Consider the following 144,179-nt stretch of genomic DNA (forward strand, 5'->3'; position numbering starts at 1 on the left):
TTCTTTCGTTTCTAAATATATTGGGTACTAAGGATTGTACTCAAGCCTCAAGTTTGCTAGGAGAGTCCTAGACTAGTAAAGGCATTCCTTGAACACTTTTTAAATATTACTGTAAGATGGGTTTTAATACTGTTGCCCAGACTGATCTTAGACCATATCTTTTTACCTACACTTTCATAGTAGTTTGGATTGTGGCTACACACCACCATGCCAGCAATATTGACACATTATAAAGTCAGAAACACATACAAGATCAACTTATCAAACCAAGAATGAGGTAAGGAACTGCAGTAAATATGAAAGCAAAAGCATATGTCCAACTAAATAAAGCTAGTGACTTTTGCAATGACCATGGAAACTTTTTAGTCTGTATTATTTTTGCAATTTAGTGTGTTTTTGAGCAAGATAAAGGACTGAGACTAACATTAACAGCCAAAGCTAGATAAAGGATGAGATAATGTGTGGTTCTTGTTGGGAGAAGAAACTTTCTAGATTTGCCCAGAAGTAAAGCCTCTTGGAAATTATTGAGTCCAACCTCCTATTTTATCAAATAGGAAAAGGAGTCCATGAGTTTTATGTTCCTGTTGTCCTTGCGTGTACCGAGAGCAAAGCCAGTAGTTTCTGTAATAGACAAGAGTAGAATTTAAAAGTTTGGAAAGTGATGAAAATAAGTGAATTCTTGTTCCTTCTGATAGATACTTTTGCTTATACTGAATAGGGAAAAAGTGAATGTATGTGTCTATATATGTTTGAGGATTTTCATATCAACAAAATTATAAAGCATTTTAAAATCTTTCACAAGCCATGATATACGAATGTATTACCATGTAATTATTTGGAGCTCTGTACCCTGAAAAAAGGTGAAAGTAAGTGGCTGTGATTAGACTCCATTATATATACCAACTTTAATAACACATGGGATTTCAAATTGGGTTTGTGGTAATAAATACTTTTTTTTAAAAAGTATACTAAAAAAAAAAAAATAGTGCAGGAGGTATCACCATACCAGACTTCAAGCTCTACTACAAGGCCATCATAACAAAAACAGCATGGTATTGGTATAAAAACAGATCAGAAGACCAGTGGATTAGAATTGAAGACCCAGAAATAAAACCGCACTCTTACAGCCAACTGATATTCGACAAAGGAGCTAAAGACATACAATGGAATAAACATAGCCTCTTCAACTACTGGTGCTGGGAGAACTGGGCAGCCATATGCAGAAAACTCAAAGTAGACCCAAGCCTATCACTATGCACCAAGATCAACTCAAAATGGATCAAGGACCTCAATATCAGACCTGAATCCTTGAAACTACTGAAGGACAGAGTAGGAAAGACACTAGAACTTAAAGGCACAGGAAGGAACTTCCTGAATAGGGTCCCAGGGGCACAACAAATAGGGGAAAGACTCAACAAATGGGACTACTACAAATTAAAAAGTTTCTGCACAGCTAAGGTCATAGCCACCAAAATAGAAAGACAGCCAACAATATGGGAAAGGATATTTACCAGCACAGCAACAGACAAAGGCCTGATATCTGTCATCTACAGAGAACTCAAAAAACTAAGCCCCTCCAAGCCCAATAAACCTATTAGGAAATGGGCAAAAGAGCTAAAGAGAGACTTCACAAGAGAAGATATAAAAATGGCAAAGAAACAAATGAGGAAATGCTCAACATCCCTGCTAGTAAAGGAAATGCAAATAAAAACAACCCTGAGATACCACCTCACCCCAGTTAGAATGGCCTATACTCTGAACTCAGGAAACAACAAATGCTGGAGGGGCTGTGGGGAAAGAGTAACCCTTCTCCATTGTTGGTGGGAGTGCAAATTAGTACAACCACTTTGGAGAACAGTATGGAGGTTTCTCAAAAAGCTCAATATAGACCTACCCTATGACCCAGCCATACCACTCCTAGGCATCTATCCTAAACAGCAAAACCCAAGATATCAAAAAGACATTTGTACTTCCATGTTTATCGCGGCACAATTCACAATAGCCAAAATATGGAAACAACCCAGATGCCCCTCCACAGACGAATGGATCCAAAAAATATGGTACTTATACACAATGGAATACTACATAGCGATTAGGAATGGTGAAATATTGTTATTCGCAGGGAAATGGTCAGAACTCGAACAAATAATGTTGAGTGAGACAAGCCTAGAACACAGAAAACAAAGGGGCATGGTCTCCCTGATATATGACTGTTAACAAAGGGAGACGGAGAGACAGTAGAGACCAAGTCTGTGAACACTGTATATGTGCTTGATACATTGTATATTGCATATGGGTCTACCTGACCTAGACAAGGGATGGAAAAACAGGTTGTAAGATATCACAAGAAATGTACACCCTGCCCTACTATGTAACTGCACCCTCTTTGCACAACACCTTGTAAAAAAATTTATGTTCAATTAATAATAAAAAATATATAATAAGGGCTGGGATATAGCCTAGTGGCAAGAGTGCCTGCCTCAGATACACGAGGCCCTAGGTTCGATTCCCCAGCACCACATATACAGAAAACGGCCAGAAGCGGCACTGTGGCTCAAGTGGCAGAGTGCTAGCCTTGAGCGGGAAGAAGCCAGGGACAGTGCTCAGGCCCTGAGTCCAAGGCCCAGGACTGGCCAAAAAAAAAAAAAAAAAAAAAATATATATATATATATATATATATATATATAATAAAAAAGTATACTAAAGGTAAATATTTTATTTTAAAACTATGATGCTAAAGTACATTTAATCCCAAACATATTAAGTACTATATTCTAATCTCTACTAGATATTAAAAACCAAGGTATGTTTGAGGCCATGCTAATTTTTCTCTGTTCATTAATACTAAAATGTTCCAGTCTATGGAACTATATTTCACCCTCTGGTTAACATTTTAGTGTCCAAATGACAGGAAGTTCAACTATATTGTTACCATAGTGAACATTATTCAAAATATTTTAAACCATGCATATCCAGGCAGAAGCTTTCATTCAATACCATGAATAAAAGATACATTCATATTTACCAGTAAGATTTGGGCAAAAGAAGATTAAATCTGCTGATAGACAATATTTCTTAGTGCTCTAGAATAAGAAATATTTAGAAGTAAAGAAATGTTTAGAAAGCTATAATGAAGACTAGTGAAATGAAGTCCATTTTAGAAGGCAAAAATAATGTGAAAATGAGGCTAAATATTTCTGTAGTCTCTGAGATACAAACACTGAAATTTGCTACTCCAGTTTAGTCCAGATTTGACAAGTGTCCAGTGCCTACCAGGTCATAACTTGTTTATATAGACCCAAGTGATCATTTGATATAGACACAACTAAAATCTTTTTAGTATTCTTTGGATAAATGGACCAAGATTCTTGGCTCATTTCTTTTCCTAGACCTTTGGGACCATTCTGTAAAATACAACCCCTACATGGAAAGGCTGGAGGGAGATTGGCTACTAGAAGGAATCACACTGGTAAACTGTTTCATTTTAGATCCTAGTTTGAACCATAGTTACGTTATTAGTAAGTTTTAACATACTGGCTAAATTATTTTATCTTTCTGTTTTGTTGTCTGTAATACTATTTTCAAATGTTCTGATGATAAGATGGTGTAAGGTATGGAAAGGGTTTATATTACACCATCCTCACAGAAAATGCACAGTATGTTTTATTCATTTGGTAAGCTCAGCTGTATGACTTGCCAAAAGTACTAGTCTTGTGTATAGACCAACAATACAGGGTGTCATATCATTGTATTGTTCTGCAGTTATAATTTCCTGCTCTCTACTAGCCAGAAATGTTCCTAGCATAAGATGTGTTTGTCATTTTTGCAAGCTAGTAACCTTTCCTATTGCCAGATGCACGGTGTTTTTGTGATTGTAATAAATGTTTGTTGGCTTTTGTCAGTGAAAAAAGCATGCATTAAAAATAATAGGTGGTGTAGACATGATTACAGTGCGCTAGCCTGTCCTCAGTTCTTCATGTTCTCATACTTGAGCTCATCATTTTTTTTCAAATATAGTAATAGAAACAAATGCTAAAATGACTGAATATACAACTCCCTAGGTAAATGAAAATAGCATTTTCCTTTGTTTAAATAAGATGATTATGATTCTTTCCTTTTGTGTTGGCACAGAGCATTTATCCTCTGAAATAACTTTCTTTAAGGTCAGGTAGATAGGGTAGCAGAGTGACTGATTAAAGGTAGCAGTGCAGTAGTATCTTCCCCAGCATCTTCTTGGAAACAAAGCTGTTGTCTGAACTCTGCCACCGTCTCATGCTCTTGGCTCCTAATCTCAGTAACCGTCCAGGTCTACAAAAATTCAGGAGGCTCTAAAGCTACTATCTTGCCAAGGAGGAACTTGATTGCTCTCTGACCAGGAGGAGGGGAAGAATGCTGTTTGGTGTTTATCTGTTGATTTCCACTAATATGCAAGAGAAAGAAGAGTTAATGAATCTTGTTGTTACTGTTGTTAAGAGTTAATTAATGTATTATTTCTCATTTTTGATTGACACGTTCTGCTTTTCTGGCATCCCTCTTTACTCTCTCTGCACTGAAATGAAAAGAATTTCTTGCGCTTGTGAGTCACAGTTAAGGTCTCTATCTTATTCTTCTGTAAGCTTTTATGAAATCTCGTACTGGTATAAAATCACCCAAAACATGTGAGCATTTATCTATTTATTAAATCTCAATTCTGAAAGTTCCCTGGCTTTTATCAGTGCAAACTATGCTTATTTGAAAGCCTAAGTTTGAATAACTCTAAAACAATGGTCTCTCTTTTTGTCAGTGAAAGGCTGGTTCCTCTGCATGGATTCACTCTTGAGCACATAATCACTTTGGCAATCTGTGAGTAAGCGTCAAACATTATGTGCTGGAACAGGGTGTCAACTCTGACTAGTTTAATAGACGTTTCACCCTGGTCCAGACATCCATCATCTCTGTAGCTCTATCTTTGCCGGAGAACTGGGCTTTCTATTCCAGTTACTAGGTATAATAAACATCTTTTTCATGGAGATTTTTATCAATGTCAGGTTATAAACACAAAATTCTTCAGGCAGAAGATCATCTTTCAGGTGGTTAAGAGTTGTATTTATTTATCTTCCTCATATATACATTCAAAGAAGATGGAGATTCTCTGTCCCACATATTTCAGGTGTTAACCCCTGCTCACTAATGTTAATCTAGTACCTCACATTTTCCATGTAAGGCTTTAAGAGTTGGAGCTTTAAAAGTGGATTTGAAGCTGGGTGCCGGTGGCTCACGCCTATAATCCTAACTACTCATGAGGCTGAGATCTGAGGATTGTGGTTCAAAGCCAACCCAGGCAGAAAAGGTCATGAAACTCTTAGTCCCAATGAACCACCAGAAAACAGGAAGTGGCGCTGTGGCTCAATGGCTAGAGCTCTAGCTTTGAGATGTAGAGTTTAGGGACAATGCCCACGTGAGGAGGTAAAACCCCACAACAGACAAAAAAAAAAAATGGGTTCCATGAGTAGGAGACTTTTAGAAAAAGATGTAGGTATCAGAAAGCATAGAAAATTAATCAATATGACCTTACTGTGTTTGCCATCTGTATAAAATCTTTTTTTTTTTTTTTTTTGGGCCAGTCCTGGGCCTTGGACTCAGGACCTGAGCACTGTCCCTGGCTTCTTCCCGCTCAAGGCTAGCACTCCGCCACTTGAGCCACAGCGCCACTTCTGGCCGTTTTCTGTATATGTGGTGCTGGGGAATCGAACCTAGGGCCTCGTGTATCCGAGGCAGGCACTCTTGCCACTAGGCTATATCCCCAGCCCTGTATAAAATCTTAAATGCATAAAATGTTATCCCATTTCCTTACATGAGATGTGCTTTTGATGCTTTTAATTTTTTTTAACCTCATGTGTCTGTATTTTGTACCACATGGCCAACTACCAGGCTTCTCCAGTATTTTGAAAAATGTGGTGGTAGAGGACATTGATCTTTATACTAGGCTGTGGGTTAGTTCTTTCATGAAGGGAAAAGAGAAATTATTATGTGATGCTATCTGAACCTAGAATTTCATAGGTCCTTTGACTGGCAACCTGGATTTCTGCTTCACAATCTGAGTCTCTGCAATCACTGGTCCTACTTTTCTCAGACTTAATGCTCATTGTGGGAGATGCCTTGCTCCCACTGCCTATTCAGGCCCATGCCAGCCTACCCATCTGGCTGACCTCCTAACAAATGCTACCACTTCATCTAGAGTAGTCATGTGCCCTTGCAAGTTTAAGATGCTCAGGTTCTTGGACACAGTTTCATCTCCTTAGTAAATACCACATACAGCCTCTCCCTCTCTTAAAGTTTTAGGCTTATTTTTCATTCTCATATTGTCACACCTCTTCTTGGGTTTTCTCTTATGTTTAGCTTCCTAGTCTTTCTGTATATTTTAATGATTGAGTTTTGTGGCTGGACTCTATTCTGATAGATCGATCCTATTGCTTCCCCAGCTTGAATTAATATGAGCTTGAGGGATATTAAGAAATCTGAAAGTTGATAGACCTTGGCAAAACTACTAACTTTAGATGAGCAATTTCTCTCTGGCAGTGAATACCAGCACATTAATCTTTCTATAAAGTAAACAAAAATTGCTATGAACTCAAATTATATTTTCTATTTTTCATAGCTGCTACACATCTTGTACAATGATCTCATCCTCAGAAGAATCCCTTGAGGTAGGTGTCATTTCTCACATTATAGAGATGAGACCCAGAAAAACTGAAACACCCCATCCCTGCAGTTAGTAAGTGCAAAATGAGCTCAATGTGTCTAAGTCCAAATTGCAGGTTCTTAATGAGTATTTATGTGTGTGTTTAAATGTAGTCTATATTTTAGGTTTATTTAAGATTTACATTGCCATCTACTTCTATAAGATTTCAATAATAATTTTAAACTATACACTATGTATTCTGGGATAAAAACACTAGAAGGTTGAGTGGTAATATCACAGAAATAGTTTTTTTTAATAATTTTTATCTAACAGTGTTTTTCTGTCCTCCCAAAATATTAGTTGTAGAAATGAGGTTTATGCAGAAAAGCACAAAGCTAGCACAATTTTCCCACATCATATACCACATACTTCCTCTCTAAATACCAGAAACAAATGTAGATGCACTGAATGAGCACTTTTTAAAAAGATACATTTGTCTAGATTTGGAAAAATAATTGAATAGCTTAGGACACTGAGATGACAATGGAGACAGTTACGAAGATACAAGGAATAGAGATTTGTGACAAAATTAAGCACACTTTTCAGTACTAAAAGGCAAGAGAAAGAGCGTTTGTGGCATTACACAATTTGCAATCTCAAAATCAAATTGTATGTACCTTACATATTTAATTAGTGGAAGTTCCTCTTCTGATTTAGAATTTACTATATTCAAATGTTCTTTCCCCTTCTATTTGATAAACAAAAAGGGCTTCATATTAAATCTCAATGGGAGATAAGAAGGCAAACATTTGGTCAATACCTATTTGTGCATAATTTTATGCAAGACACTTACAGCTGTACATATAGTCCTCTAACTGGGGTTTACTGTCAAGCTTGCTAGATCATAGACTTCTAGAATAAAGATCTCTCTTTCCCTCCCCCCATTTATCCCCCCAAGTTGTAACTTTCATTTCCAACTTATTGCCTTGTGAGTATTACTGTAACAATATTCTATAAGAAATGTACTCACTACCTTATGTATGCAATGTAAGCCCTCTATCACTTTGACAATAGCATTAAATTAAAAAGAAAGAAATAAATGTTTATTTTATTTATTCTGTTATCTTTAAGTAGTTGTACAAAAGAATTACCATTCAATAAAGCAGTCTGTGAATACAATATATTTTGGTTAATGCTACCCCTTATTTTCCATTTTTAATTTGCATTTATGCTGCATTTGCTTTTGGTGTCATTTTTTTTGTTCCATGAATATTTTACCAAAATATCAACTGCTTGAGAATGTATTAGTTAACACTCAGTTGCTATGACAAAAGACCTAAGAAAAACAACTTAAAAGTGGAAAGTTATATTGTGACTCCCAGTTTCAGAGTGTGTGGTTCATTGGATTATTCCATTGTTTTCAGGCCCATAGCAAAGCAGAAACATCCTTGTAGAAAGCGAAGGAAAAATAAAGCTGCCCACTTTATGCAGCCAGGAAAGAAAAGGGGAGAGAAGAAAGGAAGGAAGGAGAGAACAAGCCCCTAGTGACCTACTTCCTCCAACTTAACTTGAATAGAGATTCACAAATCAGTTGATTATTGATATGGTTAGCATCTTCATGATCCAGTCATCACTCCATAATACCACCAGGTGGAGACCAAGCATTCAGTGTATGAGGCTTTGGGTATATTGTATATCAAAATTATACCAGAGGACATGACATTTGTCAGCCACATTCAAATATTTATCCTTGTATTTTGAGACAATGTCTATGAAAGAGTCTATGTCCTAAATATCAAGCCAATAAACAAATGAATCTTTCAATACTAAACTCCAACACAAAACCCAGTTAACTAATTGATAACCCAATATGTTTACTAAACTATACTGAGTTTCTAAAGTTCTATTTCTGGCAAGGTAACTGGGATCAAGAAGAGAAAGTAAGTTTTATTACTTCACATATTTAACAAGCGTCTAAAACAAGAACTCAGATTTATACACAATTTGTGTCATGGTCATTACTGCTTCAGGAAGCTGCAATGGGATTTTGATATGTTGATTTCAGTTGCAGCTTATTACAGAAATGAAACTTTAAAAATCTTGAGAGATGGGCTGGGAATGTGGCTTTGTGGTAGACTGCTTGCCTGGTATACATGAAGCCCTGGGTTCGATTCCCCAGCACCACATATACAGAAAACGGCCAGAAGTGGCACTGTGGCTCAAGTGGCAGAGTGCTAGCCTTGAGCAAGAAGAAGTCAGGGACAGTGCTCAGGCCCTGAGTTCAAGTCCCAGGACTAGCAAAAAATTTTGAGAGATGAATGGAGATTTTCTCAAGGGAATTTAGGGAACTATAGGATGGATATCAATTCTTGGTTGATATATTTGTACTTTCAATTGATAAAAGAGATCCATATGATTTGATATGGTCCAACAAGATGTGGGTGATGCAGAATTTTTGCTCAGTTGAACTGAAGATGTATTTCCTTTCAAATGGTCATCCCAATTATACATGAAGCAAACAGAGGGTAACTTTTGGAAAGAATCCTAAACTAAAAAATAGTTACCAAAGTAACAGAGTGAATTGACTTGTTCAATGTGGCTTTGGTATTCTTTGCCTGGATAATAGAAAATTTTATTAAATCTATAAGAAAATAATTCTTACTAAGCTGCTATCTTTGGTGAAAAACTAATGGTTACACTCAGCTACTTTTGATGGTCTGTTGCTAGTTGGATATAATAAGAAACAGAAGGACTCATAGTACTCAGTGTAGTGGAATTAAGACATGCAGTAAAGCCAGTTTAGCCTAATTCCAAATGTTCATTATGCCACTAACTAGAATAGTGTTACCAAAGAAGTTATTGTGTGAGTGTGTGTGTGTGTGTGTGCGCGCGCACACGTGCACGCATGCAAGTGATGGTACTGGGGCTTAACCCAGGGCCTGGACATTGTCCCTGAGCTTTTTTACTCAAGGCTAGAATTTACAACTTGAGCCACAGCTCCTCTTCTGACTTTTTTTTTGGTGGGGGGCGGGGTGTTCTTAATTGGAAATAAGAGTTATATACTTTCCTGCCTGGACTGACTTCAATCCTCAGGTCTCAGCCCGCTGATTGGCTAGTATTGTAGGTATGAGCCACTGGCACCCAAATTCCTGACTTTATCTGCAAATAACAGTTAATCATTAAAAGACTACTTCCTTTTATATCTGATTCATTGTTGGTGTCTGCTAAATCCTCAAAGCAAGTTGACAACTGCATATCCAGAACCTTATTAGAATATATAATATAGGGCTGGGGATATGGCCTAGTGGCAAGAGCGCTTGCCTCGTATACATGAGGCCCTGGGTTCAATTCCCCAGCACCACATATACAGAAAATGGCCAGAAGTGGCGCTGTGGCTCAAGCGGCAGAGTGCTAGCCTTGAGCAAAAAGAAGCCAGGGACAGTGCTCAGGCCCTGAGTCCAAGACCCAGGACTGGCCAAAAAAAAAAAAAATATATATATATATATATATATATATGTATATATATATAATATATTCCTGCTACATAAAAAATTAATGCATTAAATCTTGCATATGAAACAGTGATGGGTTGAAAACATTATATTTAAAAACTGTCCAATCAGCTTATACAGAGATACTACAAACTAGAACATACTATTAACTTGCCAAATTCTTCTTGATCCTGAACCCCATCATTCACACTTGTTCTTGGTGTATGTCTAAGGTTGCTGTAGAGAAGTCCAGGTTTACATAATAAATCTTGGCTACAGCTGGTTTCTTCTTCAATCCTGAAGTAGAGCATGACCTGTCTTTCAAGTTGTACTCTCTTGCCTGCTGATGCAACATGTCTAGTGAACACAGAGGTGGAGCTCTTTGACCTTCTTATTGATTTGCAGCCGTAAGTGCCAGTTCCTACCCCATTTGTTCTACATGTCCTAGAGGAAACCTTACAAGGTCATGGTCACTCTGGATCAGAGCATCCTTTCAATAAACTCTCACCCTTAATAAGTCTTAATGTTCAGGGCCTAACACTTGGCAACATTTAGAGTCCCTGCTTCTATCCCAGGCACAGTGCTGCTTAAACTTGTCTGGTTTCTGTTAAGGAGTAGTACCCTGGGTGGCTATGGAGCCTTCTAGGATGGATGGTACAAGACACTAGACATATCCCAAGCTTCCATTTCTACAGAAATGTGAGGCATAACTTCAAAACTAATTTAAGTAGCTCTGAGACCGTTATCTCTCCATCCCAAACAGATTATCATGGAGGTGAAGGATAATGTTAATTCTTGTTTCAAACCTCCTTAAGTGAAATTTGAAAATGACATGCAAGACCACACAAATCTGGTTTCCAACACAGAATAAGTAATTTTAAACAGGATTCTTTTTCCAAAATAGCAATTCTAGCACCTGTCATATGAGTCTGGCATATGAGTTTATAATTCTGTATTAATCACATTAATTATATGACTATTAATTAATTGATAGTAAATCTAATGTGGTAATAGTGATAAGTTGCTACTCTGTTCTAGAAAAGGAAGTCAAATGTTCATCAAGAAAACTTTCCTTAAAAAATAATTGAAGGAAAATTTAGTGAAAATCTAACCATCAGAAATAAAATGTAAAGTAAGGTTTAAATTAACTGACTGAGTGATAGGGTTTTATACATCCACATAAACTATTTGAATCATAAAATTACTTAGGGAGCTTTAAAACTCATCAGGCCTTCTGAGATCAATTTACTAAAGATCTCTAGAGGTAAAGTCCTGATATTTGAATTAAAAACATTGTCCAAAAAGAAATGTACTCATTACCTGATTTATGTAATTGTAACACATTTGTACATCTCCTTTCTAATAACAATTTTAAAAATTAAATAAATAATCCTTGCGTGATTCTAATCTACTGAAGAAGTTAAGAGCCAGTACTTGGAGAATGCAAAAACTATTAAATATATTCTAAGGCACTGGCTACCAACAACAGCTATCACTGTTGGTCAGTTTTGTACTATGTGTTTTTCTCAGGTATTCTTTAACTCCATTGTTATTTTATAAGCATATCCTTATGATCCCCCGTCTTAGGCTAGTTGTGCTGCTATAACAAACAAAAAAGCAACTAAGACTTAGTAAATTACTTCTCGCAGTTCTGGGATCCAGGAAGTCAGAGTTGAAGGTGCTGGGAGGTTTGGCATCTGATGATCAAGGTTACAAAAGTAAATGGTAAGGGTTCACCTGCTGCTTTACAGTTGATCTCTTGAAGTGGTGGTAGATGTTGTGGCTTTCCTTCTGGAAAAGAGTAGAACAAAGAGAAGGGCCAGAGACAAGGATACTTCCTGCAAACTACTTTATAAGATCAGTCATCTCACTCATGAGGTCTCCACCCACGACTACATAATTTCCTACAGGATCCACTTCCTATACTATCACATTGCTGCTTATGCTACAGCATATTAATTTAAGGAGAGACCCAAACATCCAGACCCTAGCATTTCATTTACACATGAATAAAACATGTCATAAAGAAAAATAAATTTATCAAGGCATATGTAGCTTGAAGGATCAGGGCAAAACTACAATTGAAATGAAACTTCCAAATAATTGGGAAAGGTATTCTATCTCTCCCTCACTGAGAAGCAAGGAAAGAAGAATCCATTTGATACCAGAGGGCTTCAAAAATATGAAATATTTTTCTATCTAAAATGTTCACCTATTAATTATCTGCATATTTAAATAATGTTAGTTTTCTCTTTAAATTCTTTAGAAAGCAGCACAGACCTGGCTAGTATGACCTTGAATCCAAGAAGACAAATAATCTCCTATTTAGAATTTGGAACATGCAAAACAGTATTGTTATTTATTTTACTTTTTCTTTTAAACCCCCATACTGTTGCTGCAATTAAATATTAAGTCCATGAGTTCTGTACATTTTTTCCCTTTTGATTCTTAGCTCCTAGCAATAAACAATAGATTGCTCCTGGCAAATAAAGACAGTTGGTGATGATTGAGGCCAGTCATACAGGAACAATTTTTTCGTGCAGCTGGTTTGTGTATCAACTGTAACATAAACACAAATTAATATTCTTCAGGCATTTTAAGGTAATCCATCACTAAATATATTGAGTTATTATTGGTATATATTTTCAACAATACTGTGAACATTAAATATAAAATATATAGTCAGATAATACATGGTATTATTCTATATATGTGCATTAGGTTAGGGTTATGAAGTTAACTTGTGATCTTAAGTATATGTACAGAAAAACCTAATATTTTAAAATCTTACCCCTCCATATCTTAGAGACAATATGGAGATAAGCTATTTTAAAAGATAATTGAGTTATAATGATGTTATTAGAGCAAGCCATCATCTATTATGACTGGTGTTCTTATATGAAAAGAGGGGCAGACAAGCCAAATATTTATATGTGCATATGTGCGTGCACGCATGCACAAGCACAAACACACACATATATTAAAATCCTTGCTAAGTAAGAATGAAGTCACTGAAAAATATATTTAAAAGATCTTACAGATAATGTAAGAATAGGATATTTCACCCAATGTATGGAAAAGCTTTTTATGTGCAATGCTTTGCTTGGTTTTCATAAAAACTCTCTAAATCAGTCTGCATTAAGAGTTTCCATGACTTAATTCTGTAAAACCATGCTATCAGAAGTTAGACAGGTCAGATTCAAACTTAGGCTTTGCCTTCTTGGCCTGTGGTTATACCACTTTACCCTGACTTACTTTCATAGGATATTAACTTTTGGCCTGTTTCATAAAGGATAAAACAAAATATGCTATAGAAACATTGCAAATTCTTTTAATAAATAAGAAGTAATAGTGATATACTTAGGACATTAAACTTTTATTAGTCTGGGAATTCTATTGGTAATTTGCAAAACAACAACAACAACAACACAATTCTCTCTACTCCCATGATTCATCTTAGACTGTAAGCATTAAACTACTTTTCCTGTGTGAGAACATCATTAAACTCCTCCCTATGTCCAGTAATGAGATCAACTTACTGGCTATTCCTTTTTCCAGGAATCCCTCTCTTCCTCTCAGATTGGAAGTAAAAATGCAACAGATTGCTTCATTAATGCTTCCATTTCTTCTTTCCCATGGATACTGTTAAGCTGATAATTAGATACAACTTCCTTTGATATTACAAGCTAAGCACATTTCAAGTTTATCTTTGGCAAGTGGAAACAGTGTCATACCTCTTATGTCTTGCTCTTTGTTTCTAGATTTTTTTGGTCTCCGTGTTGGTGATTCACTCATCCTACAAGATTGAAGGTGTTTTTATTTTGCTACATTCTATGAATTCTTGTAAATACCTAAAACTCTCTGGAATAAAGCAGCCAAACACTTGACTTTGGGGAATCTAGTTAATTATCTGAAATCTGGAGACCAGGTTTGTTCTAAAGCAAATCACAGACATCTCTTATTTCTCATTTTGTATGGATTCACACATTCAGTTTATTCTCACCATTCTTTGAATTTATAATAGGTTCAAGACTTCCTCTCATTAGCAAATATGACATAAAAGTATTAAGTATCCTGGCAGAAAATTGTAAATACATTTCTATATGTAAGTATTATGAGATCACAGAACCTTTTGTTGAGGAAACTGGAAGAAGAAAAAAGATGAAGCTTTTTTTATTAGTCATTAAAAGATGACTAGGAAAAGCATTAAAAATTATACCATGGAAAATAGTGCTCGGCTCAAAACTGGATAGACCAGAAGCTTCAACTATCTAAGTGAATTCTCTCATTCATAAATCAAATGACTGCACAAAGATTCTGCTTAGAAGAAAACATTCATTCCTTTACATAATACTTCAGTCTCTTACAAAACATTTATTTAAAATGTTTCAAATAGTGCTATCCAACTGCCTTCTCTGCCTGCTGACCTCCTACCCAGCACCTTTAAATTGGGCAGCAGGAGACGTTGTACTGAACATATTATCTTTATAATTTCACAGGCCCCTCAGCTGGAGTTCAGGATCAATTCTCACACTTTAATCCTATCTGCCAAAGAATTTTTAAACTACATCACTGACAAATAACCTGAACTGTAATTTATGGATTTTTTCCTCTACAGGAAATAGATAGATATAGCTGGTTTTCAAACATTAGTCACCTTCCTGTACTGTGTAAGCTGAGTGGTCTTACCAAGACCACTGACCTCACAAATGAAAACAAAACAGAGGTGTGGCATCAAACAGCCTGACAGGTCTTGCTCTTTGAGTGGAAGATAGGTTCTGGATGCAACTCCCCTTACAATGCTCATGCTTAATCAGATCTTCCTAATGGTCCTACCGTTGGTTAAAAGGAAAAAAAAAAAAAAGAAGGAAAGAAAAGAAAAGAAAAAGAATAAAACTTTCTTTGGTTCTCTTCTATTTCTTCTCTGAAAGGAATATTCTGGGCATTCCTTTCCTGATCACAATACTATTGATTTTATGAATGCATGAAATGTGGTGCCCTGGCATGGTGATATTCATTGAGATGCATAGGAATTTTTGAAAGAGATGACAATGAAAAAATTTAACTTAAACATCTATCTATTCAGACTTTTCATGTATCTAATTGTTTGATATATACATCCAGGCTTTTCAAGAGGACTGTTATATGTCTAAAACTTCAACATTGCCTCTCTCCACAAGTTCATAATTCAGCAAATGTCATGACAATCTTGTTTTCCTTAATGTGTCACAATACCTCATGAAGAGCTCTTGACTCATCTTCTGTCTGCTATCCTCTGTGTTATTGGGACTTCTCACCTGGATTAGAACCACAGCCTCCCGGCCCTGAGTTCATCCTAGATTTTGGACATTTAGTTTACCATTTATTCTCCAAATGCAGCACAAGTGCTCATCCCAAAGTGATAATAGGATTCTGTAACAGCTTTTCCACCATTTAAATGCTTTTAATACTGTTCTTGATCTATTTATTTTATCATCATCATTATCATCATCATCACCATCACTTATTGTAAAGGTGATGTGCAGTTGTTACAGTTACATAAGGAAGGAAATGAGTACAATTTTTCTCAAACATTGTTACCTCTCCCTCATTTTCTCCTGCTTGTCCTCCCCCCTACATCTTTTCCTCCTCTACTCATGAAGTTGATTTCCAACATAGTCTCTTGTGAGTATCACTGTTGCATTGGTTCACCCTCTGTCTTACCATTTTTATGATTCCCCTTTCCATCCTTAAATCATATAAACTTATATACAAGACAAAGGGTACTGAAATAAAAAAAAATCAGGGGGTAAACCAAAGGAAAAAAATGAAAGAAAAAAAGAAAGAACTGCATACAGCACACACACACACACACACACACACACACACACACACACACACACACACACTCTTGTTTCCGTATCTTCAAGTTCATTGCAATTAGCAAAGGTCATATGTACTTAACTATTAACTATTGTGGTCCTCTGCTAGGACTATCCTAGACATGTACTAATTATTATGAATGAGTGAAACCATGGAGCCTATGTTTCTCTGGGTCCAATCTTACTCCACTTAATATGATTTTTTCCAAGTCTTTCTATTTCCTAATGACTGAGGTAATGTCATTCTTTCAAATTCAATGTTACTACACTGTTGGCAGGAATATAAACTTGTTTGGCCACTCTAGAATGAAGTATGGAGGTTCCTAAAACGGTTAAACATAGAGCTTCCCTATGACCCAGCAATCCCACCCCTGGTCATTTACCCAAATGACCACAAGCCAGGTTACACCAAAGCTACCAGTACAACTATGTTCATTGCAGTATTTTATTATTATTATTGTGGTTTTTTTTTGTTTTTTTTTTTTACCATAGTCAAGACATGGAATCAATCCAGATGCCCCTTAGTGGATAATGGATCAAGAAAATGTGATGCATATATACAATAGAATTCTATTTCTTTTATTCTTTCCACTCCTGAAGATAGATTCAGGACTTTTACAGATCCAATTCCTTCTTAAGCCTTACTATATCAAGCCACTTTCATTTTTGGATTGTGTCCTTTTGGCTCATTGTCACGTTCTTACAGACAATAGGTTTTGTCCAAAGACCCTTTCACATCCAAGGTTTCTGTAAGCATTTCTGCTGGTGGAGACATGTATATGATTACCATTACAGTACTTTTCTACTATTTATCTTGTCTGTAACTTTCCCACTAGAGGCTAAGCAACCTACATCTGTTTATCTGTAAATATACAGCACTTAGAATGTTACTCAACCCATATCACTTTAGTGAAACTTCATCCCTCACAATGCTATGTTTTTTCATATATCTTCAATAGTAATTTATGTTATAGCATTACTGCTTTTTAAAAAAATTATCTTTATGATTAAATGATTTTTAAAAGACTTACAGTTTATTAATAACTTTATTACATGGAAAAATAAAAACTTGCTGCATGACTGTGCAGTTCTGTCAAAATATAATGACACTCATCATGGGGACATCAAAATGGCAGAGTCTTACAAAACACACACACACACACATTACTAAAAACAAGATACTGCAAAATCTGAGAGTACTTTTAAATTCTTCTTTCTTTTATTTTGGTTTCTTGCTTGGCAGAACTTTTTTTTCTATTGCATTTATCATGTAGTCTGGTTAATATGCTGCGATGAGAATGCATTTTAAAAACCTTTAACAAGTTACTCTTGGGTCCCTTGATGTGGCTACTCATAATTTTCCAAAGACAAAGCCTGTTTAATTTCAGAACAACCTAAAAAGTTAGATTGTAGGAACAATATGCATACATGTTACTTAATACCATTATTTATATAAAGACAGAATACAATTCATTCAAAAATTTCGTTTTGTCAATAGGTAGTACTGTTCAATATTGCAAAATATCACCATGAATTTCACAGGAGATTTCCCAATAACTTCTTTAAAATACTGAAATATTTATGTATACATTCAGATACCAAAGATAAAATATTGGTCTCATTTTCCATTTGGGAAACTTTAGTGTTTCTTTCAGCAGCATGATAAAAATCTAAGTTTAACAAATAGAGTAAGTTTGTAGTTCATTCCCAACTCTGTGACCCCTTGGTTGTCTTTTCCTGTTTAGTTTTTAGCTTACATGGTTACATAACCATTGCTTTTGCTTAAAGGTCAGCCAAGAGTAAAGTTATATCTTGCTGGAGGTGAGATGTAAACAATGTCTGATCTTGCCCTTCCATTTTTCTTAAATCTTCCACAGAGCTAGGTGAAATTGTGCCAGTATTCATAAAAGAAGATTATGTTTTAGAATCTGTATTGTATTATTCAATAAATATTTCAAGGTGTCTGCAAACAGGGATTAATGGATATTATATTTCAGGAAACCAGAAAAGGTATCAACCCAAAGAATTAAATAAAACAGTCATGTTTGATGCTCATATAAACTGTAACTTAAAATAAAAAGTCTGTAAACTTCCTCTTCCTTTTGTTTGATTTTCTTGTCATAAAATAATACAGAATAAAATGAAATGAGACAAAAATGAAAGGAAATAAACACAACTAAAAATTGACCTTCACTTTGTAAAGCCATGCCTTTATTCAATCATCACGTTAATAGTCATTTTCTACATGAAGTTAAAACATCTGGATGAGAAAGGCTATGTCAAGTTCTTACTGCACACTAGTGTAGCTGTAGGCATCTGTACACGAGGAGACTATAAAGAATTTAGTGGTGTATATCACAATGCATATTTGAACATTTAATCATATTTGAAATGGCTGTATTGTATGGAAAAAAATCTTTGGCTTTAAACATTTGTATTTTATTATGTCGTAATAGGAAATGACTATGGGCAAATTAAATTGGATCTTCATTGTATGTTTCCATATTTCAGAGAGTCATTGTTGTTCTTAAATGACTTACCTGTTGTGTAAATACCCACAAGAGCTGATTTAATGCCTAGCTTCATGTTTCTGTCTCCATCCCTCCTTCAGAAAATTTGTCAGCAGGGCATAGACTACTGTCTAGAATATTCTAGAACAGTTTATGTTGTCATTTCTCTTCTGACTACTAACATTTACTTTAAATCTACTCATTTTAATGGTTAGTATCTATCCCATAATTTCAGTGGAATAAGCAAGATTGCTGACTAGATATTTAGGAATTAAATTCCAGTTTATAACTTCTACTTATACATATCAAAATAGAACAGAATAGTTATTTCCATGTAAAAATATGGAATAGACAATGATATTATGAAGGAAAATGAAATTTCAGAGTCACTTTTTCATAAACTCTTGATATTTACATTTATTTACACATATAATACCTAAAATATTTCACCTCAAGATCCCTGTAAAAAGAAATGAAAAAATTTTCAAATTTGTGAACCTAGTTCTAAAATTATTTAATGGTATATTTAAGATTTCTATTACCTATATTATCATAAAACAGTTGTATGTTTTTCATTTCATTATTTAGGCTTCTTAGAGATAGATCTCTTGCTAATTTGATTGCTGAGTCTTGAAGTGTAGTATTGGGAATTAACATTAATCAAAAAAAATAGCTCTTATGCCTTAGTTAATAGTTTATTGCTTATGGATATCATCCTGTTTATAAGTCTATCAATATAACATGTAAATATAAATATATTGAATTTATTATTTACATAGATTATCATGCTGAGGAACTGAGAAATAATTTTGAAAATGTCAAGATTTCCTGTTTTTCTACTTTATAAAGGAAGACAAAAAACATCAATATGGTGGTCCCAGCCTGCAATCTCCACTTCCTGAAACACAGAGCTTAGAAGAGTGAGGTGTGATGTCTGGTCAGGCTTATAACTCCATGAAACTCTGCCTTACTCCATGGCTGGGTCAGATGGCCTGTTACTCCAACCAAAAGAAAACACAATGGTGGGGGACAGAGGTACTTGCCTGCTATTCCCAGAGATATGGGGAAGCACAGATAGGAGGATCTGATCAGATACAATAATATTCATTGAAATGAACTCTAGGAAATGGAAACAAGAGGGTGTGTGTGTGTGTGAGTGTGTGTGTGTGTGTGTGTATGAGTGTGTGTGTTCTTTTCTTTTTGCCTTGTTTGTTTGTTTATATGTCTTTGGGGGTGTAAGGGGAAGCACAGAAATGGAGGGACAAAGAGTGAGCAAATGCAGCAATAGTACTCACTGGGCATTGTTGAAAATGAACTATACAACTTGTGGATGGGATGGTAGGGAAACATTGAGGAGGTTGGGAGGGGTGACATTGTTCAAAGGGAAATGTACTCTTTGCCTGACTTAGGTAAGTGAAGCCCCTCTGGTTTTTTCAGCATTTTCAATTAAAAATGTTAAAAAGGAGGATCTCATCCCTGGCTGGCTTGAGAATAAAAGCCAAACTGTCGCTTAAAATTTACTGAGCAAAAAGAGGTTGGAGGCTTGGCTCAACTCACACAGTGCCTAACAAACACAAGGTCTGAGAAAAGGGGGATGAGCAGGAGAGAAAAGAGAATGAATCACATTTAGATTGTGATTGAAGAAAAAAGGAGCTATGTTAGGGAAACACCAGGCCAGAAAGATAAACAAAATATTAACAGTAAAATCGCAGCAGCCTACCTCAACCTGTCCTTTTAATATACTCAGTACTGACCAGAATAATTTTTTAAAACATGGTTGCCTGGACTCCAACTTATCTACTAAATATGAATCCTTGTAGGCATCCCCCACAATCTGGACTCTTGGACCATAGCGTCATATTCAGAATTTAAGAAGCCCTTCCCTTTTATGGAAAATGGCAACACAGCTATTAAAATGAAGGCACAGCATTGTGCCCACTCTGCATAGTTCTCACTAAGGAGCTTATCCCCAATTGTCACTGGCCTGATGATCTGGGTGAGGACTGTTCATTGCTCAGATATTTGCTCCGACACTAACTTACAAGGTAATGGTCAACATGAATAAAAGTCATTAAACTTAGAAATTTGTCCTTTGTAGTTCAAGAAAGTTCAAGACGTACTAAAATAAAAAGTTAATTGATCATTTATAAATACTTATGTAGAACATTTCAGATCACAGCTATAACTTTTAATTTTGTGGGGAAAAAAAAACAAAAACATTGGACTTTAAAACACTGATGCTGCCTCACTGGGATGCAATTTAGTGGTAGAATGCCTCGCCTACCTATATGCAGCCCTGGGTTTGATCCCCTACAGAGAGAAAATCACAACAATTTTGCCTAATTAGGTATATTTTATTTAAAGTCTCATAAAAATGAAATCGAAAATCAGAGCTGAAGACAACTTTTTCTCTTTTGATAAATTATAAGCCTGAGGGGAACAAATGCTGATCAGAGTTCAAATGCTGATCAGAGTTCAAATGCTGATTCTGGTAACACAAATGCTAATTCAACTTCCTGTTGTTATTCTGGATAAGAATAGCATTTTGTTTATACCAAGGACACAGCAAAACAACAAAACAGATACATTACAAGATCAGGGAGGGACCTCTGGGTTGAGGATATTTCCTCATGGCCTCCTTTCCTCTCACAGCCTCTACTTCTCAGTGATCTATGAGACTCTTGCCTCATGAGGGATTAGTTAGGACCTAGAAGTCCAGAGACAGAAATTTCTGCCTTTAATTTAATAGGTTCCACAGGGGTGGTGATGAAGAGGGGGGGGGGGCATTGACTTTTGAGACACCTTTTGGCTTGTCACTATATTGTGATTGCATACTTCTGAGTTTTATCTACCACATCTTCAGCCCAGACTGGGTCTGATCAAATCCTCCACATGCAATCACATATCATGTCACCTTGTATCTTTTATCACTGACCAAGAAGAAATGCCTAATAATTAATTACCAATTAGATATTTGAATTCAGGAGTTTCTCCCTACCCCATAACATCAACTTATTTTAATGCATTGTGTTATGGGGACATATACCTCAGTTCTTTTTCATTTTTTAATCTTCATTAGTCAATCAGCAATCATCATTCTGTATAGAACACTGCACTATGAAATTGGTGAAAACCAAAATATGTAAAAACCACAGACTATAAAGAGGGTTTCTAAAGCACTTACTCATCTGCATATTCCTTGGAGGAATTAAGCTTTATAAAATGTTAGGACCTTTATAAAATGAATTTCCATATGAGTATATATCCATAGACAAATATATAAGGAGATAGTTGTATGAATAAAATTTGCTGCTGGTTACAAATTGTTAAAATTATGCAAATCATAGGAGAATATACTCTCAATATGAAATATTTAATATTGTAAAAAGAACATAGGGTAGAACAGAAACATTCCCTTTTTGCTCAAACTTCATCTTATATTCATTTTTCCCCAAGATGAGCTCAGAAGCAATGTTAATTGTTTGGATATGTTTCATCCATTAAATATTTATGCATTTATATCACTATGTATGTGTGTTATTTACTTTTTGTTTCTCTGAGAGTTTTACCTTGGGGAGCTCTCAGAGTTGACACAAAATTCTATTCTGGTAATGCTAAATTATTTGGTATTAAACATGTGAAACTGAGCCAAAATAAGCTTGCTATCTCTAAACTATACCTTTTAGGTATTTGTTAACGGGAAGGAAGTCTAATACAGCTTCTTACCCTTTTCTTATCCCTGTCTTTCACTCAGACATTCCATAGTATTCTACTCATAAACATTTAGATTCTCTTCCATAGAAAGTTCTTTTTATCACACATTTCTTACTAATGCTTCTATGCAGGAGCACTGTATTTTTTATCTTTTAACATCAGTAGCACCACTCTCTACTTGTCTACTTGTAAGAGCCTAAATAGTAGTTATAGGTTATTCATCCTTAAAAAACGTAACACAGCACTGTATAAACATAAAAGAACCACAACATACTTATTTATCACTGATGTCTTAATTCTTACTCAAAATCTGTTAAAAGCACAGTATCATTTTTGTACACACCCTTGACTCTGAAGTATAGAATTAACATTCTTACTGGTAGAGTTAGCTAAGAAATGTAACTACAATCAAGTAGTGATTTATATTGTCACTAAACTCATGTATTTTACATTATGATACAGTTGTATAATTTCCTCCTGTCAGCATTTCCCGAGCCTCAGGTCCTCAGCTTCTCCCACTAGCCCCCAGATCCACCCATACCTAATGAGCCACTCCTACTCACTACCTACCTACTTCCCCTTTACCCCCAGAGAGAGAAGTGGCCACCTGGATAAGGTGCAGACGCCATGTAGCTCCCTCTCCCATGGGAGCTATGGCCCCACTAATAAACTTCTTTATAAACCTTCTTTTCCTGTCTGTGATTATCTCCGCATGGTCCCCTGGGATGGCTGGGACATATCCTTTCACTGTCTAGAACTCTTCCACGTTCAGTGACTTGAATCCTTTTCACTATCTACACTAATCACATCTTTAATTACTATGCTCATACATAGTACACAATACTCCAGAAGTCTGAGGGAGGTATTTTTAAAGAACCTTGAAGACAATAAAACATAACTTTCCAAAACCAATGCAAATGTGCTCTGCCGGGCATGCTGAACAATGCTACTCAAGAGAAATGGCATTTATTTTGCTCTCCAGTCTACATTGACTTCTCTGCTTTACCCATTATGAGGCAGCTAGGGGCATCATGTAGCAAGTGCCTAAGAGAGGAAGCTAGTGTTCTAGAAGTTAAAAAATGTTGACATAAGGAGGAACAGGAGAAGGAGGAGGAGGAAGAGGAGGAGGAGGAGGAGGACAGGTTGGAGGATCATGTGTATGTGCCAGTCCTAGGGCTTCAACTCAGGGCCTAGCTAATGCTCTACCACTTGAGCCACAGCTTCATTCTGGCTTTTTTGATACTTAACTGAAAATAAGAATCTGACAGACCTTCCGGCCCAGGCTGTCTTTGAACCACAATCATCAGACATTAGCTATCTGAGTAGCAAGGCTTACAGGCACGAGCCACTGGCACCCAGTTTGTGGGATTATTATTTGAATGAATAGAGTAGACAGTAAAACAAATACAGGAACAAGATAAATATAATGTGTGTTTATGAAGATACATGCATTTCTGTTCAGTTTTAAGTTACAAATTGGAAGTTGAAATCTAGAATACAGGACAGAGTTTCTGCTGAACCAATATTCTATTTTCTCAACATCCTAATTTCCCTACCTTACAGCAGATAATAATAGATAATATTAGGAGTTTTGTGAGGATTATGGAATTATATTGGGAAATTTCTATGTCCATTATTTATCAAAAAATGAGTCCTGTCATTGGTGCCCTAGTTACTATTACAGTATGTTTGGCTCTCTAGGGAGTGTTGTGCTCAAAGAAGTCATCTTTTAGTGGAAGACAATGAGGTTGTTCTGAAAGAGAAGCCAATAGAATGAACCACTACATTCTCCTGATGATTACTGCATCAAATGGCTAGGTGTGCACCACCTGTTCCTAATCCTTTTTCTTTTGATCTCCTAAATCCTATTCAACAACTAATTTCTTCCTTTCATGTCTTGAACGCCTTCTGTTGGCCAGTACTGCTGGCATGGCTGATATCATCAGAACAATTTTGTTTTACTATGATGGACTGACTGTGTGTAGCTTATATTGACTGAGTGCTAAGTAATACTTCCAACCACCCTATGAGGAGAAAATGAAATCAGAGTCGTATGGAGTGAATCAGCCCAGGGTGGTATAGAATGAGTGACAGAAACAGAACTTGAGCCAATATAACCTAAAAGAGAATCTCTTCATTTTTCCTTCATCTTTCCAAGCTGCCTCTTTTTTATAATAAGAAGAGAAGTAATTGTGTGACTACCTTTTTTGCTAAGTTTTGTCCATCCATAGTGAGATCCCTATATCTATTCTTAATATTCAGGAAAGTACACCATGGCCCCTGTGGCCACAAAGTAAACCTCAGCATCCATATATAGTAATCTTGCCCAGAAATATGATTCAGCAAGTAAAAACTTCTATCTGTGCTACATTTGGAGAAAATGGGAAACTTGGGTTTGGAAAAGATGAACAGAAAACAAAAAAAAGCCCATTAAGGAGAGGTGCAGAATAAGTCCAGACACCACTCAGGAGTTAGCATGGTGCCAGAGAAATGGCAATGGTTCTGGATTAGAAAGAACAAAAACAAAGGTGACAAACTACATTGAGATTGGAGATTTGAAACAATGATTGAGGATTTTGAATTTTTTCTTTAGAATCTGATATACAGAAAACACCAAAAAAATGGACTAATAATAATTTGAGGGTTCAAGAAAGATGAACCCATATATGGTATCTATACTTACTTGGAAAAGAGAAAATTGGAGCCTGGAAACCCCATAAAGTACTGAAACAATTCTAGGTATGGAGCAATGAGTGCTTGGAATGTGCTGATAGTGTGGCAGATATGAAAAAAGCAAGTGTGTGAATTCACAAAGCACTTGGAGGAAGACACTAAACATCTTGGTGAGTCATACGTTAAAATCAAGATGATTGGGAAATAGAATGACTCAGGTGCAGTTAAGTTGCTTAAATCTAAGTAATTCTTTGATGAAATGTCTTTCAGTAGAAACCCATATTGAAGGAGAGAGGGAGAGAGAAAAAGAGAGAAAAGGAAAAGAGAGTTCGAAGAGAAACTATACATTGCAAAGTCACTCCCCCCCCCCAGTGACTTTCCCTATGCCCTACGTCCCAGTTTCTACCATATCCTAATAATGCTATTAAATTATGAATCCATAAATATATTATTCATTGATTAATTCATAATCCCTATGATCCAATTTCCCCCAAATCTCATCTCTGAATATACATTGGAGATGAACATCTTAACCAATAAGCCATGGAGGACAGGCTCCAAGTGGCTAAGGGGCAGAAAAGGGGTTGTTCAGAAGAGGAATGAGAAAGAAATGATGAAGAATGTGTAAGAAAACATTGCCTCCCTATCCCTGTGAGTAATTAAAGTGCACAATATAGTGTACTTACAATCTTGCCTTGTTTTTAAATTTAGTACTTATTTTTTAACTCAAAATCAGGAGAAATGCAGGTACTGATTTAAATGGTAGAAATGAAACCTTCCTTATCTAAAATCTAAATGAGTTTAGGGGTTATAAAAGCAAGAGAATTTTGTCATGATAACCATGCTCATATTATTTCCATTACAGACAATTTACCAAGGATCGTTTTCCTAGGTCTCCTGTATTTCCTACAATTCACATTTCTTTTGGTATATCTCAGTTTAGTTCCTCTATATGATGCAAAAATCTGTTTATTTCCTTCTGTATCAGTTTGCCCATTTTCATTTCTAGCTTATGTATTCTCTGCTTATTTAACACATTGTCATGCTCTCAAATATTCTCTTCCTTCAAAATGCCACTGATGAAGTACAATGACAGCAAGGAAAGATGCTGAAGGCCACTGCCCCAGGCCAGCTGAAAGGGGCCCTGACTGAATGCTTGCACAGGAAGGACAAGTTAATTCAGCAACAGGAGATTTGGTACATGATTCTTTGGTCACACACTCTCCATAGAAAACCTGTAGAATTCCTAAATATAGCATAAAGTATGGCCTTGCTTTACTGTCATTTAGGAATGATGGATTCATTTATGTGCATCTCAAAAAGAGCTGGAAAAGAAGCATGCACATTGAGCAACTTAGGCTCCTAGTCACTTTCCGTAGTTGACTCATGAAACCACAAAACCACTCGTGTGTGTGTGTGTGTGTGTGTGTGTGTGTGTGTGTGTGTGTGAATCCTGGGGCTTGAACTCAAGACCTGAGCTCCCTCCCAGATCTATTTTCCTCAGGTTTAGCACTCTGTCACTTAAGCCAAAGCTCCATTTTGTGTTTTTTTGGTAGTTAATTGGAGATAAGCATCTCAAGGAAAATCCTGTTCATCTGACTTCAAACTGTAATCCTCAGAACTCAGCCTCCTAAGTAGCTAGGATTAAAATTGTGAGCCACGGGCGCCTGGCTACAAAACTACTTTTGCTTAGTCATTTAACTTCACTACAGCTTCCACATTTCTATGCATTTGCATGGTATCTCTTCTATCTTGACTTCCCTGACCTCTTTGAAGAGAAATATTTTACTCATCTGCAATACTCAGCTTGGTATCATCATCTTTCTGAACCATTCACTACCTCCCCCCACCCACATGTGAGCAGTTTAGGTACCACATCCTGTGCGCTTCTGTAGGACAACAATGATATGACTCTCCCTTTCCTACTCTGCTGACTCCCCTGCCTCCCTCTTAGTAGACTGTGTGCTCCCAGAAGACCAAAACAGTATTTCTTCTGCGAACATTACTACTTGCAGTGTGGTTTGCTATCTAGAACACATACTCACTTGGTCTGTTTGAATGGAATGAATGAACTTTATGAATGTATTTGTTTATATGTGAAAACAAGGAATCACACAAGACAGGTGATTTTCAGTATTTTAAAAAGTGGCAGAACCAGTTTTTGAGTCAAAAATTTAAGTGCTAGACCGATGTGTTATAGAAAAAAAGAACTCAGTGCTCTGTTTGAAAAATGGGATTCCAGACACCTGTCTATTTGTTCTTTCTTCTTGGATCACAGTAGCATATCTGGAATAATGTAGCCCTCAAATTAGAATTACTAATATTTGATGCAGCAACAAAATTATAATTTTGTAGAATTTACTTTTTTGAAATGCTAGCTTTTTTATTAAAACATTTTGAAGGAGTTTTTTTTTTCCCCCACAAGACATAAACTATATACTTGATTCTGTGAAAAGCAGGCATTACATTCCCATAACCAACTCTTTCCTTAATGACTTAGGTCTTGGATAGGAACACTGCCTCCATTCTATCACTGAGCTGAATTCACAAAGGTATTGTTATGACATGTTTATTTCCCTGCACCTCCCTTGTCTGTCAGCTGTCATTTTTCCTGATGTCACTTTTACTGACCTAATAGCTCCCTTAGCTAATATCTTCTACTCAAAGCCCATGAACCCTAACTTTTCTTCTAATATACTATGAGTAGAAACAATAGAAAATAGATCACATTTAGTGCTTTTTTTGTCACAAAAGAACAAGTGAGATTTGAGAAAGTCTGACTTTTTGTTAGCACTCTGTGAAGATCATGAAAGTTATTTGAGATAACTTTTTCTCCAAAAAATGAAATCTATATGATCTCTATCAAAATGATCTTTGATACTATCTGGGATGGCTGAATGTACTATAAATGATTAAAACCTTTAAATCGCTTAAATAAACAAAAATGATGAAAGATGCATATGAAATACTAAGGTATATTATGCACAAGTGGACTAACATGTACTGTAGCTTGTAATGTTTCCTCAAAATCAAAAAGTAAAAGTATGGCCTGGGAATATGGCCTACTGGTAGAGTACTCTCCTCGTATACATGAAGCCTGGGTTCAATTCCTCAGTACCACATATATAGAAAAAGCTGGAAGTGGCGCTGTGGCTCAAGTGGTAGGGTGCTAGCATTGAGCAAAAAAACAAAAAAAGAAGCCAGGAACAGTGCTCAGGCCCTGAGTTCAAGCTCCAGGAGGCAAAAAACAAAAATAAAAGCCCATTAAAAACACTTGAAAATATAAGTGTAGACAAAAATTTAAAAATCGAACTCGAAAACCTCAGCAACAACAAGCATTTACAAATGGGACTAAATTTAAAAAGCTTTGCACATAAAAAATAATTACAGAAATCACAAGATAACCTACAGGATAGGAGAAAATCTTTGCCAACTATTTAATGAATAAAGAATTAATATGAAAAACACACCCATTAGAGTTCAGGTTTGTCTTCCACTGAGATTTTTCTGCTTCTGTCAGTAAGCTCAGATGTGCTCTCTCAGGGCACCTGGAATGAGTCGTCCATGAATCTGAAGTGTGACATGCTGGGATTTAATTAAGGATTCCTGAGAGCTTTTCAAGATGCCTTTTACTTCATCCCATATTGGGACATTAAGCAAAACCCTACCTCAAAAATAGCTAATGGAAAAAGGGGCTGAAGGTGTGGCTCGAGTAGCAGCAGCATCTGCCTAGTAAGTGTGAAACCCTAACTTCAATCTTCCAAAGTGCCAATAATTAATTACATGACTAATTAATTAATTAACTAATTAAAGTGAGTGCTCGGTAAGGCATATTTTCTTTCCCTAGAAAGAAAAGGCCAAGCTCTCTTAGTTTTGAAAAAGCACTAAACTCATGACCTAGACACCCACATTCCTACCACCTAAACCTAACTTCCTAAACCTCTTGGTGTTTTAGGATTTTAACAGATTTCAGATAAAAGTTCAGCTCATGTTGAATGAAAGAATGAGATGTTTTCTGCAGTGCTAACCAAAATGAGTGATGAGTTAGAATGAGTAAAAGCAGTTACGGATAGAGAAAAGGGCATTGTGGGAAGTTCACAGGAACTGACCCCTGACTTTTGGCAAGTCAGACCCATTGTATTGAGCTTCCCTCCAGATCACCAGATCAAGGAGACCTGAGTACAGAAGCAGAGTAGTCTCTGTGCAAGACCAACGTGAACTCTGATTAGCAATTTACTTACAGGGCTGATGTAAGAATTCATGGATAAAGTTTCTATAAAGAACATGGCATGATTACTGAGTATTTTAATGTGAATCTATCAATATGGTCATTATACCATACTCAATGAATCCATCAGAATGTTTCTACTGTATCATATTATTAAAGGTTAATATTTTAAAATATATATTTTACTTTTGATTAACATACAGTTATTATACATATTTATAGGGTACAGTGTGATATGCTTACAAGATCACAAACTCAATTGGGTATATCCATCATCTAAAGCACTGATCGTTTATGTTCGGAACATTCAAAAGCTCCTTATTTACCATTTTAAATGTCATTAGCCACAGTTACCTTATGTGATGTAGAACCCTAGAAGTTATTCCTTCTACGTGGTTATGCCTTGGCACAACCATGATCTCTCCATCTTTCCTTCTTTCAGCCCTTCTTATCACCCAATAAACACTATTTTTATTTCTTCTCATAAGATTAATACTTAAAAATCTGAGGACATTCTACATACTGTTAGTCTTCCAAATGCTGTAGGTAAATGAACTTGTTAAATCTTCACAGAGATTATTCACCAAGAAACTGAGAATTTCTCTTACCATTTTTACTTTATGAAGCAACCAAGGTTTCTTGAGTTGCCCAAAGTCACACAATAGCAAAATGCAGCATTTGACCAACCTGTTGATTCTACAACACAGCTTCTCCTTTGTTTCTCATATTTTTATTTGCATTTTATACCCTCCCTTAGAGAATGATGTTTCCATTGATCTCAAGGACTATTGAACTTGAAATCTTGAAGCCAAGACTTGAAACGCAACCCTTGTTATCTCACTAGGGAAGTTAGACATTGTACAGTCTGCGTACAATTTTTCTATAAACTCATAAAAGTTGATACTGCAACTTCTTTATTAGACTTTAGCATCTATTTGAGAGAAGGAACAAAACAAAGCCAGGATATATTCATATATATATATATTTATATATATTCATATATATACTTTCTACTTAGCTACATTGAGTAGAGTCTAACCTATTGTAGATAGTGAAACTTCCTATATTTTTGCTAATGGTAACAATCAGTCATCCTCATATTTCATCTACTTCTGGTAAGTATTCCAAACAGTCCAGACCCCTCCACATTTTTTAAGGTTTGTAAAGTCACATTTATCATTTCTGAAATCCTTAAACATTATTTATTTACTTACCTAGGTCATTCCTTAGCACTGGATATTGTACTTATGTTTATCAGAACCAGGGAAGAGGAATATCAAAATGAAGAGATGAAGGGTAAAAGGCAAACCAATGCAACAGCAATACTTACAAGACAATATGCTATAAACCAACTATACTCTCAGGGGAGAGTTGGGAGGAGACCCGGGATGGGGGAAGGTGGGGGAAAATGGAGGAGGTAAAAAGTCTCTTAAGCAAAGTCCTCACTGCCTTATATATGTACCTGTAACCCCTCTGTACATTACTTTTGACAATAAAATAAATTGCTAAAACAGTAAATGAGACATTTATCTTGGTCTAGATACTTGTCTTCAGATTCTTGATGGTTTTATTCACTATAATGGATATCAAGGTTGATTATATTAGATTTTTTTTTAAATTAGTTTTTTCTTTTAGTAGTGCTGGCACTTGACAGGAGCTCCAGCTCCTTTTGTTTTAGCTGTCAGGCTGGTTCTTGTGCATATGCCTGAGCCAGCTAGGAACTATGTGTGTTTCCCATGTAGTTAGGATGATAGATGTGTGCTACTGAGAACTTGCCTATTGGGTGAGGTGAGATCTTGTGTTTATGACCAGGGCTGACCTAGAATGTACCAAGTCATTAAAGTAAGAAGTTAATGTTAGTTTTCTTGATATAGGACATTCTTACAGGGGTGAGATGGAATCTCAATGTTGTTTGATTTGCATTTCTTTTATGGCCAGTGATGTAGAGCACTTTTTCATATATCTCTTGGCCATTCTCATTTCCTCATCAGTCTCTTTTTAAGTCTTTAGCCCACTTGATAAGGGGCTATTGGTTCTTTGCAGTTTTGTTTTGGAGGAATGAAATTTTTTTAGTTTTTCATATATTTTAGATCTGAGGCCTTTGTCCGTTGCATGGCTGGTAAAGATTTTTTCCCAATATGTGGGCTTTCTGTTTATCTTGCAAGATGTCCTATATCAAGAAAACTAACAATAACAAATGTTGGAGGGGATGTGGCCAAAAGGGAACTCTACTTCATTGTTGGTGGGAATGTAAACTGGTCCAGCCACTCTGGAAAGCAGTATAGAGATTCCTCAGAAGGCTAAACATAGAGCTCCCCTATGACCCAGCAGCCCCACTTTTGGGCATCTACCTAAAAGACCACAAACAAGAACACATTAAAGCCACGAGCACAACAATGTTCATCACAGCACAATTTGTCATAGCTTGAATTTGGAACCAACCCAGATGCCCCTCAGTAGACGAACGGATCAGGGAAATGTGGTACATATACACAATGGAATTTGATGCCTCTATCAGAAAGAATGACATTGCCACATTTGTAAGGAAATGGAAGGACTTGGAAAAATTTATACTAAGTGAAGTGAGCCAGACCCAAAGAAACATGGACTCTATGGTCTCCCTCATAGGGAATAATTAGCACAGGTGTAGGCAAACCACAGCAGAGGATCACAAGAGCCCAATAGCTCTAACCTTATGAACACATAAGATGATGCTAAGTGAAATAAACTCCATGTTATGGAAATGATTGTTATATCACTGTTGTAATTACTTTCAACGGGCTATGTGTAACCGTTGCTTCTATTATTGATGATCTTCTTGTATCCCCTTCCTGTGGTGTACCTACACTATCTCTGTATCTTATCTGAGTACATTGGAAACCGTGTATACTGGTATTAGAACTAGGAAACTAAGGGCTGGGAATATGGCCTAGTGGCAAGAATGCTTGCCTTGTATACATGAAGCCCAGGGTTCAATTCCCCAGCACCACATATATAGAAAATGGCCAGAAGTGGCGCTGTGGCTCAAGTGACAGAGTGCTAGCTTTGAGCAAAAAGAAGGCAGGGATAGTGCTCAGGCCCTGAGTCCAAGGCCCAGGACTGGCAAAAAAAAAAAAAAAAAAAAAGAACTAGGAAACTGAAAGGGAATACCAAAATCGAGAGACACAGGGTAAAAAAGACAAAGGACTACAAAAGCAATACTTGCAAAATTGTTTGGCATAAATGAACTGAACAACTCATAGGGGAGAAGGGAAAGGGGGAGGGGGGAGGGGGGAATGAGGGAGGAGGTAACAACAGTACAAGAAATGTATCCAATGCCTAATTTATGAAACTGTAACCTCTCTAGAGGTACATCAGTTTGTCAATAAAAATTAAAAAAAAATAAAGTTAAGAAATTAAGCTTTTAACCAACTGGAATTAACACCAATGGTCTTTTTGGAGGAATGACATTCCTGGGATCCTCCTACTGATACAACTAGATTTTTTTTTTCTCCCAGTCCTGGGGCTTGGACTCAAGGCCTGAACACTGTCCCTGACTTCCTTTTGCTCAAGGCTAGCCCTCTCCCACTTGAGCCACCACACCACTTCTGGCTTTTTCTATATATGTGGTGCTGAGGAACTGAACTCATGGTTTCATGTATAGGAGGCAGGCACTCTACCACTAGGCCATATTCCCAGCCCTACACCTAGAATTTTTGAGGGCAAAGTCAGTGTGAAGCATTGACTTGGTAATATTTCTGTGACTCCTCCATTGTCCTAGAGTCCATAAATGAGTTCCTTTGAGATTTCTTCAACAGAGTTCTGCACCTCATTGACAAGAAAACAGCAAATAGTTATGGGGGTGTATTAAATAATTTTCTAGCTAAATATGACTTTACACTTGTTCTTAGCTCACCAGAGTAAGCCACAGTCAGAATGTCTAGTTTATAAGCAGAGAGCTCATTGGTTCCTAAAGAGGCCATTGGTCCAATGTAACACTAGGCCAGCAACAGGTCAGACTTGTGGCAGGGCATCCCCTGGGCATGGTCGAGGGTGTGAATTTGGCTCAGTGGACGCCTCCAGTGGATTCTTGCAACTGGTTCTACCGGATCCTGTTGGACTGAAATAAACAAGACAGCAATGAAAAACAAGCACCTCACTAGGGTCAAAGTTTTAAATGCATACATCCCCATATTACACAGAAGTTTTGACACTATATTACTACTACTAGTACTACAACTATTATTATTTATTATTATTATTATTTCATTTTTCTTTGGTCACCCTGAAAGTTTCTACTTCTCTGGAACTATTCCTTACAGCTTTCTCATGGATCTGGGGGGCAGGATTGAAACAGGAGTTGGGGGAACTTTCTCATCACTGAGAGGACATCTGATCAGCCAGAAACCAGGTCCTTTGCTTCTCCTTTTCCAGATCCAAGGGAGTGGGCTCAGCTCTGGGCTTGGGGAACCCAGGCCAGTTCCAGCCAGACTTGGCCTCCTGACCCCAGACAGCCTGGGTCGCGCCGCCCCCCAGCCGCGGAGGCCGGCTGCCAAGAGTTCAAGACCTCCTCATCCGGATGTGATGAAAAGGAGGAACAGAGAGAGAAGTGTGTGAGCCTGAAAGGAGTGGTGGAAGGGGAAAGGAGAGGCGGCGGGGGGGGGGGGGGGGGCGGTGCAGCGTCGTCCTTGTCCCTGGTAGCGGTGCTAGCCCAAGCCAGCCGGCGGGAAAGAGGGGGCGGAGTGCGCGCAAGTAGAGCCACCGCCGCGGTTGCCGCCACCGCGACCGACGACATCTGGGCTGAGCCCCGGGGGAGGCGGGAGGGACGCGCAGGGGCGGCCGCCGCTGTCGTCAGGCCACCGGAGCGCGATGCGGCCCCGACCCGAGCGTTGCTAACTTTCTGGGCCAGTAGAAGAGGACGAGGGGACTTGGAGCATTTGGGGAAGGAAGGGATGCCGAGGTAGGTGGTGATCGGCCCCCCCCTCCCGCTCCACACTACCCCCTCCCCAACCCCATCTCTTCTCTTTCCCCGTCCCTCTTGGGACTCCTCCCTCCCACCCTCTCCGGGAACTTGTCATTGTCAACTCGCAACTCTTTGCAGTTTTCCTGGCTGCTTTCAAATCAAAACTTCCCCGGGGTGGAGTTTGAGGGAGGAGGGCGGAGGGGGAGGGAAGGTCCCGCAGGGGTGGCTTGCTCCTGTTTAAATCATTTTTTACTTTTTCCTTCCCCCCCACCCCCCTTCTGTTAGAAGCAGCGAGTTCCCAGCACCCGGGACCTAGGAGGCCGTCCTCGGGGCGCCCCGCGGGGCGGCGAGGCGAGCGGGCTGCGGGGCGGCGCGGGCTCGGCGGAGCGGCCCATGTCCGGCGCGGGCGAAGCCGTCGCTGCCTCGGCCGAGGCGGGCGGCGGCCGGCTGGGCTCCCCGGCCCCGGGTGAGTTGCGCGCTCTCGGAACTTTGCAAGCTCTGGCCCTGGTTGCCAACTGTGCTCGCACGGTACTGTGTGGTGGCGGGGCGGTGGTGTGGGGGGCTGGGGTCACGGATTCCCGATCCGGTCGTTGAGAACTTTTGCACACTTGGCGATCTCCTCCAATAAGTTTGCCCAGGATTCCTGCCCCAGATCAACAACCGGATAGGAGGGCGGGATCGCGGGTCCCGGCACCTTCCCCTTCCTTTGCTTCTGGAGGAACAGGATGGCCGGGAGGCGGCTTCTTCCTCGAGCATGTGCATTTCTCACTTAGAGGTGTGGGTCCTGAGGCGTTTGTCTGGGACTCTTGAGTTTCTGTGTGGTCCGCGGATACGGGACTGGGGCGCTTTCTGAGCTGGAAAGAGCACCCTCCTTTTCGTCTTTTCTGTTGTTGTTTGGGGGTACTCTGTGACCCCCATCGATAAACTGGGTTTCTGCGACCACTTACTTTGGAATGGAAGGCGTAGTGTTCTCAATCACTAGTTTAAATATAATGTTCTAGAAGAAACACTTTCCCACAATGAATTCGCTTTGCATTCTTCCTCAAGAAAGCTCTTGTTTCTGGGAAACTTTCTCTAACAAGTTTTTTAGCAAAGTTATAATGCCCCTTTTTCTCTCGAAGGTGATATAGTTCAGGTTTTCATTGGTGACAGAGCAAGGCACTGACCACCTGTCATGCGTTTTTCTTCTTGGGATGGTGGGACGGTGGTTCTGATGTGAAGAGTTATGACACCGATGGGCCTCAAATAAATTTGCAGGGCTTAAGATCCCACTGTATATTCTTAATTTTTATGCATATCTGATAGCTATTCCTCATAATAATGTAATGAGCTTCTTGGGAGGTTTCTCACCCCCCCTTTCCCTCCCTCCCTCTCTCTCTTTCTCTCTCTCTCCCTCCCTCATTTATTTAGGCAGGGGAAAAAAAGGGAAAGAAGTTAATGTTCAAGTCACAGTAGATAAAAGCAGAAACATCCATGGTTAAATTAAAATGTTCTGGCATCCAGGGCTGTTAAATTGAATTACGTTTATCATTTCACTTGGAAAGAGTGACTCATTTTTTTTCTCTAAACAGAGAAAATAAAAATGATTAGTTGCAGAAAAGCTGAGAACCGGAATGATAAACATATGTTTTCCCAGAAGCGGCCCATGTTCTACACATTGTATTGTCAACACAATCATTTGCTTGTCATTAGGCATGCTGGCAGCAGACATAGCAACACATCCATGGCTGTTTATGCTCCCACTTGAGCTGTTAATCACTGTTGTTGGGTTGACAATGCTTATGTCAAACATCAACATCAGATACCCAAGGAAAACATGTTGATTTGGAAATAGTTAACATGTACTATCTCTGGCTTTACCAGTATATTCACTTTTAAAATCAACAGGAAAAATTTGCAGTGGTACTACACCTGCATAATACTGATCTAACTTTAAGATGCAGGTATCTGAAAGGACTTGAAGTAGAGTATTTGAAACAATTGTTAATAATACTATGAAATAATTATTAGTTTAACTTGGATTTAAACCTTTCTTTAAAGAGAGATTGATTAAATTCTAGATGTAATGTAAGTTTCATTTTTTAAAGAAAAAAATCCCTAGTATCTTGTTAAAATACTGTTCTTCAAATGAGTACATTTCATGAAATGTATTTAAACAAAAGAAAAAAGTAGAGTAAGCAGGTAAGGAAATAGCTTCAAGGTGTAGGTTCCTAGCATTAGGTTGGATTTATTGGTAAAGACATTTGTGAAGAAGCTTTTCTTGAAAGCTGCCTACTTTTAAATTCTTCCTCGAGTTCTTTTATGTTCTTGTTCTGTTCGTGACTTCTATACGTTCTAAAGGACAAAACTATTTCTTCACATAATGTTCCAGTAAGATATTGGTGCTTAGTTAATTGAAATTCAATGTAAACATGCTATCTATGAAATGCTGAGAATAGTCATGTGCATGTGTCATCTCAGCTACATGGAAGACAGAGATTGTGACCCAAGTCCAGTTTAGTCAAGACAAGCAAAGTATGGTGGCGTTCCTCATCATCTCAATGACACAGGAGGCTTAAGTAGGAGGATTGCAGACAGAGGCTGACTCAGGCCAAAACACTACACCCTTTCCTAAAACAAAAAGGGCTAGGGGTGTGGCTCAAGTAGTAGAGTGCCAGCCTAGAGTTCAAACTATACATGTCAAAAGCCCTTGTGAAAACCTAATGTTTATGTAAGTTAACAGAAAATGCTATTTCAAGAAAAACAAGATAGGAACAAGGCTTCCATTGTAAAATTAAACATATGTATACACTATGTACATAGAAGAATATAACCTGTCCATATATTAATATATATTAATTTTAGCAATCCTCTGCAGTATGAACTCACTGTCAAATGTTGGATTCTACTTTATAGGCTTTAAGGTAGCATTTGGAAACCTATAGTGTAGCCCATTCCTAATTTTCAGCAGTAAGAGTTAGTAAGGCTTTTCTTTATTAAGAGCGTAGTGCTGTTTTCTGAAAACTTCTACCTTCCTGACATAACTCTACAAGCTTTACTATTGCTTGAACACATTACAGAGCATTAACAGTCTATCCTGTGTATTCTGAACATTTTTACAGAGCAAGGACATAACGAACGTGCTCCCAGCTGTAAAAGTGAACAGGTCCAAGGTTAGGCAATAAGAACCATGAGATTTCAGGCACCTGGAGAGCGCATCAGCCAAGAGGTTGTGCTCATTTCTACCTAATTAGTGGCATGTGGCTAAATATCTTCTGATTTTTCAGGAGCTACTGGAAATCTAGAAGTTGGATGTGTCATCTCCATTTTTAAAAGTTGGCAAGTAATTACATACCATATTTCTCCAAGCCAAACAAAACAACCACACCTGTAGGCTGGTTCTAGCTCTCAGCAGCTGATTTGTTGTTATTTCTATTGAAAATAGAACATAAACAAGTGATTTAAAAGCCTTTCTCTATTTATGTGTAACTTCTGAAATACTGGAACTTCTCCCAGGAAGTTCCTGTATAAACAACACCTTCCTAGATGAGGGTTAGTTTGGAACACAATTATTTTTCTATTTCTCTTTCTTTAGGAGAGAATGGGTTTCATATATATTATATATAATAAATATTTTATTATATTACTTACCATTTTATATATACTCTATGTGTGTATACATATATATGCATATATATGTATATATGTTATATATAATCTGTAACCTCTAGTTGTGATTTTTCTCTGTCTCTCTCTTAATGTGCGATTAAGCATTTAAAAATTCTTTGTATTGCTGGGAATGTGGCTTAGCAGTAGAATGCTTGCCTAGCATGCTAAAGCCCTAGGTTCTATTCCTCAGCACCACATAAACAGAAAAACGGGGAAGTGGCAAGGTGGCTCAAATGGTAGAGTGCTAGCCTTGAGCAAAAAGAAGCCAGGGACAGTGGTCAGGCCCTGAGTCCAAGCCCCAGGACTGGCAAAAAAAGAAAATTCTTTGTGTTATACAGCAACATTTCTTCTTTGGTGCAGTAGTTCCACGAACCTATGTAATTGGAAGGGCCTTTTAATTTTTTAAGTGCTTCATTCATAAGTTTGATTTGTAACTAGCAGGGTTCATAGAAATAATTCATTTTTGAGATGAAGGAAAGAACATCCAAATAATTTAAGTGACTTGTCCAAGGTCCCACACACAGTCAGTAGCAAGAAACCAGAGAGAAGTACAAACTCTAAAATATGTGTCATTGTGCTAAATGATGTTGAAGCAGAAAATCAATAAAAATTTTTCATACAGACCAGAAGCATTGAAGTTAATAAGCTTTGGATATTGTGAACCACTTGAGCCTCTTTGTATCCCAACCCCCACACCATTGCATTTGCCAAGATGTAGAACATTGGACTCTGAGTGCTGGAATATACTTTAATGTGATAATGTGTGATTTAATGCACTCTTCTCTCTTGGGAGAGTCCTCTGAGACTATTAGGCGGACTTTTCATAGCAGGATGCAAAATGCCAGTGAAGTTAATTAAAAATAATCTAAAATAGGAGCGAGGGAGAGGATCTTCAAGTTGAAATTACATAAGAAGAGCTTTGACTTAGAAGCTTAGCTGAGTCGTCAGGAGTTTATAGGAGCTAATCAGATTTCCTTTCTAGGAAGCCTGTTTATTTCAGTTTCTAGAATAGAGGCTTGTGCCTATCTGTACTCATCTCATTTTATTGTATTGTTTTAGCTTTCTAAAGATAGTGTTTCTAAAAATGTGCCATATTTGGACAGCTTTTCTCCTTGGTCTTCTCTGGGGGATGATTTTGCCTTCCAGGATATTTGCTGTGTCTGGAGCTTTGTGTAGCAGTCCTGTCAGGGTGGATGGTGCTATCAGCACCAGTTAAAAGGCCAGGAATACTGTTGAGCATCCTAGAGAGCACAGCTAGCTACCACAGCCTTGCAACACAAAATGATCTGGACCCAAATGTCATTAATGCTCAGCTAGAAGAACACTGTAGTTATTATGTCTCCTAGGCCACTGATAATTTGGGCTTCACTCCAGACATACAATCAGATTCTCTGGGTATAATACCAAAAAATCTGTTAATTAGGTGCTCTTGAATTCTTGTTGAGACTCATTAGATATTATCTCTATAAGGGTTTATGATATTGAATGACAGGTAAGTAAAGAACAACTCTTTGGGGGTGTGGGAAAGGTAATAGGAAGCTATAAAACAATTCATTTTACAACTTCAAAATTTAGATCATGTGGCTCCATGTGAACTCTCTACTGATGCTCTCCAAATGTTTTATCCCACATCCCAGTTTATCTTGAATGTCCTTCTGAGAATTCAAACTCAAAATAAATTTTCTTTTCAAACTATATGTACTCTAACTAAATGTATTTTGAACACTGTAAGGGAAATACAATAGGAAAAGCTAAGGAGCATAAAATTATAACTAAATGAGCTGTCTCATCCTTTCTTTCATCAGCTCAGTGGACAGTGTTGTCCTGCTATCTTGAACTTCTTCATGGAGACTTAAACCTGGGACAGATCAAAGACAATAGCCCTCAATTTTTACATGAATTGTGTTAATCTGTAACTTGCATTTCTTAGACTGGATTGTACTTTCTCAGAGAAACAGTGATAAATTACATTTAGTTTCATAATAAATCTCAAAAGGTTGTTTGGAATTAAATTTTATTGAAAGTTTTATGCTTATAATGATAAATCCCAGAGAACATAGTGTTCCAATACTGGCAGCTACATATAAATAACCAAGAGTGAAATTAAACTGAATAGATGTTGGTTAAAAATATAAGAAGACTTGTCAGGATATGGAAAAGGATTTGGGAGCATTTTTAAGCACTTTGAAAACTTACAGTTTTAAGAATGAAATGATAAATGATAAATGAAGTTCATTTGATCAGTTAGTTTTAGTAGTGGAGGGCTTATCAGCTGGGTATATGCACTTTCCCTTTCCTGAGAAAACAAGTCAGATGAATAAGAGAAAGATGAACAGTGAAAAAAAATGGAGGGAAAAAGGAGAGTGCGGAAGGGAAGAAGAAAAAAACAAACAGAAGGAATATAAGAAGATAAAGTAAGAATAAGAAGAATACATAAGGCGTGATTAAAGAAGAAATACAGGAAAATGAGATATAGACGCATCTGGGGAGATTGACCTGAGTAAATTGAGAACTGTGAGAATAAGGTTTAACAGGGTGTGAGCTGAGCTGGTAGTTGGCATATTCAGGAAATAGGTCCCATAATAGAGATGTGGCAGAAACAAGGAGAGGAGAAGCATCTCATCTCATCAAAGTCAGTTCCAGGATAACCCTGATTCTCCTACTACAAAGCATCCATATAATTCTTTTTAGTAAGTTCTTCTCTCTCTCTCTCTCTCTCTCTCTCTCTCTCTCTCTCTCTCTCTCTCTGTATGTGTGTGTTTGTGTTCCAGTGAGGTTTCAGTTTAATGCCTTACACTCTCATTTGCCTAATTTGCTCACTGTTGACCCTCTAATACTCAAGTCCATGTTGGTGTTTTGCTTATTACTTTGGACAGAAGAGTCTCTTGGACTTTTCTGCCCAGGCTCCCCTTGTGATCTTTTGAATACATTCTGCTGAGTAGCTAGGATACAGATGTGAACCCTCCCTGCTTAAATTTGTTGAAGATTCTTGAGAAAGGGAAGTAGAGGACTCTGTGTTTTTAGAATAAATCTGTTGGCAGAATGATCTTGGAGAAAGCGACAAGTGGAGATAGGAGTTATTCAGAAGGTGATTGCAATAGCCTGGAAAGTAGAGGACCAAGAGTAGTATCTGTGGCAGGAAAATGGAAGAAACAAATTTTAGGAAGATAGCAAAAGTAGCCTTAAGAGCCCTCCAAGGATATCAATTTTCACTTACTAGTCTTTTCATCTCTTAAGATAAAACAAATTTTTACATCCTGATGAACCAAGTTTTTATTATTGGGTAAAATATATAATATGAGAGGTAGTGGAAAGATAGGAAAGGAAGTTTCCTCATAGGTTTGCATTGTAGCCAAGGAAAAATATAGCAGGAGCTATTGAGTCTTTAAGTTGAGTACAGGCAATTTATCCCTATCCTTCATAGCTAGCAACTGGAAACAGGGAGGGGTGATGATCAGGCTCACAGATCAAGAATTTATAATAAGAGTACATGGATGGGCACAAAGGTGAGAGAGAAGATTGAAGGCCAAATCTTGGAGAATGTCTATCCTTTATTGGGGAGTAGCCAAAGAATCTAGAAAACAAGTGCAGTTGTTTCCTCGTGATGTGCTGCATAATGGTGGTTTTGGCAGATAAGAGCATTTGTTAAAGGAAAAACAGGTATATGGAAGGCTTCTCTTTGATCAGTAGATTGAGCCTTTGCACCCCACACTAATGGTAAGAAAGCAAGAGGTTAGAGATTGAAGATGGCAGGAGCCAGAGTACAGTGGTGGTATAGAGTATATTTGTAACAAAAAGAATTTCTAAGAAGGAATTATTTCTGGTCCTGGCAAACTTTCCAATCAGAGATAGAGGAAAGACAAAAAAGGTATGTGATAATCTCAGAGAACATTCGATATCAAAAAGAAAAAAGACAAGAGACAATTGAAGGCCTAAATGTTGTCAACAGAATAGTGATAATTGCTAAGAGCAACAAAGGCTAGGATGAGTCACGTATTGGAGATGTGTAGAAAGTTTTGGAAGAGAGAAAGGTTCAAGAGGGAGTCAATCTGGGGTAAACAGAAGAGCTGCTGAGCACCACAGAGGGCTTAGTGAAGAATGAATGGCATGATGTCTGGATCAGCAGAGCTGATTGTCTTGCTCAGAAAGAAGCAAGTGGGAGCTTGAGAAAAGAAGCTGAGAAAATGGATTTGGGAATTATCATTGGATTGGAAGTTGGCAGGGTTAAAGCAATGGGAAGGCAAGGGACTAGTATCACTCATGTGTAGGAGACTGTTTGTATTAATTGACCATGTTTCCAGGCTGGCAGGCCAGCCAAAGAAACCAGAAATGCAATTGGCAGGCTAAGTCTTTCACTGAGCAAAGCTTGTGCTTATTTGCTTTGTTTGGTCAGTCCATGTACAAGGATTTAATATATATGATCCAGTGACCTTCACAGGGCTGTGAGAGAAGCTGTGGAATTTTGGGTGTGGGGGGCTTTTCCTGTTTCTTTGAACCTCATTTCCTGGATCTGGTTGAGGTGATTTCATGGAAGGAAAACCTAATAACAGAGTGCAATTATTTTTACTAGCATTATATTTTCATAGTAATAAAAGACCAAGGAAAATAAGGAAACATAAATTAAGGTATTCTAATGTTATGCCATTTGTAAATGGAAAATTATTTAGAACAATAACAAATGGCTATCTCTCTAATTCAACCTAGCCATGTTTGTGAGATAATATAAGTGTTTATATAAAAGTATTCTGTAAGTCTTCTGCTTCTGGACTGTCTGTATGTTAGGTTTTGGAGAGGTTAATGATATAGATTCATTGGAATAGACTGAAGATGTTATAGCCTTTTAACCTTAGTAAGAGTGATTTATTTGAAGTAGTGTTTTAGATCTTTCTGTTTCTTTGTCTCTCTCTCCTCTGTCTTTCTTTCCTACACCTGATCTGCACTCTCTGTCTTGCCAGGAATACCTTTCTAACATTACTCAAACATTGAGTATCTTTTTTTTTTTAACATTATTATACATTATTATCTTCTTTTAACCTATACACATTCTGGAGGAAGAAAGCTTTTCTCACTCAGTTTTTGAAATTGAATTATGGTTTCTGTTTTATAGACTCTACTTCTCATCACATAGGGTTCACTAAGCAGAAACTTTGAGAAGCTATTTTAACATGAATTTAATTTTGTTTGTGGTTTCTGCTTTCAGTCTACTTCTGTTTTCAGATTCGTACCCACATGATCTGAAAAGAGATGATTCACGTACATGTGCTTTCTCTGCTAATATTTTTAGTGATCTAAGGAATAAAACTTGAAACTTAGATGCTAACATGTATATTTTGGTATTGACATTTGAAAGAGAAAAATACATTTTGTAAGCCACTTATGTACAAATTCCTGTGAAGATTAAGAAAATATAATACATAGTTGTGCCCACAAGATATTTGCACACTAATTGAGAGAAGATGAGAAGTGACTGTGTGCTCAAATAAAATACAGTCCCTTATTTAAATACCAGTGGCAGGCCAGTTGATAGCCAGTTTCCCTCTAATATAATTGTGAAACTTAGATGAGATAGAGTTTGAGGATGGCAAGAAAAAGTTAGATTGGGGGGGGTGCATTAGTGTGATAGTGACAGCAGGTGACAAATATTTATAGTGTGTGTGTGTGTGTGTGTGTGTGTATGTATGTGCAGATTTGAGCACTAAAAATAAGGTAACTTGTGGTGGAGCAGGTGGCAAATATTCTGCGGCTATTCTGCTCCCTTCATGGCAGACCAGTCTTTGATCTGAGGTGTCAAGATCAATAGTTTATGTTCTCATTTATTTTATCACCTATAAAATATGCACAGTTTTAAATTTCTAAAAATGGCCTTACTTGTTATTCCTCAGTGAGATAAAATCATCAGTCATGGGAAAGGTATAGTAGTTAACCACATATGTACAGTGAAAAAATCACTGTAAAATTGTTAGTTGGTTTGTAAAGTGCTTCGGGTTTCTTTATCTGAGGAATAATAATATTCAACATTTCTGATAAGAAAGTAATTCTGAGTGGAAAGGAAAGAGATTCTAGGACTGGGACTGAGTATGGGACAAAAATAAAGTATGGATTTGTGAGAAATTAGGACATTATAACTAGTATACTCTGATCATTAATTAATGTTGAGCCAGATGAAATAAAGGGGGAATGAAGAGTTGATTCTGTCACTCCTGTTGAACAAGATACAGAGTACAGTTCAGGTAACAAGAAGGGAATGAAGAAATCTACTAATGCATTTAGGGATATGTTGCACTCTAGTTGCTCAAAATGGCCTGTTCACATAGGTACCCAGGGTAATGGATCTACACATTCTTCTATAGGCAACTGAAACTTGTGCAAGTTAAAGGAATGGTAAAGATAGCAGAGCTGATGGACTTGGAAGAGAATTCAGTGGATACAGCATTACAGAGGAGAAAGTGCAAGGCTGAGGTAGTGAGGTAGTGAGTTATATGATGGACTCCTGGTTTGGGCATTTATGAGAATTAACAGAGAACATACCTTATGACATCAAATTAATCTATACCCATCATTCTGAAGTAAAAAAAAATCCAATATGCTTCTAGTTTACTCAGCATTGTATACCTCATCAAAATGGTAGCCTTTGCCACTATTTGAAATGATCGCTTGTCTTCAGTTACTTATTTACTTCAGGGTCATACTCCATAGTTTTGAAATGACTCTACAGATTTAACAATCCCCTTTGGCTCATTGTTGATTTCCACTGGTCTACATTCTTGTATTAGTGCCAAATAAGGGTTCACTGCTTAACCAGAAAGCCAGACAGAGAAGTGTCCTTGAGCAAAACATAGTCTGAGTTAACAGAAATGTGTTTAAAACTGGCCATTTCTAAGAGAGATTTTAAGTTTTTTATATGCAAATATGAAAATATCACAATGAGACCTACTATTTTGTACTAGTAATGTATATTCACAATCACCCCAAATGGATGATTCCACTGAAAGAGTAAAGGTGAGTAGAGTCTTCCAATCTTTTTTCCTTTTAATAATGGGGATTAAACTGCTAATTAAGAAAACTACTATAGACTTAGAGTCTAGTTAGACAAACCCTTCCATAGTATACACCTGTCTAGATAAGATGAACAACACTATTGTGCCTATAAGAATGAGTAGAATGTAACGTGTTTGAAAAGGCATCGAATAAATTGATGATAGTTGGCATAAGGAAGATACAAGATCATGGAATACTTTTTAACACAACACTGTCATATAGAACGAGGGGTAGGAGACTTTGGTTTATTAATTTGGTTTAATTTTACAAAGAGCAAAACATGATGAAATTGGTGAAAATTTTGCAGAAGCAAATGTTAGCCAAATGTGAAGAAAGTCTTTCAATAATTCAAGTAATCTGTAACTTGGGGTAAACTATTTCTTCTAAGGCTGCTTATTACTTTGAAATATTCATGTTTTTTTGTCCCTCACTTTCCCCTGTTAAGTGTTAAATATTCTTATCCAAATTCTTGTTATCTGATTATCCACAGAACCTTTAAGATCCTCACACCAAATTCTATGGACCTATGAGGATATGGCTATATTATGCATACTCCTGTTGGTTGAGTAAACATAATTGTGCCTGAAGGAGGTAGGGGTTTCAGTGCCTCATGCAGCCATTCTGAAAATACATTTTTTAGAATAGCAAACTACAGCTTTCAATGAATAGGCACTACAGATTAAGATAGGTGAGGAAATGTACTCTTGTTTCCTGAACTAGATTGCTACTATCTAACTCTACCTTTCTTAAAGTGGACAGTTCAGAATTTAGGATGCTCTCCTTGCTATTTAGACTGCTGGTTTACTAAAACTATTGCAAACTATTGCTACATTTTGTGCCTGTTCTTTGCACTTTCATGTTTAATTGAATATTCTGTCATTTTGACACTCTTTTCTAATTTTCTGTGTATAAATCCTTCTCTTCCAAGCCCACCCCAAACTCTGAATATTGAGTAAGGCAGTGTTAGTTTTATCATTTATTTTTGTTCTTCTAAATTTAAAACTCATTTGAAAGAATGCATTTTAGTCTTGCTTACAAGTCTTAGCATTTTTCAGAATACTGATAACAGTGAATTGATTTAAAAAGTTGATTTAAGAATTTAATTTATTCAGTCAACATTTATATATGTGATTACACAATAAGATCCATGTGTTTACAAAATTACAAAACTTTATGCATATGCTCAATCATCTGTTAAAATGCTTCTGTTATCGTAATATGAGTTTTGGACAATGAGATTTCAGTCCATTTTAGAATGTTAGGCAAAGTAACTTAGCTTTGAATTGTTCCTTAAAGGTCATTAGGCTTGAGGGATTTTTATTTTTTTTCTCCTTTTTTTTTACTTGGATCAGTGAAGAAGTGGAATTCCAGAGCCTTAGGTCTTCCTGAAAGCTGCCTTATCTTTAGTTTTTTAAAGGTTACATTTGGGGAGCATTTGTAGAATTTCCACATTGTTCTGAGCCTCTGGGAAATTACAGACACAGATTTTTTTTTCTTTTTTAAAAAAAAAATTTCCTGGAGATTTTAGACACAGATTATTTGAAGGTTTATAAAACAGAATACATATATATAGTCTGTAATAATTCTGATGTTTTGAAAGGAAGAATAAATATAAAGTTATTTAATGTAATCATGCTCATAGATAAAAAAGGTTATGAATGGAGATTTTTGAGTAGTAGCTATACAAATATAGTATAGATGATAGCCATCATTGATTATCAACAAATATTTAATTAGAATGTATGAGACTTAACCTATGAAAGTCCCAAATTGAGGTACCAGGAGAGATGCTTACTGCTTACTGAATTAACATATTCTACAATGATTTCTATGAAGTTCATAAAGATTGCTTCCAAGGGCCTTCATTATATAGTCTTTTACTTAGAAACCAAATAAAATAGGAATAACAAGTAGAAAATACATTGATGTGTGGTTTGTGAGTTTATACACACCTTTGCCTTCTTTGGTAGGATATTAGAGGTGGCATATGAGAGTACATTTAAAGAAAATATTAAAACAGGCAGCCTGGGAGATCCAAATATGGGATCCAAATATGAGATCCAAATCAGAATGTAGACCTATAGACTGTCATGTTATACCCCATTGTTCAATTATGGTAATAAATTTGAATGAAAAAGAAAACAATTTTCCTACTAGAATTATGTTGTCCACAGGAGATTAAACATAATTATTCAGGGAGACAGAGAAATCAGTGCTTTTCCTTATTCAATCTGGAAGACAATTCTTGTGTGGTTTTTCATATAGGGATTACAAAATGGATACTTCCACTGCTTCCCTGTGACATACTCATAGCAAGTTTTTGAGGATGCTTATTGTAATAAGAGTGTAATAGTAGCAAATGTGAATGAGCCCTTGCTGTGAGGCAGGAAGTGCTTACATCGGGAAGCTTCCTTCTTGGTATGATTCCATTTATTTCTACATCTACCACATGAGCTGGGTACAGTTGATATCCCATTTGAAAGATGAAGAATCTGACAAAGTCGAACTTTCCCAGAATCCGTATCATGGTGGTCCCATGCATGCTGATTTAAGGGCAGCAGAGTACAATTTGGGGGTAATATTTCTGCCTCCTAGACCCTAAAGGAATGTATACATTTATCAGGAAGTATTCAAGTATCTGAACTGTAGAAATGCTAAAACAGGACTGTAATTATAAGTTCATCTTTTTTCTTTCATCCAAAGGAAGCATTTTTCATCTTTGTTTATTTAAAACATACCTAACACCTACATGACAATTGAGTGAATATTAAATGGCTTATATAATACTATATGTTCCAACATACTTAAATATATTTTAATATACTTAAATGATTATTTGACTTATTTAATATTCTTATAATTTTCTCTCCTTAACAACCATTCTTTTTTTAACCATTCTTTTATTTGATTCTCCAACAATTTGAAATGTGTAACTCTCTGAAGGTTTTAAATTTGAATAATGCCAGCTAGATAAATTTTAAATGGAAAATCTATTTACTTGAATCTTTGTCATTCTCAAGATCTGAGAGGACTACTTCTCACTGTAAGTACTCTTTTTCTACAAAAATACAAAATAAAAGGTCATTGATCATGTAAGATAGATAGTCATTTCTGAGTGGAACATATTTTATTTAAACTGATCATTTAGAACCTTTATTTTTTCCCTTTGACTTTTTCTCTGGCTTAATTCATACTTGGCACTTTCTTTGAGAATGATCTCAAATCCAATACCTTACACAATCCTTTCTATGATTTGTTCAAGCACCACTCAGCATGTATAGAAGATTTGGGCTCTATTGTTTATTTCTGTGAAAAGTCAGAGCTGCAGAATTTGAGAGTTTAGAAATGTTTCGGTAATTTTGTAGTTCAATAACCTTCTTTCCCAACAAAGATGTGGAGAATGAGGCCCTGACCTGCTCTCACAGCTGGTTAGCCTTTGAGCCAGAATTATGACTCAGGGCATATTTTATTACCCTCTGTTTTTTGAGTGGCTTCATTATTTCATGTATGTGTGTTTGGCATCCCCAGCTGGAATATTTGTTGCCAGGACCTAATTTATGTTCTTAGCCAAAGATTCTCCTTTACTTTTCTGTCCATTGTAAGCATACTGGAATATGGCAGGTGGCCTTTGGGAGAAGATATGACTGCTATCCTTTGGTGAAGTGCTATTTTTAAAGTGCTTTCAATTATTATAATACCAAGAACATACTTTTATCCCATCAATTAGCAGAACTAATTAGTATTATTAATAAATCAGGGATTATATTTTCATGGTTATCTTGATGTGGAAACAGTACTAAAAGCCTCTTATTAATTAGATGACTAGATAACGTTTTACTTCCTGATTACCTGGAATTCTGTGACTAGAAGATGAGTAGCAAGATATATGTCAGTAGGCTCTTCTAAGTTGTTTTTTTTTCCTTCTAATACTTGTGTGTATAGCCAGGCACCAGTGGCTCTTGCCTATTATCCTAGCAACTCAGGAGGCTCAGATCTGAGGATCATAGTTGGAAGCCAGCTCATTAGGTTTTTTTTTTTTTTAATCTCCAACTTACTGACACAAATGACAGAAGTGGAGCTGTGGTTCAACTGGTAAAGCACTATCTTTGAGTGAAAAGCTTGGGGACATGGCCAAGGCCCTGAGTTCAAGCCCTAGGACTGGCATACACACAAAATTTTGTATTGTTGAAGAGCCTTTATACATAGGCCCTTTCCTACATGGCCACACATCTAGATGACATCATCCCTGGTGAATGAGGTTGAGATTTGGACCTGTTTATTTGTAGGTGTAATGAGCTTGCCAGGTAGTTCAGAGCCAGAATTGATGTACAGACCATTGACTTAGAAGAGGAACAATGTTGACATGTGGTGCCCCTGCCCCCCTCTTTTTTTTTTTTATCATAGGGCTTGAACTCTGGGCCTGGGCACTGTCCCTGAGCAGTTCAGCTTAAGGATAGTGCTCTATCACTTTGAGCCACAGTGCCACTTACGGCTTTTCTGATAGTTAACTGGAGATAAGAGTCTCATGGACTTATTTGCCCTGGTTGGCTTTGAGCCATGATTCTTAAATCTCAGCCTCCTGAGTAACTAGGATTATAGTCATGAGCCACTGGCACCCCGTTTGGTGGGTCTCTTTTAAGAGAAAAATGTTACAGTCCCAAGGAGAATCTGTTGATTCTATATGTAGAAATCATGCAGATAGATACAAAATAGTTTCATTTATTACTGAATCCACATGATTGTATATGAAATAAGTCCTTTAGACACACATAGTATCTGAACTGCAGGGACAAAACTTTATATATCAGGAATGGAATTGTTGAAGTCAAGGCTGAGCTCTTTGTTTCTGAGTTCACAAGTGACACAATAAACCTATGTTACTGACACAGAAATCTGCTGCCGTTAGAAACTGACTTGGTATCATCTCAATGAGTTGTAGTTCACTCAATTAACTGAAAGTTGTAGTCAGTTGATTCCAGGATTTTCAAGATAAGGAAACTTACAATAAAACATGATTCTAATGTCTCTTAATAAAAATTTTGTTGTCTAAAGAACTTTATTTTCTGGCTGGGAATATGGCCTAGTGGTAGAGAGCTTGCCTCATACACATGAAACACTGGGTTCCATTCCTCAGCACCACACATATAGAAAAAGGTAGTGATTTGCTGTGGCTTAAGTGTTAGAGTGATAGCCTTGAGCACAAAAAGCCAAGGGACAGTGCTCAGGCCCTGAGTTCAAGCCCCAGGACTGGCTTAACAAAAAAAAAAAAAAAAAGAAAAAAAAAGAACTTTCTTTTCCCGCAGCAGTAGATCACATAATTGCAAATTGTGTATATGCACCACATGGTATTTTCATTTACTCAGTACAGAGTCGAGAGGGTCTGTGTTTAGCACTTGAATATTGGACATGATTCAAATATGAGTCAAGTGTGTCTAGAGGCTGTATTCATACCCAGTTTCTTTTAGTCAGCAATGCTTCATAATGCCTTGGTTTCATGAATTAATTTTAATGGAATTAAACTTGAACAGCTCAAAATTATATAATTAATTTCATTCAGCTGCAATTAAAGTTCCTAATTGAATCAAGGCTACTAGCATGACACCTGGCGGCAGTCAGCTACATAACAGTAGCAATGAGTTTGTAGAACTGTGCTGATGAGCTAGTTCATCTGCATTAGTGAGCTTGTATAAAAATCTCATGTTGATAATCTCAGTAAGGCCTTGAGTTGACTGTAATAGTGGAAAGATTTCTGGAGTTTTTTAAGAGGGTAAAGATTTTAACTGAAGCTAACACATATCACGAAGATTCCATTTTCCCCTACGATAATGTAGTGTAACAATTACCCAAATCTAGAACATATTGTTTTAGTATGCTTTTAATTTATATTTTACTAGTGTTCTAATATGATTTTGCTTTGTAAAAATAATTAGAATTCAAGACCTTACTTTTTTTTCTGAGATCTTAGGTTCTGTATTTAGTTCTCAGGTCATGTACATCTATTTTCATGTGTTGAAATGTGTTTCATGGCAGAACTTTTCAATTGTGAAATCCCCATGATGCATGTGAAAGTTTTGCTTGTGTAGAAATTTTTTCCTTGCACTGGAAAAGTTAACACAGTTGACTAACAACTTCTGTTTGAATGACTTTCCTTTCTTTGCTTCCATGGTGTGACATCATCCTACTTCTCTAACTCCTTCTGGATTGTACAGATACTTCTTGGTACTTTTCTCTTAATATGTTCACCCTTTTAGCTCATTAACTTGAAGACTTCAGTAATCTAGTTTATAAAGATGACCTTTTATACTGGATTGTAAATTTAAATGTATTGAACTCATTAACTCATCAACTAGACTATAAGCTCCACAAAGGCCTGGCTGATGTCTCATAATCCCCTATATCCCCATCACCTAGTACAATGCTTAAACACTGACTCTGTACTCTATGTGTATGTGTGTGTACAAGTACTAATTTATAGTAAGCAAATTGATATTCTTCTGGTCTCTAGTTTGTCCCAGTCTCATCCATGCTAAGAATTCTGTCACCTCTAACTTCATCTTCCTTATGCAAACCTCTGGTTTATTTCTTTTCCTATCTTGTTAGGTAAACTCATCTGAACTTGTAAACGAACTCTAAGTCTCCCTTTTATTTTCTCTTTCTCCGTTCTCTTCCTTGAATGTCTATCTATCAGTGATTCAGAGTACAGTGGAATCATCTGAGTGTAGACCCTGTTCCCCCAATTAAAGTGGAATTATTGGTGATGGAGTCCAGACGTCTGTTATTTTGAAATAGCTTTTCAAGTTCATTGAAATGGTGTGCACAAGTTTATTGCTATTCCTAATAGGTGTCTTTGCTTAGGCATTTATTTCGTAAATGTTCAATGCCTATTTTTACTTAATAACCTTGTTTTTGGATTAGGTACCGACTTTTCTCACTTTGACATTGAGATATTACACATGGTGTACCTAATTGAGCTTATCCAGTCTTATCTCCCAATGTTTTACCTAAGAACAATAGTTTGGAACCTTTACCCAACTATCTGCTTTTGGAGTTTCCACATAATATTCTTGCCTCTTTTTCTAATTTGTACTTTTCAAAATATTTCCATTTTTTTTTAGAAATCACGAAGTATTCCTATTTTCCAGAGCCTGCTTGCCTGCCTTCTTCCTTCCCTCCCTCCCTCCCTCCCTCCCTCCCTCCCTCCCTCCCTCCTTCCCTCCCTCCCTTCTTCTGTCCCTCTAACCTCCCTTCCTTTCTGCCCTCTCTTTCCTTAAGTTAGTACAGATTTAGAAGCATTAGGAAAAAATTGAAAACTAAAAATAGAGAAAAATAAGTAACATTCCATGATGATGAATGTATATTCTTTTTTATATTTAGAAAAATGTAATAATGAAGATACTAAAAAAGATACCAATCAAGCTACCAAAAGCTACTTCACACATGGAGAGATGCAAGAGCAATGCATTTGGGGAAATCCTTCAGAAGGTGAACTTGTCAGAAGTAAGTATTTTTCAAAGAAATTTTGAGTGTTTGGAGTACGTGATTATGATAATATGCTCTTACCATATGCCTATGATAATGTACTCTCAATCGTGCTTTGTATACTTCTGCTACAAATCTGTAAATTAACAGAGTTTACAGGAAAGTACTTTCAATGGTACTTTAAATTGCACTAGGCTATAAATACCGCTACCTGTCAGCTTCTATACTTCTTAGAAAGGAAGATTGACCTGTAGATAGATGTTGGACTTGATTCTCAGGGAAGTTCAGTCGAAACTTAGCTTCTTTTTCAGTGGAGATCCACTCAGTGGAAATCAGACAACTGTAAGTGCGCACTTTAACATATAAAAAGAAGTTTGGAGCTTTAAGACAATAAGTTCTGACTTGAAAATGCTCTTACTGGTCCTGTTCTTCTTTTAAGTACTTCTAAATCTGTTCTTACAGTGAGTATCTTGTGGCCATCATGTGTGTTTGTGTGAGTGTGTGTGTGTGTGTGTGTGTGTGTGTGTTTTGATACTTTCTCTCTCCTAAGATTGCATCAGTATTGTTTTGCTATGCTCTGAGACAGCCCTGTGTACTTTGGATATGCTGTTTGGAATGTATGAGTTTCTGTTTGAGACCCTCTGGAGCTTATGTTCCCATCCCTGTGTTCCCTGAGGTGGATACCAGATGAACTGGAATAGTGAATTATTCCATACAGCAAATGTAGTGGTAAAGGTCAGCAATATGCCACATTTGTGAAAGAGTATAGGAATAAATCTTTCATAGTGGGGTTTGAACTCTGGGCCTTACACTTGCTAGGCAAAGCACTTTTTTTTTTTTTTTTTTTTTTGGCCAGTCCTGGGCCTTGGACTCAGGGCCTGAGCACTGTCCCTGGCTTCCTTTTGCTCAAGGCTAGCACTCTGCCACTTGAGCCACAGCGCCACTTCTGGCCATTTTCTGTATATGTGGTGCTGGGGAATCGAACCCAGGGCCTCATGTATATGAGGCAGGCACTCTTGCCACTAGGCCATATCCCCAGCCCCTAGGCAAAGCACTTTTGACTTGAGCAACACCCTCAGGCCTTTTTACTTTAGTTATTTTTCAGCTAGGGTCTCGTACTCCCTGCCCCCTCCTCTGGGCTAGCCTCAAACTATAATCCTCCTATTTCTACCTTTCTACTAGCTGTGATTATAGCTGGAACTTGAAGTTCTTACTCATAGTAAGTCTCAGGGCTCAATCTCAGTCTTACTGAGTAGATAGAGGAGAACACAATTCTGGGAATATGATGTTGTTTTCTTTAAAATTAATTCAGCACCTCACAGGTCTTTATAATATAGACCTTTGCTTGTGCTACATGTTACATTTACTTTGAAACTTGGAATATTCCTTCTTGTCAATAATGGTTAACTTGTGTGCGTAGCTAAAAATGAAACTGAGTTAAAAAAAAAAGAGGATGTGTCTGATTTATTAGATAACAAAAAATAACAGTAAAGACAGTTTTTGAAGGGCACTTCTAGTTTTTAAACAAAAACCATATAAATGAATGTGTTCCAGCTCAATTTTGGAATTATTTTGATTTTTTTCTTCACTTTTGTCTTAGAGAAAGGAGCAGGAAAGAAGGAAACTAAACTCAGAAATTAGTAAACAACAGGATTTATATAGGTTTCCCCCCACCCCCAAGGAATCAAATAAGCATCCTTTCAAGCAAACATTTATCTTGAAACATACATTGGTCATCTTTTACATAAATATTGACTCTGCTGTTGTGAAACAGGGTTTAAAGACACTGGGGCATATTTTCTGTGAGTCTTAGCAACCAGAATTTATGAGCACTAGAAGAGATCTGAAAAACAGTATTAACTGCAACTTTTGGGAAACAAAAATGTGCTTGCTCTCTCTCTCTCTCTCTCTCTCTCTGTCTCTCTTCCTCTCTGTCTCTCTGCCTCTCTATTCTCTGTCTCTTTCTCTCTGATTCTCTCTGTGTCTCTGCCTCTCTCTGTCTCTCCCCCTCACCACACTCCTTGTTATAACAGAATTTTAAGTTTTTCTTTTAGTTAATTGACTTATTTCCCTAACCCCCCCCCCCCCACTTCAACCCCACACTAGGAAAATGTGCATAAGATCTCTTAGAACAAAAAACAAAAGTACAATCCCTGTTGCATAAAGGTATGGAGGTTTGGACTAATGTGTTAAATCTGTATGTGCTGTTTGATGAGGCTCAAGAGAATGGATTTCAAGTGAATCACTCGGTTGTCTATACTGCTTAAGTGGACACTGATCAAAAATATTGAAGGATATAGGTTTCTTTGGAAGATAATGGTGCCGTCTGTGCCATCAGACACTGGAGCATTTGGAAACAAATGTCTAGTTTCCTACTAATGTGCCCTGAAAGAATGCAGAAATAGGGATATTTCTCACCATTTCTCAGAGGACTGCTGGGAACACTGACTGATTAGTGGCTATATCACAGATAATAGGCCAAGACAATAATGCCACTCAGGCAGGAAACATGAGCTGGTAAGCATTTCCATGTATTTGTGGGTGACCTCTGACTGCATTTGGATTACACATTCTTAAACTCTTCTTTTTCTGACTACACTTTTCTAGACCAAGATGGCTTGTTTGGATCTACTGGAAAACAAGTAAAAAAGAAAAAATAAGTAAGAGATCTAGATGAGTAGAAACAGAATTCTTTATATGATCATTAAACCTGACTCAATTCTGGGTAACAATTGAAAGTTTGGTATTATGGTAGTGACTTCTAGTCTAGCTCTCAGACAATGAACTCTGTAGCCACCTAAATTTCCTTCTTTGGTCTTCCCTACAGAGTACTTGGCTTTCTCTTAATACTGAAGTCAGAAGAGATACGTGTGTTTTCTTTTTTGTTGCAGCCATAGAATACATTGAGGAGTGGGGGTAGGGAGAAATAAATCCTCAGTAATAACAAAAGGCAGTCCTTGGCAAGAGAGAATGGAATGCCTCAGAGCTACATGGAAGAGATGGGGAACATCTGTGGTGAGTCAGGCCTAGACATGGCTCCTGTTCCAGGATTCTTGTGTGGTTCTCAGAACACCATGAAAGAGGAGGACAGCTGGCTCTCACAGAATTGATGTTAGTGTTCCCACTGTCCTGTGAGGTTGGCTGGATGGAGGGATCATAAGAAAAAGGAGGCTGGCTGGGGTGTGGGAATATTTTCACATGTACAACCCACTCTTTTTTCTAGGCTTCCATGAAACAGCTCAGCTGCACATGCTACAAGTGAAGGAGAGTAGCTCTGTGGAATATGGTTTCTTTATCTGTTCTTGAACAGACCCAGCTACTGGGTCTCAGATGTCTGCTTCCTTCTTGGTTGGAAATTTAAGGAGTAATTTACAGGAGCCTGTTCACTGTCCATGTGATGGGGCTCTCTTTGTACTTTGCTGAGAAGAACTGAGCTCTGGAAGTGCATGGGAGTGGCTGCTTTAGAAATGCATTCTAATTAAAGGGTGTATTCTCAGGCATCATAAATGAGATTTGAGCTGCGAATAACTTCCAAATTATTCCATGAACTTTCACTCAAAGCTCCGTGGATTACCCATTTGTGGATCACAGTTGGTTCATGTTCCTCACAGAAGTCTGTCTTTCCTTGTCCTTCTACAACCATTGCAGGTGGCAGATCTGAGGTACTGTGACTGCTCAGGTTTGCATTTCAAATTGGATACCCCAGAGTTGCTAAGTTATTAGAGATAGTCCTTTCTGGAAGTAATAAATACAGAGAGCAAATCCATATGGAATGAAACATGGCTAATAAATAGGCCACACACAATCTGGTGAGGGAATGTACATTGCTCTCCTCTTCATTATGAAATTTAAATTTAAAAGAATAAAATTGTAGGCACTTTGGTTGGGTAAGATTCAAATCAAATTAATAATGAATTTAAAACACAATAGAAGTTTACTGGGGAAATTTTATAATTGGAAAGTTTCATTTTTGGTTTGTTTATATATTTTTTAAATTCTATTTACAATTTAATTAGCCTTTCATATTCTGAGAAATGTTTTAGAATGTAATTTCATTTCTGAAATAGAGATCGAATTTGAGAGTTCATCCAACTTCTTTTTATGAGAGCACTAGCTAAGGATTGGGCTTTTTCCGTTAGTGTTATGCAGCGCTGTATATAATTTTAAGTGATGCCTTTTGTAATGCTTTGTTTTAATGATAATTGTTCCTATGACTTAGTAAAATAAATATTACCATGAAGTGACACCCCCAATTAATATTAATTTTTCTACTTAACCCATAATATGCATAAAATGATAATGGACAATAGGCAACATTTCATGTTTTAATTAGATTAGTAACGTTTTGATCTCAGTCTCTGGAGCCTAAAGGTAGCAAGGAGTGTGTGTGTGTGTGTGTGTGTGTGTGTGTGTGTGTGTGTGTGTGTGTGTCCTGTGCCTATACTCAGTAATGTGTAATATTTTGCTTTAATCTAGGTCAAATTCTACTATCCTAATTATTTCCTATAAAGAGCTTACATTTTCCTTTGTTCATCTTTGTAAAGTGCCTTAGGTCTCTATCTCCAATTTTTCTAGGTCTTTCTGAAAATTCTTATTACTTAACTTTATCCTTGGACATTCCTTTTACATAAATGTCTCCTAATTCTAAATGTCATTACTTAACTCCAGAAATTTTCCTTAGCTTCTCTTCTGAAATAAATTTCCCATTAAATTAAACTATTTTGTTCATCTAATTCTCTCCTTTGTGATTTTTATAGAATTCCCAGGATCTGAAGCAAAGTTAGAATGCTCTACTTAAATGGTAATCCCCATTCTATTTAACCCATTTATTCATTCTGAAGAGTTTTTAACTCTCATAATAATAAGCACCTAATTGGCAACAGAATGCAAACGTGCTTGTCTCTCTGTTTCTCTCTTTCTCATTCACACTCATCTACTTTTCCTCTTTCCCCTGCTGCTGTACCCAGACTTTTTGCTCATCTTGTTACTATTTTTGGCACCATCTGAATTTCCTCTCAAAATCAAGAGTCTGTTATTAGAAACTCTATTATTATTTTTCCTTGTCTTTGCCAACTTCGCACTGATCACCCTTTAGTGAATATACCATTTTACCACTTTAAAGAGTACTGTCTTTATATAAAACATTAAAACAAAAGCATATACTCAGGTGCACTATTTATATACTCAGAGCTTTTATGTCAAGTCAAGAGCACAGGGAGGCTTAGATTTAATTTTCTTCTGTGCCTCCCCTGTTTGAATGCACTTGTTAGCAAATATTATTTAGTTTCTGTAGCGTTCGCTATCTATAAAAGGGACTATAAACAGGTTCCCAAATAATACCATCGAGTGAAAACTGGTTGATATAAGTTTTATTATCCTTTCTATTTTAGGCAGGCTGGGATTTTCTTTTTCAAATATTTCATTTTTATTGATGTTTTATAACAGTATCTGGATCATTTTATTCCAGTACTTAAACCTTGTTAATTGTCTTTTCCTTCTACATTTGACTTTTGGAAAATTTTCCTGATTTTCAATATGTAGCCCTAATGGTGTTGAGACTATAGTTTAAACAATTTGATTAGTATTCTGCAATGGAATTTTCAACCATCAATTACTTTAAAATCAAATACTTTGCTTTCAAGATTGGTTAGCTCATTATTAGCCATTTGTCATTTTTGTATATCTCTTTGGTTAAAGGAAGCCATTTAGTTGTGGTTTTGGGTGGAAATCAAGTTTCCTGATGCAATTTTTCTGTAGAGTTATTTGATCCTTGATTCTTTCCTAGAGATTTTAAAGAACAACTGTCCATCCTTTGTTTGGGGCATCTAAAGGCCATGTGTCAATGGAACCAAGCTATCAAGGTTCAGACTTTGGCTATATCTTTGCTATTGGTGTCAACTCTAAACACTGTCAATTCTAATTTATAATTTGGAAGTTAGAGTTGTTAATAGTACATGCCTCTTTATGCTGTTTTGAAGAATCTATAAGAAAATGCATAATACATGTTTAATTAGGATAGGATTAAGTGTGTAAATGCTTAATGAGTGAATTTTACATTATTATTACCATTGAGCTCAAGTATAACTATCAAGATTTTGTTTCCCTTTTTCATTATGGTTTCATGTTTAGAAAGACTTGGATTACACTGGGCAAGTTTTGTTGAGACATTTGATACTTAAATCTACAATATCCTGAGCTCCAAATAGCATGTTAATGAGTTGTGAAATGACATGATGTATATAGACCAATTTGCAGAATGTAAAGAATAGAGATTGCTTTGTGCTTATGAAAGCAGAAGTCTGTGTGTGTGTGTATGTGTGTGTTTTGTCAGTCATGGGACTTGAACTCATGGCCTAGGCAGGTTTGTGCTCTACCACAGCTCCACTTCCAGTGTTTGAGTGCCTCATTGGAGATAAGAATCTCACAGGCATTTTTCTGCCTGGGCTGACTTTGAACCATGATCCTTATATCTCAGCCCCCTGAGTAGCACCTGGCTAAAGCAGAAGTTTTTAATGTGTTCTTTTCCTTTTCCCCAGACAAATGATCTTGTTGCTTTTTGTTTATTTGTTCATTCTTGTTTTTGTATGCTATTTCCTCTCAGTCCTGTTGCTCTTTAAGTACTTTGTTTAGTGTAAAACACACCATCTTTTGTTATTTTATTTTCATTGCTATTCTAACTATTGCTATTCTGCCATCCTTAGCTTTTTTTCTTATGATAAAACAGGATATTTGATTTGATTTTTGTCTGTATTACTTTTTTCTCTTTGTTTTTTGGTCCAAGGTTTTCAATTTCTTCCTGATATTCCTAAACTCTTGATCTTTCACTGAGGGGTGGGGGTAAGATGGTATTAAAGTGCACATGGTGGTTTGGGAGGGCTCATTGAGGGCACCAAATTTATTTCTCTCTCTTTAAGGAATTCTTCAAGCTCCTGGGAAATGCTGAGGCCTGAGAACTAGCTTAGAAATCAACTAAAACATTCTAACCACTGAAAAAATAAATAACACTTGGTGATCAAGACCGCAGATATTATGATCTAGATAATTTTAGTTCTAAAACCTCAGACTTCATGAATCGAACACTGCAAACTTATACATGTATTTTTTTAGGATATATTGTGATATTATTTAGAGGGATTAGAAATTAAAATATAACTTAGAAGCCAAATAAAAATCAGCCGCCTTAAGATGAAGTGCTGATAGTTCATAAGCACTGTGTTATGTTGGGTGATAAATCACACAGGTAGGATGTCTGCACTTGAACTTTATAATAATCTTCTGAGAGATGCAGACAGTTTACTCTGCAGTCAATAGTTGTGTCACCTGCTTCTTGCTTGCTTCATTGCTGGTTCAGGACAGAGGGTGAAGGCCGGCCAGAGTGAGGAGGATGGTGGGAAATCTACACTACAGATTTTCATCAAAGACTACATTCTTTCCAGGTTCCTTTGGTTTGGCAACAATATACAGAAAAGTAGACAGAAGTGTCTTTTAAAACTCAGATAGTGATATTAGAGGGTGAAAATTACATTAAGTGGAACACAGAAGAGAGTGGGTAGAGAAATTTGTTTTGCTTTGGAGCATTATTTAATTAAATACGTTTTCCATGGCTCTTGAGAATGTGTGAGAACTTGGATTGGAAAAAAGAATTAGGAAAAAATGAAAATTCCCACATTTCAAATTGTCATGAGTAGTTGATTCATGCCAGTGTGTATAATGTGACTATACAGCTGTACTACAGTGTATACTAATAGTACCAGTCTTTGTAGGTTGTCCTCAGCATTATAGTGCTATCATAGTCACAAAAGGTGAGCAACACCAGCATACCCAACTAGCTGTGTGACTACAGGTAGTTACCTTTCTTTTGCTATTCCTGTGCCTCAGATTCTTATATCTGCCCTTCTCCCATATCCAGTACATTGTCAAGGTCTTATCAAATCTAATAATTCTGTATGTATGCATTTATTATTGAAAGTATAGAATCAAGCTTATATTATTACATATTATTTTAGCCAAGTTAAAGTAGTTGATATTTTTATGTCTCTACCCTTTTAAAAGAAACAGAGCAAAGCCATTAGTATTTTTACTTATGCATACATAACTTACCTTTTAAGTCTTTACATTATAACTTATTTTAAATTTCAGAGATTATGTGACAATGAAGTAAAAAAATATATAGTCATTAAAACCAAAATCTTTTTAGAAAGGATTTGAATAATACTTTTACTGTAAGAACTAAGAAACTAATTGAACAATTTTAGCCTACAAAATCTTATTATTTCAGTGTATTTAATCTGAAACTATCTGACATCTGTTCTCCAGACCAGTGATGTGAAAGAATCCCACGTTACCATGCCTCCTATTCTGCTTAAGACTCAACCAATGTGCTCCCTAGCTAGTAGCTTATATTACTTTCTTAATTTCACAACTTCCCAGTGTTTCACTGTCATAGTTTCTACTCATTTTGTTGAATGAATATTGTGTTTTATTTTTTTAGGGGATAAGGGGCTATGAATGGAAGACAGGAACATGCCCCAGTCTTTTTGCTATTAGTTTGGTTTTCAGGAAAGATGGGTGCTTTGTTTATGAGCTTTGTATTTCTGATTCCCAGAAACTGGGTTTCCATTCATATACCAAGGCACTAGGTTTGTATTTGAGGTAGAAACTTGCTATGACTGGTTTCAAACCACTCTTATTTCTACCTCCCCAGTATCTGGGATGACAAGGTCTGTGCCACCATGCATAGAAACGTCTATTCTCAAGTTCTTTAAGAACTGTATATGTTTACAGATACAATATGGACATACTTTGGTCTTTATTTTCACCAAATGTGTTTCATCCAAGATTTCAAAATCAGAAATGTGTTTTCTCGTTTCTCCATGCTCTTCACCTGAAAAAATAGTGATGCTTAATCTACTAGCTGTATTCATTTCTTTCTGAACATCTCACTTCCTTGATTTTTGTTCACAGTCATCTGGAATTTACCAAGATTTCTCTTTTTGCCCCTAAATTCCACAACCCTATGCCAAATACCTGTGACTAACCCTGACACTACACTAACAGATCTCATAAAAGACTCCCAGGACTGAGGATCACAGAGAAAGAAAGTAATTTTTATGAAGGATTGCCTCCTAGGACTTGAACTTGGGGCCCGGGTGCTGTCCCTTAGCTCTTTTGCTCAAGGATAGCATTCTATAGATTTTGAGCCACAGCTCCACTTCCAGTTTTCTGATAGTTGGGGATATGAGTCTTACCTGGCCTGGCTTTGAACAGTGATCTTCAGATCTCAGCCTCCTGAGTAGCTAGGATTATAGGTGTGATACTCCAGCGTCTTTCAGGATTAACTCTTGCACAAATATATGTTGTCTAATTTCAGTTGCTATTCTTCTGCTCCTCTTCTCAACTTCTAATTGATTTTTTACTTTTAAACCTTTTCTTCTTCTCCTTCTTTTCCTCATCCTGCTCCTATTCCTAGTTTAATATTATCTTTTTCATCAGGACTTAAATTGTATTCTAGGCTTTAGGTTTTATCTAAGCAACAGGTTCCATTTCTGATCTAAATGGCTGATGTTTGACCCTTCATGTTCTGTTGTGCTACTCCAATAGTCTTGGCATTGATAAATTCTTTTTCCTAATTTTAGTCCAGGAGCCTCATTTCTATCGTTAATTCTTTCTGTAGCATTGGATAGCATATGCTTGCAGCTAGAAATTTCTTCTTTTGCTATTTCTCTTTTTCCCTTTTCTACCTGTATAGGTACACTGGCTTCCTTCCTTTTATTCCGATAACTCTGGGTTCTGTTTTAAGTGGAGGCTACATCAGGCCTTTTTTTCTGACCTGTCAGTTCTGAAGCCTTTGAGAACCAACCCACCAAAAGCAGATTTCCTGCTGGGTGCTAGTAGCATACGCCTGTAGTTGTAGGTATTCAGGAGGCTGACATCTGAGGATCAAGATTTGAAACCAGCCCCAGCTGGAAAGTCCTGGAGACTCTTATCTCCAATTAACCAACCACCTAAAAACTAGAAGTAGAACTGTGGTTCAACATGGTAGAGGGCTAACCTTGAGCAAAAAGTTCAGGGACAGCTCCCTGGTCTTGAGTTCTAGCAGCAGGATCAACAGGAAGAAAAAAATAAAGGCATTTTTTATTTCATATGGAATTCTTTCCTTAGCCATTGCTGTATTTGTAATTTACTTTGGTAGTTCCATGTCTAAGGTCTCCATGCCTTAAAATGCATCTGCAGTAATTAGCATAATTTCAGGACTACCAAAAGTTTCAGTGAAGAATTTTGAATAATAGAGCTTAAGAATAAGATAAACTTCGTTTTATATTTGACTACTTCTTTCCAATAATTTTGCCATGGGTAAATTATGTTAGTTGCTCTTGCTTTCTTTCAGCTTAATTTGTGTTACCCTCTTGATCTCCAGCCAGAATGCAGTGCCTGTAAAAATTCGTTTTCATCAGGATAATGTTACCTGCACCAAGTCATTGAATCAAAATTATAGACCACTGGTCTCTGACTATTTCCATCACTACACTGAGGGCTTTTCAAGGTCAGGATAGGTGTCTCATTCAGTAAGAAGATTTCTGAACCTTCAGCTCAGGATCATACATAGAGTTTTTTCTCACTACTTCCATACTACTTGTTGAATAAATGAAAGTTTTTACTTTCCTAGTACATTGCTTCACTGCAGGAGATTGACAGCTGCAGCAACTTGCCATAAAATGTGGATTGATTCCATTTAATTTTCCTAAGGAGTGAATTTTTCCATTCCACAGCCATGTCTTGAACAATTTTGTTCTGTTTTTTTTTTTTTTTTTTGAGATTTTGTTTTGTCCTTCAATTACTGATTTTCCTGCTTCTAAGTTCTGAGCACCTAAGAATACTGTCATGTATCACTAAACTCATCCGAATCGTGCTAATGGGTATTATTGTATGAAGTACTAACAATGTTAGTTTTACAGCTTTTTACAATAATGTTTTTTCCTATAGGTACCTTCATTAGGCAGGTAGGATATTACCTGCCTAGTAATGTAGATTAGACTGAGCTGATAAAGTCCAGCATCTTGCCCAGAGCCACAAAACCAACATTTTGAATATTAGCATACCTACTTTAGATATTCTGAAATGGGCATACAGGATCATAATGAAGAGTAAGGACTTTGTCATATTTTATGTCTTCTAGAAGTTACATTTAAGTAATTTGAGATAATTGTTCTAAGACCAAAATTCTAGTTCACTTTCTTGGTTGAAAATTACTGCTCTTTTTCCACTGTTAATTGATGTGGCTGTATCCTGCATTTGCGTTGTATCAATAGAAAGCTGGACAGACTGCAATATGTTAATGTCCTCCAGAATTTCATCTTTCTTGCCATAAATTCTAGACAATCCCTTAATGTAAACTTGCTATATTAGAGAAAAGGCTTCTTTTATCTTAGAACTATTTACTCACTCATTGTCTTCAGAACTTGGTTTCTTTCCAAAGTATGAGAGTCTTGGCATTTTGTTCATTCTTTGTGTGGTCAGATGATAGGCATTTTTCATAGGCAGCAAAAAGAAATCATGATAGGGAAAGCTGAAGATGCATGCTGGGGTAAGAATAAGATTCCGTGATTACATACCTCTATAGGAAATAGTGGTTCTCAATTCCTCATGTGAGTGTAAAGAACACATTGATATCCAGGTCCCATTCTAATCCAATCACCTCAGAACAACTTAGGAATTGGATTTAGACATCTATAAATTCCCTGGATAATTGCAATGTGCAACAGATTAAGATTTTCAATTGAATATGCTACCCTAGAAAAATCTGAACACTAGGCACTTACTTGAACATCTAGAAGATTTGTTGTTGTTACTTGGAAAGTGGTTTGTTTTTATGTTTAATGATGCATAGGAGCCAATAGGAGAAAGATTTAGGAGAGCTTTAGTGGCTTCTATTGGTACCTCTTACTCCTTTAGAAAATTGTTTTCTTAAGAGATGCAGCAATTTTATATAAGGTTTGATAGTATTGGAAAGAACTACTTAATTTGTACTTGTAGGCTTGTTAAGTGGGACAATAAAAGAACTTCAGACCTTTTTGATTTAATCATAGTAATTATTTGACTATCTGCATATTCTTGATGCATTAAAGAAAAATAATCCTAGTTTATCTTATGTATGAGTAAAATTTTAAGGATGAAAATTATTTTATCTATATTTCTGAAGAATTACACATACCTGCTTCTTTCATCTTCCTTTGATACTCTGTGTTGAATGAGAAATAGATTTTCAGTTAAAAATATCTGGACTAAGTGGTCTTTTAATCAAGTGTTTATAGTTCTATTGAAAAGAGTATTACCCTATTACAGCTAGTGTGTGTTTTTGGACTAAAGCAAAGGTTCTTACAATAGAGATATAGTTTACCTGAGTGATGTTAATAAGTTAAAAATGATCTTCCTTTTGCGTAATATATGAATTTATATGATATCAGTGGTATCTGAGCATTTGGGACAATACATAATTAGTTTCAATTCCCTTTGAAAGGAAGATGTGGATGTTAAAGTAAATTGCTGATGAAGCATATACTTTGGAGAACAGTATAGTTCAAAATTTTGTGCAATATCAGCTATTTCTTTCAATGGTATGGAAATATAGCATAAGACTGTGAAGATTTATTAGGGGAAGTTTTAAACCATTTTTATTACATAAAAGTTTATAATTTGCTTATTTAGAATAGTTACAAAAATGAGGAGAATAGCAAGTATTTATAGGTCTACTGTGGAAAACATTACTTCTGTGTAACTTCTGGCACCATTGTTTGTCACCAGTAAACCAACAATTATCATTTGCTTGTATAGGAATAATCTGTATCACAATATTAAAGAATTAAATAGGGCTTAGATATTTAATTATCAAGTTTTATTCTTTTGTAAAACACTGAACAATGGGCATAGCACAGAAAAATCAGCATTCACACAGTAAGAAACAGAATTGTAAAATAAACATATTGAGAGAGAGAGTTGGTGGGCTATAATCTATAATGTGTTTGTTAAGTAAAAGTGAGAAATGGCCTGTGTGGAAGGAGCTGCTTTATTACCAGAAATAACTATTCTAAATTATTTCTGTTCATGCATTCAATCATTTTCAGTTGGAATAAGTTCCTTCAAAGGTCTGTTTTACTGTGGAAATGAGTTAGGCTACACAGTGCAAAGAATATAAGACTTTGTGAACATATTTCAGTTTTTCAATTTTGTTTAAGATGCGAAAAGTAAATACTTGGTTTTATGTTTGTTACATATCTTTCTTGAAGTCTACACTTTTAAACTGGGGTTAGTTACCATCTTTTTTTTTTTTTTTTTTTTTTTTGGTACTGGTGATCAAACCCAGGACGTTGCATTTGCTAGGCAAGCGCTTTGCCACTGAGCTATATCCCAGTCCCGTTAGTTACCATCATTATCTTCAATATCTTTCTGAGAAATCAGCCCTCATCTTTCTCAGGTTTGCAAAGTTTGATACACCTTGGGTTTGTGATTATTTCCTTCTCACGAAGCTGAAGAAAATGAAGGGTTTGTTGAATACTTCTTGGGAAGGAGTCTTCAATTTAGTTTGTTTTTTTCTGATGACATCAAATGGTACAGTTCATGGAGGACATACTTAATGTCCATTAACAATATATTTCTGAGAATGTTTATTTGCCAGAGAGTTTTTTGTTTTGTTTTGTTTAGCTAAAAGCGAACAAAAGCCCTGACCCTCCCTTTCAGGCCTCAAAATAAAATCAGATAGCTAAGCTCTGAGAATTAGAACTTTGTAGCTTTGTCTGAAGAGTAGGACGATTATACCTTTGTCAGTAATAATGACCCAATGTAGTGTCTATTTTAGTATGTGCAACACTAAATTACAGTGAGTTGAAAAATTGATAGTTTGTAATCCTAGAATAGCATTTCTTGGGGGGTGGGGCAAAGATAATTTTAAGTCATTTGAAGATTGTTTTAGGCTTTTGTGTTTTTTTTTAATTAAAGGAACAGTAATGTGTTTTTTGTTTTGTTTTGTTTTGTTTGCTAGTTTTCATGTTCATACAAAGTTGATGGCATTTGTGTAGTTTCTTTGGGGGAAAACACTTCTTACCATATACATCATGATCTTAAACATATTCCTAGCATATAATTTTGGCACATATATATTCCTTTTGGAAATGTCACAAAGAAGATTATTCAGCAAACCTACTCTTATAAAACCTCCTCAAGACTGCCTTACCTAAGAGAGTTTTCAGCCATCTCTAACCTCCACAGTCTACTCTGCCATGCTTTGGCTTTGGGAATGATTTGCTGAAATCTCCCATACCATTAGTAATTTTGAATGGAGACTTTGAGAGAAACTGTAGGTGTCAGTGAAGACAGATACAAATACAGCATGTTTGTTTGCAATATAGGGAAGGTATAGATGATGTATGTGTAATTGCCTCATTCCCAATTCTAAATAGACAAAGTAATAATAATAATCACAAACATCTGGAGGAAATGTAAAAATGAAATAATGGCTGAAAACTTGCCTTTGTTGATAGGAATGAGAACATGGTAAAGAAGCAGGCAGTAAGTACTACCATGAACTAGAGAAAGTGTGAATGTATAGGAATTGAGGTTCATGGAGTCCTGGGATTTCCAGTCTAATTCAGAAAGAAGGCCCTTTTCTTTTCTTTTCTTTTTTTTTTTTTTTTTTTTAATGAGAGACATTGTCTCTCAGGTTCAACTTCTGTACCTTTGAAATATCCTTGAAAGTAAATCTCTTCCATCATTACCTTTTAGAATTGGTGAGGGGGGCAACCATGAAAGTCTAAATGTAAGTATTTAATCATCAAAATTTAAGTGGTTATTAATTACAAATAATGATGAGAGTGGCCAATAATTGGCTTAAAGGAAAAAGTGTAGGGTAATCTTGAGCTATGCCATTGCAAGGACAGAAGCTCTTCTGAGTTTTTGAGCATATCAGGAGATGCTAAAGCAGAAATCCAGAGAGAAATATTTTAGCACTATGTCCTCTCTATCACTGAATATCCACCAGAGGCATACTCAAACCTCTTTCATATGATCCTAAAAACCCACATAAATGTACTGAAAAAATACTATGAAGTGTTAAAAAATTAGTTCTGCCCTGAATGAAGACTTCTCTAAGATTAATTTCCCATCCAAAATGTCACAAACTATTGAAATAATTCAAAGAGAAAAATAAACACATATGTGCCACCAACTAAGCACATATCAACCACTAAGATTTAGTAAGGATTAATTTTGCCAAATTTGTATTTTTCAAGAAATAAACCTATTTTGTTTAACATGTAGGTCAAATTAATTTTAAGAAATTGTATTTGAATGGTAGTAAATTCATGGGGGGTTTTTGAAACATACACTTAAGGACAGAAGAAATACATGAGAGAACAGTAGTGGATCAGAAATATTAAGAACTTTCTGCAAGGTGATCGAGAAAAATTACAACTGATATCCTAGTACTAAGAAGCCATAATGTGTGTCAGTATGATCCCAAAGGACTCAATATTTGGTGGTTTCAGGGATCTTGTAAGCTGGAGTAAACTTTGGACTTGTCTAAGGTTTAGACCATCAGGCCTCCCCTTCCTCCATCATTCACATGATTGTGCAGCAGGGAGCCCAACAAATGGCAGAGCAGTGCATACTAGAGCACTATGTGAAAGTTACCTGAAGGATAAGGATGGTCTTCTCCTGCCTTCTCCTCTATTACAGTGCTCATAGCCGTAACCTCTTTCCCCATGTAGGCATTGATGGTCATGAACCACATGGAATGAACCAGATTTTAAAAAAGTGTTTATTTTCATATTCTTTTTTTGCAGTAGTTTTCCAATTGGAAAATTTAAAAAGGGAAGGCATTTAATCTCACCTCCTGTTGGTTGCCATCCTCATTAGTAGCTTCCCAGAACTCCTGACATCTGGGTGATTAGAGAAAGAATAGGACTTACTCTGCCGATAGCTCTTGTCAGGACATATAAAACTATTTATTATTAGTATTTCCGTAGGTTCCCCTTGCTTTTTACAATTATTTCTACCTAAGGTGTTATGCTGTCTACTTTTCTTACATTTTTCTCTAGGAAAATAAGAAAATTTTTATAATTGTGTTGATATTGTTAAGCATCTAAGTATTATTTAGATGGCCTGGACTAAATTAGGAGGCCCACGTGAAGTGGGTCCTTATGTTGATTCTTTTCTGATTGCTTTCATTGTTTCCTTGCAAGTGGACAATGAACCACAAATCTGTGCTCTTTAAAATGTTGAAGAAAGGAAGGTGCCTCTTAACAACTGTGTCCAACCTGATTTCTCTGTTGATAAATGGAAAATAAAAATGATAAAGAATTTATTCAAGAACACCTGGGTATCCTTAGCTATCCTGGCAGAACCAGGACTTCAGTTCTTTAATTATCATTGAGAATATATAGTAACTCTTACAATTTGTAAACCACAATATGGGATTTGAAAAGCCATATTAATGGAAAATAATTACTAGAAAGTAATATGAATTTTAAGGCCCTAGATACAGAAACTTATTCAGTTCACCATCAAATTGTTCATTAGTGCTCCTCCAGGAGTTTGGCTTTATGATAAAAAAAAATCATTCTTTGTCAGCATTCTAGCCACTTGTGGCCCATTATGAGAATTATGGTTCTCTAGAGCAAGAGTTATGAGAACCCCAGGAGAAAGATATGTTTTTCAATCATACAAAATATTACCCAATACATTGCTCAAATAAACATAGAGTTGAAGAAAGCTTGAGAACTACTATGAAGATAAATACAAACCACAGTAATAACCCCATTTCTAAAATCTGAATAATTTTAATTCATATTTGTATTGTCCTTAAGTTATTGAACAAAGGAGATACCATTGAACAAATCAGTATATAAATACAGTGAATCTTGATCACTATCACCCTTTGTTTAATCATCATTTTTTTCCCTCAAGATCCTAACCCCCTCAATTTTCTTACTTTAGTGGAATATGCTTTGACTATTGTGATTGCATTCTCCCCTGGCCTTCTTTTTTTCATTTGTGTACTGTACTTCTTTGATCACCGCCCTCCCCCCACCCCCCAGCACCTTGAAAGTGCCAGTATTCTGGAATTCATTTTGTTAGACTATGTGTTAATTTTTTGAAGGAATTACACTCTTTGAATTCTTGTAAATGCCATACTTTGGGGATACATTTGTGGATACAAATGTGTATACAACTCTGTATGTGTTTACTTTTGCATTTATACAACCATAGAGCCATGTTAATGGCTATGTTCATCATAGCCAAGGCATGTCAAAGCCCACATGTCCCCCAGTGAACTAGTAAAAAGTCGAGAAAAAGTTATACACACACACACACACACACACACACACACACACACACACACACAATGGAATTTTACTCATCCATTAGGAAGAATGATATCCCATCATTTGCAAATAAATGGATGGACCTGAGAAAAATTATGCTAAGTAAATCAGGTCTAGAGAGACAAAGGTTGTATGTTTTTTCTTATATGTGGAAGTGACAACTAAGTTATAAATGTGTAAGTAAAATCTGAATAGATTTTTAAGAGCAAAGTCACAGTGCTCTTACAGCCTTGAATTTCATTAATAAAGAACAACAAATCATTCCTGATATTCTCTCTAACATAACAACCATAGTGAATTTCAATATATACAGATAGATCTATTTCAGAGAACAAATTTATGTCTTTCTTTTTTGTAAAGTAATTAAAGTATAAAACTCCTATAAATGTTTCCTCATATTCCAATCGGTTGCTGTAGTTTACACTTTAGATAGACTTGATGACTTTATATCACTTCCTGAAAGCCTCATATTGGAATTGTCTTAAATCAAATCAAAGGCAAATTCTGGTCAGTTATCCTGAGAGTGGTCTTGTGAATAATTTATTATGATGGTAGCTTATATGATTAAATAAAAAGCACGGTTTCTGGAAGAATATTGCCAAAAATTATTTGGAAGCATATTTGATTACTTTTCTTGTATATTTGTTCATGTTTTTTATTTCTCTCTCTCTCTCTAATATATAAATATATATATATATATATACACACACACACACATACATATGAGTGTGTGTGTGTGTGTGTGTGTGTGTGTATGTATTAGCCAGATGCTGGTTGCTTATGCTTGTAATCCTGGGTATTTGGGAGGTCGAGATCTAAGGATTACAGTTCAAAATCAGCCTGGGCAGGAAAATCAGTGATACTCTTATCTCCAATTAACCGCCAGAAAACGGGAAGTGGCACTGTGGCTCAAATTGCTAGAGTAATAGCCTGGAACAGAAGAGCTCAGAGACAGTGCCCAATCTGCAATTTCAAGCCCCATGACTGTCCAAACACATATATCAGGATGTTCAATTCCCAGTCATCCTGGCCTTTCATCCTGTCAGGTCCCCAGGGCCTTGAATATGCTGTGAGTATGTCATGAAACTCTTAGTCCTCCTCTTTGTAAAGCCCTTTGCCCTTCAGATCTCTGTCAAAATGCTATTTGTAGCTACCTATATTAAAATATTTCTAGTTCTTTTTTGGGAAAAATATTGTTAACAGTAGTACTTTTCCTTTTGGACAGTACCATAATTGTATATTTTATTTATTTCTACATTTAATATCTTTTTCTTAACCTCTGTTTAACTAGTGTTAGAACTATATAGTATCATTAGTAATAATTAGTATATGTTAGTCCTACAGGAGGGAGGGGGTAACAAGTTTAACAAGAAATGTACTCACTACATATGTAACTAATCCCTCTATACATCACTTTGACAATAAAATTAAATTGCAAAAAGAACTGTATACTAGATGAACAATAAGTATTTGGGAGAAGACTGTATCAAAGAAAGCACAGTTCTGGGCTGGGGACATAGCCTAGTGGCAAGAGTGCCTGCCTCGGATACACGAGGCCCTAGGTTCGATTCCCCAGCACCACATATACAGAAAACGGCCAGAAGTGGCGCTGTGGCTCAAGTGGCAAAGTGCTAGCCTTGAGCGGGAAGAAGCCAGGGACAGTGCTCAGGCCCTGAGTCCAAGGCCCAGGACTGGCCAAAAAAAAAAAAAAAAAAAAAAAAAAAAAAAAAAGAAAGCACAGTTCTGTTCATAGTTCATATTTCCACTCAACTGTTTATCTTCCAGTACTGACATATTGTGCTGTTTCAAGTTTTTATTAATTGTAGCTATTATTTATGGCTTCTTGTCATCTGTTAGATTACAGATAAATGTTCTAATATTGATGCATTAGTATGAGATTTATGGCAATAAATAAATTTGACAAAATTACAGAATTTCAAAAACGCGATATTTTGTAGCAAATTTTGTAAATCAATTTTAATAAGTTTTTTTTATTTTTTGTAACAGTTATTTCTTCAAATTGTGAAAGATAAAGGGTAGTGTTCCATATTTTAAAGTAAAACCCCTCTCTCCAAATATGGGAGGTTTTGTGAGTGTCAGTGGTCTTTCCAGTGCTGTTTGATGAGTTTGTCTTGAGGGAGGGTTTGCTTGCTTTGTGCTTGTTCTGATGTCTTAGTGGGTGATATGGTTTAAATACAATTTTTTTTTCTGTGTTTTGGAGACCTTGTGTCTAGTGAGATTAAGCTATGAAATTAGTAGTGCTAGAACAACTTTATTTTTGGGTTTCTGGTTATTCTCAATAATAATAAGTATCCTTAAGGTCGAGGTCTATGAGAGCAAGGTCTGTAAAGTTGTTCCTTGTGATATTCTTCATCCTTAGTGTGTGGTGGGTAGTGTTCAATAACAAACAGCTATAATGGTTTTGTGCATTCAGTTTGCAGCCAAAGTTTTTCTGATGCACTTACTGATTTTTAATGGTAAAAGGAGAAGAAACTTACATGAGGATGCCAACATGGTTGTTTATTACCTGTTTTCTTATGCTGCATCTCAAATGATATTTTCTTTCTCCTCACTCAGTGTGTCTTAAATTATTGAAAACTAAGATGTAGAGTTGACATTTCCCAAGTTGGATTCCAAATATTTAAAGAATCTACAGAGGACAGAGGTCATTTTGGATCTCAGCATAAGAGGACTTAATATAGGAAAATAGTATTTTAATGTATTTTTTATTTAAATAGTTGCACAAAAGTGGTATCATTCCACCAATCAGTTAAGAACAATGCATCTTGATCAATGTCACCCATTTAAGTATTCTTCTCTATCCAACCCAATCCTTCCCCTTAATAAAAGAAGTATTTATCTTATTATTTACAAATTGTGAATTTTCCCCTATATGTCAACAAGACTCTACTGTTCACATATAGAGGATGAGAAGTTTGTATGGTATTTATTTTCTGTGTGTGTGTTGGAGACTGAACCCAGTGCCTTGAGCATTCTAAGTACATGACATACCTTTGAACTCTATACCATTCCCCTCTTCAAGCCCTTCTTATGACTTCTCCATGAAGTAAAATTCCCAGGAGCGTCTGTAGGGATTGACTGTGGTTATTTGAACCTGGTCAATCTTTAAGCTGATTCTTAGAATTTTGTTTTCAGTTCTAAAGTATATCATCATCTATAATGAGAGTTTTAGTCATTAGAACTAAAGCACAAAAGTTTCTCTGCCACAAGCCATATTTTAAGAGGATTTATTGAAGCCCTCCTGTACTACATATTTGTCAATGAACTTTGAGAGTTGAGATCTCTATTTAAGCTCTTGCAAGCTTATATTCATGGAATTTGCTTTTATCTTGATTTATTTTGTGTTAGCAGAAACATATTTTACTTCTTAAATGTTCTGTAAATAATCTACAGTTCTCACTACTTCATTCTATTATCTACAATCTGGAAGTTCCTTTGCCTTTCTACTGTCCTATTTTCAAGAAGATTCCAGTTTTATTGCATATTAAGTTTATTTTCTTATAAGGGAAAGAACACAACCTGCACTGACTTCTCTCATTCTGTTTTTAGAAAGGCAACTTAACTAGCATTTTAGATATATTTTGCTACACATTTTTTGATACCTGTATCTGAACCCCAAGTTCCCTTGTTATAATAGAATTTCTTGAATTCACACCACATTTCTGCCATCCTCATATTATGCTTTTATAGCAATTCCCTAGACTCGTGAAGGTGACGGGTGAAGTTTCTAATGGTGCTGAGTACCAAACTGTTGCTTGATTTATTCAGTATGGTTGTGATATGCTGGGATCAAATGACAGCTTAAAAGCTAGTATAATTCATCATCATCAGTTAATTTCCAGTGGGTGTCCACTGGGTGCTGAACATTGTACAAGGATCTTTGTCAGTATGTATGTAGCTGATAAGGTTGACTTTATTCTAAGAATGTGGAATTTTATTTTTAAGGAACTCCCTGTTGTATCAAAGAAAGTCAGTAAATGTCCAGACTTGTCAATGTTTCTTCACAAAATGTATGTAATTCAAGACACTTTATTTTTTTTCAGAAGTTTGTATCAGTGAAGTCCCAGTCTCAGTAATATCTATTTTGTTATGAAGCAAAAGGATTGATGGTGAGACACAGCATCAATCTCTTTTCTGGTTCTGATCTTGACTGACTTGCGTTCCTTTATGCAGTGGTATAGAAGAAGATACTCTTTTTCTTTATTTCCAAGCACATGATTTCATGTTGTTTATCCTTAATGAGATTCCCTCCTCCCTGGACAAACATGTGCTTTATCTTTCTTCATGAGATACAACTCAAGTCACATTCAAATAATCCTAGAATCAGTGTCATGCTGTTCCCGGACGTCAAGGTGATGGTGGATTTTTTCTTTTGTCTGAAATAATTTTGCCTAAATCAAATTTGAATGTAGCATCTTCTAATTTTTCAGCTTGTAGCTTAAACCTACTTGATGACTGGTGAAGGAGGAATGAGACGGCCTCAGTGTAAACCAAAGCACAGTACTGGACTAGGAAATAAAGTCTTCTCTTGAGTGGATGATAGGAAAGATGATACGATGAAGGCCTATCCTAGCTAAGCATTGGTGGCTTAGTTTCTTCCCTGACCTATGGCCTATGTACTGTGGTCAGCAGATGTGGTTACTGCAGGACTTTCTGTAAAGTTTCGCCTGTCAGTGTCTATCAAGGCTGTCTTGAGGAAAGAGCTTCCTAGTGGGGCCTTATTTCCTATAAGTGCAATGCTTGTACTCTGGCTTGAGTGACCTTTTGACTTTTATTTATAGAGAGAGGTGTACTTCTTTGGATTTTAACAATAACATATTTATTTTTGTAGTGGTATGCAATGACTGTGGGATGCAAGTTAAAACATCTATCAGTAAAGATGCCAGCTTTTTCTATTTGCCTCTGCTTTGGAAAAAAATGGAGTTAGCATTTTATAGCTATAAACATTGCTGGATTTCAAGGTAGTATAACAATCAGTGAGCAAGTTTATGTAGAGTATCATGAAGTTCTATCCTTAATGATATACATATAGTCTACATTTCAGGAACTAATTAGAACATGAACTAGTTATTTCACTAATATGCAACATTGATTGCTATTGGTGAGCAGTAGGATAGAGTTATCTCTTTCTCATTCTTTACTTTCCGAAGCTAGCTTCTTATTTCCATGAGCTACTCCTCATGCAGGTTTGATCCTGGATCAGAATGCTTCGAATCAAGCTTTTTGACTTGCATCTTTGACTCCAAAAGACTGTATCACACAGAGAAGGCAAAAAAGAACCCCAAAACAGGGCTGGCTCTAAGACCTATATTAATTCATCATCTGCCCAGAAGCCAATGTGTCTTTTAAGTTGAAACCTAAAAGTGCTGCTTGCTTCCTAATGGAAGGTCTTCTTTCATGCTTCCTGGTTCTTGAATGCTCTATTCAGTGTGAAAAGCCTTCCTGTGGATCTGAAGTTGAAAATATTTGAGGATTTTGGCATATGTTTTCTTATTTGTCATTAACTAATATCCATTCTAAACTTACTGTAGTATACATTGATTAATGTTTCTGCGAGCTAAAGTTAACTTAAATGAAATACTTCTGAAATGTTACTTAAAAGGTGACACTTGAGTATGTGTTATCCCATGAAGATAAACTAACAGATCTTTTAAAAATAGTTATGTACAAGAAACACAATCCAAATGCCCCTCACCCACAAGCCCCTCAATGGATGAATGGATCAAGAAAATGTGGAATATATACATTATGGAATTCTATGCTCCCATCACAAAGATTACTCCGTTCATAAGAAAATGGAGAGACCTGGAAAGAATTATATTGAGCGAAGTAAGCCAGACCCTTCAGAAAACATAGGCTGCATGCTTTCCCTCATTTGTAGTAATTAGAATGTGCCTGTCAATCTACAATTAAACACAATAGATGGTAAAAGACAAAAAATGTAGTGTCATAGACTTTCTGTATGGGCTGACTTTGAACCATATTCCTCTATGTTTCAGCCTCCTGAATGACTAGGATTGCAAGTATGCACCATAATTGCCTAGTTTAGCTTTTTCATCTTAAAGATGGTTTGCTTTCTAAGGCCTGGGGATAGGATATATATTTGGTAGTCATCTTTCTACTGCTACTGACAGATGGTTTATTAATATAACCATCATGCAATATTTCTTTCTTTTAAATTTGTGTCTCAGAGTCATTTGGCTTATTGGTATCTGGCATCTTATTATGCCTATATTCTCTGTGAATAGTGGTTGATAGGCCTTGAGAAAAGTTATTAGTGCTACAGATTGAGTGCTAGCCTCTTTCTGTGGCTTCAGTAGTATTAAATCTAGTGCTGTATGTAATAGAGGGAGATGAACATTTTATGTCATGTCTCTGATGTATGCAGATCCCTTCTCTTTGGTTTCTCCAACATCCTGTAAGATTTTTCCCTTAGTGTTGGTCAAAGCTAGTTGCTGCCAACCACAATTAAAGGAAAATATAGAGAGAGCAAACCCAAGTCCTAAGGCTCACCCAGAAGTGGCAGAAATATTTCTGCTCTTACTCCTTCAGAAACAACAGAGACACAGGGCAAAAACCTATCTGCAAAGGAGAGCTGGAAAATGAAATCCCCCTTGAACATGGGGAAACACAAATTCATTGGGAAAGTTAGCAGTTTTCTGCTCCATATTTTATTTAAATATGACTGTGTAATTTTTATAAATATGATGAAGCCAAAAAAAGCAATTACCTTTCAAAGCAACTCTTATTATTCTATCTTTTTATTTTGGATAGTAAACTTCCCAATGACATCAAATGTTTTAGTTGCAATAATAGGAATGGATGTTAAGCTTTTGTAAGATGTGATCTAATCATGACACAGTGCCCTTCATTTTGGAAGTTCTCATCCTTTGAGTAATAATCTTTGATAGAGTCTTTGACAGAGATCCTTAAATGGACAGGTTTTTTTTTAAGTTTCAGAATTCAAAAAACATATTCCCACAGGTACATTAAATAAAATGAAGTTGGAAAATAGGAGTGTGTGAAAAACATCCAGAAACACAAGAAATAAATGTCCAATTTCAGAAGACCTTTGGAGGGGAATGAAGGAAAGCAACATAGAAAAATGCCAGGTTCTAGGTATTGTGTATTAGAATGCATATTTTATCACAGTCACTATATTGAGAAATCTGAGTCCAGATGATGAAACCAAAACAGGAATATTATCACATGCATTTTAAATGACTTTATCTAGATTCCCATTATAGAGCAATAAACCTAATATAGTTTTATCATATGTATTACATTTCATTGTTTTTAATAATATCTCTATAGATGCATATATTAATATATACCACATTTAATATTGAATGGTGTGTGTGTGTGTGTGTGTGTGTGTGTGTGTGTGTGTGTGTGTGTGTGTCCCCGGAACCATCAGGCAACACCACAATGGTAAAACCATTGTATCTGTCCATGGAAAAGCTAATTTAGCTTTTTCCTCCATCGCCTATGTTTAATATTAAAGTCTTTAGGATTTAACCAAGAATTTAGATTTTATATTTATTGTGAATATTAACAACTTAAATTTACTAAGCAGCACTAGAATTCTTTTGTAATTTTATTAGATCTGACTTGTGTAAAGAGACCAGTGACCAAAGATGATTTGACATGCTAATAGATTAAATGCTGTAGGAAAATACTGCTTTCTATTGCTACTCCAGGACTGAAGTTTCAAGTACAATTACTAGCTACAATATCATCTACTTATTTCTAAAAGATTATCTAAAGAAGTTCATCTGGTTGACTCAGTTACTTCCATAGTTTATTGTTATTATTATTGAAAAATCACTAGACCTAATTCTATTGGTTTCTTTCCTGATTGAAAATCTTTGAACCTAGGAAGCACAGTATTTCTTAAGACATTTGTAACTGTTCACTGTGGATATTAAAATTACAGTCATGCTGCATTGTGTGCACAATGATTTTTTTTTTAATCTTTACACATTTGGTAAGCAGATGACCAATGCTATTCAGCCTGAAGATGCTGAGTGCTCTCCTAACTGATGTTTGAAATTTTGATTTGTACTGCATTTGTTACTGAATATCAGGAATACATTTTTGCTTGTATAGAGCAAATTTAAAATGGGGTCTTTTGTAGAAGCACCCATTCTGTTTAGAGTGATATAACAGATGCTGAATGTTCACATATCAAACAAAATGCCAGCTTTCTGTAGAAAAGAGGTGTCAAAAAGTTTCTTTGTACCTTTAACGCATGTGATTATGTAGTACAAAATGCAGAGTTTGTAAAATTTCTTGAATATACAGGCAAAAAAATGAATAATTCAAAACAACTCATAAGTTCTACATTCTATTGTCCCTTTATAACACAGGCAGAAGATAGCAGTGTGCTCCCAATAGAGCTGAATTTGCACAAGTTACACCTCTGAAAATGCCAGATGGTCTATGGTCTACTTTTGAGAGCTGTCACATATGTAAAGATTTGAAAAAAGAAAGACAGCTGAATGAGAGCAGTGGATCATTAAAGGAATAGCTCAGGTCCCTAGGCATCACTTGTGTTTTAAGAAGTATTGTATTGTTCCCATATTAGCGTGCTTTTTTTTTTTTTTTAAAGCCATACACAACTTCTATACAACAAAGGGAAACAAGTCTGTTTCCAACCAAGTAGTTGTGGTTTAATCCATCAGATATTTTGGTTCTTTATTTGAAAATAAAATCATGTTTTCTAGTTAGTTTTAGTTATAACTTTAGCATAAGATTAAATTAGGAAAATGATTAACGAAGTCAAATATGATATCTATTGAGATAACAAAGTTTTCTACATCTTATTCTGTTTTGATTACGTTACTAAACAGATCTGGTAAAGTCATTCAATTAAAAATTGTTTTTTATGTTAAAACAACAGAAGAGATCATACTTGCTAAGCTATAATAAAAAACATAGTAAAAAGTAATTAGGTGACAGAGAAACAATAAATATAGTGTACTATTATTTATCTGCCAATAGAAATAGCTATTATTTTGAAGACTGAAATGTAAATGTATCATTAAGACCATGTTACATGTTACACTACTACTCTAACCACACAGTAATTTGCAACAAGTCAATTTTGATAGTAGAAAAGGTCACACCTGTCATTGTAAGAATTTTGTGACAGCACACACTTGTCTTTTGTTACTTTTATTTTACTTATTGAGAGATTTAACTATTTTACAATAATTCTAAATTTATCTTGGATTGACATTTTAGATCTCGAAGAAAGCCTTTCTAGCATTGGTCAATGACATTCAGACTTAACCAATTCTCAGATTCCTTGAATTATTTGGTTAGAGAAGCTGTGGCCCTAAAATATTGAATTTATTTGGAGAGACTATTAGAAGTGTTCTGAAAAGACCATCACTGTAGGTCCAACCTTTTTTTTGGCATCTTTTACATACCTATACATACCTAGCTCCAGTTTCAATAGCAGTCATTAGAGTGTCAATTCTACTTGATAAAAGAAGTTATAGGATTAGCAGGTAACTAACCTCTAGATCAAATGTTGTACACCTATAAGAAATAGTTCTCTTCTTTTAAATACCTTGATTGAAGCTTTGGGTCAGAAAAAGGATATGGAAAGAGTGAGGGAAGGGATAAAACTGTACAAAAAGTAATATACTCTTTGCCTGAATTATGTAACTATAGCCCCTCTGTACATAACCTTTATAATAACAATAAAAAATCAAGAAAAGGTATATATAACTGCTAGATAAGGAAGTGATCTTTTGTTTCTTTTTCCTCTGCATTTAGAAAACAAAGGAGTTTTTGATACATTTTATAGCATTACTTTGGGCATTCTCAAATATTCACCTTTTAGATAATTATTCCCATTTGTTTATTACTTTGGACTTAAAAACTATAAGAGGATTAATTTTATAAATCAGGTATTAATGCTAGCAGGCTTCTATGGATGTGTACTTTTGTTTGTTAAACAACAAAAAGGAATCTGTTCTCTGTCTTGAAGCATGCGCATGAATGGGATATTTTGATATGGGAAGATGATTTTATCATGGTGGAGTAGGTGAATGAGAACTGAAGTAAATAGTGTGCTTAAGACTACCTCAAATACTACTGTTTGTCTCTTTTTAACAAAGCTACTTACAAATCTTAGCTGGTCCCCAGATGATAATTACCCCCCTTTAAACATTTGTTAGTACCATGCACAAGTGAGATAGCTTTGCATGAAGTACTTAGAATGCCAATGAATTTTTAAGTCATGTATTATTTACAATTGATAGTTGTTGATAATCACAAACATACTAAAATAGCAGCTTTAGATTTTAACATTCTAAGAAGTGATAAAGTACTAAGTTTTTCACAGTGAATATTTTTTGTTGTCTTTTTTTGGTAGAAAGTTTTGCTTATGATCTACATTGTCAGAGGAAATATTGATTTTAATAGTCTCTTTACTTAACTGATAGAAAGAGGTTTTTCTGTTGGTGGGAGTTGGGTAGTGATGAAGGTGTGAATCAAGATTTTTAGTTAGTAAATCCAGGACCTATTTTTGTGAATTTAAGTAGAAAAATTTCTTTGCAGCATGTGGAGGTTTCTGGAGTCCCACAACCAAGGATCACACCCATCCATTTAGTAGGACTTGCTCATACTATCCTACTTTATTAGGCACATTTATTAGGCCATTTGTTGCCAGGAAGTAGACATCAAAGCTGGGCCCCATTGCCAAGGCCAACAAATAACTTATCTATTGAGTGGATTCACTTCTGTAATGTGGCAGACATCTTGTACTAAGCTCTTTTGGAAAACAAGGTGAACATTTCTTTGGCAGAATAACAGAACCTGCCCTAAGCTACAAAGGACTTTAGCTGTGGGATGCAGGTACTTATCAAAATCTGTGAATGTATTGAGAGACATAAGGCAACACAACTGATTAATATTTATTATATATGTGCACTTTTAAAAAGTTGTACCTTCCACATAGGCATTTGATGTATCTGGAATTGTTTGTGTGAGATATACATGTACATGTCTATGCACATAACTATGTATTTAGGAATCTACTATCCCATGGTTTTACATGTCTAGGCCAATCAAATTCCATCCTTCTTTAGTGATGGCCATTTTGTAATAAGATTACATATCTATTAAGTCAAGTCTGTTCATTCTTTCTTTCTTAAAATTTCTCCAATGCTCTTATTATATTCTAGTCCACTAATTTGGACTCCTTTTATCCTTCTCATTATAACAATGGTGTGTACTTTAATTTTCCTATAGATTTGTGCTCTTTATCTCTCTGTCTTGTCTTTTTATCACCAATCTTAGAGACACAAATAAAGCACATCTCTGCTATTGAATGTATTTTCATTATTTTATAATACAGATCTATTCTTATTTAGATGCAATTTTCCTGTTTTTATATTTAGCCCAACCTCAGCGCCTGCCTCAACCACAGACTTCAGTTCAGGAGCCCAGTGAGGAGGAAATAGGCAAGATAAAGAACGGAGGCCACGTGAATCTGAGTAATGGAAATGGAATTCACCATGGGACCAAACATTCATCCACAGATCATCACAAACTTTCAGCTCCTGTTTCTCAAAAAATGCACAGAAAAATCCAGTCCAGCTTGTCTGTAAACAATGATATCAGTAAGAAGAGTAAAGTAAATGCTGTCTTTTCCCAAAAGACAGGCTCTTCACCTGAAGGTAAGTGTGAAGGATACACATATTTTGTTTAACCTGATGTTAAATAATATCCACTAGTAATAATTTGATAAAGCAAACATCATTGAACATTCTTGCTTTTTCCTTCTGAAAAAGAATTTTATTGGTAAAATGCTTCCCAACTTGCCCAGAGCCAAGTATAGGATAGAAAAGGAAGATTTGGCAGCAGTCACCCTGCTTTTAGATGTTCATCTTCCAGAATGACTAGTCATTACTTTAAATATAACATCCACACTTAAAAAAAAAAAACACATTTAAGATAGGAATATTACTATTTTGGTGGCATGGCTAAGGATGTGTATTTTTCTGTCCCTTATGCAAAATGCTGTTTTATGTGGAAGAGATAAGATCACCTACTTAGATTTTTGTCTTATAAATACATTTTTAATATGTAAAACTGGAGTGAGAGAAAAGAATAAGTAATTTTCCTGATCTTTCTAGAGAATGGAATCGATGATCTCCATTGCTTGCTAACCATCATCTTTCCACCATCACTCCACCCAAAACCACTCCTGCCCTGCCAATTCCTATGTCCTTGTAGTCTGGACCTTGTTTTTCCCTTAGAGATACTTGGCCATGCTTTCAAATCTCTGGAGTATTCCTTTATACCTCATACTATCCTTGGCCAGATTTAAGTAAGATTAATTACTATGAACCTGAAAACATATTTATTACAAAACAAATGATGTGATGACAACCTATAGATTGTCCCTAAGCTTCTTGGGCTCAAGGCTAGTTAGTGCTCTATCATTTGAGCCACAGCACCACTTTTGGCTTTTTCTGAGTAATTTCTTGGAGATAAGAATTTCATAGACTTTTTTGCCCTGGCTGGTTTTGAACCACAATCCTCAGATCTCCTGAGGATCTAGGATGATAGGTCTGAGCTACCACTAGTGCTCAGCTTATAGACTCTTTTTATATAGTTCACTGCATCATTTTAAAAAGAAAAATCCTACCATAAAAGCTTCAATTTCTCTCAGCATGCCGATAGTCCTATATTCTTTCTCTTTTCTGCTTTTAGTTATCTAAAATTCAGAATATTTTGTGCATTTGCTGTGTGTGTCATATATATTTATAGTCATTTGCATACTAAACACACATATTTATTTTTTTCTCTACCTTTCTACTTTAATTGTCCTAAAACATTAAATAAGAGAAATTCTGTGTGGTCTCTCTGTGAATTTGGTCGTGTCTGTTCATAGAGCTAAATTGAGTTGTAAATAGGAAATTGTACTGAGAGTTAACTGTAATGAGCAGGAGAAAGGATAATACATTTTGGCTACAGGTGTCTTAAACTCAACTGAAGCAAAGTGTTAGGTTGATCAAAAGATATGATAATAAATGGTCTGCATAGTTCCAGGTCAGTGACACTACTTTCCAAACTAATTAGATTGAAAAGGACATGATTGACATTTTAAAATGAGTTTGACATGTAAGCTGCATGGTCATCTCTGAAGTGTAGGTAGGCTGTTAACTAAACTGGCTCTCCAAGGAGCTCAGAAGCCAATGCAATTTTCTTTGGAGGATCTTCACTTCTAGGTGATTGGGTGAAATAATTGAATGCAATTGAAATCTTCTTGTTTTATACATTTGAATTTAGTTATTCTATTCCTAACCTCTTATTTTGCATTTGATATTTACTTAGTTTATTGTTTAAGACTGGTAACATTTGCATACTAGTCCAACTTGAAAGAGGTTATGGAATTTTTATTATTGCTTGCTTAAAGTATCATATCTGAATTTATTTCTAATATAAGAAGGCGCTTCATATGTAATTTGAAGGAGGAGGCTAATCAACAGTGTAGAAATGAAATGTAACTATATTCTTTTTTCTTTCCCTCTCCTCTTGTAGCCCCTTATTCTCCTTCTCCTGTTTTCTTCCTCTCCTCTTCCCCCCCCACCTCTATCTGTCTGATCACAGAGAGCTGGATAAGTAGAGTCCCTTGTAAACCACTCTTATCACAAAATAACATTTCACATTAAGTTGAGAGCATGAGGAATTTAAAATACAAATGAAAATATCTAAATAAATTGGAAAAACTCTTATAGTTATCTCCACTTTTACATAAATGAAGGTTTCTGTTATGATTACTAAAGTCAGATTAAAATTCTGTTGTCCTATTTCATACTTTCACAAAGTTAGTTATCTCTAATGACTATTGACATTGTTTAAGCTTGTATTCCTCCAGATTTTGTTTTACAGTTACATTTATTCTCTGGTAATATTCTATGCCAAATAAGCAAATATATGGACATGGGAAACTAAAAGGAAAAACATTACCAACTAGAGGGAATGTGTGGTTTCTCTTAGTTTTTCTATAATGACTAATTTTTCTATAATATAAATGGTTACTTAAATGATTTTTAAAGTTACTTTTGGCCTGGATATTTTGTGATTCTCTTTTTTTAGCAATGCTTTTTTCCTCTCAGACCAGGCCTCTTGCTGTGCAGAATATTGGATCCCTTGTTTCAGAGATCAGAGATCCAAAATATTTTGAGCAGAACAGGAGGAATGGCAGAAATCGTTTAAGTGAAGTTAACAGTACCAGACTGGTCTTGATTTGTTGCTTGAATAAAAATGTATAGAAATGTTTCTCTGTCTGTCTCTCTCTCTCTCTCTCTCTTTTTTTGTTTTTTTTTTTTGCCAGTCCTGGGCCTTGGACTCAGGGCCTGAGCACTGTGCCAGGCTTCTCTTTGCCTTAAGGCTACCACTCTGCCACTTGAACCACAGCGCCACTTCTGGCTTTTTCTATATATGTGATGCTGGGGAATCGAACCCAGGGCTTCATGTATATGAGTCAAGCACTCTTGCCACTAGGCCTTATTCCCAGCCTTCTCTCTCTCTTTCTGTCTCTTTTGAAAAGCAGTAACAATGGAGGATTTTTTTTTTGCTAGAGTCTCTGTTTTTATTTTTTTATTTCACTTTGAGTCTTCCTTTTCTTTTTTTGATCTTGTTACAGCAAATAAGCAAATAAATTACAAAGTAATAGTTAAGAACTTCAAAAGCAGCAAACCATGACCAGTTTGTTACTAGGTGTTAATTTTGCTTACATGGCCCTTGTGACTGTGTTTTTCCAGTTTGTATAAATAATATTGACAACTTGAAGGGCATCTTTGTGCTTCTGATGATGGATTAAGTATTCCAGTATTTGGTAGTGATTTATTAATAGCACTCCAGGCCTGTGTTGAACAGGTGTGGCAGACAGTGTTAGTACAACCCCATTGTTTGTATACAGGTAAGGATTGTGCCAACTGCGTAAATGAGCTGTATGCATTAGTCAGCTATTTTAATATGACTTGTCCTGTGAATGACCCAAGAGCAACCTTTTCAATGCTGGGTTCATTTGTGTAGTTAGCGTGCTTTTCTACATAACAGAATGTATTCCACTTGCTTCACTCAAGTGGACTTACTTCATTATGCAAACAATACTTTGCATAATTATAAAGGAGGAAATGGAGGCCCAGAGGGGTTCAGTGAAGCCACCCAAAGCAACAGGTACAAGGAAAAGTAGAGATTCAGAGGCAGATAGTCTGGTTTTACAGCCCATGGACCTAACTAGGATTCTATGTGTTTTATTAAGGGTCAAAGGCTTTCTTCCTCTGGAAATTTTAAACTCTCAAACTCATGCTCTATCTTTGGTTTTCTTCCCATTAGGTTGTGAATTCTTGAAAATGCTTAAGTGGGTCTGAGCCTGTCTTCTGTTGAGAAATTGTCAGTGGTACCTAGCATAATTTTTCCATAGAATGACCCATGAGTTAGCAAGTGATACAGTGCTTTATTCAAAACCACTTTATCTTGCCTTTCCTTGAAGTTAACACTGAAAAATAAAAATAATACTGAAAAATAAAATGCTCATATTCACTCCAAAAAGGTTCTTTTAAAGAGTTCCTTTTTCACAGAAAAGGGAAAAAAAAAAACCGTACTCATGGGAAAATATTGAACATTTCACTTAAAGCTTATTAAATTAGTAGATTTTTACTTGTTTTGTATAATTAAATATTTTCATACATACTTAAAATATCTGATTTCATCACCCAGGTGGAGAGTTTTAAAACTAAATCTGTAAGATTCTTGACCTTTGAAATAATTATAGTATAATTTAGTATCATATAATATTCAAATTGCCAAGGGTTTTCATTACACTCTAAGACACTTTTCTTATCTTAGGAATGGTAACTCCTAATGTGTTTTAAATGTATCAGTTATAACCATATCATATATAGCTAAAATATTTTGTAAAAAATAGACTTTAACAAAAATATGCTTAATGAGATTTTCTACTTTTCAAGAATATTTGATAATTCATTTCTTATACTTACTCCATATTTGATCTTCTGCATTTAATATATAAAGAAAAGGACACATCTAGTTTTAACACATCAGTGAACCTAAGTCCTGGAGAAGGACATTGGGTCACTAGGGTCTGCTCATCTTTAGCAGCAGAGTGGTCCAGTGATTAGAACAAGACTTTTGGAAGAGTCAAAATGATTTTGCATGTTGGCATTACTAACTGATGATGATGATGATAATACCTTTGGCAGGTCTCTTAACCTTTTTATATCTCAATGTCTTATCTAAAATGGGCATTTTATTATCCCCCTTTACTTAGGATTATTAGGAAAAAGAGTTGATATTGCATAGTGATTGGTACTCAGGTTGGCCCTCAGGTGAAGTATTCAGTTAGTTTTTAACTGCTGTTATGATTATCATTCTTCAGGAGGGGGTCAAGGAAGTTTGGTTGCTGGATAAGGCAATGCCTAGATGAGGACCTGAGAGATAAAGTAGATGGAGACAGGTTAGAGATTTGAGGATACAGTAAGAAATTCATGACTGAAGAAGCTTTATGAAAAATTACTATGAACAGCAAATTTTGTATTTCTTATTCATCTCAATACTATTGTTAAAATATCGTGGGTTTTTTTCCCCCCATGATAAAGCCCCTATTTTGCCTGTAACTATAGAAGTAGCAGTATTTTAGTGGAAGGATAATGACAGGACATCATGATTATGACCACAGTGTTATAATCGGAGCTTCCAGACTTTGGCAAAAATCTGTCACTGCAGTTCTCAAAATATTTAATTGCCTAGATAATGTTTGTTTTGTTATGTTCTGTTCTGTTTCTTTAGGCACAGTGCCTTTAAGTCTATGTCAGAATAATTGTGTGAGAGAAAGAATTAAAACTGTGCCTTATGCAATATCTGCCAGTCTTTGGAGAATAGGATTTCAATAAGTTTTGCTTCTTAGCCAGAAAAATAAAATGGAAGAACGGAAACACAACAAATTATGTGAATGTAGAAATGTGTGTGTGTGTGTGTGTGTGTGCATGCTCGTGTATGTATGTAAAGAAATTGACATGAGCGAAGGAGATTAAAGATAAAGCATTCTGCACATAAAAGTTACAGTTATCTGAAATATGAAGCATTATCAGAAGTATTTACAAGTAGTAGGTATTTCTGCAGGGCCAAAAGTGAGTACTGGGGTTGGGAATATGGCCTAGTGGCAAGCAAGAGTGCTTGCCTCATATACATGAAGCCCTGGGTTTGATTCTTCAGCACCACATATATAGAAAAGGAAGTTTGGTTCCTGGTGGTGCTGTGGCTTAAGTTGGCAGAGTGCTAGCTAGCCTTGAGCAAAAAGAAGCCAGGGACAGTGCTCAGGCCCTGAGTCCAAGCCCCAGGACTAGCAAAAAAAAAAAAAAAAAATGTGAGTACCTTAGGAAAATAAATTAGCTTCATAATTTGTACTCTGATAACCATCTATTAGATTAAGAGGCACATATATATGTATATATACGTATAATTTAACCATGATATATAGAGACATTCAAAATATACCGCAAAACTCAGAATTCTTCATTTATAGTAACTGACCTCTTTTTGTGCACTTTAAAGAAGAGATAGAAGCTATCACTATGTGGATACCCCAACTCCTGAAATTTTGGCTTGTGATTTTTGTAGCCAGGTTGTTTCAGGACCCAGATGTAATAATTTAAAGTAACTTAGCATTCACTTAGGAGATGGGTGGGGAAGAAATAAAACAAGAAACAGATAAATTGGCCAGGAAGCTTTAGAGGGTGGGGATCTTGGGTGTAGAGACTATTCAGAAACAAGTGAAATGGAAAGAATTGGGGAAATGTGTGACCCTATAACACACCTAGGTTTTTATTGCCTTTTGCTAATAGAAAACTGAAGGGGTTTTTTGTTGTGGTGGTTTAGTTTTGTTTTATCAGATCAAACACCGTGATGTAGGCACAGTGGCTAGAATGGAAGGTTTGTGTTCAGGCCAATGGGTTCTTCCATGAGCAGTGGAAACTAAAGGTTGTCTTGTCTTTAGGACTAAATGAGAAGTCGTGGTCCAGGACTGATTCTAGGTAGAACTAGAATAATAGGTAGATAAGCATTCTAAACAGGACTATCTTTAATTTTCTAGTTCAGTTAGTTGGGAACATGACTCTAAATTAGAATGCCAGGAGAAATGGCTAAATTTGTAGCTGGCAGGTAATCATTAAGATTTGTTTTAACAGCCTGTCAATTTGAAATCATAATACACAATTACAGAGAAGAGATCCACAATGCTTTTGGAATAACATTGTTGCGTTTTGAGAAAAGGTTTTGGACCAAGCATACATATTGATAACTTGTTCTTAAAGAAAAGTTATTTGAAACAATAGATCTGGAGTTTTCTTAAGCAGATTTTAGAGGAAGAAAGGGCAAATGACTAGGAACTGAGTGACTCAGGGATGACTGGAGGCCAGCCAGTTTAGCGCGATGTGAATGAGGCTCAACTTGCATGTCTGGAGACAAGCCCATGGAAAGTTCAGACCTCTCCAGAGATGATATCAGATAGGAAGTAAATCAGACAAAGGACAGACTGACCAGGTACCCTAGTGAAAAGGTCAGATGCCTAGAAGAGGAGAAGAATATATGGCTGAGAGAAAAACAGCAAGAAAGATGAAACAAATTGGAAACACTGGTGCCAGGAAGGCCAGGGAAGGAAGATGTTAAGAAATGGAAGAAGACTATACCAAAATCCACAGATATTGTTGACCAGAATGTAAGATGAGTTCTGAAATAGTTCTGTGGAGTCAAACAATAATTCTGTGGATATTATTCAATGATATTTTTTAGGGACTTTTTTTTTCTAGAGAAGCTAGAGAGGTGTTTGTTATCAAATGTGAGTATACATATTGTTGACTAGCATGAACTCTATGGCAGAAAGATAGGTCCAAAATGCTTCTTTTGTTTGGTTCATAATTTTTTTTCAAGATAGGAAATTTTTTTTGGTGTTTATATTTGAATGGAAAAGATCTAGGAGAAAGGAAAAGTTTGGAGATACAAAAAGACAATTGTGAGTCCTGGTTTTTTGACAATCGAGTCCAGTTTCTTTAGAATTTAGTTCTTGAGCGTGATATACAGAGCTAGCTAAGTGAATGCACCCACATTATTTAAGAGAAATGAGTAAGTACTTGAGGAATTGTTCAGCTCAATGGCTGTGCTTTGTACATGCTGTATGGTTGACTAATATTAGAAGACTTGAAAAGGTCAAAACATAGCCTATAATAACTAGAAGTGTGATTAATTGTGATAGTCCTATGTACAGTGATTCTGATCATTTTTGGTTTCGTGAGGTTCTTTGAGAATCTGATAAAAGATTTTTTTTCTACTAAGGTTTTTTTCTTTTAAGAAAGATACCAATATTTCAACATATTGTTACTACTTCTGTTACACTTGAAGTAATTAACAGGACTGTATATTTTCAAATGAATTCTAAAATCAAATTTTTCTGAAAATGAAACCTAATAGAAGGCCTAATAAGCCATTGTAAGAGTTTATTATTATTATTATTTTTTTTTTTTTGCCAGTCCTGGGGCTTGAATTCAGGGCCTGGGCACTGTCCCTGAGCTTCTTTCTGTTCAAGGCTAGTGCCACAGCACCTCTTCCAGTTTTTTTCTGTTTATGTGGTACTGAGGAATCGAACCCAAGGTTTCGTGCATGCTAGGCAAGCACTCTACCACTAAGCCATATTCCCAGCCCAATATTTTAATTTTTAAGATAGAAAACTTATAATCTGCATTTGGCAAATGACATTATCTAACTTATCATTTTAAAACATAATCTTGTCTTTTGTACAGAGAGTAGATGATAGAAAAGACAGGATGGTTGAGGGAAGACAAGAGATGAAAAACAGTAGCCAGGAATTTAGAGACAAACACTGTGTTAATGTATAGCTTGATTAAACTCACATAAACACTATTTTTTTTCAAGTGTTATACTCTCTCATGATTTAATACATTTAATAAAAAGGAAAAGAGTAGAATTGCTCTGTTCTTCTGACCTTGCCTGCATGCCTAGCTGATTAGCATGCTCTGGGACTAAACAAGGGAGTCTTTTAAAAAGATACTTACTCTGTGAAAATGACTTCTTTGGGCACAAATATGTGTGTATCTCAAAAATGAACACATGTTTTGAAAGGAGCATGTGGCAAAGTCCATCCTTTGATTATAAGAAAATCCAGACATCAATGATTAATGTTTAGTGAACCAACCTTGTAGTAACTAGGCACAGTTGATAAAAAGAATAATAAGAATGGCAGAATGTTCCAGGTGGTATAACAAAAAGGAGCACTTTTCCCAAGGTGAATCTGAGCTACTACTCAACCATAATGTTAGAGCACTCGTTGTACCTGTTATTAGATTTCATCGAGTCTTTTATCTTCCCTTGGCTTTGCTATACCAGTAAACATGTTTTGCTCTTTGTCTTGATATATCATAAACTCAGTACCCAAAGGCCAGGCAGAAGCCTCCTTTCCCCCCCTGAAGCATTACTGATACAGGAATGTATCTATATAAAAACATATAAGAACAAATTCAGCCAAAACAAGCATCTTAGTTCTACTAAACATAGATACATAGATATCATTGAAATGATTCAGATGGGAAATGATGGAGTTGGATCAAGACAGCAGTAGTGGAGGTGATGAGATATTGTTGCATATGGGTGGATACTGAAGATAGAACAAGTTTTTCTGAAAAATAGGATTTCAGTGAGACAGAAAGAGAGATTAAGAATGACTCCCAATGCCAAGCACCAAGTGCTGGAAGCTCATTCCTGTAATCCTTGCTACTCAGGAGACTGAGATCTGAGGATCACAATTTGAAGCCATACCTGGCAGGAAAGTTGTGAGACTCTTACTTTCAATTAACCACCAGAAAACCAGAATTTGTCGGCACTGACACTGTAGCTCAAAGTGGTAGAATACTAGCTTTGAATGGAAGATTCAGGCCTTGATTTCAAGCCCCACACTGAGAAGATAAAAAGAAAAAAGAATGACTCCCTGTATTTTCATTAAGTAAGATAAGTGGGGTGAAAGGAGCGTGAGTAGAGTGGGGAAGAAGATTAGGTTTGGTTTCAAACAGGTTGGATTTTATGTAAATGAAGGTATGGTATATCTGTTAGGGTAGGAGAAACTGTAGTTGAGAGGAAAGGTCTACTGCCTGGATACATTTTGGAAGTTATCTGACTAAATAATATATGGTAACTTGGGACTCTTTTTCTGGGGTTCTCCACCCAGGCATCTGGGTACTTGAAGTAATAGCTTCAGGGCACCATGGAGGTAGAAGGAAAGTGTTGCTGTGAAGTTATCATTCATCTGGAACAGAGTGTATCCAGGAATCAGCATCCTTTGGAAGTGCCCCTATGTAATTCTTTTGTGAGTGCAGGGTTAAGAACTGCTTTCCAGAAAATAGGTCAAATGCAGAGTATTCCAAGAGCTGAGCCACTTTATTATGTAGAAATTAGCAAATGAAGAAGAATTAGGGGAAGTATGCAGTGATCAAAAAGGAACCTAGAGGGCCAAATTAGAGAACTGGAAGAAAAGTGTCTTCAAATGGAGGGAGTGGTCAAGTATGTGGTACTGCTGAGGAGCCTGATAAGATACAGGATCTGATGCAAGTATGCTCTAGGCTGAATGATGAAAAAAAATTGAAGATTACATATCTAAGGCACCCCATTCAAGGAATTTCTTTAAGGGGCATAGTGAAAGGACTCACAGGAAAAAAATAGGATAATGTTTTAGATATGGAATTAATTAACAGAATGATGATGATGGTAATGAACTAGTAAAGGGAAGATGATGTTAGGTAGGTGAGAAGTGATAAAATTCATTTTAGTGTAGTGTATTGGTATACTGTGTGTGTGTGTGTGTGTGTGTGTGTGTCTTACCATCTCCCTCAGATTTTATATTATAAGAAAGCAGCCATGTTCTGATAACATTATTTTATTTTAGTTTTTACAATGCCTTTGTCTTGTACTAGCTTACATACATAAACTACTTCTTATGTACTTAACTGGAAATCTTTCAGATGACGGCTAGGATTTTTCATCATAGCTTTATAACTTGGGATACCTTTCTGCTTAGAACTTCATTTGGAATGAATTTAAATGTGTTAAACGTTTTCATTCATCTTAGAACTATGTCAGGATACATTTTCTAAGGATCATAAGACACCATATAATACTGCAATTCAAAGAAGGAAGTTCTTGGGAAAAGACACAGGATGTACAGGATATTTTGAATCTTCTGACAAACACCAAGTGATGACTAATGAGTGACTTGAAGTGATGAAAAATATACTTAGAAAAAAATAGTATCAGAGTATGGTTTATTGAATAAAGGTTTTGGGGTTTTTTGTTTTGCTTTTTTTTTTCTTTTTGCATGGTGCTAAACATCTTATCCAGGAGCTAATACATGTTAGAAAAGTACTCTACTGCTGGGTTACACTCCAGCTATGAATGCAAATTGTATCACTAGAAATTTGAGAGTACTGCCTACAGTAAAACTTGTCTCATGTTCATGATGAAGAAAAACATTTTCTTTAGATTTTATGTTTACTTGTATCCAATATGCCTCATTAGCTAAAGCATTAAAAAGTGAATTCCATTTTTGTGGATTCAACAGTTAGTATCTTTCAATCAACTGTTGAACTGGAGAGTAGTAGATGTATGTGCCAGATGCCAGTAGCTCATTCTTGTATTCTAGCTACTCAGAAGGCTGAGATCTGATTATTGAGGTTTAAAATCAGACTGGGCAGACAAATCCTCAAGACTCCTTAAGTCCAAGGAACCAGTGAAAAGCCAGAAATGGAGGTGTGGCTCGAGTAGTAGAGTACTACCCTTGAGGGAAAAAGCTGTGCTAGAGCTTGATGAATGCCCTAAATTTAAGCCCCAGTACCAGTAGAAATGTAATAATAATAATAATAATAATAATAATTAATAATGAAGAAGACACATGCAATCCACACTTGAATTCATGTCCAAAAACAGTGTATCTGCCTCTAGACAGTCTTTCAGAAAGAAGACAATTAAAATTGTAAACCTTGTTGGATTATATTCATATTCCTTTGTCTAACTGGAACTTTTCATTGTGATAATGTAATTCTTCATTCTTTATTATTATATTTGGTGACCTCATAAGTTTCCTGTTTTTTTTTTTTTAACCACAGTATTTTATTACCCCATTTGTTTCAATTCCTCTTTTAATGTGTTCCCTCATCTCTATATTCTCAAAATATCTATTGATTTCTTGGCTTTATAGACCTTATACTGTTTAGGATTTAAAATTTTTAATATTAGGAGTTTGATTAACTCCAAGTTCAATGAACTGTAAGCATGAACTTTTTAAAGAAGATTCCAAAGGGGCAGGAAGCAGAACATGCCATCATGTGGAACAGAATGTTTGCTCTGTGCTTGAGGAAGAGGCGTGTCCATCTCAAGAGATTTGTGCTGCCAAATTGAGTCTGAGTAGTCTGGTTTGTATTGCTACTCCATAATACTTTGTGTGTCTCTGTCGTACCTTTCTCACTCATTTTCCTTCATCCCTTTTTAAATTCTTACTTTCTCTATTTCCCTTCTATTTATTTGTTTCAGATGAAATTTTTGCATCATTTTGTCTAGTTAAAATTTAGAATCCATGGGAATCAGAATGGTGCATGATGACATTTTTAGTGAAAGTATTCTAACATGTATTTGTTCTTAGATCTTTTGTTTGTGAGGATAGGTACACATAGCTTTAAAAACTTACATCTAATAAATCAAGATTTCCAGCAGTACTTTTTTTCAAGATGAAATTTGATTATTTAGCTATAGTTTATTTAAACCTGTATTTCCAGTTGCTTTGTTTGCCTCACACACAGAAATAGTAATTTCTTATAAATGTTTTCACTCACTATAATGTTATTTACATATTATGTGAATTCTTATAGTTGTGAGCTTTTATAATTTATATATATACATATATGTACATGTATATGTAAGATTTGTAATTCATAGAATGTGGGAGTAGGATAGAGGGAAGCTCATGGTAGCAAGGTAATATATGCAAAGAATATCTTATATGTTTATAAATGAGATTCATATACATATATGTACATACATATATACATATATATCTCATATATACATATATAGGTACAATGGGAAAAAGGAGGGGGGGAAGAAAGGAAGGGAAGTAGGAGGGAGAGGACCAGGGAAGAAATTTAAGTTGAATATACCACAAAACTGAGCAGGGATCCTAAGCCTTGTTTAGAAGGAAATGTGTCATGTGGATGAGAAAAAACAATCAACTTGAATTTATTAACCTCTAGACTTAAAATTAAATTACTATTTTTCTCAATTATTAATTAGGTAAAATGTACTTATTTATGTATTTGCCAGTCCTGAGGCTTTAACTCTGGTACTGGGGGCTGTCCCTGAGCTCCCTTTTGCTGAAGACTAACACCCTACCTTGAGTCACAGCTTCACTTCCGGCTGTTTCTGTGATTAATTGGAGGTATGAGTCCTATGAACTTTCCTGCTAGGGCTAGCTTCAATCCATAATCCTCCAATCTCATCCTCCTGAGTAACTCAGATTACAGATGTTGCGAGCCACTAACATTTTTTAAAGCAGCGTTAAAGCCTGTGACTTGGTCCCTAATATTTTTATATCATATTATAGTTGTAAAAGGTCATAAAATATTGTTTATGTTAAACAGTAGTTACCTTTTTGTTAGTATAGTTATAAAGAAGTACATACTTATTCTTCTTTGATTTTAATATTAAAATTCCTTAGACATAATTATCTTTAGAAACCTAGTATTTTATTTTATAGATGTTAATATACTTCTATAACACACACACACAAAAAATCCAGCAACCCCTCTCCTAGCCCATTTATATCCTAAGCATTCTTTATAGTGAAAAATAAAGTTATTTACAGCACAGTGTTTTTTTTAAGTTTTCATTTCTGTGCGATTTCCACAGTGCAGAAAATGTAGGTTATTCTCTCCTTTTATTTCTTATATTTGGTTCACATTAAATTGAAGTAATAATAAAGGACTTCATCCTAAAAATCTATCCTAAATAGTAAATTCCTAAGCAACTTTTTAAAAAGTTGTAAACCATATTTTTATCATTACATAGTCAACAGTGCCAAGATACAGAAGAAGGTAAAAAATGGGCTGTGGTTTTTGTATGACACAATTCTGGTTATCTTTATTTAACTCTCCATAAATAAATACAAGAGAAAATAGAAGAAACCTTTGGAAGTCAACAATGTGGTGACACTCACCCCTCCTTCCAACCTCCTCCTGGGGCTGTCTGGGCAATCTTCCCATGGGATTTGAATTGGTATCCAACTTAAAAGGCCTGAGACCTCATGCCAGCACCAGGCCCTAGCAATTTGTACTTGCTTCCTCCCCTTCCTATACTTGACCCAAGGGAAGATGGAAGAAAGGTGGTAGGCATCCTCTGAAGAGGCTATAAGAGGCAATTAAAAGAATAAAATAGAGTATTTATGAATTAGTTTGTTCAGGGAAATTAATCCTGTTCCTTATTTTGAAGAAGAAAAATACTCCTACAAATAAATAGTAGTTGCCCCTTAGAAGAGTGAGGAATCTGAGCATTGGAGGGGAATATGTGAAGATAATTGAAAGAAAAGAGAAAAAAAATGGGCTAGTACACTAGTTTCCAAGAAACATGAAACCTGCCTTAATTTTTTCTCATAGGAAATCACACTAGAGAGATTGGGGCTTGTAGGTAATAGTATTCCCAAAGAATAAGCTAACTTAAAGTTGGCACTAGAAGCTTATTTTTTCCTAATAATTATACTCAGTGAGTGATAGAGAAATTGCATTTTGGCATAATGGAAGTGTAGATGTTTTGGAATACACCATTTGAGAGAAATGGTAGATACTTCCTAGGAAATGTGCTCTATGGAGGGAAGGAAGACCAGAGTCCAATGAAAACCAGAAGCTATCTTCACACTAGGCCATACAAATGAACTGTGTCAACTAGCCAGTGTGCTAGAGAATAGAAAGACTTTTTCTAAAATTTTAATCCCATATTACTGATTATTTTTTCTGTTGCTTCGAATAAATACACTTTTAGAAATACCAAAAGAAAGAATATGCATATTTCCTGTAATTCTACCTATCGTCCATCTATCTACCATATGAATCATCCATATCTACATATTTTCATCATCATTATCTTTTTAAAATTGAGTGTGTGTATGTATAAGACCTATAATACTTATACACATTCTTATCCAGATCTGGATCTCTTAGTAAAACTCCTAACCCAAGTGTGCCTGCTTTCAGAACCAGAAATATATGTTGTCTTTACAACATGGATTGTCTATACTAGGGAATGATGTGTTTAAAGAAATGCTTTCACTACACACATAAAGTTGCAGGTCCCAACAGGGTTCTCACAATCCTTCAGTAAAACTTCCTGTGTCTAAGATTCATCCAACACATGGTTTTTGCACACTTACTCTGTGGTATTGAGTTTTCTAAGTCCTATGAATTCAAAGGGAAGCCGACCTACAGACTCGTTTCTACAATGATTGTTGTATACTGCTGCTCTTAAGCTTCTTAATAAGGTGCTTCTTAAAGAAAGCAACTTTGCTCCACTCTCCAGGGTCACAGGAGGCCACCAGTGTCTCCTCAGGATCTCTCTACCTTGTGCTATAAAAATCTGAGCTTGTTGTCACCTCCATTTAGAAGGAGGAAATGCCTGTCTTCCTGTGGCAGCACACTTCCTGTTAACTGAATGGCCCTCATCCACTCACTCCACTGAGAAACCCCATCTCTATTCTGATCACACTCTCTTCCTGTGAACATGTATATCTCTCTCCTGCCTAAATGTGTATGTGTATGAGAGAGTATGTGAATGTGCATGTAGGTATGTATGTCTTTCTGGGTTGCGCATAGTTTTTCTCTGGGTTTCTTGTTCCTTTGACTGATTTCTTGAAAGCACACCATCCTTTTCAGGTCCCTGCTTCATCCCTTTTCACTCACTCCTCATCCCTTGGCTATTCACTTTTACTCATACCACATCATTGAAATTGCTCTGACCAGAATACCTGAAAGAAACCCCTTTGAAATACTTTTTTTCTCTTTCTTTCCCTGGTGCTTCCCTTTCCCAATTCCTGTTCCTTTAACTCTTCATCTCCTGTCAGCTCTTCCTCCTTAATGCTAGCATTCACGTTCATGGCCTCTCCTTCCTGCACTGTCTCCCTGGGCATCTGCATAGTGTTGTGACAAATGCAGCAACCTCTCCCTCCCTGGGCCAGATCTCCTGGCTTTCCAAACTCTAGGCAAGCTCCAGCTCTGTACTGAACATCTGTGAGTATCTGAAGATTTAACATATCCAGGGAAGCATCTATGTATAATTTCCCATCATCAATTTTATACCATTTCCCCCCTACATTTCTTTCATGGTAAATAGCTCTATAAGTCAGGGAGTCACATTTGACTCTTCTCTTCCCATCACACTCAACCAATGTCTTAATTCATGCCCACCCTACTCCCTTATTTTCCTCAAAGCTTAACCCCAACATCCCTATATGATATAGAGTGACAATAGTTTCTGATCTGTAAAACTGAAGTTATTCTACTTCCTTTCTCCAGGTTCAACAATATTGAGCCATCATATTCTAAAACTAACATTCTTGCCTCTATGCCTTTGCGTTACTATTCTTTCCACTAGCTGGAACAACTTTCTTCCTTTTCTTTTTCCCTTCCCTTCCTCCATCCCTTGCCCTCCTCTCCCCTTGTTTTCCCTCTCCTGCCCTCTTCTCCCTTTCCTTCCCCTCTGCCCTTCCCTCTTTTCCCCCATCTCCCCTTACCTCTCCTCTCCTCTCCTTTCCTTCTTCCTCTTTCCCTTCTCTCCCCTCCTTTCCCCTCTCCTGTCCGTCTCTTTCCTTTTCTTTATTCTTCTCCCTAACTCAGCTATCACCTTGATCTTCTGGGTCTTTCTCTCCCTACAACAGGAACATTTTCTTCCTACCCTTCAGAGATCCATGCTACAATTGTTAATCAGATAATAAATAACCTACTCATTTGTAACTCCATTTTCTCCTCTCCAAATGGAGTTAATAAGAGCATTTATCTTACAAAACTGATATAGGAGTTTATTGAGCAAATATTTATCAAGCACTTAACAACAGTACCTGGCTAATATCAAGCATAAAAGACTACTAAATCAAAAGTAAAAATGAATACAATACAAATGGAGATAGATAATCTTTTTTTTTAGTGGGGAAGCATTACTGGAATTTGGAAGTTGTGGTTATTTTTCAAATAGAGTCTCACTTTATGTCCAGGCCTCTGGTCACATCCTTTTTATGAGTACTGAGATGACAGGCCACCTTTTCCAGCTTTCATTTGTTGAGACAAGGCTAACATTTAATATTATTATTATTACTGTTATTAGATAGTTGTACAAAGGAGTGATCATTCAACAGCATAGGAATATAATTCAACAGTACAGGAATATAATGTGTCTTGATCATTGTCACTCCTTTCATTATTTTCACTCATTTTTTCCAGTCTGCTCCTTCCCTGACTCCAAATTTTGTAGGATATACATTGAATTCTTTACTGCATTCATCTCGTCCTTCTTTTTCCTTTGAAACTCTATCTTCTGACTTCTGCCTCCAAAGTAGATATGGTTACAGGTATGAATCACTATACCTAGCAAGACAGTATTTCTTGGTGATAATAACAAACTTTTGAATCACTTTGCCCTAATTTGAATTTTACATCTTCCCTTTAAACAATTGCACCTTGAATCAGTTATGTAAGCTTTTCATCCTTCAGTTTCCCCATCTTTAAAATGAGCCAACAGTACACCCAAAATGCATGAGAAGTTTGTTCTGATGATGCGATAATGCTTATGAAGCACTTAACACAATACTCTTTGGCCTGACAGTTACTTACTCCCCCAGCACTCTGGTTGTGTCTGAACACAGCACTTAGAATATTGTATTACAGCTATAATTTTCTTTAACTACACATTTTCTTTCTTGAGATTTGCCTGTGCACTTAGTACAGTTTCTATCATGGGGCCAAACTCACTGAAGTTTTATTAAGTAAATATTTAAGGCCTTGTATCTGGGTTTTTGTGCTAGTTGTAAATGAAAACTATTTAATAATTTATTTTCCCCCCACATCCTGTTTCCTCAGCACTTTCAGAAAGTCTTCTGTTGCTAATAGTACAACTCATGACTTCTGGGGAACAGAGTACACAGTCTCTCTCTCTCTCTTTCTCTCTCTCTCTCTCTCTCTCTCTCTCTCTCTCTCTCTCTCTCTCTCTCTCTCTCTCTCTCTCTCTCACTACCCATTCTTTATGTCAAACATCTTTTGGGCCACATTAAGCCTCTGCCTCAAGGCTGTCTGGCCTCTTGACACATCAGGGCCATCTGCTCCTGTGGGCTTATCCAACTTATATTCAACCTGTTTTCTGTATTATGCCCAGTAATGGTTCTGTTCCAGAACAAGTGAAAACCTGTAACTAGACAGAAAAACTTACAGGCTATAAATAGTAGTATACTATATCATCCTACTCTTTTAATGTTAAAAACAAAACTTAGAGACCATTTTCCCCTGCACTCTGCGTATCAGCAGGGAGTAAAGTGACTTTCTCAGGATTACTCAGCCAATTAGTCACAGAGCCACGACTAGAAAGCCAGTTTGAATTTTCCAGTATCACAGTCCTCATAAATAGGAGAGTACTTGACTGTCTGTGCTACTGGTGATGATAGAAGGGCAAGCATTAATTGAAACACCTTTGTTTTGTTTTTTCTTTGCCCTGGAGTATGTTATTTTCCTGTTGTGAATAGCCTCATTTAAACCAAATACAAACAGCAGTTGCATCCCCAGACACTTACAGATTTCTTTTTGTAGTTCTGGCATTCTCCTGCCCAGACAGTAATAGCTGGTAATGAGCTGTGACTCAGAAAAAACTCAGATGGGGGGAGGGGGGAGTGAAGTGCAAAGGACTAAGAAGTTGCTCAGTAAGAGGGCTTTGATTTGTATCTTCTTTTCCACAATTTAAAGTAGTATACATGGATACCACATTGTTATTGTGTGAGGATACTGAGTTGGTCTCCTTTATTCATTTTTAGAGCATTTGCAAACAACACATTTATAGATTATTTTTTGGCTCCAGAATTATTTGTACACTAAATTAAGGTGGAGATATGTATGCCTTATCATTTCAGTGTCATGCTGTCTTATTCATCTGAAGCTTGTGATAATGCCTCAAAAAAAATACACATGGCAATAACAGATAACATGGGTGGAAAGGGAAGGTTATGGAAAGAGTAACAATGCTGTCATTGATTCACAAATTAATTCCATAAATAATAGGATTTACCTCCTGTGCACTGCTTTGAAAGAGGCTTTGGTGTCTAGTTTCGCTGTAGCACTTCACTCTGCTTGCTGCTCTTCATCTTCGCTGGTGTGTGTGTTAGACTGCTGTGCTTCTTTGGTTGGGGCCCATGTTTTCTCTCAGTGCTGGGGGGAGTGCATCCAGGGCCTTCTGTAGATGAGGCCTCTTCTGCCTGTGGGAGGCCATGCCTCCTGCCAGGGACGCTGCCTGAGGCCTATAGGAATACTCTTGCTGGGGAACCTTTCAGCATTTTGGATGGCAAAGGTGCATTTGAAGGACTCTTGCTGAGGCATGGTCAGTTAAAAGCCTGGAGTATTGTGCCTGTGCAATATTGTGCCTGAGCTGTGGCATCTTCAGTCTCAGTGCTGACTCCAGTCTCCTCTCACATGTATGTTTGTTCACTCCACTCTACATTGGCAACTTTCTGTCAGAGGTGATCTGGATAACCATTCATCTCTCTAATAGGGTGATGTTCATGAATGACATCAGATATAGCAGGGTATTAAATTACTTATCATTATGGTCATTGAAATCTTTTACAGACTTTTAACAGGTAGATCATAGTCATATTATGATTTTTTTGAACCTGGTTTCATAATTTATCTTGTAAAATGTTTAAATCAAGAACAGATACAAAGAGGTGAAGCCACAGTGTGAGTTGTGGAATAAACCCAGTTGAGAAAATAAAATTGAGGGAACTATTAAATTTGGCATTCGGAAGAGTTTTTCTTATATCATTCTAATTCAAGTTCATATTTTTCATTAAAAGTAGAGGGTTTACCCTCATTTTATTTGTTCTACACAAAGAGGGAATTTTTGACAGCTTGGGAAAGCTGGTGGGCAACGACTTCCTAAGAAAATACTTTTACAATCATATGTCAATTTTATTATCCCAAAATGTTATCCATCTTGTTATTTATATACTTGTATCAGACATAGTTCAACTCACCAATGTAAAATAGCACTGAACAGGCTCAAGGAAAGTATGCTCTTACTCTATTTTTGCTTGCTAGCTTCTGAGAAAAATAAATAGAAAATAATTGAAATATGAAAAGAAATACACTATCGTATCTGCTGCAGCCAGATGCAAGATTACTGATTCTTTCCAAGCAAGTTACTGCTTCTCTATTTTGCAGTTTCTGTCTATTTGAGCTGCTCCTTGGTTCTTGCTTTCTTCTCATGTGCTCAAGCGAAGAGCTGTGCTTTTCTAAGCCTTCTTCACATCAAGAAGGCATGCATGATGGTGTGGCAATCTGGGTGAGTGGAACATAGGGAAGAGGAGAGATGTCATCTCACAAAAAGCAATGTTCTGTCATTATCACTTCCACAAGAATGTTAATATTTAGCAAGCACTTCTCTGCATTTTTTATTGGGCATTTTATGAGCATTATATATTTTTTCATTTTCTGTATAACCCTATGAGGATAATAAGGTTATCTAAGTATTTTTGTACCCTTGATCTTTTTTTCCCCCCGTTATTGTCAAAGTGAAGTACAGAGGGGTTACGTAAGGCAGTGAGTACATTGCTTGTTCAGTATGGTACCTCCTCCTTCATTTTCCCCCCGCCTCCCCCTTCCCCATTTCTACAGTGCCATCCATGAATTGTACAGTTGGTTTACACCAAAGGGTTTTGTAAGTATTGCTTTTGGAATGGTTTGTCTTTTCATCCTTTCTCTCTCAATTTTGGTATTCCCTTTCACTTCCCTAGTTCTAATACATACGTATGTATACGTATACATACGTATGTATATATATGTGTATATATATGTATATATCCAGGGTATTAAAATCAGATACAGTGATCACTGGGATAAAACCACCGGAAGGGAATACAAGAGAAAAAAAAATATATGGTTTCACATGCCATATTGAAAATAATTAATTACAACAATGATATAATACTTGTTTCCATAACGTGGAGTTCATTTCACTTAGCATCATCTTATGTGTTCATAAAGGCTAGCCTCTGCTATGACTGGCCTAAACATGTACTAATTATTCCCTATAAGGGAAACCATAGTGTCCATGTTTCTTTGGGTCTGGCTCACTTCACTTAGTATGACTTTTTTTCCCAAGTCCTTCAGTTTCCTTATGAATGGGCAATGTCATTAGTTCTGATAGAGGCATAAAATTCCATTGTGTATATGTATCATATTTTCCTGATCCACTTGTCTACTGAGGGGCATCTGGGTTGGTTCCATATTTTAGCAATGACAAATTGTGCTGCAATGAACATTGTGGTGCTGGTGGCTTTCGTGTGATCTTGTTTGTAATCTTTTGGGTAGATGCCTAAAAGTGGGGCTGCTGGGTCGTAGGGAAGGTGTATGTTTAGCCTTCTGAGGAACCTCCATACTGCTTTCCACAGTGGTTGAACAAGTTTATTTTCCCACCAACAATGTAGTAAGGTTTCCTTTTGGCCACATCCCCTCCAGCATTTGTTGTTGTTAGTTTTCCTGATAATGGACATTCTCACTAGGGTAAGGTAGAATCTCATTGTTGTTTTGATTTGCATTTCTTTTTTTAATACGATTACTTATTTATTGTCAAAGTGATGTACAGAGGTTTTACAGTTTCATACGTTAGGCCATGGGTACATTTCTTGTCCTGTTTGTTATCTCCTCCCTCATTGGCCAGTGACCCTTGACCTTTTTTAGGCTCTTTTTCTGCTCTATTCAAAAACTAACTTTACATGTGGCATGTTTTAAGGAAACACTTCTTATACTTGAACTTTGATCCTCTTCAGGTTTTTGTGTTACTCTTCTGGGAAATGCAAGTTCTTCTGATGTGTATGTTCCATCCCAGACTTTCCTTTCCTAGTCCTATCTTTACACAAGATTCCTTGAGCCCATATTATAGTTAAACAATGACTACTAAATCCTGGATCACATCTCTCAGAGAGTTTGGAATATGCATTAACCTCAAATCAAAGAAGCAGGATAAATATGAAAAGCAAAAAGTCTGGATTATCCACTTGCTGTAATTTAAAGTACAAGGTACTTCCCAAAGGGTAGGGATAATTTCCAGCATTTGGACATGTGGTAGGAAAGTTACTGAGGTGTCCCTTCATGGAGCATAGGAGGACTGACTGCTCCCCACCAAGGCCCTCAAATCTGTTGAGAGGAAAAATAATAGTGCAGATTATTGCTCAGTTTCTCAAAGTATCATCTTTATGTTACAGTGGAAAATGCAGCTCTTCTTACTGGCTTTTTACCTCCTGACCTACCTCATTTTCTTCTCCATTAGGAAAATGTTGGCCATGCTCTGGCTAAGGAGCACGGCCGCTTGAGATAGTGTCATGCCAGAAGGCTGTGTAGGAGCAGTGCTTCAGGCCAATTTATTCAGGCAACAGATCAGTCTTGGGCTGTTGGCAGAAATATTGTCTATCCTCTGTGGTTGAGACATGAAGCAACTTAGAGCTGAGCTATAAGCTAATAGGGCAGCATAAGTAAATCTTTCCCACCCCAACACAGACTTGAGGAGCGGAACTCCCTGGAGATATCCATGTTTGTCCCTCACAGCTGGATTTTCACATGGGCTAGGTACTCAGCTGCCTTGACTTGTCATTTTTGCATTACTAAAGCTTCCTTCTAGCCTGCTCTTAGATTCTGCATTGAGAAACAGCAGGCACAGTCCCAAGGAACACTCCATCCAATTGGTGCCTAAAGAATGAGCAGTGTCACCCCACCTCTGAGTAGATGTGATTCTTAGCAAGGCAAAGATTGTAGAAAAACTCTGGCTGCACTGTACCTAAAATGGTAAATATACAGAGTCTGATCTGATCAGAAAACAGCTTTCTAAATTACTAATTGCACATAGTTCTTGTCAATCCACAGTTGCTTATGAAATGTTGTTACCCTACTAAGTGCTAGTGAGCCTCTGTTACTCATGATATAGTTTATCTGTTGGTTACCCAGTTAAGGTATTTTCAAGCATTAGAAGTCGTAGGAAACTTTATTAGAGATCTGTCATGATAAGTTACCTACAGATCTACATGTAGTAAAAACTGGGTTATGAGTTGTTCTCAGAAATCAGTGTTCTCTTTTCTTTCCCGTATTCCACTTCAACTGGTTGGTATCTTTGTTCCAAGAAATTCAGAGTACCTGTCATACCACATCTTAAGAGAAGGAAACCAAAGAAATTAAAAAGATTTGTTGATAGTAGAACTCAGTTTATAGTATAAATATATTTATATAGACCTTCATCAGGGCTCCTTTTCAAAAATAAAAATCCACCTTTCTTCTAGCTCTCAGTGCAATTTTGGCCACTTGTTGATATTGGGAAAATCAATTTGACATAATGTCTTTGTAAACTGACTGTTCTTACAAAAGTTAGCCTTCAGTTTCATTTTAAGCAAAGCAAAACTTCTTAGTCAGTCAGCTATTTTCACCAGCCATTGCACATGCTGTTTAAATTGATTTCACTTGTTAACTGTAGTGGTGTGGAGTTGGGAGCACTTCAGCTCTCCTGCTAGAAGGAGGACAGAACTGACCTTTCATAGGCCTCAGAGATTTTTCTTTGGGGATGAGGTTGCAAAAAAATCATAATCATACATTCTATTGGTTTTATTTGCTTGTTAAATCAACAGCTGCGTGCAAGATTTTTGAGGGGCTTTATTTTTAGCTACTTGGATCCTGATAAGTTGCTTTGTTTTTTTTCCTAAATTTACAGTAGCCACCCATCTTGTGCTGAGTTCCCTGCTCAGTACACTGAATTGCGCAAATCTTGCTTGGCCCAGTTTAGGAAAGGCATCTTTCCCAGAACCCAGTTGGCTTCTCAAAGGTTAAACGCTTTTGGCAAAAACTGCAAATCATGACTGAATAAAACCATAAAAACTGAAAACCTCAAGGACAGAGGAAAAGGGAGTTATTTCTAACTGTGAACCACATGCATACAGAAGATTCAACTTTTTCAAGAGGTTGTTTCTCTACTCAGATCTTCCCGAGTTTGAGTCTTTTTATTGGTTTGAGACAGGGTCTTGCTAGGCTACCCAAACAGGCCTTGAAATCTCAAACCTCTTAGCCTTTCAAGTCATGCATCACTTTGAGGATTATAGTCATGCAGCACTTTGAGGAGCTGAGTTTGTAATTTGCCACCGAACAAAGTTAGCATTTTATTGCCTTTTATGGCTTTTTTTTTTTTTGCAGTCTTGGGGCTTGAACTCAGGGCCTGAGCACTGTCCCTGAGCTTCTTTCACTCAAGACTAGCACTCTACTGCTTGAGCCACAGTGACACTTCAGGCTTTTTCTGTTTATGTGGTACTAAAGAATTGAACTCAGGGCTCCATGTATGTGAGGCAAGCACACTCCCCTAACCCATACTCTCAACTTCACCTTTTTACAACTCTTTATTCCCCTTGGAAGTAGTTAGGATATAGAAACTATATCAACAATTTTTACCTCCAGTTGCAATTGGAATGCAACTTTGAAAAAAAACACGACAATTTTTGTTAAAGACTAAATATCAGAATATGTAATTCTGTCTCTATACCACTTCATATTCTAGGCCATGTAATCCCATATCTGGCAAAATACAAGATCTGGATTTCCCTTCACTGACTTAAACTCAAGGTCTAAATGTTAAGTTATCTTTCTCTTACTATTTGCTTTAGCCAAGCCCACTCACATATTGAGAGAAGACAGTCATACTTGACAAAGGACTGCTATCTTGAAAATATAAAATATTTCTACAAATCAATAAGAAAAATCAAGTCACTCAATGAAGGAACAATTTAAAAACACCATCACCCATTTAAAAAAAAAATAATAGCCATCACACATGAAACAATGTCATTCAAGTAAATGCATTTTTTCTTATTAAGCAAGGAAATACAAAGTAAAATAACTATGAGATGCCATTCCACACTAGGTCAACTAATTAGCATGCATTAAAAAAGGTGACAGTTTCAAAGGTTGATGGTTATGGAGCAATGAACATCATCATGTGTGGTTGGTGAGCATTAACTTTGAAACAAATCTGTTGATATACAGTAAGATTAAACACATACTTTCTTGTGACCTGATGTTCCTTGTAGTTAACTAGGATATATGTTCTAGCAGTATGGACAAAATAGTTTTGAATACCAGTGTTTAGAATAGTGAAAACACTGTATATAACCAAAATAGCCATAGATACTGTAATGGAAAAATCAGTTAACACATGGTAATTCAACAGGATACTAAATACTAGAAAAAGAATGAACTACAATGACATGAAGTAAAAGGAATAAATGTCCAACACAAGCCACCTAGAAAAATATATGATTTAATAGGAATCAATACAGTATGATTTCCATCCTAATAGATAATTTACTCATGTGCATGGATGTCTTTTTCTAAGGATGAATGGAAAAAAAAATCTTACTTGTTTGCATTTGGTCATTAAAATAGTTGTATGTATAGTATAGTCTGATTAGTACATGAAGAATCTACCTACTCAATTACTGTTCCCAGTGTTTTAAGAGCACTCAGCTAAAGAGACTTCATGGTCAATAAATGGTTATAGATTCTCTCTTCTGACTTTGGATTTAAGCATCCTTGCAGTGCATATAAAGTTATAGTTACAGTGAAACATTATTAGAATCAGTTATTATACATACTTATTTGACAGTATACTGAATAGACCTAAAGTACTTCCAATTAAAGCCTCCTCCTTCTTCCCTTCCTTCCTTCCTTTCCTTTTTTCTTTCTTTCTTTTCCTCGGTGTTCTTTATTTTCTATATTTTTCTTTTCTTTCTCCTTTTGCTTTTGACATGACTTTCTTGTTAAGTAGCCCTGTCTGGCCTTGAACTCCTAGAGAGCTCATGCTGGCTTCAAGCTCTCCATCTTCCTGCCTCAGCCTCTCCAGTGCTAGGATTACAGGCATGGACCACCATACATGCTTCCAAACTTTATTTTCCTAAGAATAAAATAGGTCATTGTAATTATTCAAATACTTTACAAACTGTCACAACAATATATTCTTGGAAAAATCTCACCTGAACAGAGAAGTATAAATATCTAAGAGATAATTGAAAGTTTATGACAGTCTGTAGACAGAAGAAAACTTGTAGATATTCTCTAGAAGCCTAGAACTTTTTGCCACAGGAGAGTCTTTCAAGATGATTGGATACTACCAGAAATCAACATTAGAAAAATCTGAGAGTTTCACAATTCCATGATCCTTTTCCAGTTGCTGTGTGGAGCATCAAGTACAAGAGTAATTTTGGCACTGAAACAAGTGAAAGGAAAGATTGGTGGGATGTTTTTGCCCTTTACTTCTACAAAAACAGTTCTGGACTTTCCCTTCTGAATTTTCTCTTATTACCATCTGGCACATAGAGAAAGGCTGTTTTCACATTCTTTTTTTCTTTGTTTTAAACTTACAAATTCTCTACAAGGGTAGTGTCGGGGGTGTTTGAATTATTAGAGGCGTATGATTTGGGGGTGGTTAGAGCTGGCTTGCAAAGTTGAAGATGGTGGGACTTCTGTTTCTTTACCTAAATCATTTGTAACAGGGATGCTGGAAGAATTGACCATGCACTTGCAGAATGACATGACATTGTAAAGGGAGAAACGTTCTTCTTTACTACAGCTGAACCACTCAACAACAAGAAGGTTTTGTGAAGAGATATTTATTCTTTGGTTACCATGTAGTTTTCTGAAACTCAGAAGAAGCATATAATTTAGTGCCATATCAAAACCGAAAGGCCATAGATAGTAGGTAGAAAGTAGGATTTCTATGTCTTTGTTGCTCTTGTAGGATGTAGAATCATCTTTTTTTTTTTTTTTTTGCCAGTCCTGGGCCTTGGACTCAGGGCCTGAGCACTGTCCCTGGCTTCTTTTTGCTCAAGGCTAGCACTCTGCCACTTGAGCCACAGCGCCACTTGTGGACATTTTCTATATATGTGGTGCTGGGGAATCAAACCCTGGGCTTCATGTATAGGAGGCAAGCACTCCTGCCACTAGTCCATATTCCATATCCCAGAATCATCTTATTCTAACTCACATTGTACAAGACACAAAAGAAACAACCCACAAAAGAAACCAGAAATAATCCCAAAAGGAGGGAAATCACTAATATTTTCATTTTTGAACAAATATCACAAACATTGGTCTTACACAATTGATTTTTGTTTTGGTAGTACTGGGGTTTGAACTCAGGACCCCATGCTTGCCAGTTGGGGTTTTTATCACTTCATCCATTCCTCTGGTCCTTTTTGTATTAGGTATTTTTGAGATTAGGTCTTGTGTTATACTTGGGTCAGCTCAAACTGTGGATCTCATTTATACTTGTTGATGTTACTGGGAGGACAGACATGCCCTCACATTCACTAATTGCACTACTCCTGTAAGGGATTGCAGGTTTTTCCACTATACTTGGCCATTGGGAAAGACAGAATCTTGTGAAAAAGATTTGTTTTTTCTTTTTTGCTTGAGTTGGCCTTGAACAACCTCAGCCCAGGTATCTAACTCCCAATTAGCAAGAATTACATGCTTTTGTCATTACTTCTGACTAACAAGATTTCATTTGTTGCGTTTAAATTTTTGTATAGTACTAATTGCCTTCAGTTGACACCTAACACTGAACCCCAAATTTTAAAGAAAAGAGTTAATGTTATTATATGATGATTTGTTTGGTTGCTCAACTTTTTTTTAAAATCAGTTTATTCATGAACGTTGTTGAGCAAGATATCAGGAAGGGTATAAAATACACCTTTGGCATCAAGTTGGTAGTAAAGTCAAGTTTCTGTTTCATTTTTCAAATTTTCTATCTCTTTGTTCGAAATGGTAGAACTATTCTAGTAACAATGTTTGGAGCCAACAAGAGGACCTCACTGTGTTTCTTAAATTGATTTGTAATTTTAAAAATTCAACACTAAGAAAAGGAGTCAATTACAAAATAAAATTTGTGTGATCCAGTTTCATAAATTCTAATTTGAGTGTTAAATTAAGTATTCCATAGCACACTGTATTTTACTCAAAAATGTTTTTGAGCAATCAATATCATGGCATTGTTTTAGCCCAGTGGTATGGAGAGAGATGAGACATAAGAGCAATGGGTCAGAAGCATGGAAAAGTGGTACGCAGGACAAAAGGCCATCATATGGTGTGTCTGAACACATGTGTGCACAGGCATGTGCACACAACTCAGAATGAAAAGATTACCTGTCTAGGATTTTTACCTGAGCTTACAAATATCCAGAGTTGCATGTCACTGACATTATAACTTTGATTTGCATTTGCATTATGAATTCAATTCAGTCTGTTGATGATGTGTGTCTTGTGCTCCTTTTTTTCCCCACTATGTGTTCCTCTTCCAACTGAAAATGAAGACTGTTGTGTCCACTGCATCCTGGCCTGCTTGTTCTGTGAATTCCTGACCCTCTGCAATATTGTACTGGGACAAGCTTCTTGTGGGATCTGCACCTCAGAAGCCTGCTGCTGTTGCTGTGGTGATGAGATGGGGGACGATTGTAACTGCCCCTGTGACATGGACTGTGGCATCATGGATGCCTGTTGTGAATCATCAGACTGTCTGGAAATCTGTATGGAATGTTGTGGAATTTGTTTCCCTTCATAAGTATTTATCCTTGGTTTGTGTTAAAACTGGAGAACATTTTAAAACTCTTTTTTTTGCTGTAAAGGGGGAGAAATTCTCATGAAGCAATTTCGTATTTGCACTGTTCAGTCATTATATTAAGTAGTCTCTGAAAGCTTTTGTTATCCTCTCACAAATCCATATGGTTTAATATGTGAAAAGTTTGCTAGCTCATAATAAGCGAGGGACATTTTGACACACACATATATATGCCCCAAAATGTTAAATGGCTCCTCTTTTTCTGCTGATATGTTTTGTCTAAGCTTTGTCAGGAGCCTTGTACTCCAAATATATTATTTCTTACTGAGTATTTAAACGAGACCATTTATTTTTCGATGATTATCTATGAAAGGTAAAAAGTAAACACTCTTGGGCTGGGAATGTGGCTTAGTGGTAGACTGCTTGTCTAGCATGCGTGAAGCCTTAGGTTCCTCAGCAACACATAAACAGAAAAAGCCAGAAATGGCGCTGTAGCTCAAGTGGTAGTGTGCTAGCCTTGAGCAAAAAGAAGCCAGGGACAGTGCTTGAGCCCTGAGTCCAAGCCCCAGGACTGGCAATAAATAAATAAATAAATTAATTAATTAATTTAATTAAACACTCTATTGAAAGCAAACTTCCACAAACAGACCCACCATTGCTGGGCATCCAGCGTTCCACATGTAACACATGTTCAGCAGAGACTGAATGTGTGCTTTGGGTGTTGTGTTGCCCAGGCTGTATGAAGGACAGAAGCTCTATCCCATCCATGGTTCACAGCAGTATGCAGTGCAGCCGACAATGAACCATCCCTTAAGGCATGCTGAAATGAACATCATAATAGGAGAAACATAAAACACCATAGGAAAACAACAAGAGAAATACCAGAATACTAACGAAGGATTGAACACAACATGGCATTCTTGGCAGCCCCTTAGGATGGCTAATTGATCTGCTACTGGAATAAATTATTTAGATTTAAGGAACTCTTCTCAGTGGACAACCTCAATTGTGTGTGCCCTTTATAGTTAAAAGAAAAATGCCTTTGGAAACTTTCTTTTTAGTTGTAACAACTTTCCCAAACTACCAATTTTAAAACAATGATAATGTACATTTTTATATATGAGCTTAATGTTATGCTATATTTGAATGAAAACATACTACCTAATTAACACATATTCTGCAAATTGGATGTTTTCGAATACTTGATTTAAGTTGAATTTTTCTTTTCTAATATCGAAATTCAAGTATCCTTATTTTGACTTTTCAGAGGCTTTCCTTTATTTTGTAAGATGTAGATGTTTTGGGAGCAGGGTGTGGTCTGTATGTTTTGGTTTATTTCTTATTCAGTGTTATATTTCATAAGCACAGTAATTTCTAGTGCAGCAAACCTGGGGTTTTAGTGCAGAGAAGCCCACAAATACCCTGCTGTGACCAAATTTTAGTGTTATAATTCTATGTTAAATTTAGCCTATATGGAAGGTTATTAAGATCCCCAGGTATGAAGAAATGTATCAGTAATAAGAATATATATACATATATGTAATATATCATATATGTATATGTAGTTAATTGAGTTATCGAAGAGTATGTGACTCAGTTGGAAGGCAGAATACTTTCATACTATGCATTCTCCTATGAGGTTGAACTTTCCCCAAATTATACTTCAGTTTAATTCAATATGAGCCTTGTAGAAGTTTTGGAAGTATACAATGAGAGTCATACTTATTACTAGTTTTATTTAACTCAATATCAAATAGGTAATAACAACATTAACAACACATTTTAGGAAGCCTTTAGACTTTTAAGAGAACTAGGCTTTTTTTTTTTTTTTAATCCTGTAGCATGACAATGTCACCTCTGGTTTTCCTTTGAGACCAAACCTAGTTTTGAGTTATGTTATTTATTTAAAAGGTTTGAAAAAAGAAAAAGAGAAAACTCTTGAATCTTCCTTTTAGTGTTATTTGCATACACACAACTTTTACATTGTCAGGTTATTGAAATAATGTTCTAACTATAGTATGTTCTAACTATTATATTAGATACAAGAATCTGAATAATTCTACATATCATAAGTTAACTTATGCTTGTACATTAAAGTGTAAGAATAGTATCTGTTTATAATGTAAACCTCCTAATAATCTGGAATTGTGAGAGTATTTGACATTTAATCCTGTAAAATTTTACACCCAAGTGGTCTCTCTGACTTTTAAGTGTTGCCTGTTACTTGTAATGAAAATATTAACACATCTGAAGTATTTCTTTGTAGCAGAGGATGTCATGGATACCAGTGATATTTTCTGCCTTCTGTGTATATGTCTTTTTCCTCAATTGTCTATTCCAGGCAGTAATTCCATGAAGAATTTTGTATAATTCAAAAGGAAAAAGAAGAAAGGGTAGGGGAGAGAAAAGTAGGCAAATGTGAAAAGATTTTCAATATGTTTTAGAATGTCTGTATTTACAATGTTTTGTTGAATTATTTGACCATCCTTACTGTGCTGTAATTTAGTAAGGTATTTGGTCTCTTTACAAATGTGGAAAGTTAATCTTAAATGTTTTTTGAACTGGACCTGTATTAGCCTGAATATTGTAAAATTAAGGAATGACTTCTTTATTGTACTTTAACCTACTTTCATACTTAAGGGACACATGAATTTATATTTGGATGAATTCTACTATAACTTCAACCTAAGATTGACATTTTGCCTGTTACATCCCTTTCTGAAGATTTCCTTGTTTCCTATGTAAACCATTTGACTCATGGCCACATATGAACTTGAAAGATACAGAACATTGGCTAGCACAAGTCATGATATCAAAATACAGTGCTCTTGTAAAAACTCATGGTAGGTCAAAATACAAGATTTGTACAGTTTTAGTGGGTTGATTTTGTTTATTTACTTTGGGACATTTACTCTACTTAGGAAATTATTTCACATATCCTAAGATCAAACTACAGACAAAAATTATTCAGATTTATTAACTTGGTCTCAGGTTTAATGACTTTCACACAAAACATAATCGTCAGAATCATTTACATCCTAGGATTTTTAGTAGCACAATATTTGGAAATATTTTAGGGTGTAGTATTTAAAACAAGACAATGTAAGTATGTACAAGAAGATCTTTTTTAATTTTGAAAAGTAGTAATCTTTTGGCAGTGCTGAGCTTTGAACTCAGGCTTCTTCCTGGCTTTAAAGGCATGAACTCTACTTCTACCTCTGAGCCATGCCTCCAGCCCTTTTAGGCACAGGTTATTTTGAGACAGGATTTGGTTTTTGCCCATTCTGTGTCTAAACTTGGATCTTTTTTTTTTTTTTTTTTTTTTTGCCAGTCCTGGGGCTTGGACTCAGGGCCTGAGCACTGTCCCTGGCTTCTCTTTGCTCAAGGCTAGCACTCTGCCACTTGAGCCACAGCGCCACTTCTGGCCATTTTCTGTGTATGTGGTGCTGGGGAATTGAACCCAGGGCCTCATGTATATGAGGCAAGCACTCTTGCCACTAGGCCATATCTCCAGCCCCTAAACTTGGATCTTCCTTCATCTTACTTCCCATTGTGTGTGTGTGTGTGTGTGTGTGTGTGTGTGTGTGTGTGTGTGTGTATGTGTATGTGTATACATACATTATTTATATACATATAGCTGAGGAATCGAACCTAGGGCTTCATATATACAAGGCAAGCCCTCTTGCCACTAGGCCATATTCCCAGCCCCATTACTTCCCATTGTAATGGAATGACAGTTGTGGGCTATCAACCTCAGATTCTCCTGTTGAGCTAGAGTCTTACAGGATTCTTTTTATGTTTTCCCCAAACTGGCCTGAAACCATAATCTTCTAGATCTGAGCTTCCATGGTATCTAGAACAGATGTGTGAGTCACCATACCTTTCTTAATTTTATTTTTGTGTTCTTATAGTGTATCAGATGTATTAATTTTCTTCACCTGAACAGTAACTGTTACCTAAGAAAATTTGCACAGTCCCTTCATTTTCTTTCTTCTATCAGTGCCCTGGATTCTAATGTTATAAACATCAAATCTCACTCACTCCAATAACTTAGTCTGGAGCCCCAGAGATGTTGTGGCTTGCCTTCTTGAATGCTGGTTAACTGCTAAGACTTATCCACTTTCTGTGTTAAGATTATTTTTCAAGTTATTCAGTTTCTCCATGCCCCTTGTAATTTCTCCTTATCTGTAGGCATAAAGGATTGGTACATTTTGTCTGAGAGGCAAAATACATTTTATCAAATATAATTTTTCTCTTCCTTTATGCTAAACACAGTCAAGCATACCAGTTTATGTCTCTCCTTTTGAAAGGATGAGTATTTAACCATTGTTTCAGTGTGCTCCTAGAAGCAATAAACTTAAAAGTGTTTTCTGTATATGCTTCATTTGGTGTTAGAAACCTCAGGAAAGTCACATAACCCTCAAGAAGTTTCAACTCAGGGAAGCAGTTTGGTGCTTCTCCTATGAGAAAGGTGTTAGCTCCAAACAGAGAGACTCCTGTGTTTTACATATCTGTTTACTATTATTTTTAGAGGTTTGCATTATAATGGAACAGAGTGTGGAAAAGGGATAACATTATGTTGCTGTCTTATATGGAGAGCGAGCTTTGCAAAAATTGATCTATGTATTTTCCATGGCATGTACCTAGTGAACAATGATATCCTTTATTTTAGAAGTAAACTCAAAATATTGCATAGATGCTCAAATTTTAATGAAATCACTGGACAGTCTAGAGATGAAAGGCTTATAAATGAAGCGATGACCAAGCACAGCCCAGAATCCAGAGTCTCAGCAAGCAGAAATTAGATGACCACTGTGTTCATCTGGCCGGGACATTGTTTGGGATTTCCCACAAGGGCCATGACAAAAGTCCTCAAGCAGCCAGATGTCAACATAAGTCCTTTCCTGCCTCCCAATCAAACTGTGTCTAGTTATTCTAGTAATATTATTTATTTGATTGCCCATTATTAATATCCTACATGCTTCACCTCACCCCATCCCGTTTAGTAAGCCCTAAAGAGTCATGAAGGTAGTGGTCAGGACTGAGAAGAAATCTTTTTGGAAAAAAAAGAAAACCATCCTTTGATCCATTACTGACAGGGGGTAGAGATAAATGTGTTAAAGACAAAATGTAGCTCTGTAATTAGGTTCTCACTTTCTGGCAATTCTTTTGTGAGGTTTAGTTGAGAATGTAATTATTAAGAAAATGGTGAAAAGCAAATTCAAACAAATTCTAAGTTTAACTTGAAAAAAATGGAAAAGGTTCTTAAGTTCTGTCTGATGCATAAAGGGGTAGAAGCAAAGGAATTACATTCCAAAGCCAAGAAAGAGGGTGTACAAAAGCAGCTGATCCACTTGACATAGTTCATAGCCTTTTGCAAAGGAATAAAAGCCTGTTGAGCAGGGAACCAAAAGATCTCATTATAGGATGAAGCCAAGCCATATTAAAGCTTGTGCACTAGTAACTATGTCTAAAAACAGCCTGCTGTTTTATATTGAAGCAATACATTTCTTAACTTGGTAGGTTGCAGTGTAAAGATGTACAGAGCCTGTCTGCTGGATGCTATGCCAATTACAGATGTGGCAGAGAGGTGTCAAACATCTACAAACAGGATCGAAAGCAATCTTAGAGTGAAACAAAAGAAGTTTTGAAATGTCACCTCAAAACCTAGAAAGCACAGTCTATCAGATGTGACTGACTCTTAGAGTTTTAACATCACCTTTATTATATAATTTAATGTGGACGTCATATGATCCTTTCAACCAGAATGCACAATTCTTTCAAGGACATGAATAGTGGCTGAAAGATAAGGAGCCTATCTTTCAAAAGTAACACCTTCAGAGCACAAGATATTTCTGATCAACTCAGTAGAAACTGTTTTACTGGTGTGGAGCTAAAGGAAGAATGAAAAACACCAAGTATATACACTATATTACATTTTATAAGATCATCAGAAAGAATAATTGGGCATATTTACACAATTAGATTTTAGTAAACTATTATTCCAACTTAACTATAATACATATTCTGGTAAAAAGTACATTAAATTGCAATCCAAAAGCAATTTAGCTGTGGAGGATATTGTTTTTTATCTAATTATTCACAAATTAATGAATAAAATTAAATTCCAATCACTGAAGGAAATGAAGCAACCGTGAGAAACAAGAACTACAGAGTAGTTAAAGATATGCAGTGCATAACAGAATTAAAGCATTTCTTTTATTCAAACTCGATGCTTAAAAAAGAACAAATCCATCATCTTGAAATTTGACTTGTAGCTTGACACTAAAAATAATATGAGTAGAATTTTCAGTGGGGTAAGCACAAAACTAGTTCAAGTTGTGTCACTCTCAATTACTCTACTCAGGTGGTGTACCCATTAAAATTCCCACTTGTGGGTTCCGCTCACTATGCAAATGGGGTCATTACCTGGAGAATTTAATTGGTTATGACACTGGGAGTAGGACTTTTCCTTTCAAAATAAACCTACTTACACACATTTTCACCAGAAATTTGATTGTTATATGGACTTTGGATTTTTTTAGCTCTACACATATTTGCTGAAGTTAGACATCCCTTGCTTATTTATTGCTGGCAAATAATTCAAAAAGGGCTTGAATTAGTTTGACAGCTTTTATTTGTCTGTAAGACTAGTTGGAATGAATGTTTTGTAACACATTGTTTATCAAAACATTATTTTAAAAAGTATCTAGCTTTCAATCGACCCATTACGTGTGGGTATATTTCCAAAACAAATTGGGTTTATTTGTTGTTTCTAAAAAAATTAAGTGTAGTCTCTTCTCTTTCAAAATAGCACTATGTGCTTTATGTTAGAAGAATTTTTTCCCCATTTGTCATTTTAAAAATATGGCATGTCCATTTAGGTGGATTTATACAAACACACACAGATGTGGCTGAAACTATCTGAAGCACTTGCAAGGTCTTTATATTGACTGATAGCACGAAGTAGAGATATGAGGTTGTCATAGTCAGTACTAGAGACATTTCCATCAAGAGGCTTAAAACTATTGAATTTAAAGTGAACAAACAACTTTGTGTAAAAAACACTGAGCATAAACTTCCCATTGGTGTAACAGTGTGGAGAGATTTCAACTGGAAACATCCAAGTACTTAACGCGAATATTAATAATAGCCCGATTTATGCTTTACACTGAAATTACAGTGTAGTTTAGTGGATACAACATTAAAATGAACATCTTGGTGTCTAGTTTCTAGACACTGACTGTAAAAGCAGCTCCCAGAGTGAATTTGAAGTAGACGCAGAGTTCCTGTAAGTATTAATGTGCTATTCTCTGGGAAGCACTAAAAGTTCCTTGAAAGACAGGAGCTTTGCAGTCTAAATTTTTATTACTATACCAAGTTGTACAACAGCTAAGATTTTATCACAAGTTTATCTGAATCTAAAGAGAATATTTCCCCTTTCATGTAAGAAGAATATAAAACCAGAGAAAAATAATTCCAATGATATAGAAGAGGAAATACTATAAATTCATAACTAGATGATTGGACAGGATTTTTAATGTCTGTAACTATGGGAAACTTTCCATAGAATATCAAATGTGGATCCAAGTCTCTGACATTCATTTTTCTATGATATTTCTAATTGTGCCCGGAGGATAAGAAGGAGTTGGCGCATCCAATAAATATAATCATTTACATGCACAGAGCTCCCTTTGAAGTTAATAGGACCTATGGAAAGAGGAGTTATGCACCACGAAAACGAAGTTCAACGTGAATCTACTTCTTTCTTTTTAACATGCAATAGTATTGCCAATGCCTTCGGATTTTCCTCCTGCTTATCTTTCCTTTGTATGTGATGTTTAAGTTGGAGTTGAGTGAAGTGCTCCATGTGTAGAAGAAAGATAGTCAGAAAGTGAGGATGTGATGATTGGCAAGCACATATCCAGGGACCAGCTTCATAAGATAATATCCAAAAGTGATAGGGCTTGACATTTGTAGAGCCTGTTTAACTTTTCAAAAGGAAACCCTATCCGTTTTTTATTTGATCTTTACAAACACGGTGACTCTTTTAGGATATACATTTTAACTTCCATTTTACAAATTGAAAAAAATTGAGAAAATTTATTTAAGCTTGCTCAATCAAGTAGTATTGTTAGTTACTGAGAATAGGAAACATAATTTCTTTTCCTGAATCTTTTATGTACGAGATTTTTCCTTGTGAAATCTTACATATAACATATAATATCGATTATTCATCATGATGGTTCAACTGGAAGTTGGAGTCATGACATGGAAATCAGATCTTGCCTGCCTCATTCACTTTCTCCCATTTTTCCTATCTCGAATGGTTAGAAATCTTAAGAACACAGAAAAGCACAGCTACTTTTATTACTTGTCATTACATTTATTGACCCCTGAACTCAGTTGATCTACAATATGTTACTGTCTCATACCTACATACAATGAATATCAGGGTTTTCTAGTTAGATGAGGAATCAAAAGTTCAATGTCCTTCATACGACTGTGTCAATCATTCTCCATTTACTCCTCTAGATCTGCTTTTAGCCTCAGGTTTGTGCTTTGTATTTTGTTTTTCAAGGGGCTTCATCTGATGACTGACACTGGTGGGAAATCAGAAGGAACAAGAAGAGAGTTGAGTTATTAGTTATAATCCTGGTCTTTGGCCCCTTCATATTAGGCAGCAATTTATCAGTTTACTTAATTATCTACATCTGAGGTTCCTGTGAGGCAATTCCTCTTTCATCCCTACTGCTTTCTTCCCACATTACTTCAGATATGAGGCACATTCTTGATAATTCTTAATATTTCAAACTCTCTCCTTGATTTCCAAGCCCTTTGAGCAATCCATCTGTTTGCTACCAGTATTCTGACAAAGAAGGTTAGCAAGGGAGAATAAATGTGTGTGTGTGTGCATGTGCGTGCATGCACGTGCGCAAATGTCCATGTCTCAATCCAATCTTGTCATTACACATTTGTAAAATTTATCAAAATAATTAAGCACTTGTTTCTCTTAAATGTTTGTATGTATTTAGCACGGGCAGTTAGTCTACTAATATTGCAAGAACTACTGAACCCTACAGAAGCTTCCTCAAAAAGTTCATGTCAGTCATTATCACCCCCCATACTATAACCTAGAGTTGGATAATCAGAGAAGGTCTCATTACCATGAAAGAACAACGTCTATGTTTCAATTTACAAAGAAAACTATAGGTATAGCTATAGCTATACCTGAAATGATTGAACATCAATATTATAAGCTGACTCACAACAAAAATTCTAGGTTGGAAGATAGCCCTGCAGAAATGTCCACTTTGGGGGATTCTACATACATGTAACTGATACTAATTTAAAAGGCAGGTTAATATGACAGCTATATATTTTCAGTGACAAACACTACTAAGGTAAATAGTGTTCAGTATTGAACCTTAGACAGTAGTTAATACCAAATTGGTAGACCTTTGGCATTTGAACTAGTGCTTCTGAATTACCTGGTTATCCAAGAAATATTTGTTGGTCACATTTAGGAGTTGTACCCTGAGATACTGCCATGGTGTTCATCAATAGATTTTCACTTTAGAGAGAGATAGGGTATACATTAATTTATAGACAAGTGTAAATGCTTTGAGAGTAGATGGATGAGTTCAATAAAGCTCCTTCAGAATCAAAATGTTTTCCAGAAAACATTCAAACTGGGATTTGAAGAAAGTCAGCAAGCCACACTATACTCTCAAGCTGCAGTAATGATGAAAGAATGGAGAATGGGGTGATGAAAGGAAGGATTACTGAGCCCAACAGAGCTGCATCTTAGATGCCTCTAAAGATTTCAATACTGTGTCTTGCAGAAAAGATGAAACTTCTAAGTCTTTTAATCAAGGACATAATGAGATCAAATTATAATTTGATGATATGTTTATTAAGGCAGCATGATGGATGATGGACTAGAGACAATGCATACAAATAGTTTAAAGATTATTCATTGATTTGGGGAGGGTCTGAACAAAAGCACTGGTTGGAGGGACAGGAAAGAGACAGATCTAAACAAATTCCTTGAAGACAATTGGAAGACTTCTCCATGTAGATGGATTTGTTAATAATGCTCAGTGTCATGTATGAGCATTAAATAAATGTTTTCCTTCAGCATAATAATGGTTGGCAGGTATCAGAAAACTCTATCATAATTACTACTACATTTTATATGGTGGTTATGGCAGTGTATGTAGTGTTCAGGTGAGTGAACTCAGAACAGAAATGCCAGAGTGAAATGTTCTGGTTTCCTAGGAAGCTCATGGTGTGTATGAGCCAGGATGTGTGTAAATGGGATGAGCAAGGGAGATGTGAAAGGAAGAGCAAGTGCAAAGTGACATGGATGAGAAATATTCTGAGGGTCAGTGGAGTTAGAGATATTAAAGTATATGTTGGTTTTTAAATGAATGAATAAAGGAGTACAATTTCATACATAGAACCTGAATGACTGAAATAATGTGCAGTATCCAACACAGTACTTCTCAGAATAGCACACTAAATGAGAAATTGTAATAACTAAGAGGAAATTTTTGTAGAGTTGTACACACCCTTTGGTTTGACCTTTTTGAAATCACCAAATTGCTAGCCATTTACTAGATGCTAATCAATTGGTTAAATGAATAACTTTGTACTTAGCCTAGTAATAAGTCTACTTGTAGTCATAAGTCTTAGGAATTCTATGACTCAAGTCTTCTTTGGTGGGCCTCCAGCAGTTCTAAAATCAGTAAATTTGTTTTCCGGGATTGCATTCTTGCCTTTCTTTGTTCTTTTGCACACTTGGCTCAAGCTCTCAATTGTGAATATTCCAATTTTTGTGTTAGTCTGAGAGGGTGTTTACTGGACTAGAGAGGTTGCCTAATTTTCTTTGAGTTCTGTGCATTTCTTTAGTTCCATAAAATGATCCAAACTTGCTTTAAGTATTTCATTTTTTCTCAATAATTTGCAAAAGATTGAAGGAATGTGTTGCTTATGTCAGCTGGGTGCTGGTGGCTCAAGACTGTAATAATGGCTCTTTTAGGAGGCTGAGATCTGAGGATGGCCATTCAAAGCCAGCCCTCCAGCCCAGGCAGGAAAGTCCCTGAGACTCATATCTCCAATCAACTCACCTAAAACAAGAAGTGGAATTGTGGCTCAAACTGGCAGGTAGCCTTGACCACAAGAGCTCTTGAACAGAGCCCAGGCTTTCCCTGAGTTCAAGCCCTATGAACAACAACAACAGGATATTTTGGACTTTGCTGGTGAGGCTATTATTTCAAAGGAATCTCAGTGAAGATTCCCAGGGAGAAGTTCATTTCGCATCTGGCAACTGGCTTGTCAGATAGGAACTGAGGGCTTTTATTTACTCTGTTCATGTGAATATTTACTTTGAAGTAATGGTTGAAAGTATAGGAGGCAAGGTAATGTGTTTCCCGAAAATAACATGGAAATCCAAATTTGCAGATTCATAAAAGATTTTTGTATGTTGACTCTGTGAGTGTTTGTTTTTGTTTTGACTGATCTTGTCAAAAGAGTCACTTGCATAGGCTTTCTATTTATTTTAGGAATCAAAAAGGATGCCATTCATTTGGATTACAATTCTTTCAAGCCAGGTGGTAGTGGCTCATGCCTGTAATCCTATCTACTCAAGAGACTGAATGCTGAGAATTGGGGTTCAAAGTCAATCCAGGGCAGGAACTTCAGTGAGTCTTTTATCTCCAATTAAACAGCAAAAATAGCCAAAAGTAGAGCTGTGGCTCAAATTGTAAGGCACCATTCTTGAGCAGAAAAAGCTAAAAGACTGTACGCATGTGGAGTTCAAGGCCTAGTACGTACCTCCCTACACACACACACACACACACACACACACACACACACACACACAAAATTATTTTAAACAAAGTAAGTCTTAGGTTCCTAGATCCCAATATGATAAATTATAATAACATATAGACTTGGTAAAAATATTTAGACACAGGTTATTGCAACAGTAATCTACCTAAAATATTTTAGTGCTTAGTAGTGGCATTTTAATCATTTCTTTTCTAAAGAGGAGCATTCACCTGGGACAAATGACTTTTTCCATGGAGAGCACAGTTAATATTTAATAAGGGAAAACATTTCACTTTTATACCTTCATAAATTGCAACAAATATTGGATTTTGAAAAGTATCAAAATGCCTGAATATCTTTCTTAATGAAAAGGCCCTATTTTTCCCTATATCCACTTAAAATTCCCCATTATTTGTCAGCTGGCAAACTGCAAAAAAATGTTTGTCTAAATGAGAAAATATGGTGGTGTAATACATTGCATAATTACATTCCAGCTTTGTATTAATAAAGTATTACACTTGTAAGTTTTACAACTGGAAGTAGCACCGTGGTTGTCTTATATTACAGTACACACAGTTTGATTGTTACTGAGTAGACATCTGCCAAAAACATTTCATTTTAGCATGATGAATTTACCTTAGCCCTGTCAAGAATCACATTACAATGCCAAAGTGTTGCTTTGAATATATGTTGAAAAACAGAAATAAATTTGTGAGGTAGGGTTTCAAATCCCCTTGGGATCTTGTCATTACTGGAATTGTGGTTAGGTATATAGGAGTTCAAGTTACTCGGTGGGGGACTTTCTGCTAGTGAATGCTAGTCATATAATCAGGACAGCTAAAGAGAATATATTCTTGACGCGGGGGGGAGGAGTATAATACAAGGAATTTATCAGCATCAAAGCAAGCGTTTTTCACACCTGATTTACATAAAAGTGTAACAACAATATTTAATGCATAATACCATTCCAAGTCACTCAAACATTCACACAAATTGCTTATCTGCAGCCTTTGAAAAAAATGTGTACAGTAAGTTATTGTGAAAGATTTAGCCTCACTCTGTTTGCCATATTTGTCTTATAATACTAAATAACAGCCTTGGCTCAAATAGGAAAAATATATTCTCTTGATATGTGGAGTAGGAAGTTATTATAAGGTAGACAAAACAGCAGGAGATTCAAACAACAGGCAGATTATCACAAAAGTGACCAAGAACTATAGACAAATTCATTTCCAGTGTCTCTGGGAGCCTAGCTAGACTCCTCTATCACATGCTTTACAAATGGTAGGTAATGTTACTGTAATTTCTTGAAAGGCCTGTGAATTCTATCAAGAATTTGCTGCACACTTTGGAAAGATTTTCCGGTATAGACATGACCACATGATAGACTCTTATATCCATAGCAACTTTTAAAGTCTAAGATGTGGAATAAAGACTACTGCCTTAATAACACCAAAGGGCCACACGCACATAGGCAAGATTGTGAGCAAGGTTCACAGTTTAACTACCATAAAAATTAGCTGCCGTTTTCATTTGAGCAATGTGGCAGATAAAAGCAGTTTCAATATTCCACCATTGCATTAATGTAGATGTCTCACAGATATATTAAATTTTTTCCCTCTCAACACCATGCACTAAGAAAGTGGTAAGAGTATTACGTTTGCATGAGACTGATTTGACATGTAGTCTGAGAAATATATGAAATGTTGTATTTTTTAAAGGAGTCGGCTTATGAAAAGTCATATTTGAGAGAGTGTGGAATCAATTCTCAGGAATAGTTTATGGTCTAGAAACTCATAGGTAATAAGAGAAGCTGGTAGAGGTGTGTGTATGTGTGTGAGTGTGTGTATAAATTGTTACAAAAATGTTAAAACCTATATTAGACTTCATCAAGGAGTAAGAAATACAATCATTTCTTTCTCTTTTTGGGGGGATGGGTAGTACTAGGGATTGGACTGATGGGTTATTGCTTTGCATATTATTTCAATTTTTTCTTTCTTTTTTTGTTTTTTTTTTGTAGTAGAGAGGTTTGAACTCAGGTTTTGGCAAAGCTGCTTCTGACACTTTACAATTTGAGCCACTCCTCCAACCTGGCTTTTTGTTTATTTCTTTCAGAAGTGGAATCAAATAAACTTTCCTACCTAGGCTGTTTTCGAGCTGAGATTCTTCAGCTTTCAGCTTTCTGAATTGCTAGGATTGTATCTATGAGCCACTGGATCTTGATGATTCAATAGTTTTTTTAGGTTTGATCTATAATTTTTTATTTCCAAGGCCTGATCCACAATACTTTCTTTTTAACTAGGCTAACAGCACATTATCACTATGCTCAATTTTTATTTAGAGGTAGGTGTCTCACTCATTATTTTATCTAGCTTGGCCTGAAACCATAATCTTCCCCATCTCTGCCACCTATGTAGCTGAGATTACAAATGTGAGCCTCCATGTCATGTCTCATGCACTCATTTTCTAAGTTGCCAATAACATTCTCCTAGTTAAAAAATTAAATTTGTATCATTTTTCTGGTTTGCATCATGTGTCTTCTAGTTGTTTCCAACTCAACTAAAAATACAATTTTCTGTCATTGTGACAAGCCATATATATATATATATATATATATATATACGTATGCATATAGATAAAGATATATGAACATATACTTTTTTCTTGATTATAATCAAGAAAATATATCAGCAAAATCAGAATCCCAAGAGGAGAAATATGTGACAAAGTAATTCAAGTAAATAGAAAATATCATAGAGAGAAATAAATATAACTATATGGCACTAAGCATATATTTGCAGTGATCATTGATAGGGTGTCAATATAAAGGATTCATTAAACATTAAATTGTGACATCTCAGACTATCACATCACTGCAAAATAGCAGAAGAACCCCACACTTGTATGGAAAATGTTCTTTTTATTAGAACGATGAGAGAAATTCTTTGCGTATGAATTCAGAAAATTGGGAAATCATAATATGTATAGTATCTCTTCAACATATCTTCTATATTAAAATAGGAAAGCATTTCAAATCTTTTCTATTTGTCTACTGCCATCTGGTAAAGGGTATTAACACTGTAAATCAAACTGATTTCCTCCGAAGTTCCATGTGTAATAAAGAATGTTGAGTTTTTTATTTGCGAAAGTTTCAAAGATTTTTTTGGCAGCCTAATTCCACTCCTCATGAGGCTCCACCTCTGGCTTTTCAATCAGGTAAAATATGAGAAACTCAGAAACTGATGACCGACATTCTTCATGAGTTGAAAAGGGAGTTGATAGTTATTTCAAAAATAGCCTTTAAATCACTTAACATTACTGTATACATGTTAACTTTATGTGCACAATACTTTCTAAAGAATAATTTGAAATGTTGAGCTAAATTAATCTTGAAAATTTAGCAGTTTAATAGCACCAGCCCTTTGAAAACTTAGCACTAATCACTCCTGGAACATTTTCTTTTTTAGCTGTAGTGACATCTCTGAAATTGAATGTCTGTCTGCATAATCTCTATTAGCCTTGTCTTTGAAATCTATCCATTGGCATTTTTTTTCTTATAATGTCTGCATTTTCTTTTCCATTTTGGCCTCATTTTTATTCACCTCTCTTTACTTCTTTTTTTTTTTATTTATTATTATCTGTTTACAAAAACGATCCCTCTTCTTCACACCTTCATTCCCCTTTTCGGTTTTGGTAACAATATCTGAAATCTGTTACTTCTTGTGCATCTTCAGAACCACCTAATTCAGCTTGACACTTTTTTTTTAAAGTTGCCATTTCCTTCTAGACCTTGGGAAGACAAGATAAATAAGAATTGGCTCTTGCATTTATGGAGCACACAGTAGACTGAAGGAAATGAGGACATGAGCAAGTCATTAAAAGACATTGTGAAACCACTGAGAAAAAATTGTGAAAATTTTATGTCTTAAGAAAACTGAGCCTTGAGAAAAACAAGAATCATGAGGGGAATGTCATCAGGGCCATGTACTGAAAGATGATATAGGACAGGCAAGGGAGTTGGGGAGGCCATTTAGGCAGAAGAAACAAATCCTTGCTCTGGTGAAGGGCACAGTGCATTTTAACATTAGAGAAGCTCAGTGTGACTGAAAACCAACCTGTTCAAGAGGGACAGTATGCAAGACGGATGGAAGATCTCTGTTTAAGTTGTACAAAAATTTCATTTCCTGTTTTTGTGTTTTTAATGTACCAACGATAACTTTTTAAAAATTATATGTGTAATAATTTAAAGCAGAAAGTGGCAGTTTCAGATTTGTGCTTCACTGAGGTAATTTACACAAATAAGGTAGCAGATACTGGAAGTGAGGAAAGAAGGGTTAAAATGAGGCCAAATATGAATATAATCATTTTTTTTTTTTTTTTTTTTTTTGGCCAGTCCTGGGCCTTGGACTCAGGGCCTGAGCACTGTCCCTGGCTTCTTCCCGCTCAAGGCTAGCACTCTGCCACTTGAGCCACAGCGCCGCTTCTGGCCGTTTTTTCTGTATATGTGGTGCTGGGGAATCGAACCTAGGGCCTCGTGTATCCGAGGCAGGCACTCTTGCCACTAGGCTATATCCCCAGCCCCCGATATAACCATATTTAGAGAAATGATTGTCTAGAACCCAAGGCCACTGAAGCCACGGAGACCATGAAGGTCACCAAGGCTATAGAAGCTATGGAGGTCAAGACCACAAAGACTACTAAGATGACAAAGCTATCCAGACCAGCAAGGCTATCAAAATGGCATTAGAAAAAAGAAAAAGAGGTTAAAGTTGAACAAGACATTGAGAAGATTAAAATTAAAATCACACAGATGAGACTTAATAATAAGGTGTGAAAACAAAAAAAGAAGAAAGAAGAAAGAGTGACATGAAAGAAAATTATCTCCTTATGATGCTTTTACCCATCATAAGGAGAATAAGATAAATGCAATGTGTTAAGAACAAAGGTGCCATAAATTATGGGAGACAAAATTTGTAGGCAGCTTGATAAGCAGGATAAAACCAAGGACAATAAGGTCAGGACAGGAAAGCAAATCTGATATTTCAAAGTTATTTAAGCTTGGATAGTGTTGGCCTCACAAAGCCTCTGAAGCAAGAACTTACCTGCAGGTCACTTGGAAGCCAATTCTGAATACAGAACTCAAGGGAACAGGAAGAGAGAGATAGCCAAAGAGGAAAAATGTTTTAAAAGCTTCACTGAGACTGGAAATGCAGAGAGTGAGGCCCCTTTTCATCAATTCCACCAAATCCTGCAGAGAAGGCTACCAGATGCTTCTTTGAAATGTGTACCTAAAGGAAAGGAACTGAAGATATTAATCTACAAATTTCTCCACCCTTGGCTTACATTATTATCCAAAGATATTAACATCCCATCTGTTCAACCCGCACCATAATCTAGCCAAACTAGTTCTCACGGTCATTTGAGCTAGCACCTGTGGTGTGGAAATCTAGTGCATGGTTACTCACTGCTAATTTTGGTCAGCATGCAATTCACAGAAACCCCCATGCAACTGTGCACCTTGTTCACAGATGATCATCGAGATGGCATATTGAATGTGTGAATCACCATCAGATATGTTTTCTTTAAGGAGTGACCACATGTAGTTGTTAGCTGAAGCTGTTAGACTTAACCAGAACACTTGCTAAAATGCATAGATCACTAACTTCTGACATGTCAAGATTTCAGTGTAAATGTAGGAAGTATAATATTTGTTTATATTTATTTCTCCTTGGAATTTTCTGGGAAATAAGTCCACAGTTTTCATCAAACTCTCACAAAGGATCTTGATTCAGAATGGTTGATGGAATACAAATTTGGAGTGACATTGAATCCAAGAAAGAATTTTGGGGAAATCAATATTTAATATTCAGAGGATAAGACAGATAAAGCAGCAAGTGCTTGGTCTTCAGAAACTTAAGGATCGCGGAGGGCTCTATACTCACTGACTGTGTTCTATAGCAACGCCCTCTGTTGTCCTCCTCCATAAATAGGTAAAACAGAGATAACATTTTGCCTGTGTGTTGTATGTATAAAATAGGAGACATTTGAAAAATATCTAGGCTAAAGTAAGTGTTCATTAAGTGAAGGGCTATCATAAAGACAGAAAATGATTATGAAGAAACACTGAAATATAATTTTAAAAACCTATACAAAGAAACACAGATAATTTTAATTAGGCAAAAACAGAAAAGATATGAAAAAAGAGTTTATTAAATTTTTGAGGCCACTGTCAAGAACAGCCAAATTATAATAGTTGTGTAGAGAAGGTGTGGATAAGGTAGAAGACCAAAGCCTAGCGCAGAAACAAAACCTAGTTGCTAATTTTAATAGCAAAATATCAGCATTCTTACCAGTTCTCTGAATGCTGATTCCCATAGTGTACCACAAATGGGTCTACATGATGATTACCTATGCAAAATGTTAAGCTGCCCATTTAAGGAAATCAACTCTTTTCTATTGGCAGAAATCATGTGTGCTATACTTTTCCTTGAAGGAAATGATAGGGTTTATTATGCTGGAAAGTAAGCAAATATGGCCTGTATCACAGAGGGAGTTACTCTGTCAATCTTCCAGGGAACTTAATTTACAAACATTCCAGTAAGCCTTGCAGTGGAAGAAAGCCAGTATCTTGAGTTGGGGTTGGGTGTCTCCCTCCTTCTGCCTGTCCATGTGTGTGTCATCATGTCAGCCATGCTCCCAAATGAGTCAAAGTAGATCTTTTCATCCTCCTTCCAAATATCAAGAGCAGAGGGTAGAGAATAGGGTACATGTTTTGGGGAACTAAGTTTCATTCAGGTAAGGTCCGAAGATCACATAGATCTTCATTCTATCACTGTAAATGAATTTGCTGTTACTATGACCACCAACTTGAAGACCGATCCCCCACAGACCTTCATCTTCATGACCAATTTAGTGTATTTGTTTCAGTCCCCTCCGTGTCATCTTGCTTCTTTGACATCAAATCTTCCCCCTCCCTCTATCTTCTCCTTTTTCTCTTCCTCTTTCTTTTCCTCTCCCTTCCTAATTGCTTTGTACATTGGCTGTTTGGAGCAGAGGAGGACCTTGCAGAACTCCCTTGACTAGGAAGAAAAGTGTCATCATAAAAGTGAATTTAAATATAACTGTTAAAATGCATATCATATCATTCTTTCACAAGGAAATATACTGACACTTAAACTTCAGAATTTGGAACTAGTATGAAACCAACAGAGTTCTTTGCTTCTATTTAGGCAGCAAATTTCTTGCTTTTATGAAAGTATTGATTGTATTTCCAATCTCAGAATTGTCTTTCATGCCCTAATAACTTGGTAACTTCAAAACATTTAGATCCTTGCCATATATCAAATATTATTGTCAGGTCCACTAAGTCATAATTATCCAGAATCCAGACTCAGATTTCTAGGATCTGGCAGTAGCGGAAGGAGGAAATAGAGGAGGACCAGTTTAAGTATGCCAGTTCTACCAATATTAAAAACTGGACATCATATTATTTCAGGTCAGTCATAACCTTCTGTAGATTTCAAGTTAAAAAAATAAAGTTTCAATATAATATATAATTCAATAAAAGTTTTTCTATCATTGAGAATTTTCAACATACAAAGAAAACCATTTGTCTTTTAAGAAATGTCGTAACACAACTCTTAATTTGCTATTGTTATTTATAAATTATAGTTACAAAGGTTTCAAAGTTCGAATAAATTGTTAGATATAATTAGTGAAGGGCAATGCAATCAGACCTTGAAGGACTTCCTTTTTAAATGTTGAGTTCTTTTAACTTAGATTGTCATTTACCTTGTAACACGAATTAAAATAAGAAATATACGTATTTTTAAATTTCCAGGTAAGAAATATAATTATATGTGCCTCAAAAATACACCTTTACATAAATCTGTATGTTAGGAGAAAATAAACTATATCCCAAGTCTATCATTGAGATCTGAACATAAATAAAAATAATATTCTTGGAAGGTAATGTCTATTTTGAGAATGATTATTTCTACCTGAGATTTTTGACAATACATACAAGAAATAAATTTTATAGAATACAAAATTTGAGTTGTTACTTCATAGTAATAATACCTATACTGTCATTTTGGCATTTTTAAAAATCTCTCTGAACCTTAAAGTGTGTAGAAGTTGATAGAAAAACAGTTGGATTTTTCTAACCAGTGAATGCCTAGATACAGTTGGAACATGGGATTTTTATTTATTCGGTCTTACTAAGAAAAAAACTTTAAAAAATCTTGCTATATAGTACTGAACAATGTCAAACACACATAAAACCAATCCAAGCCATAATATTATAAATTATATAATGTTGAAAAAACTTCCTGTTTTGAAGAATATTGCATTCCAGGATAGAGAGATAATAAATTGACATATGTTAGATGACAGTGTTAAAGAATGGATTGGAACGAAGGAACGCAAGCTCCCAGAATGGATGATTACTGAATACTTATTGGTAGAAAGGTCAAAGACCTTTCTGTCACAGGTGGTACACCTACAGAAAGAGAATAAACCATTTTTCTCTCATGAGGAAATAGGCTTCTGCAGAAGGAAAACAAAGTGCAAAAGCCCTGAAGTACATATGTGCCTTATATATTACAGAAACCCTCCGGAATCCTGCATGGCTATAACACACAGAACTGGGGAGATAGTATCAGGAAAAGATAGTAGAACATTTGTATTTGGACCATCGGTGCAGAAATACTAAGAACTTTAGCTTTAACTTTGAGTAAGAAAGGTAGTAAATGGATTTTGGACCAAGAAGACTAATCTGCCTTACATTTGCTTCCCACAAACTTAACTTTTAACTTTAGGATAATTTTAGATTCATTTGAGAAAGGTACCAAAATAGTAGTGAAAGTTCTTATGTAGTTCTTACCAAGTTTCAGTCATTGTTAACATCTTCTGTGGGTTTTTTATTTTTTGTCAAATTTATGTAACCATCATTTGTGTATTGACATTAAATACATTCCAGTCTTTATTTGGATTTTTGTCAATTTTTCTTTTTCATTAATGTCTTCGATTTGCTCAATAATCTAAGTCAATGCACCATCTTGCTTTAGGTTCGCAAGCTTGCCAGCCTCCTCAGGTGAGTGAGAGTTTCACATTTACTTCTCAAGAATCCTATCAGAAAAGCTCTCTAAAATAGAAATTTTAGGAATACAATATAGAAATTCTTGGGAGTCCTTAGAAGTCCTTTAGTGGGCCTCCAAAGTACAACTACTTTCAAAGCAAGTTTAAGTTGTTATTTGCTTTTTTATGTTGATATTTATAGACTTCTGGTACTAATGTAATGGTGAATAATATATTCTCTCTTTAATGCTGGGCACAATGGTGATACCCAAACTCACTATGTTAGCATGAGCTGATCTTAAAAAGAAAATGCCATTTTTGCTTAAGAACATCTGTGATGCAGCAGAGATATTTATTAATTTTATTACTGATCTAAGTTGCAACACCTTCTGCATGGCAAAACTGGAAGACCACTTCTATATGCTGCCATAGAATGACTGTCTCCTGGTGGAAGAGTTGTTGACAGAGTAAACCACAATTTTCATGGACCACTATTTTGATTTTCACTTGAAATAATTACTAACAGGCAATTTATTATGGTTAGTCAGACTTGGATATTTGGCACACATCTTAATTTTTTTTTCTTAAGTTTACCTGTCTCTTCAAGAAAAACAGCTGTCAGCATTTATTGAAAATAATAAATAATGAGTTTTCAAGTGAAACTTGGAAAACTTGCATCTATTGCTTAAAATCTCTTTAAAATACAATCAGTACTGAGAGCAATTAATATAATTTAGGAAGCATTTTATAACAAAATGTATTAATATTTGAAGAACGAACTGTGTCATTTTAAGACCCAAGTTTTTTTCTTTCTTTTGGTCATACTAGAATTTGAACTTAGAGTTGCATGCTTGTGAGGCAAGCACTCTACTGCTTCAGATGGACCACCATTCTAGAAATAGGTTTGCCATATGTCACTGAACAATGTTAAAAATGATGTAACACTAAAAGATAATTCAAAATATGAGGTAGGTCAGTGTATATTAATACAATGGTACAAAAAGTTTATCTTATACTTTCAAATTCCTTGATCCAATTATTCATTAAGAAAAAATACAAGGCTGGATCATTCATTGCATAGCAAAGCACCTGTAAATCATAACAACTTAGGGAGTAGATGGGAGAATCATGGTTCAAGTCTTGACTATTGAGACCCTGTTTCCAAGAAAAGGCCAGGCATGGTGAGATATATCTGTAAGCAATTTGGGAAGTATATGTAGGAAGCTCACAACGAAAGGCTGGCCGTGGCAAAAATTGTGGCATCTTATCTAATAAATAACCAGAGCAAAAAGGGCTGGAGCTAGTTCAAGAGGTATTCAAAATGTCAGTAGAAAAGAAAGAAAGGAAAAAAGAAAAAGCAATTAATAGAAAAATAATAGAGAGCAGGAAAATACATTATTTTCTGGTGTATAGAGAATCAGTAAACAATATTCACAATTGTTTGAAAAGGCTATTATAATTATCTCTCTTTTTCTATCAACATACCCACACAGAGCTGTTTCTTCTTATATTCCAACCAAAGCACCATATTGCAACAAACTGAATACAGAGGCAAGTATTAAACTGATGTCTAAGGCAGATTATGTTTGCAAAGATAGAGCACAATGAAACTTTCCTTCTTGAACTTTGGGCAGGGGAGCAGGGAGGAGGGGCTTGAACTCAGTGCCTAAGCAACATTCCTAACCTTCTTTTTTTTTTTTTTTCTGCTTAAAGGTAACACTCTACCACTTGTGCCACAACTCCACCTCCAGCTTTATTTGGTGCTTAAATAGACACAATCATCTCCTGGTCTGTCCGTGCCTGGGCTGGCTTCAAACCAAGATGCTCAAATCTCTACCTCCTGAGTGAGTAGCTTGGATTACAACTGCCAGCCACCAGCACCCAGTTTCTTGAACATTTTTATTAGGGAAATTATTATTTTTCACCAAAACTTATTTGTGTCAATATATATATAATATATATGTGTATATATATATGTATATGATGAGTGTATTATTACTATTTTTGACTGAGTTAATTGTAATTATTTTTTTATTTAAACTAATGATAGGAGAGTCATGGACAGAGGTAACCAATACCAGCAGGTATTTTTGGAGTTCTTAATGACTTTTCAAGAGCATGAAATGAACCTAAAAGTAAATGTTTGAGCATTTTTGCTCTTGACTTTGTCAGGTCACTGCCAGTTATGTAAATCTTTTTAGGTTAAAAGCAATGGAAAAAATCATTAAGCAAAGGAGCAACCAATGATAATTAGTAAAAGGTTAAATAATTACACCTAAAAACACAACTACAAAATTCTTAAGAAAAATAGATAACTGAAAAAAATTGCTACTACAAAATTTAGAAGGTAAGCAATATTCTTCACATAAGAATTCATTGATGTTTTAAGCTAATACCACCGGAGCTCTTTTACTTCTTCCCTGCGCTCTCTTTTTCTCAGGAAAATATACTAACGCTAATAGCATTTGCCTCTAGTTGGGGAGATTAGGATAATTTCAGTGATTTAAAAAAATTATTACATAAGCCATATTGCCCAAATTTCTGTATTTTTATAAGGAAAAACATTACTAAAACTATTTAAGGCCCAGGTACTTTCACATTAATTTCTAAATTGATGATTCATTTGGAATGCCATTCTCTTCTATTTAAAACCAGAAAGCAATTATCTTGAATATAGTTAAAATTGTTTAAATGCATAGCTTTCTTATGGACATAAATAATTACTGATTTTTATTTATTTACACTTTTTTGGTGATTCCTCCTAACTTGTAGCATTATTTTTAACCATTCAGGTCATTACATTTAACTTTTACTTATACAAAATACCTACTGGTTGTCAATACATTCATTTCTGTGGCTATACACAGTTGTAATTTTTAAAATAAGAATCATTTTGTAAGAAAAAATACAAAAATGTTGGCTTTTAAAGTAGATTTTTTTTTTTTTTTTTTTTTTTGCCACTCCTGGGGCTTTGGACTCAGGGCCTGAGCACTGTCCCTGGCTTTTTTTTTTTTTTTTTTTTTTTTTGCTCAAGGATAGGACTCTGCCACTTGAGCCACAGCGCCACTTCAGGCCATTTTCTGTATATGTGGTGCTGGGGAATTGAACCTAGTACCTCCTGTATAGGAGGCGAGCACTCTTGCCACTAGGCCATATCCCCAGCCCCTAAAGTAGATTTTTGTAATGCATATTGATTTAAGTGATTCTTGCCTTCGTAGTCTCTACTGTTAACACAAGTCAAGCTTTGCTAACTTCTGATTGCATGTGATTTGAATGGAATAATCTGAATGGTCTAAGAATCTGAGTTTCATTTCTGTGATTTTTATTATCCTCAATTTTATTTCAGTGCATGATGATAATTAAGGAGGTGGTTTTAAAACTGATTTTAGATTCTGTCTTCTTATTCACTCATTTCCATATGAATGACTTGTTTTTGTCATTTTTAATACTTAAACATTTTGAAGGCAAACTGTTTATTACATTTTCTGCGGTGTCTTCTACAGCAATATCTTTGGTGTACAAATCATCAATTCTGCTGCCAAGAGAACATTATGAAGGGTTAAAAATGCTGATTGGGTTATATAACTCATATTTATTTCCATCTTCATAATAAAAACAAACAATCACATTCAAGCAAATGTCACCAAATTTAAGACGTGCATTAGGAAAATATGAAGTAAAGGTTTAACAGGATTCTCTGTCTCCATGAAGTAACACTGTACACTTTGAAAAATTACATGGTGGTTTTACAAACAGTGCCCTCCATTCTAAATTTCTATCACCGAGAAATTTCAGCTCCAAAGTATGAAAAGCATTGGTGGTGTAATGATTGTGCCTATGACCTTTCTTTGAGAGAAATGTCAGCAGAAACCTTTATGATAGCCTGAGTAACCACCAGCACACTCCCATAGGTCATTAAATTTACAACAATTATGCTTGTTTTGCTTTGTGACTTGCCCAAGAACTAATGTTTCCATATTTCCATTCTTACTTGGCATCAGGAGATTCCATTTTTTTTTTTTTTTTGGCCAGTCCTGGGCCTTGGACTCAGGGCCTGAGCACTGTCCCTGGCTTCTTCCCGCTCAAGGCTAGCACTCTGCCACTTGAGCCACAGCGCCGCTTCTGGCCGTTTTCTGTATATGTGGTGCTGGGGAATCGAACCTACGGCCTCGTGTATCCGAGGCAGGCACTCTTGCCACTAGGCTATATCCCCAGCCCAGGAGATTCCATTTTTATTAGTGCTGTCTGCAGTTACATGAGCCAAAAGAAATTCCTTTCCATTAGAACTTCTTTTCTTCATGGTGAAATCCAGCCTCGATTTCTTCCTTTTATTGTTCTTCCAGTTCTCACCTGTTTCATGATTTCTTTGACTGTATTTGCCCTGGTATTCATCTTTCCATCTGAAAAGTTGATCTCAAAACAGATTACCATCAGATCAGAAGTCACATCTTCCTTCAACTCAGATTTGTTTCTCAGCTTTCTTAACCTAAACCCATTGAACAAATGTTCGTATGTTGAGCAAACTGGGGAGTACTAGAGAAAATAATTATTTAGGAGAAGCTCAAAACCTCAAGTAAAAATGTCAAAGTAGTTGAAGGGAATTGTTTTCCTCTCGCTCTCTTTATTCTCCCTCCTTCTCTCAATCTCTGTTTTGATCAGTTTGTCTACCCTTGTGGAGGTATTAAAGAAGTCTCATTTCCATGTTTATTTCTTCCAAATGAAATAAAACTTTTCATATAGAACTTCATTCAATTTTGCTCCTACCTACATTTTTATTTTAATCAAAAGCTTTCTTGGAGTGAGTGAAGGCCACCTACAGAGAGCGTTTTTGTCTTTAAAAGCTTTGTTTATCACCCAGAGTGATAGTCTATGATGGAAAATTCGTTTTGGTTCAAGGACATATTGTTGTCTTGATTGGGCTTGTACATCAAAGAAAGAATTAAAGGGTTCTGATAAAAACTTTTCACCTGACACACAGGTGACTGAAAGTGTATATTCTCCTTTCTTGAGTCCTTTTGTCACCTTTCTTAGCTTTCTTGTTTTGAAACATAATAATAGTAGTATTTGAGTTTTCTGGGGATTTTTGTTCTATATTGCATGCTGTGAAAGGATTTTTCTAGGTTCTGCTTCTGGGCTACCTCTGATCTTGTGATGTTAAACACGCTGCTGTCTTCCCCCTGCATCACTCTCATCATTTCCTTCTCCACTTGTTCCTCTTCTGTCCTGCATATGTGGGAGGGGGCCATATAGAAGATGTGAGAGGAAATTTAGTAGAATGGCAGAGTAGGAGAATGTCAGGGAATCATACTACTGGAAAAAATAAAAAGGCTTTCACAACTTTTAAAGAAAAAAGAATAGGCTCTACCAGTCTTTGCATTTTCTTTTCAACATAACTGCAAAGGGTAACTTGTTTTTTCCAATGAAGCTTTTGACAAAGAAATATTGTCACACATCTAGAGCCTAGAATTGTGTCCCAAATCCATGAAAATTCATGGTTTGTTTTCTAAACCGTGAAGAATGATTGCTGTAACTCAAATCCCATATTTTCTAGTAAGACCAGTGTCGTTTTGACCTTGAAGGACTGTGTGAATTGTAATGAAAATAAATACTTCAATAAAGCATGACATCATATTTTGATTCATTTTGCATTGTGTGTATTTAAGGAAATACTAGAACTTCCTTCTGATAGATTTAATACCTTGGGAAAAACGTTGATGTTTGCTTTCTCTCTTGCCCTAGGGTCATGTTTAGAAATTCCACTTAGTATTAGAACCAGACTTAGTCAGTCAACAACAACAAAGGAAAGGAATGTTGGGTTGTTTTCAGAACTAGATATCACATTTTAAGTATTCTCTTATGCCAGTAACTTTGGTAGGAAATATAAAATACAGATAAACATCAAAGAAGGTAAAATCTTGAGAAATACATTGATGAATATTTTAATGCAGTTGAAATACCTGTCATATTATATTGTTTCACTATCAGCTTCTGCTTCTCAGTGCTACAGTTTAATCTTTGTTTACTACTTGTTCCTGGAATGATGGGTTGGAGTTACATAATTAAAACAATCTGCATGTACCACCATAAATTTATTGTTTTAGACATAAGGATTAAATTAAAGACTAGCCATGATTAGCTCCAATGGTAAATCATCAGACTTCTTCGGCAGGCCATCTACTTAATACTTCCTAATCATCAGAAATATTTTATACTCAGTAAAGAACTTCAGTACAGTTTCTATCCCTGATGTCTAGAACAAAAAGACAGAGATATGATTTCAAAAAGAATGAACTAATAAATATACTGAAAACATTATGAGACTTTGATATTGCTGAAAACAAAGACATTGTAGATAACTCTAAACATGGCTGTCTCCACTCCCTACTGAAACATGAGGACATTTGGGAATAAGGGGGATATTGTGAAAATCTCTACTTTTGATGACTTGTGTTTTCAATCAGTAATATATACAAAGAAGTTTCGAGCTTACATTTAAAAAACTTTAGAATCTTTCTCTTTCTCTCTTTCTTTTCAGGTCATAGCATATTTATAACAAACATAAACAAGTCTCATCTTGTGTCTTATTACTTATTTTTTGCACACATACAATTCTCCTTCCCCACTCAGTATTCTGTGTATGTGCTAAATGTTTCTTGTTACTTTTTTGCACATAGTTTTAAATTTTAGTAAATGGTATTGAGTTAACTATTTTTCTAATCAACTTTTTTTGATAGTACTAGAATTTGAGTTTAGGGTTTCATACTTTTGCATGGATTATAGGTAGGATTAAAGGCAAGCAGCACAATGCCTATCCACAGGCTTAATTTCTTTATCACAAAAACAGTGAATGATACATTGATGTTATAAAATTACATAAAACTTAAATGAAAAAGTTCATGACACATAAGAAGAAACTTTCACTGAATAAGAACACTTACTATGTATCAAGTAGTGCACTTTGTTTTGGCAAAATAGGATAAATGATAAGAAGAAATATAATGGGAGTATAAGTGGTGAAAACCAAAAATTGAAATATTTAAAAAATATTTCAGGAAAATTATACTTTAGTAAGCCATAGTTTTGTTTTGTTTTTATTTTTGTTTTTTTTGTTTTTGTTTTTTGGCCAGTCCTGGGCCTTGGACTCAGGGCCTGAGCACCATCCCTGGCTTCTTCCTGCTCAAGGCTAGCACTCTGCCACCTGAGCCACAACGCCCCTTCTGGCCGTTTTCCATATATGTGGTGCTGGGGAATCCAACGGAGAGCTTCATGTGTAGGAGGCAAGCACTCTTGCCACTAGGCCATATTCCCAGCCCAGTAAGCCATAGTTTTCAGTAGAATAACTGGAGATTCAGAGTTCATACTACTAACCCATATCATGGAGATATCAAAAACAAGGGATCTGGGGCTGGGAATATGGCCTAGTGGCAAGAGTGCTTGCCTCGTATACATGAGGCCCTGGGTTCGATTCATCAGCACCACATATACAGAAAATGGCCAGAGGGGCGCTGTGGCTCAAGTGGCAGAGTGCTAGCCTTGAGCAAAAAGAAGCCAGGGACAGTGCTCAGGCCCTGAGTTCACGGCCTAGGACTGGCTAAAAAAACCAGAAAACAAAAAACAAGGGATCTGGACCTGATGAGACATACCTGTAATCCTAGCTACTCAGGAAGCTGAGATGGGAAGATTTTGTGGTTGAGAATCAAACCAGCCCTGCCAGCAAGTCCCTGAGACATTTATCCCCAGTTGATTACCAAAAAGCCAGAAATGGAGCTGTGGCTTGAGTAGTAGAGCTCTAGCCTTGAGCAAAAATCCCAAGGACAGACTCTGAGTTCAAGAAACAGCACACAAAAAATTAAGAATTTTTATTATATGTGATTCTAGATTTCTACTCTAGAGTTCATTAGCAGGGAAAGTTATTCATTCTTAGATCTGTACTTCAATATCTTAAATACTGGAAACAGAAAACATATAAAATACATACTTTAAGCATAAAGTCAATCCACTTTTGGAATTTGAGGTGTGAGAATGGAGCCTACAAGTTGTTGGCCTAGTCTACAGTCTAGGAATACTAGCATTATCTTTTGTCTGTGTCCAGCTGTTAGAATGATGAAGAAGAAAACCAATTATCTTTTCTAACCCTTTTCATTTCTAGAAGATCACTTTTACTTTAGTAGATTCTTGACTAATTAATTATTCAAATAAATAAAAACTTTTGAATTGATGGTCTTACAATCTATTAAGATGATGCCTGGGCTTGTTAACATTTGAAACTTCCTCTTTAAGGGCCAAGGTAGAAATATGATATCTGATATTGTACCTCTAGTAATATAAAATAATTAAATTAAAATTAATAAAGTTAAAACTTCAGATCTTCATAGAGGCTTGCATGTCTAGTTGCTGCTGTATTAGGGCAGGTAGAGAACCTTCCTTCTTGACACAGTTGAGTGGCTAAGTATGTTAAAGATTAAGACCAGTCCACTTGATTTAACTATCTGGAAGTTATTGCTTCCCCATCTGCTATCAATGCAGTAGTAGATGCCAAAGGCGGAATTGGAAGGAAGCCTAGGTAGCTGAAATTAGTAAAATGGACTTTACAAAACTTGTTTGTTCAGAAATAAGGAGGGGAAATAGGTGGAAGAAAATATAAAAATTCAATGAGGAGGTACAATGAAGAGAAAGCGAGGAAATTATAGAAGAACTTAACAGCAGACAAAAGTTAGGACCTTGAAAATTTAGTGGCTACTTCTAGCTACATCATGAATATCTAAGTACATAACTAAATGGTGTGGCTGTAAAACACATCAACAGTCTCAGAAACTAGCACCACACCCCTGACTTGGCAAACGTGAGGTCATGGAGAAGAACATTGATTGTTATCAATCCATCTGTTATAGCAATCAATCTATCAAGAGGATATTATAGTTACAAACATATACACAAGGGAGAATAAAGAGGGGAGGGGAGAGGGGAAAGGAAGAGAAGGGTTATTTCCAGGTTTTTCAAATGACTGGGGAAATTTGCATTGAAAACCACGGATGTAACAGAAAAAATTAGGTCACAAGAAATTTTTCTTCTCTGTCCTTTTCTGATTTATACCCATTACATACAATTTAAAAGTTCAAGAGATGATAAGAAAAAAAATACATGCTTGTATTTGAGACTGAAACTGCCCCCTGATTTAGCTGTGGTTATTTAATAACTTTCCTTCAATCATCTCATAAATATTCAAGTAACAATAGGTTCTAAACACTTAAAACATATCGTAATACATGAAATACTACATCCTAAATATGTCCATGTCATAGTTCCTGAAACTTGAAAATATGTTGGATTATTTATTGCGAGTTTTCATATTTCGTGGCTAGAAGAAATTAAAAATGCATGTGGCATTGTTTGCTGATCAGTTGAACTGCAATTAACATGATTACCTTGGATTACCTTAGTGCACCCAATGTAATCAACAGAAAGAAGAGTCAGTATCAAGAGTAGTAAAATGTCATAAGGTTTGCATCAACCATTGTTGCCTTTGTGGATGCAAGGAGCAATAAGCCTTCCTCAAGAAGGAAAGAAAGGGCAAAGAAGAATATTCTTCAGATCTTCCAGGGGGAAAATGATTTCCCTATCACCCTGATCCTCACTCACTGAGACTTATGTCAGACTTTTGAGAGACAGAATGACAGGATAATAAATTAGTGTTGCTTAAATGATTATGTGTGTACCAGGTTGTAGCATCAACAATAGCAATCTAATATATTCTGTTTTTATAATTGTATACTTTATAAAATTTTACAATATTAAAAAAATTTATGTGCCTTTAAATATCCAAGAACTACGTGTGAAACTATATGTTTCATGTTTATAAAGTAGCCAGTCACTTGATATACCATGCTTTTAAGTTAAAAAAAAAAGCTGAATTGTTGAATTTTTAGGTAATTTCTCATTTTCTATTTAATAACTAATTCTTTCAAAATACTTTTTGTAAACACATCACTCATCCTTCCTTAACAAAATGAACAAAACTTTCATTACCTTGCTAATGGGATCTTTTATGAGCTCTTAATAAGTATTACAAGATTGCTGTACAAAAAGGTTACACTTATTTCACCTCCAATCAACACCTCACTGACAACGAATGTAATCACCCAAAACAACATTTCCAACATGACTATGGAAACATAGAAATTTATTTATGTAAGACAAATGTTTCATTTATTCTTCCTGGTTTGTCTAGCTTTCAAGTCATTGTGTTATTGATGGATATGATTTTAATTTTTATACTGTTAAAGCTACTGACTTTTCATTTATTCTTTTGAACAATATTTCCAGAATTAGTGATCTGAACACGCTAGCATATACATTCTATCTAGACCTTTGAACTGTTATGTTGCATCCCAATGAAATAGGATTTATGAGTAGTAGGTAGAAAGAAGTATTGGATGGGTGGAACGTGTTCTAGTAGTGTAGCCATGAGGTGTCCTCTATTAAAAGTCATAGATGCAGGAAAGAAAAGACATAACTCATACAAGAGATGCTTTGCAGGAACCATTAAAACCTTTCAAATATTGCCAAAAGAGATGGCGGGAAAAGAGCTATGAATCAGAGAGGTTTCTGGTTTCAGCCCAGAGTGGCTGACAGTCTTGTGAACTCATGACTTAGACAAATTGGATGGTAAAAGCAAACATTTGAGAAACAATGATTTGAAGAAACAGCATACAACTCCATAGAAACTGGCAAGTATTTGGAGATGGGTAATTACTGTTCTGGTTAGAGGAAGGAAACAGCAATATGGCTTTAAACTCAGAGGAGAAAGGAAATATTTGAAGTTAAAAAAAAAAGGAACACTCTCTTTGATGGTGCTAATTCAAAAAGAGAAAAAATTCTAGGTTTGCACAACTATCTTTCTCTTTTTCAAATCTACAATATTTTATATGCACATAGATAGGAATCAATCTGGATAAGCAAGTGTCATGCAGCACTTCCCATCATGGGTAATAACTTTAGAGCACATTTCCAAAGGAGTCATCCTGTCCTCTTTATTTCTTTTTGAATGTCGTCATAGCTCCTTACAGGATTAGCTTCCCACACCTCTAGTCTATTCTCAGAATAAGAGTGTGACTCCAACAATATTGTCTCTGTCACATAAAGCTTACAAATGTGACTTGAATCCATGTGTACTCATGCCCACCTCACATTCTGATTTCAGGGTTGTTGTGATTCCCCTTGTTATCCTGCTCAGGATTGCATTCATGCCATATTCCCTCTTCACTCTCACCTCAGGACCTTGTCTCTAGCTGTTTCCACTGCCTGGAATGTACAGTACTTCATTATGCCTGCCACAATGCCCTGATACTTGCAAGTTGTGACACACATCACTTTCTAAGTGAAGCTTACTATAACTATTCTAGACCTGTCTTCAACAAAATCAAAACCTCAACCTATACCTTATTTCTTCTTTATATCAATCACACAATCCATTCTAGTATTCTATTTGATTTACAATGTTAGTTGTGTCTTTTATTCTCTAGTATGTAAACAAATAGCAGGAGTTCAGTAAATATTTGTCAGATTATTTATTTACTGCATATTGAATCACTTTATTTCTGTCTACTATTCTTGCTAAATAACTTTGCCATTTTTAAAAAGATGTCAGTTTCAGGCTCTTAGTTTTGTCTTTCTGTTTTTAATTTTCTAAAGAGTATTTCTGGAGCAGTGGCCTTACTGCTAAGCCTTAATCACTTGCATTTGCATTTTATGTAGTCCTCTGGTTTGCTCAGAGAAATGACACATGTCTAGAAAATGGAACTCACCAGCCACTAATACATGTCTTGTTGATGCTTTATGGTTGAGCTTACTTCATCTGGTTCACTTCATAATTCCTTGAAAATTTTGGCAAAGGTTTCCACAGTGCTTCTGAAGGCATTTGGTATACTCTTGCTGCTGCTATGATTATTTCTCTCTGGGATTATGGCATTGGAGAGGCTTAAAATAAAATACTGAATCATTCTTATACCTGGAAGTCTTTATTACTGTACTTCATCAACTCAATCCTACTAAATCATTAATTTATTTTACTTACATGCTCACACAAGCATGGTAAAAGAAGGAATCTGCAAAACTGCTACAAAATGAAGTGTTGTCTTTATTGTACACTACCACACATTTGTGTAAAGCAGATGACATCTTTGGAAATTTTCTTAAGTATTCTTATGACATAAAAGCCCAGGCTTCTACACTGGAAAATGGCAAAAAAATATCATGTCAAAAACATTTAAGCAGATATACAGAAAAGATTTGCACTTCCCAAATCTCAAAGTTCCAGACTAGGATTCACCTCAATAGGTACCATGTGGATTATCGACTCAATAGCAAGATATTAGACTCAAAATCCAGTGCTTTTACCATACAATGTCAAAATCTACTTTGTTTAAATTGATAACTTACTGTCAAGTGAGAAAATGTAATTCTGACTATTGCTATCAAGTGGATAAACTATTGCTTTCTACAGTTTACATAAGGTGATGGAGACATAGAACATCTGTGAAACCCCCAATGTCACAATTAAATTGTTGCTTGAATCTCTGCTGCTCAAATTTTCAGGCCCTTCAATTTATAATCACATAAACAAAACTACTTAACAGTAAGCATAATTACCACTCATCTCAATTAATCTGATACTCAAATGAATTGTTATGCTATTTATAAATATTTATTTAGAGAAATTTTGGGCTCCGGCAATAGTCTAAGGTCTACATTTCATATTTTGGAACAATATCTATTCTTCAAAATATTGGCACTGTAATTTTTGGTTGCTCATGAAATATTTATTAATGCTAATGCCAATAAAAATAATGCCATGGTGATTATACTCTTCAGTCATTAATGCCTTGAAAGAAGTAATTTGCAAATTGGTACACTGTCATTCAAAGTGTTAATTTACCACATGGGGTTAACAAATTACTCCTGGAATCAGGCAAGGCACAGTTGTCAAGGCCCTGGAGTTTTTCTCCCCTGTAGCATTCACATCCAATCAGTCTCCAAATCTTGTAGAGCTATTTCCACAAGCATTTTATACACTTATTCACATTTTCCCCAAAGATTTCACCACTGTTGCACCTGATTTCAGGTCATTCTTTTCTCCTATAATGGGGTTTACAAGGAACTGTTCTCTTTCTTTTCTTTCAACCTCTGTCTGAAATCACTTTATTGCCAAATGAGCCTTCTAAAAACATGGTTTTGCTTCTCCACTTTCTTCGAAATGAAGAGGAAATGTTGAACTTTCTCTAACACACCTGTGTGTTCACACACATGCACAGATATATGCAATATTTCTTAATGTTGTGCACTTTGGAATCTTCCAGAGGATTCTAGATATATTGATTCTGAATAATTGATAGAGAGTATGGCTTGCACATTGGGATTTTATAAGGCTCCCTAGGTGATTCTAATGTGCACTTAAGCTCAAAACCACTTTTTTAACTTACTAAAGGGAGTAAATTGTTACAGAAAAAAGAATAGCAATTCCTAAGTGTGAGAGGTTAGCACTCACTTCTGTTTTTGCCATTGAATAAAAGCATTACCTTCAGTGCCAGACAATACCACTAAATCTGTTTCTTTATCTATAAATGAAGCTTGAAGGAACTGGGCCAAGTT

The 144,179-nt window shown here is 36.1% G+C and overlaps 1 protein-coding gene across 1 annotated transcript; it reads left to right on the forward strand.

Moving 5' to 3' along the window:
* Nucleotides 1-33,160: 33,160 nt before the first annotated feature.
* On the forward strand, nt 33,161-110,064 carry Mdfic (MyoD family inhibitor domain containing). Its single transcript, XM_048337620.1, is given in 8 exon segments — nt 33,161-33,231; nt 33,505-33,983; nt 33,986-34,084; nt 34,366-34,442; nt 34,444-34,546; nt 52,141-52,263; nt 81,056-81,334; nt 109,375-110,064. Coding segments are annotated over 8 exon segments (1,479 nt in total). The 3' UTR covers nt 109,623-110,064.
* The last annotated feature ends 34,115 nt before the right edge of the window (nt 110,065-144,179 follow it).

The sequence above is a fragment of the Perognathus longimembris genome, chromosome 2, assembly GCF_023159225.1.
Source record: "Perognathus longimembris pacificus isolate PPM17 chromosome 2, ASM2315922v1, whole genome shotgun sequence".
NCBI classification, from domain to species: Eukaryota; Metazoa; Chordata; class Mammalia; order Rodentia; family Heteromyidae; genus Perognathus; species Perognathus longimembris.